This window comes from Dama dama, chromosome 21 (assembly GCF_033118175.1).
Source record: "Dama dama isolate Ldn47 chromosome 21, ASM3311817v1, whole genome shotgun sequence".
Taxonomy (NCBI): domain Eukaryota; kingdom Metazoa; phylum Chordata; class Mammalia; order Artiodactyla; family Cervidae; genus Dama; species Dama dama.
This window is the reverse complement of record NC_083701.1, coordinates 36,306,488-36,450,666: the sequence shown is the minus strand read 5'-3', so window position 1 is coordinate 36,450,666 and position 144,179 is coordinate 36,306,488. Positions and strand designations below refer to the sequence as shown.

The window sequence follows — 144,179 nt, the reverse complement described above, 5'->3', positions numbered from 1 at the left end:
AGTTTGGAATTTGTTGGAATCTATATATTCATTCACTGTTCTGTCAGTGGTTTCCCTTCGAATATTACTATGTACAGTTATCTTAACAAATTCTAAAGTTAAATGATGTTAGTTACTCTCCCACATTAATGCCACCATTTTCCCTCTGATCATCCTCTCCTAATTTGTATACTAGTGGTTCAATGTTTTAGTTCTGTCCTTTTTTAACCTAGCAAATTAGACATCTTTGACTGTTTTACTATTATTTTCTACATATATATTTTCCAGTTTATTTTCTCAACATTCCTTCTGTCTCAAACTCTTTACAGTTTAATTTTTCTTTTTCTGAGGTATAATCCTTTAGATTTAGATGTTTCTTATTAAAGGATCTGTGCAGTGGACTCTCAGTTAACATCTTAATTTTATCCTCCTTCTTGAAAGATTGTGCTGTTGGCTACTCAAGTGTAGGTTTGAAGTCATTTTCTCTCAAACCTTTGAAGACATTATTCCACTGCTTTTTAACTTCGATTGCTGCTCTTATTTTCTGTTATTCTGAGAAAAACAGAAAATGAAAGTGTTAGTCGCTCAGTCATGTCCAGCTCTTTGTGACACTGTGGACTGTAGCCCGCCAGGCTCCTCTGTCCATGGGAAGAATACTCTCTAGGGAAGAATACTGGAGTTGGGTAGACATTCCCTTCTCCAGAGGGTCTTCCTGACCCAGGGATCAAACGCAGGTCTCCTGCATTGCAGGCAGATTCTTCACCATATGAGCCACCAGGGAAACTGTTATTCTAACTGTCATTAATCTGTGAACTGTATGTTTTTTCCTTAGGCTGCTGTTACCATCTCCTATTTGTCTTCAATCAGTCAGTCCAGTCGCTCAGTCATGTCCAACTCTTTGCGACCCCATGGACTGCAGCACGCCAGGCCTCCCTGTCCATAACCAACTCCCGGAGTTTACTCAGACTCGTGTCCATTGAGTTGGTGATGCCATCCAACCATCTCTTCCTCTGTCTTCCCCTTCTCCTCCCGCCTTCAATCTTTCCCAGCATCAGGGTCTTTTCAAATGAGTCAGTTCTTCGCATCAGGCGGCCAAGTATGGGAGTTTCAGCTTCAGCATCAGTCCTTCCAGTGAACATTCAGGACTGATTTTCTTTAACTTGGACTGGTTGGATCTCCTTGCAGTCAGTGTTCCATAATTTTATTATTGTGATGAGGCATGGATTTCTTGCTTTTCCCCAGATTTCAGTTGGAGAAATTTTAAATGTAAAGAAAACTTGAATATCAGCACAGCAAACATCTATTTGTCTTCATCTACTTTCACATCAACATTTTGCTCCAATTGTTTTACCTCTATCCCTCTATTTTTTTCTGAGCCATATGAAAATAAGCTGTAGAACCATAAGATTTTTTCTCTAAGTAATTCAGCAGGCAGCTCTTAAGACAGATTTCCCTTCCTATATTGGTGTACTATTACTACACCTGCAAAAATGACCAATTCTGTTTTGCAATCTAATACATAGGCCATTTTCAAGTTTCCACAGTGTTTTATAAATAATCTGGATTTTTGCCTTCATACCTACTTAACACAAGGTGTTGTGGGAATGAATTAAGTGACCCATACAGAGTATGTGACTGAAACCGATTCTGTCTTGAGGTCCAGCTTCTAGAGCTAGAGATCACTGTGAGAGGCAGCCCAGCTGAGTGGCTCTGATCATGAACTCTGAAGCCAGGTCAGTGCTTTTGAATTCCATCTTTGTGACCTTGAGTAAGTTATTTCATCCTTTGTGGCCCAGTTTCTTCACTTTATTGTAAAGTTGTGGTGAGGAGTAAATGAGTGATATATATTAAGCATTTTGTGTCTGGCATGTAGTATAAGTTTTATTATGATAGTTCATTAATAACCAAGCATAAAGAATCTCACCCTTTTAACTATTAACAGAAGTCAGTGGAACTGGATGGAGAAAATCTACAGGCATAGTCAAAAGTAGTTTCTGTGTTTTAGAACTCCTCAGAGAAGGAAGAGTCAGAGCTGAAACCAACACAAACTTTATTTGAAAGGCACAATTGTCTGTGAAGTGTGAATGCACATGGGAATTCTTTTAAGCTCAGATAAAAGAAACAAAAGGATAATACTCCCAACACATACACACACATACATACATACAACCATCTTGTTTATGTTTTACAACATAATTAGTATCATTACAATCTCAAGTATCTGAAATAGTTGCAATTTTGCTTTACAATGTCACCCAAGTCTTTAGGTATTCTTTCTTTCTGACTCTTACCACTAATAATTTGTTAAGCCATCTGTTTCAACACCAAGGTATAAATTCTCTAAGAGCAGAGACTACAACTTTTCATTAGTGCCTAGAAAATAGTAGATGTTCAATAAATATGTATTGAATTAATATATGTATGTGAATGAATGGCTATATTCTTAAACAAACTCTAGAGACACTCACTCCCCTCTAGGCCTGTGTGGGTATTTTCTTTTGGACTCTTTATTAGAGCAGTCACTGAAGGAGATATTTCATTGGTTAAAGTGAAAGTGGCCAATGCTGATTTAGGAGGATGAGCAAATATATGTGAGCCTTTGATGTATATGAACCATCCTGTGGTATCTGGAATAAAAAACACTTCCCCAAATAGTCCCCCATTAAAGGTAAGAACACTGTGATGGTTCATTTTTATGTGTCAACTTGACGAAGGGCTGAGGGATGCCCAGAGAGCTGGCACAACATTATTTCTGGATGTGTCTGTGAGGGTGTTCCTGGAAGAGATTGTGCATTTGAGGCAGTGGAATGAACAGAGAAGAGAACATGTCCTCACCAATGTGAGTGGGCCTCATCTAGTCCACAAAAAGGTGAAGGAAGGGCCAATTCCCTCCCTTGGACATTGAGCTCCTGGTTTTCAGGCCTTTGGCCAACAGCAGATTGTAGAACTTCTTGGCCTCTTAACTATGTGAGGCAATTCCTTTAATAAATCTATCTATCTATCTATCATCTATCTATCTGTCTGTCTGTCTGTCTGTCTAGTTACCTGTTGGTTCTGTTTCTTGGAGAACCCTGATACAAACACATCATGGTTGACAATACAGTCTGTTTGACCTCAGATAATTAGCCTAAGCCTTTTAGTCTAAACCAACTAGGTAATTCTGTTCTCTCAGTGATGGCTCAGGGGCCCTCACACAAGTCAGTTCTGTCTAGTGGGACATAGAAGGAAGTCTCTAGAAGGCTGCTGGATAAGTTTCATCTCTCCTATGAGAAATATCATGGTACTAGATGTTATTTCTTTTTCTAACGCATATTGTCTTATCTGGACACATCACCTAGAAGAGCTGTATCCACAGTATGAAAATGAAGCCAGTCCAGCAGGGGCAGAGCAGAGAGATGGAAAGAGCCTGAAATGCTGATCAGTGATGCCATTAAGGAATTAAATAAAATAACCTGAATCCAGGTCTACCCACCCTTCTTCTTTCATAAGATAAATTTTCTAATTATTTAAGTCAGTTTGAGTTAGAGCGGTGTCCACATCAGACAAAAGCACCCTTAAATGCTAGGAAGTATTGTATAATCATAGATTGTTATTGCTGGAAGAGAATTTGAGATAATCCAGTTTAAATGTCTCATTTTTAAAATGAGGAAATGAAGGTCAAGAAAGATTTATAGACTTGTGTGAAGTCACATATAGAATGAAAAACAGAACCTGAATCCAGTCTTCAGACTCCTACTTACTACTTGCTGAAACTTGGTAATACATAATTTCAAGGTCAAGAAAAGGGGTAACTAGAGAATAGACATGTTTTGATTATATTTACCTATAACTGCTCTCCGGAAGCTTTTGGGGAAACTTTTGCTTTTCTAAACAGATGCAGCATCATTTTTCTTCTTCCACTTTCTTTTCTTCTGGAAAGAAGACATGATGCCAGCCACCTTGGATCCATGAGGCATAAAGCCAATCCACTTAAAAGCAGAGTGAAATGATAGGAGCCTCGGAATCTCCTCACCAGTTCCAGAATGACTGATGTGAGAAACATGTTCGTATTTGCACAAGTTAGGTTTATGAAACAAAGTCAAAAACATTCTTAACTGATACTATTAACCATTTCTTTCACACCACACATGTTCCCGTAGATTGTCACTGACTCCACCAACCAGAACTCAGCAAGAAAAATTTTTAAGGATTATATGAATTTCCCCCTCATTTACTATTCTTAAAATGTATTTGATTTGTTCTTTTATTTTCTTTTGAAAAAAAATTTTAAACCTCCACAAAAATTGTGAGAATATAATAAACTCCTAGGTAATTTTTGTCTAGGTTCAACAATTGCTAGTTAATGTTTTGCTACATTTCTCTCTTTCTCTCTCTGTCTCGGTGTTTGTTTATTTCTCTCCCTTTAATATGACATATGTAATTTTTCTGAACTCTTTGAAAATAAGTTGCAGACATCTTGAACTTTAACCTCAAAATATTTCTGTATGTATCCCTCAGAATCTGCCTGCAATGCAGGAGACCCAGGTTCTATTCCTGGGTCAGAAAGATCCTCTGGAGAAGGAAATAGCAACCCACTCCAGTATTCGTGCCTGGAAAATCTCATGGATAGAAGACCCTGGCAGGCTACAGTCCCTGGGGTCACAAGAGCTGGACACGACTTAGCATCTAAACCAAAACCATCCTTCAGAAACTAGGATCATTTCATGTAACTGTTATTTAATTCTGAAATTCAGGAAATTTAACTTTGGTTCAGTACTGTTACTAAAACATGGGTCATATGCACATTTCACAAACATCCCAATGCTGTTTATGGTAACTTTTGTCTTGAGGAAAATCCAGTCCAGGATGACACATTGCATTTAATTGTCATGTCTCTTTAGTCTCCTTTATGCTGGAATGGTTACTCAGAATTTCTTTGTATTTTACAAAAAAAATTAAAAAAAAGAGAACTGGCTGGTTGTTTAGTAGAATTTCCCTCAATCTAGGTTGATCCTATAGTTTCATTGTGATTCGACTCAGGTTACATGTGTTTGGCAGGAACACACATTGGTGATGCAGCATCCTTCTCAGTGCATTGAGTCAGGAGGGACAGGCCAGTTTTACCTCTTACTAGTGGAGTGAACTTTAATCAACTGATTGCGGGGGAGTCCAGCTTATTCTTATAAATCTAGGTCCTAAGCTCTCACTGAGACAGTCATCTTTCTTGAGTAACTAGTAGCCTACATGGAGTCATTCCCATGGTTTCTGGGATAGACTTTGAATTACAGGGCCCTTAGGCAAGGGATGGGTTCAGGATGTTCTTCAAAAGTGGGATTTGGAATAAGCAGAGATCACTCTCTCAAAATTCAATAAGCCCATTGCCAGATTGTTTTGCAAGTAGGTGGGAAAGGGTTAATAAGGACACAGGCCATTTGTTTTCCCTTAAGGAGAGTGGAGCTTCCCCAAATATCACTGCTTTACACCTGAAGAAGTTAAATGGTCTTGTTCCCATGGATTCCCCAACCAATGTAGCCCTGACCTGTGATTTATATAAAAAGTAGCTGTTCCTTAATTTTCCCCACAATGGCTTCATTCTTACCTTATGAACCTGCTTTGTCAGTGTTCACTTTGATTTATGGAAGATTTCAAACTCCCCAAATAACTATTCCTTTTCTTTTCATTAAAGTTAATCCCCACAAAGACACTTTCATCCGCTGATTAGTCATGCCCCAGTGAACCTTGCTAACCAGAGGCTAAGTTATTGATGTGTTAAAGATGTAATCTCTAAGTCTTGGGACCACTGAAGAAACCCCAACATGTTATTTGACAGTCAGAATCTCACAATGTATGGCCTCCTTTGAGCAGCCTTGGTTGCACGCGTTCCTTGGGGTCCATAAATCTCTCTGGCCCAACTGCCTGTGAGGGCTGAGTTATTGCGGGGCCGAGTTTAAGCCACCAGCACACACTGCCCTGCACCCCAGGATGTCCTGGTGCCTTCTCCAGACTCCAGTTTCCATTTCCAACACCATGTATCCAGCAGCAAATCTATTATTACACGAGCAGCAGCAGCTCATTGTTTTCTGCCCTGTCTGTGGCCTTCCTCATAAATTTGCACAGACCTACAAGTCAACTTCCCAGGTGGCACTTCCCTCATAGCTCAGATGGTAAAGAATCTGCCTGCAGTGCAAGAGACCTAGGTTCAATTCCTGGGTTGGGAAGATCCCCTGGAGAAGGAAATGGCAACCCACTCCAGTATTCTTGCCTGGAGAATCCCATGGACAGAGGAGCCTGGCAGGCTATAGTCTGTGGGGTCACAAGAGTTGGACACGACTTAGTGACTAAACCACCACAAGTCAACTTCACAGGTGGCACGAGTGGTAAAGAACCCACCTGCCAACTCAGGAGATATAAGAGATTCCGGTTCAATCCCTGTGTCAGGAAGATCACCTGGAGGAAGGAAATAGCAACCACTCCAGTATTCTTGCCTCTAGTTGTGGCAAACGGGGGCTACCCTCTCGTGGCGGTGCACTAGCTGTTCATTCTGTTGCTGAGCACAAGCTCTAGGGCACATGGGCTTAGCATTTGTGGCTCCCAGGCTTTAGAGCACAGTCTCAATAGTTGTGGCTTAGTTGGATCTTCCTGGATCAGGGATCAAATCCATGTCTCTTGCATTGGCAAGTGGATTCTTGACCACTGAGTCACCAGAGAAGCCCTGACCCTGGCATGTGATCCAAGTTCTTGTTTTTCAAATAACTCTCACGCTATTAGCAGGCAATTCTGTAGTCAGAGGCCAGGTGGGCTCCAGCGGGGTCTGTGCTCAGGGTATCACCAGGGTGAACTCCAAACATTGGCTGGACTTATCTCAAGGCTCAGGGGATAAGTTGCTTCCTGGCTCATTCAGGTTATTGGCAAAATTCAGGTCCTGTGGTTATAGGACTGAAGTTCCCATTTTCTTGCTGGAAGTCAGGATCTTCCCTCAGAGTCTAGAGGCCACTCACATTTATTATCAGGTGGTCCCCTCCATCTCACATCAGGAAATCGTAAATCTTTCTCACATGGAATCCTTCTGCCTTCATCTTCTGCCAACAGTTGGAGAAAAATTTCACTGAGTTCAACAACTGGCCTACATTCTCTTTATTGAGATGAATCCATTGATCACGAGCTTGGATGCTGGAGCAATGTCAAACGGCTATAAGATTTTCTAGTGGCTTACTGTCAATTTCTGTACCTAACTCTTTGAGAACAAAATATATTTGTTCTTCATCTTTGGTTCTGGCACAGAGCTCCTAAAACCCTTGAAGTATACTAAGTGATGAGAGAGATAAAGGTTTCTGTTACTTTAATAAGATGACTTTTGGAAAGCCATTAGGTAACCTAAGAATGCAGACTGCTTTCCAGGAGAATAAAGCACATGATTAGAGCAGTGGAACTTGAAGTCCCACCCTTGACCTCTGGGGAAGGGAGAAGTCAAAAGATTGATTCCAATCACCAATAGCCAATAATTTAATCAATTGTGCATCTGTGATGAAGCCTCCATAAAAATCCAGCAGGACAAGGTTCAGAGAGCTTCCAGGCTGTGAGCATGTGGAGATTTGGGGAAAATGGGAAGCTCTGTGTCTCTTCCTGCACACCCCTCCCTGTGCATTTCTTCCATCTGGCTCTTCCTTAGTTATATCCTTTAATGATAAACTGTTAATCTAGCAGGTATATGATTTCCTGAGTTCTGTGAGCTGCTCTAGCAAATTAATTGAACCCAAGGAGAGGAACTGTTGGAACCTCTGCTCCTGAAGCACAGGTGATGGACTTTCCTGCTTGTCCAGGGGTTAAGAACCCACCTGCCAATGCAGGGGACATGCATTTGATCCCTAGTCTGGGAAGATCCCATGTGCCAAGTAGCAATTAAGCCATCGAGCTGCAACTACTGAAGCCCTTGAGTCCTAGAGCCTGTGCTCTGCAACAAGAGAAGCCACCACAATGAGAAGTCCTCACACCGCAACTCAAGAGTAGATCCTGATCTCTGCAACTAGAGAAAGCCCTCAAGCAGCAACAAAGACCCAGCACGGCCAAAAAGAAATAACTAAATACAATTTTAAATGTATATATATATATATAAGAGAGGCACAGATGACAGCCTGGAATTTGGCCTCTGAAGTTGGGGATGCATAGTTTTGTAGGACTGTGCCCTTAACCTGTGGGATCTGACACTACTTCCATGTATATAGTGTCAGAATTCAATTAATTGCTTGATGGTGGAGAACATTCCCACACATCAGCCTTGGGTGCTGAATGGGAACAATAGATAATCAAAGTCCTCCTTGACCACCTTCCCCCAAATACCACCTTCTCTTTCCAGGACAAACCATGGTTGTGAATTGGAGGGCTGTATCCAGCCCACTTTTAACACCTTTTATGTGCTGTGTGTTAAGTCGTTTCAGTCAGGTCTGACTCTTTGAGATCTCATGGATTGCAGCTTGCCAGGCTCCTCTGTCCAAGGGATTCTCCAGGCAAGAATACTGGAGTGGATTGCTGTGCCCTCCTCCAGGGTTTAACACCTTACATATGTTTATATGCACCCCCAGAAAATGCATAGAATTGTTTCATATGAGTGTCTTTATACAATTTATTTCCATACTGTACTTATAATGGGATATACAGTGGAGCTTAGAGGACTACAGTCCATGAGGTTGCAAAGAGTCGTTCATGACTAAGTGACTAAGCACGCATGCACATATAATATGAACATGGCTTTTATCACCTAGCAGTGTGTTTTGGGCTTCCCTCATAGCTCATAGTTGGTAAAGAATCCGCCTGCAATGCAGGAGACCCTGGTTCAGTTCCTGGGTCAGGAAGATCCCCTGAAGAAGGGATTGGCTACCCACTCCAGTATTCTTGGGCTTCCCTTGTGGCTCAGCTGGTAAAGAATCCACCTGCAATTCAGGAGACCTAGGTTCGATCCCTGGGTTGGGAAGAATTCCTGGAGAAGGGAAAGGCTATCCACTCCAGGATTCTGGCCTGGAGAATTCCATGGACTATATAATCTGAGGTCATATAGTCCATGGGGTCGCAAAGAGTCAGACACAACTCAGTGATTTTCACTTTCACTTTCTGTTGATCCATATAGATGTGATGTGTCTTCCTGAATGTACTGTGTGTTGTTCTACTTAGGCATTTCCCCCTGTAATACACATTTATAACTTTCACATTTACAAGCAATGCTGCATTGATCTTGCACATGCCCCCTTGAATGTCTCCAGAGAAGCTACCTAACTGATGATTCTGGAGTAGCAAATCTAAGTTGTAATGTATATATTAAAGAGTTGCCCCAAAGGGCCAAATGACACTAATCTATAGATCTAATTGAAGCTCTCTGAAGTTTCCCTGCCCCACACCTTCACCAGCACTGATATGATCCCACTTAAATATTGCCAATCCCATAGGTATGAACTGGGGCTTCATTGATGTTTCCCCGCCTACTAAAGAGACTGAGTAACTCCTTATATTGTTTATTGGCCATTTGTATTTTCTCTTTTAAAAACTACCTGTTTATATTCTTTAACCATTTTTTAAAGATAACATAATGGCTATCAATGTATCTACCTTGTTTGCTATATATCTTTTAAAAAACATCTTTTATTTATTTATTTAGCTGCACCAGCCCTTAGTTGTGGCATAAGAACTTTTAATTGAAGTCTGTGGGATCTAGTTCCCTGATCAGGAATCAAATACAAACCCCCTACATTGGGAACAGAGCATCTTAGCCACTGAAACACCAGGGAAATCCCTTAACCATTTTTAAATTGATTTATTTGTCTTTTTCCAATTGATTCATAAGCATACTTTATATTCTTTTTATAAATCCTTTGTTTGCTACATAGGTTGTAAATTCTTTTCTCACTCTGCTGCTAATATTTTAACATTGGTAATGGTGTCTGTTGTTGTAGAGAATCCTTCATTTTGAGGTAGTGAAATTTTTATGCTTTTCTCTACAGTTTGTATTTGAGGGGACCGGAATACAAAGAGAAATTGTTTTTGTCACCTAGCAAGGTGACAGACAAGGAGAAACTCAGACACTGGTACCCAAGAATCTTTGCATTCTCTTTCTCATCCTTTCTGAGGACTGTAGGTTGACATCCTCTTGGTTCTGAACTCCACTTTCTTCATGTCACGCTCCTGATCTAATTGACTTCCCAGTCCAGGGCTGATGAGCTTGAACTGGCAAACAGTTCTACCCAGAACCCAAGTCCTCACTCTTGGTTTGGTCTGCAGCTGCATTTCTTAAGGTCTGCTGGTTCAGTCCCCAGTTACATGTTGGGAACTGCTGATACTGCACTCCATAACTTCCCGTTTTATTGGAAACCCCAGCCCTAACTTCTGTCCCCAGATTCCACACTGGGAACAGCTGGTGGCAGCTGCAATTCCCCATTTGTTTGGAAGCAGTCTGCTGTCCCCATTCTTTGGGGTCTGTTGGTTTAATCTTTCCCTCAGTCTCCAGTCCATGTTGAGAATTACTGGCGGTATGCACAAGGCCTTGTACTGCCCACTCTATAGTGACATCTGTTTGGTTAATGCTGGTGTCCATAGCCCTGTTTCCACACTTGCTGTTGGTTTATCTTAATGTGCATGTGGGGTAAAGCCTAATGTAAATCTCAGAAGCCAAAAAATTGCAAAATTTGTGAGTACAGGTGGAACATTTGAAAGCTGTTAGAGTTAACCAAGTGCAAACGTAAGACTTCCGTGTTGGAATAAGTTGGTCATGAAACAGGTTAGATTGATGTGAGATCACCTGTCAATCTTAAGAAAATTTCCCTGCAACAAGTACACTGTAAAACACCACATAGTCTCCAACTCAGTGATACATCCCGCTTGGAATTAGTTTGGCTCCGAGAGACTCAAAGGCTAAGCTGATTAATTGATTGATTAAAAACAGTATTCATAAATTCCAAAAAGTTGAGCATGCCACCTTCTGCTTATTTTGCATCTAAGAACTATAGTCATGGAAGCTGTAAATACCTTGAAAACGTTAAAATATTACCAAGACAACCTAGAATTACACTGGTCATTATGGGAATGTTCCAATTACATGTAATCACTCATTTAAGAAGTGCACTAAAAAGCGAGGGTTCTCAATTAAAAAAAAAAAACTGAATAGGATACTTATTTTAACTGACATGCAGAAGACTCCAAAAAGGCTTCAAAATTCCAAAATAGCTACTTTAAAGGATTTGTTGCAAAAGCTTAATGAAAAACTAAAATTTAAGAGGTGCCTAAAACCAACTATAAGATGGACATAACTCCTGTTGCTTTCCTCAGCGTCTGTGATTTGAGCGCTCATGCTAGTAATCCTCTAGCTGAACTGCCCTTTCCACCCTGAAGAGACTATTAAACGGTTATCTTTTTAAAATAAGACCATCACCAGGGATCCTTCTCAGGTACCTTTTACTCTTTGGCAAAAGGCTGAACTAAGGGCCATAGTTGAAGAATTTTTTAAAGTCAGGAAGGATCCTCAAAATGTTTTGTAAATGGATCGTTTCCCGAGATAAGTGGATTCATAAAAAGGCAGAAATTAGGATGGGAGGCCGCTGGTCTGGTGAACTCATGACCATAGCTGAGCACTTGGAGAGGATTTTGGAACAAGAGTGTAAACAAAGTCCACCAGCTTAGTGGCCTCACAGGCGCTCCTATAACGATACTCCCAGGGGCCTCCCATATGGCCCCCTCTCAGAGTTAATGAGTCTCTGAGGGATTTTCTGGTAAACTGCTACAGTGTTCCCTTCAACAGCCAAGGGAAACTAAAATGAAAATCAATGGAAAACCCTGCCAAACTCTGGTAAATGCCAAAGCCTGCAAAGGGGTTCCTGGGAAAACTGGCAGAAGACAGCTAAAGGTAAGAATCCTTACCATAGTTTGCTCTCCCAAATCTCTGCCTAAAATACCAGATAAAGAGAAAAAAAAAAAAAAGCCTTTTGCACCCTCTCTGGGGACGCCTCTTGAGACCATGGGTTGTCACAAGCTAATTGAAGATATTGCCTGACAGGAATTTCTGTACACTTTCTCCCCTAAATTAAATGTACCCAGAGGGAAAGAAAAATATTCCAAAGAGAAAACTGTAATTCTTTTGGTTTCCTTCTTAGTTGGAAATCTTCTCCCTCATGTAAAGAAGGAAATTAAGAACCATGTAGTTGCATGAGCATTCAGCCCCTTGGTATCACTTAGGCTACAACCCAGTTCTTCCTGTTTCTGAACAGGTGAGCATGATTGTTTAAGAGGATAGGTGGACTTTGTTTTTAGAGCTTCATTTCTGGTCTTGCAAAAATTTGTAGGATAAAGAGCATGTGTGCGTGCTAAGTCTTCGGTCATGTCCGACTCTTTGCAGCCCCATGGACTGTAGCCCACCAGGCTCCTCTGTTCATGGGATTCTCCAGGCAAGAATACTGGAGTGGGTTGCCATGTCTGCCTCCACAGGATCTTCCCGATCCAGGGATGGAACCTGTGTCTCTTTCGTCTCCTGCTTTGGCAGGCAGATTCTTTACCACTAGCGCCACCTGGGAAGCCCATAGGATAAAAAGAATTGCTTCTAATTCTTTGGATAAACTTCCTTAGAAACAGGAAGCAAAGGGTAGGACAAGCTCTGAGCAGAAAGGCACAAACAACAGAATCCTTTATTACATGTCATTGGGAATAAACTTTTAAAACCCACTTTTGTAAACCATATAATATACAAATTAGATCTTCAGTTTTGTAAAGAGGAACATTAAGAACTCTGGAGTCTGACAGATCTGTCCTTGTGCACATTATTTTACCTGTAAGCCTCATTTTTCTGATCTGTAAAATGGAAATAATTGCACCTTTTTACTGGGTGATGATGATAAATGAGGTAATGCATTTTAAATTAGTTCTCTGACAAAACTGTGAGCCTTGTTTCTGAGAGGCAAATACCAACCTGATAGGGATGAACTACAGAAAATCTCAATGAAACTATGTTAAGCCTGCAAAACGTATATTCCAAAACATATGGTTATCATCCTCATGAAAATTCTGGGTTTCTTCCAGCAACATAAATTTCATTTGGTGGTACCACTTTCACCCAGTGATATGAGCTTGAAACCCAGGACTCATGCTTGGAGGCTTAGCTCCCTCCTCCCCATCTCCACCTCATGTCATCTACTCATCTGTGTAGTCTTGTCTCCAATATTAGTCCAAATATTAGTCACTTTTTCTCTCCACCTTCCAACCCTTACTTTAGACCAGGGATTGGCAAACTTCTTCTGAAAAGGCTCAGATACACAATATTTTTTGCTTTGCCAGCCTTATAGTCTCTATCACAGCTACTCAACCCTGGCAACCATGGACAATTATGTAAAAGGATGGGTATGGTTGTGTTCCAAAAAACTTTATTTACCCAAACAGGTGGAGGGCCAGATTTCCCCTGCAGAGTGTGATTAGCTGACTCTTGATATGATCTCTTAGAGATTAGGACTGTGGCCCCCAGGCCTTCCTGTAGGCCTGATCTAATCTTCTGTCTCCCAACTGGAAACCTTTCAATGGCTTCCCATTTATTTTTGCAAAAGGTGGTCTTGGACCACCACATTAAAACATTGAGCTACTTTTAAAAATACACAGTTCCAGGCTCTTCTCTGGAGCCACTGAAAACAGCATCTCTGGGGATGAGCTGGGGACCTGGATATCAGTGAGCTTCCCATGGAATTTGAATGCGGCAGTTCTCAAAGTGGTGTCCGTGGATCCCTGAGGGCTCACCATTGGCTTTGGAGAGGTTTATGACTCAGGAAAGAATAATGGAGTGTGTTGCGGGTGGGAGGAAAGCCTCTCGGAGAAAGTGATCGCTGAGCAGAGGCCCGAAGGAGGAAGCCACCCTGGGCGTACCTCTGGGGTAAGCGTTTCAGGCAGACAAGTTAAAACACACACAAGTTGGTGTGTCTGGTGAGGCAGGCAGTGTGGTTAGTGTGGAGGGAAGGAGCAGTGAAAGTGGAGGAAATAAGGCCAGAGAAGGGACCAGGGCAGGCGGAGTAGAAACTTAGCTTTGTTGGTGTTGCTCTTTGGGCTTCCCTGGTAGCTCCACTGGTAAAGAATCTGCCTGCAATGCAGGAGACTCCCGTTTGATTCCTGGGTCTGGAAGGGATAGGCTACCCATTTCAGTATTCTTGTTTCTGTTCAGTTGCTAAGTTCTGTCTGACTCTTTGCCCTAACTTAGCTTTCAGTTCAGTTCAGTCACTCAGTCGTGTCCGACTCTTTGTGACCCCATGAATCGCAGCACGCCAGGCCTCCCTGTCCATCACCAACTCCCGGAGTTCACTCAAACTCATGTCCATTGAGTCGGTGATGCCATCCAGCCATCTCATCCTCTGTCATCCCCTTCTCCTCCTGCCCCCAATCCCTCCGAGCATCAGGGTCTTTTCCAGTGAGTCAACTCTTCGCATGAGGTGGCCAAAGTATTGGAGCTTCAGCTTTAACTTAGCTTTAACTCAGAACAAAATGGAAGCCATTGGAGACTTTGAGAGGTCAAATTATGTGAGCTATTTGACGAATTTAGCCAGCTTTCCCTCCGACCTCACACGCTTCTTTCTTTCCTTCATTGATCTCTGAGCCCTTCTCTCTCTCCCCTCTGTGGGCTGCAAGTGCCTTGAGAACCCAGGCTCTGTCTTACTTGCCTTCATCCTCAGCACCTGGCAATGCCCAGGGGCCCGAGGAGACTCAACAACGCAGGTAAAAATGCCTTTGTCTTCCTCTGTGGCTAGGTTCTGATTTTGGTTTGGTAAGAAGTTCTTGAGAAAAAAACTGCACTCTTTTTCAAAAGAAGTATCAAAAAAAAAAAAGAATTTCTTTTCCTATGACTTGCTTAACAAATGACATATTATCTTTCTCCAAAAAATCCCGTCATCAGAAACACTTCACCAGAAAACCAGCAATCAACATGCCTTTCCTTTGTGATCACAGATACATTTGAATTAAAAGTGAGTATTTTCCGGAAGCAATTCCGTGGCATTCAAGAAGCAAACCCCACGCTTCTGAATCGGGTCATCTGGGAGTTTCACAATTCTTATTTCCGCTTTTCTCAGAACGTAGCTGACCTTCCGTGTCGGTGTGACTCCTCCAGCTCCCTGTGAGGATTTTTCCAGGCAGCGTTTTCCTCAGCACCATCCGAGGATGGAACGAGGCACTGTTTTCCCTCCCCACAGGAGTGCCTTCCAGGCCTGACATCCCAGCCTTGCAGGCTCGGCTTCCACTCTCCGCTCTGGCTCCAGCTCCTCTTCCTTCCCGACTTGACAGCCAGTTGCCACAGGATTGGAAACCTAGGAGCCCAAACACACCTGCCTGTGCAAGCCAGTGGGAGCCCGGTTCTCTACCCTTGTACTTCCAAAAATGACCCAAGGGAAGAAAAGTGCCCACATTCCTTTCCAAAGCTTGAAGCATCATAAACTCGAACGGAGGAGATTTTAGAAAGAGGAATGTCACTACTCAAAGAAATCATAGTACTTATTTTATTTTTTTTAAGAATTAAAATAATTTTTAATTGGAGAAAGGATAATTGCTTTACAATGTGCTAGTTTCTGCTGTGGGACAACGTGAATTAGCTCTAAGTATACATAGGTCCCCTCCCTCTTGAACCTTCCTCCCACTCCCCCTCATAGTATTTTATTTAGCATATATTTGTGTGTATGCATGCATGTGTGTGGTTCACACAGTGCTTTTGTTCCCACCAGGAGCTGTCTGTTCTTTTTATCTGTATTTATAAGAAAAGGTCTAATAGCTCCTCTTGTTCTAAGAAGTCATTTCCCTTTGGGACAGCAGCTTTCAGAAGAGCTGACTAAGCTTCCTCAGTGCAGGAGGATCTGTGATGCCTTCCCTCTACACTGGAAGCTGCAGTGTGTTATGAGCCCCAGGGGGCAGGGGCTGTCGCCCTTTTCGGTCTACGTGTTTGGTCCAGGGCTTGTTATGTGGAAGGGATGCTCCATTAATATTTGTAAATGGAGGCTTGTGAGATGTTACATAATTTTAAAAGGTTAACCTATTTAATTCCTGATATTTCCTTCTACCCCATAACCTGTATTCCACCCACCCCCAGACAGGTAGCCGTGGAGAGTCCTTCATTGTCTCGGGTAAGGTACGATTGGAAAGATAAGATTTTTGAGGGAACATTTGGCAGAAATGATTGATTTGGACAAGTTCCTTATGAATTAGATTTCCTGAATTAGAGGAGAAAAAGTAGGGAAGAAAGGAAGGGCAGGGAAGGATAAGCTCCCTGCCTTCTCTCTACCGGCATTTCTGTAAGTCACATCCCAGGTTGAGAGCCGATAGCACAAACTCCAGGTATGTTTGAGGAACCTGAGAGAGATGAGACTAGATATCTGGCCTAAGGCTGAGCCCAGGAGGAGTTGGATATCAAGGTCCCAGAGCAGATCTGGCTGTGATGGCCTCACCTGGGAACTGAAGGATGTTCTCGATGAGCGGAAGGCAGGGTTGAATGGGGACCACCTGCCTGTATGGGCCCAGCCATAGAACACTCCTGGAACTGTAGGGGACAGCCAAATAGCTGGCAGCCACCCGACCTTTTGTCTCTCTAATGGCTGAGATCAGAACAGAATCTGGCAGAAAGCAGGCATTTAATAAATATCCATTGAACTCATGTGTAGAGGTGCTCAGTTTTCTACATTTTGTAGAAATTTTCAGTTTTCTACACTTTGTATACAGTTTAACCCACTTTGGGGGCTTCCCCGGTGCCTCAGATGGTCAAGAATCTGCCTGCAGTACTGGAGACCTGTGTGCGATCCCTGGGTCTGGACGATCCCCTGGAGGAGGAAATAGCAACCCACTCCAGTAATCTTGCCTGGAGAATCCCATGGACAGAGGAGCCTGATGAGTTACAGTCCATGGGTTCACAAAGAGTGGGGCACAACTGAAGCGACTAGTTAAGTTCAGTTCAGGTGCTTACTTGTGTCTGACTCTTTGTGACCCCATGGACTGCAGCACACCAGACTTTCCTGGCCATCACCAACTCCCAGAGCTTGCTCAAACTCATGGCTGTCAAGTCGGTGATGCCATCCAACCATCTCATCCTCTGTCGTCCCCTTCTCCTCTTGTCTTCCATCTTTCCAGCATCAGAGTTTTCTAATGAGTCAGTTCTTCACATCAGGTGGCCAAAGTATTGGAGCTTCAGCATCAGTCCTTCCAATTCAGGACTTATCTCCTTCAGGATGGACTGGTTGGGTCTCCTTGCAGTCCAAGGGACTCTCAAGAGTCTTCTCCAATACCACAGTTCAAAAGCATCATTTCTTTGGCACTCAGCTTTCTTTATAGTCCAACTCTCACATCCATACATGACTCCTGGAAAAACCATAGCTTTACTAACACTTTTACTCTTCACTTGTGTGTTACTCATCTATAAAGTGGAGACATTCTAACACCCTTTCTAGAGACGGAAGAAATAACTCATCCACTGGTTAACACCCAAGCACCCTCCAAGACATAGTAGGAACTGGTATAAGACATGCTCCCAGAACCCAGTATTTACTGGTTGGGAGGACAAGGCCCAGGGATTAAAAGGAGAAAGTAAGAAAACTAAAAGTGTAAGAGCCAAAGGAGGCTGATCATTATTGTCAGAGGACTAGAGTGGAGGGAGAGATTATGGAGAAGGGGAATACTGAAACATAAGTAGTATTGAAGTGAGAGAGGAAATTTCCTGGTGGTCCAGTGGTTAGGATTCTGAGCTTTCACTGCCGAGAGGCTGGGCTCCATTGCTGGTCAGGGAACTAAGAGCCCGCAAACCCTGTGGCATGACCAAAAAAGAATAGAAGTGAGAGAAAGAGGGAGAGATTATTGAGAGGAGGAGGGGAGGTGTGATTCAGGAGTCTGGGTTTAACACGAAAGCGAGAACGGTTACCTAATTTGCAGGGCCCAGTGCAAAATGAAAATTCGGATTCCTTTGTTCAAAAATGTAGGTTTCAAGACAGTGGAGTGGAGCACTGAACCAAGCGTACCCCCTCCTGAGTGCTTGGGGTCCTGTGCGACTGCCCAGCTGGCACCCCCATGAAGACCCTTACAGCTCCCCCACCCCCGCCTCACCCTGTGAGGTGTTGAGAACACATGGAGAGATTGTGGTCAGGAAAGACTAGCTGTCTGCTGCCTCTTGGATAAGCAGGGTCAGGAAGTGGCCAAGAGATACCTATTAGGAAATCAATGGACTTGGCAAGCACAGAGCAGGTTGGTGGTTGTAGAAATGGGAAGAGAGGGGAGCTTGTGTGACGTGATAGGATGTAGTAACCTCCATGGGCCGAGTTGGGGAAGAGCCCAGACCCTCTTTGGTGACATCACAGCTTGAGCCTGGGTCTCAGAAAAAGCTGGAATCATCGAGAGAAAGAGGAAGTGTGGCAAAGGGAGCTGGCTTTGGGAAACCAGTGCACAGGGAGCAGTTTTAGTCACGCTGATTATGAGATAAGGGAGGGCCTCCGGGGAGAAATGGCCCCATGTTCCACTGGCAGCTGAAGATGAGACAATAAAGTCCAGGAAGATTTGAAATGCAGATCTGAAAGAAACGTGTTGTGTAACTGTTGAGATTGTGAGGCCGGATGCCATTTCTCAGAAATTGAGTGGATAGATAATCAGGGTGCTAAAAAACAGATGAGTGCTTTAAAATAATATTATCTGCCACTGCTTAAAGGAATTGGGCAATTAGCCACAATGGGGGTTCCAGCAGCCTAGTGGAAGGTTTTACCAATTGCTATTTCCACAGGGTGGTTGTGCAGAATAACAGAATCTGTTTTGATCTTTCAGGGCTCTGACGTGGTAAAAAAAAAAAAAAGAAAGAAAGAAAGAAAGAAAAGCAGAAATACTGGTAAGAGCTTATGAGCATTAATTGTCAAAGGGCCCTTGTGCAGGTCCCCTCCACCCCCACCCCCCACCTTTTCCTCACTTTTTAATGATCCATTTATTTTTCAGGCAATTCTTTCAGGAATTTGAAAGTTTAAGCAGGGGTTACAAGAAGAACTAACAGGAAATGTCTCATCTTTCCAAGTTTATTGTTGAGAGTGGCCAGATGTCATTTGTTTGTGAGTGGGAAATGGGAAGTTAGATCACAGAACCTGAAATTTAAAACTTCATGTTAAAAAAAAGAAAAGAAAAGAAAAGGGAGTGGAGAGGAGAAACACACACAGGGAAGCCACTTTGCCTCCTGTGTCTTATGTTAACAGTGTAAGGGAGCAGTGCTCCTAGCAAGATGCTAATATGAGAACATGTTTTACTGTCTGCAGGCATCGCTGTCTTCAAGGTCTATGTGCGAACAGCTGGTGTCCGCCTGGCTGGCCGGGGTGTTTGGGAGCTCTCTGTGGATCTGCTGTAATTATAAACCCCATGAAGGGCCAGGAATGGAGGCCAGCCTTCTTACTGGTCATCATGCCCCAGTATAAAGACTGAGAAAGCAATTTACAAAGAGTCCTTAGTATTTAGCACTTACAGAAGCAATTATATTAAATTAAAAAAAATTTTATATTTTCAACCTCTGTGGTTTAAACTCTGGGTCAAATACTTCCAGACTGTTCAGGCTAGCTGGCTCAGATCTGGCCCCCTCGTCTCTAACTGCTCACTGACTGTCCCGGAAATACCCTCTTCCTTGTCCCTCCTTGCTGTTGCTCCAGTGGGTTTTGGCAGGCTCCCTCTCGGCCAGGTGTTTTCCCCAGCAGTTGCCATGGCAGCAAGCTACAACAGAGGTTCTGAGGGGCTTGGAATTGACAGGCCGGAGGTGGGGTCTGAGTTCCTGTCTCCAGCCCACGATTTGCTGATCCATCTGTCTTCCTCAGACAGAGAGCACAGAGTCCAGGATTGCACTTCCTTAGAAGATGACAGGCTCCAGACCAGACATACAGACGTGAACTTGGACTTGGTTACTGGATCGCTGGGCCAAACATGGGACACTTGGCTGGATGAGAAGATACAGAGCACGGGGATCCAACAGCAGAGCGGAGCTCAGAACTCCTTGGCCAATTTTGCAAAAGAAAAGGAAAAGAAAAGCCCCTACCTAACCTGCCAGGCTTTCATGGGCAACGGAAAAGATTCCCTTCAACCCCACCCCTCTCTTCCACTCAAAGGTATTTAGCAGGTTTTTCTTCCTTGGGCTCTGCCTAAGATCCTCAAATTCCCATTTCAGTCTCTTCTTGATCTGTGCAAATACTGAACAGAAGAAGTCAGCCCATTGGCCAAGCTCGTCTGCCCCACATGGTTACCTTAGCATTGACTGTCATAGGGCCCAAGGGAAACACAAGAGGTAAGTTCACATAATACAATCACACACACATGTAATACACATGTGAAAATGAAAGTGTTAGTCACTCAGTCGTGTCCAACTCTTTGTGACCGCATGGACTGTAGCCTGCCAGACTTCTCTGTCCATGGAATTCTCCAGGAAACAATACTGGAGTGGATAGCCTTTCCCTTCTCCAGGGGATCTTCCCAACCCAGGGATCAAGCCTGGGTCTCCTGAATCGCAGGCAGATTCTTTACCATCTGAGCCACCAGGGAAGCCCATAATATACATATATGTATTCTATATGTAAGTGTGTGTGTGTGTGTGTGTGTGTGTGTGTGATTGTATAATAAAATCTACTAGTTTAACCTTTTTTCAGTGTACATTTCAGTGGTGTTAAGCACATTCACAATGTGCAACCATCACCACTACCCATTTCCAGAGCTTTTTCATCATCCCAAACAGAGAAACTCTGTACCCATTAAATAATAATTACCTATTTCTCACTCCCCTAATCCCTAGAAACTCTAATCTGTTTTCTGTCTCCATGAACTTGGCTCCTCTGTGCTGCTGTGATGTGCTTAGTCGTTCAGTCATGCCTGACTCTTTGTGACCCTGTGGACTGTAGCCCGCCAGGCCCCTCTGTCCATGGGATTCTCTAGGCAAGAATACTGGAGTGGGTTGTCATGCCCTCCTCCAGGGGATCTTCCCAACCTAGGGATCAAACCCAGGTCTCCCACATTGCAGGTGGATTCTTTCCCACCTGAGCCACAAGGGAAGCCCAAGCACATTGGTGTAGGTAGCCTATCCCTTCTCCAGGGGGACTTCCCATCCCAGGAATCAAACTGGTATCGCCTGCATTGCAGGCAGGTTCTTTACCAGCTGAGCTACCGAGGAAGCACTTGCCTGTTGCAGGTACCAACACATAAGCCTTTAGAAATAACTTTGTTGTTTCTGTGAAAATAAATGTATTTTTTATACAGGCCTCAGGAACCTAGAAACATGCAAAGGAAAATCACTTCATAACGTACCATTGTCAACATTTGATGAACACCTTCCCCAACATCTTTGTGTGTGTATAGACTTAGAGAACCACAGGAAGAAAAAGGCAGAGTCAGATAGATAAGCTTGACAAATATGAGATTATTTAACACATGGATGTTTTAAGTTAAACATTCAATTTTTCTTGAATTTAACAGAAAAAAAAAAGTAATCAAAGGTATTGCCAGACTTTAGATAAGTGATTCTTCACCACAAAAATACTAACTCTGAAAAATTTCCTCTTCATTAGTGAAACCAATGATGATCTTGGATCTTTTATGATTTTTTTTTTAAAAAAGATTTATTTATTTTGGAGCTCCCCTGCGGCTCATTGGTAAAGAATCTGCCTGCCAATGCAGGGGGCATGGGTTCAATCCCTGGTCCCAGAAGATCCTAGAAGCCGAGGAGCAACTAAGCCTGTGGACCACAGCTACTGAGCTTGGGCTCTTGAGTTCAAGCACCACAACTAGAGAGTAGCCCTCACTCGCTGCAACTAAAGAAAAGGCCATGCAGCAATGAAGACCCAGTTTAGTCAATAAATAAATAAATACATTTAAAAATTATTTTTTAAAAAAGATTTATTTATTTATTTATTTTTGGCCATGCCATGTGGCTTGTGGGATTTTGTTTCCCTGACCAGGAATCGAACCCAGGCCCCCTGCAGTGGAATCATGGATTTCTAACTACTGGACTGCCTGGGGATTCTCTCCTCTTTTATAAAGACACTTGTCATTAGTTTTAGGGCCTACCTTAATCCAGGATGAACTCATCTCAAGATCCTTAAATTAATTAGATCTGAAATGACTTTTCCCAAATAAGGTCACATTCACAGGTTCCATGTCTTTTTCATTTTTGGAAGTGGTGGTGGGGGGACATTCAGCCCACGGTAAGCAATGACACAGTAAATGACAATGTCCATTGATGATAGTGGACAGAAAGGCTGTTGATTGAGTTAAACTTCTTGGGCTTTTGAAGGCACCACCCTGTTAGAGATGGGTTCCACCTCCCAGAGTCATGACCACACCAGAAACTATAAATGTCTCTACCTTTAACTCTTACATGTCATTTCTCTCTGGGGGGCTAGAAATGCACATCCTCACTTAGATGCTGACTAGGGGGAAAAAATAAAAACAACAAAGCTCAAGTCCGGAGTCTATGTCACAAGTCTATATATAATGCTCTCCTGATCACACTATAGGAACAAAGAGTTTTGTTTACTGTTTTGAACTGTCCCCAAGTTGATTGGACATATATGGAGTTGGAATATCTGAAAAAATATTTTTGGAAAGTCAACTGGAGTCTGTCTAGAAGGTATATGGAAACCTGTATCCCTATGTTGGAGTTTGTTCCTCTCGATAGGGATGTGGTGGCCTGAGGCCTGAGGTCCCCAGGTCTCCGGGAAGGTGATGCCAGTGGGTAAATTCTGGTTTTACTTTGTCCAAGAAACCCTTGCCCACTGACCCTCTGCCATACTAATCCCTAAAATTCTCCTCTTCTTTTCTTTCTAGTCCATTTCCTACCAAATTTAAAATGGATCCTTTTTTGGTACCAAAGAGTTTCTCTTGGACAAAGTCTTTTTCATCATCTTGTCTGACACAGAGGCCATCCCCTCCTTGAATCCTTGCCTACTCACCCCAGGCCTCAAAATTCAAGCCTTCCTCCAAAATCCCAGAGGCTTTACTGATATACTGCCCACCAGCACTTGGCACACAACTCATCGCTGATGCTGAAAGAAGGATGATGCAACATCTTGTCTCCCTGCCTTCCATCTGGATGTGAGCACAGCTGGGTGTGTGGTCAGCGCCATTTGAATGACACCTGAAGTTCCCAGGTATTTCTGGAACCCCCACCACCACCACCCCTGCCAAGACCAGCAGGGAAATACTCAGAATTCAACTGCTTTATAAATTTAATTCATTTTAGAGTAGTTGTTTCCCACTGATTTTTAGTTATCCTCAAAACTAGTTGTGGAAATCCCTAGCTTTGCTTTTTTTAATTTTATTTTTTTTAAGGATTGTGGTAACCAAATTTGTGTAACACTCTACAGTTTGCCAAGTATATATAGTATGCTGCTGCTGCTGCTAAGTCACTTCAGTGGTGTCTGACTCTGTGTGACCCCATAGACTCCTCCGTCCCTGGGATTCTCCAGGCAAGAACACTGAAGTGGGTTGCCATTTCCTCCTCCAGTTCATGAAAGTGAAAAGTGAAAGTGAAGTCGCTCAGTCGTGTCCGACTCTTAGCGACCCCATGGACCGCAGCCTACCAGGCTCCTCCATCCATGGGATTTTCCAGGCAAGAGTACTGGAGTGGGGTGCCATTGCCTTCTCCGATATATAGTATAATTGTGTATAATTTGATTTTTTTAAAAAAAACATCTATTTATTTATTCATTTGGCTGCTGTCTTAGTTGTGGCATGTAGGATCTTTAGTTACAGACTGAAAATTCTTAGTGGCAGCATGTGAGATCTAGTTCCCTGAAAAGGGATCAAGCCCAGGCCCCTTGCTTTGGGAGCTCGAGGTCTTAGCCACTGGACCACCAGGGGAGTTCCAGCTTTGCCCTTTCTAAATAGCCCACTGTGAGTTTTATTATTATATTTGTACTCCCTTCCTGTTTCAGAATGTGAAGCTTCACATTCTGGGATTTGATACCTCTTTATCTGTGACTGACGCTATAGTCAGAGAATCAGTGTGATAGGGACTACTAGTCGTGCATTGCTTCTTCTCAGCTCCTTTCTGTTAGGAAATGAAACATAATTCTCTAACATCCCATGTGCTTGGAGTACCTACCACCCAGCCTTAGTCATCACTGAGTGTACGACCCTTCCCCAGTGGTCCCTACCAATAGCTCACACTGAACCAACCTGAGTCAGTCACGGTTCACCTGCTTTTACATGGAATTTTAAGAAATTGAGATATAATTGACATATAACTGTATTGGTTTCAGTTGTACTACATGATTCAACATATGTATATGTTGTGAAAATGATAGCCACCGTAAGTCTAGTTAACATCCATCACTATACATAGTTACAAACATTTTTCTCCTTATGATGAGAATTTTTAAGATTTATTCTCCTAGTAACTTACAAATATAATAATGTTAACCATAGTCATCACATTGTATATTATAGCCTCATGACTTACTTGTCTTATAATTGGAAGTTTGCACTTTGTGACCACCCTCATCCATTTCTCCCATGCCCCCTACCTGCTGCCTCTGGCAACAACAGATCTGCTCCTATATCTATGATTTCTACATCTATGAGGCTTTTGGTATTTGGTTTGGGGATTTTTTTAGCTTTAACATGTAAGAGACTATATGGATTTTGTCTTTTTCTGTCTGACTTATTTCACTTAGCATAATGCCCTCAAGATCCATTCATTTTGTGAAGTGGCAAGTGGCATTCAAATGGCAAGATTTTCTTCTTTTTGTGGCTGGACTATGTATATATATATATATATATATATGTGCTGAAACTCCAGTACTTTGGCCGCCTGATGTGAAGAGCTGACTCATTGGAAAAGACCCTGATGCTGGGAAAGATTGAAGGCGGGAGGAGAAGGGGATGACAGAGGATGAGATGGTTGGATGGCATCACCGACTCAGTGGACATGGGTTTGGGTGGACTCTGGGAGTTGGTGATGGACAGGGAGGCCTGGTGTGCTATGGTTCATGGGGTCTCAAAGAGTTGGACACGACTGAGCAACTGAACTGAACTGAACCTATTCAAGTCCTCTGCCCATTTTGAAAACTGGATTGTTTGTTCTTTTTGCTACTAAGGGGTATGTGTTCATCATATATTTTAGATATTAACCACTTATCAGATACATGATTTGTAAATAGTTTCTCCCATCAATAGGTTGCCTTTTCATTTTGTTGATAGTTTCCTTTGGTGTGCAGAAGTTTTTCAGTTTAATATAGTCCCAATTGTTTATATTTGCCTTTGCTTTTGGTGTCAAAAAATCATCGCCAAGATTGATGTCAAGGAGCTTATCATGTATGTTACTTTTTCCATGAATTTAATTCTCTCAACACAACAATGTGGTGAGTTTTATTATTGACTCCATTTTAAAATGAGAACACTGGGATCCTGCAAGGTTTAATCTCCTGGCCGAGGTCACAGAGTTGGACCCAGACACCTGGCCTAGGAGTCTGAGTATCTGGCCACATTTGGCACTCTTGGTTGGCCTAGACTACAATGTCAGTCTGCTGTGTCATGAGCCCAACCCGCTAAGGCAAGGGAGCACCAGCTATAAGGTCACATTTTGCCTCCAGAAGAGCTAGCAGACACCTCAGCAACATTCAGCTGGGACGTGATGTGGAATGTAAAATACAAGACACCTCAGTTAGTACAACCAGAATCCCATGGGTTAGGACGCAGGCAGTGTTTTTATCCTTACTTCACTCATGAGGAAATTGTAGATTTGGGTGACTTAATTTGCCTGAGGTCAACCAGGGAATAGGTGATAGACACAAGATTTGAACCTTGTTCTTCTAACCCTGGTGGGATTCCCTGGCTCAGTGGTAAAGAATCTGCCTGCCAATGCAAGAGACGCAGGTTTGATCCCTGGGTTGGGAAGATCCCCTGAAGAAGGAAATGGCACCCAACTCCAGTATTCTTGCCTGGGAAATTCCATGGACAGACGAGTATGGCAGGCTACATACAGTCCATGGGGTCATAGAGAGTTGGACGTGACTGAGCGACTAAACAACAGGAACACACTTTCCCACAGATGCTGCGGCAGAGCCTACGTGGTCTGCTTTGATCACGTGGATGAAACTCACTTCTCCCAAAACATCTTTTGCTGTCCTCTTGTCTGAAATCCCAACCTGCACCATACTCCAACCCTGCAGGAGGTCTTTTACCAGACAAGGCTTGCTTTTTATTCCCATCACCTGGCTGAAAGAATGTGTGGGTTTGTTTTGGGTAAGGAGTTTTTTTCCCAGAAAAGTCCCAGTTAACATGCAAATGTGTGGCCTGGCAGAGACACCTGGAATTTAATGGTTTCCTCCCAGAGAACAAGGATTTGAAGGATGACTTGATAGGACTGAAGTATAAAGGTAGGGGAAGCCCTCAAGTTTAGGGAAATGCCCAGGGAAGAGAGATGCACCCTGGGGAATTCAGGTGCAGGTCGGGAGTCATGGACATTGTGAAAGAAGGAAGAGGAAGTGGTCTAGTCCCAGGGGTGGAATAGGCTCCACCCTCTTCAATGTCAAACCTAGACAGCATATTAAAAAGCAAAGATATCACTTTGCTGACAAAGGTCTGTATAGTCAAAGCTATGGTTTTTCCACTTGTCATGTATGGATGTTAAGAGTTGTTCCATAAAAAAAGCTGAGCACCAAATAATTGATACTTTCAAACTGTGGTGCTGGAGAAGACTCTTGAGAGTCCCTTGGACAGAAAGGAGATCAAACCTGTCAATCCTAATGGAGATCAACCCTGAATATTCATTGGAAGAAATGACGCTGAAGCTGAAGTGCCAATACTTCAGCCAGCTGATTCAAAGAGCCGACTTATTGGAAAAGACTCTGATGCTGGGAGAGGTTGAAGGCAAAAGGAGAAGGGGGCAACAGAGGATGAGATGGTTGGATGGCATCAATAACTCAATGGACATGAGTTTGAGGAGACTCCAGGAGATAGTGAAGGACAGGGAAGCCTGGCATGCTGCAGTCCATGGGGTCACAAAGAGTCAGACAACTAAACCCTTCAATATCACCTGGGCAATGTCATTCTGGCCGGTCCTCAAGACACAGTCTGATCACCTCCGTAGACAAGGGGTGAGGCTCAGTGGCAGTTCTTCCCAGTTACAGAAAAAGCTAAAAGGTTCAGGTTTCCCCAAGAGGGTTGTAGGAACAAGCTCAGTTACAAGCCCACTATTCAATCAGAATCTCTTTTGCGTTCATAGAATGGCTGATCATGAAAAGAGCGGCAACATCACACAATCTATTTCTTACCCCCTCCTCAAGCTCATGAAGCGGCTCTGCTCACACTGTCCGCAGGGAAATTTTCTCCCCCACACACCTCTACTCATGGTCTGAGGCTTATTCTTTCTGTTGAAACATACTGGATGTCTTTCACTGTCGATTCACATAGATCTACTGTCATCTTTCAAAAATAGTTTCACTGTATTTCATCACACGCCATACCAGACATACCACAGTACCCTAAATCAGTCTCCCACTCATAGACACAGCTGCCTCCAACTTTTTTTGCTGTTGCCGGCAGTGCTACGATGAACATTTCTGCACATGGAACGGCCTTGTTTGTAAAAGAGATTCCATGAACCACTGTGCGTGCTCTTACCATGGCTTTTACTTACTCCTGGAAGCCCAGCTTGGAGCTGTCCTCCAAGCCATGCCAGGCAGCAGATGAATCATTTTGATAGGGTTCCTGAGCCAACATTAGTGAAAATCTGGACCCCACAGAGTAGGCCGCCTGGCCGGCCTCTTGCCGGTCCTTCTGGGGAATGGAGGCACCCCTGAATCATTTTCTGTAATGCCAAAGGAAATCCCCAGATAAGACCGGCACCCTCATGCCTCACAGAAGGCGCTCCCCGACTCCCACGGAGATAAACAGATGAGTGCTTTCTTAATCAGAATTCACGGTTTTCCACGGCCCTCGAGAGCTGCCAAAAAATCTCTCTGGGCTCATTGCTGCTGCTACTGCAGCCAGATTCTGCACTTCCTAGAAAATCATCATCCCATTTACTGTTTATTCTTGGGGTGGATTATTAGTTCCCAAAAACTAGTGTAGTGATAAAGGTAGTTTTTCAGTAAATCTCATGGGACTCCTACATGATGGGGAAAAGATGTTCTTCATTTTATGTTTTCTATTTTGTTTTTAAGGTGCGGGAGACTAGGAAACCATAGTTCCATTTTTAGATAGTGATAAAAGCCAGCAATAGACAATTCTAGAGAATCCCATGCTGCTTTACAATCATTAGCATTAATTTGCTAAAAAGTCAGGATAGCGGCTGGATAGACAGAGAGGAGGAGAGCCATTTGCTCATTATACATTGAAGTGTACACATCTCTCATAGTTGTCATTTGCAGTCTTGATTTTTGCCACTTCTGTGAATCTGTGGTACCATTAGTTCCCTACTATTTTTAATGACTATTTAAAACATAGTTTCATCCTGATAGGTTTGGCATGCTGGTTGTATTTTTCCTAAAGAATATTAAAATTAAAAATATTAAATATCAACTAAAATGTTATCAAGTCCTGAACAGCGGCATACTTCGATCAACACTGAACTGGAGTGGGTTCCAGATGTCAGCATCTTCCTTTCTTTTTTTTTCACTGTGTTGGGTCTTCATTGCTGGGCTCAGGCTTTCTCTGGCTGCTGTGAGGAGGGGCTACTCTTCCTTGCAATGCGTGGGCTTCTCAGCGCGGTGGCTTCTCTTGGTGTGGAGCACAGGCTCTAGGTCTCAGGATTCAGTAGTTGCAGCACACGGGCTCAGTAGCTGTGATCCATGGGCTTGGTTGCTCCATAGCACAGCGGGCTTTTCCCAGACCAGGGATCGAACCTGCGTCCTCTGCATTGTCAGGTGGATTCCTAACCACTGGACTGCCAGGGAAGTCTGCCAGTGTCTTCTAAGGTTAGCAAAGGCTTGGGAACTCTTTGGCGGTCCAGTGATTAGGACTCGGTGCGTTCTTTGCTGGGCTCCGGGTTTGATCCCTGGTTGGGAAACTAAGATTCCACAAGCCTCGTGGCATGGCTGAAATACATGCATAAATAAATAAATAAAAATAAGTTTTTAAATAAGATTTGTGGATGCTAAGTTGCTTCAGTCATGTCCAAGTCTTTATGATCCTACGGACTGTAGCCCAACAGGCTCCTTAGTCCATGGAAATCTCCAGGCAAGAATACTGGAGTGGATTGCCATGCCCTCCTCCAGGGGATTTTCCTGACCCAGGGATTGAACCCAAGTCTCCTCCACTGCAGGTGGACTCTCCACCCACTGAGCCAGCTGGGAAGCCCAAGTAAGGTTTAATAAGGTTAAAATAAAGTTAAGTCAAGTAAGGCTGAATACTGTTTAGACCTCAAAGCATTGCAGTGTCTATTTGCATTTTTATATATTTTATGTACCATGGATCTAGACATTGAAGGCTGGGAAAGACAGAGAGACAACCTACTTTTGAAAGGCAGGGTAGCTAATTGGAAAAGGCATGAGCTTTGGAGTCATGCTTACTTATAAATCTTGGTGACATTAGATAAGGGTCTTCATTTGTTAAAGTTGGCATATTAAGAGCCACTTTACAAAGTGGGGTAAAGTTGAAATGAGATAATAAACATAGATGCCCACTGCAGGGAAGGTGGCCGTACCCACTGGTGGGCAGTGTGACCTGCCAGGCAAATGCATATGTGGTAATCCACCCAAGTACAGACACATCCAGCCAGTGGCAAGGAGGACATACCTGTCCCAGCAGGGCCTTCTCAAGGTTAAATGTAAAACCAGCAGCCTCTGAAAGAGATTTGAAGTCATGGGAGGAGTCCTGCTCCCAAGGCTTAAGGTAAGAAAAGAAAATGGGACACAATCATAAACCCATCAGGAGGTGCTTGGGAGGCATCCTGCCTTCCAAAGCTTCTTTTGGATTGCTGAAAAGCAGCAGGAGTCATTCTCCCTAATGCCCAGGGTTCTGAGCTCATGTGAGAACCCACAGACGAACTAGAAAATGGGGTGCTATCATTTGATATTACCGGGCATCTCTCCTGCAAAAGGGAAAGACAGAGTCCAGTGTGAAAATATTTAAATGGGAAAAAGCATAAGAGCTTCACAGTAAAGGGTGTGGGCCCTAGACCTGATGCCTGGGTTTGAATCTTGCTTCCACCAGCTACTAGCACTAGAAGTGCAAGTGCAAATGCCCCAGGGCAGAAATGTGGCTGGGGGTCGGGGGAGAGCAAAGAAGTTGACATGGCTGGAGTGGAGTGGACCGACACAGCAGGAGAGTTGCAGGATCTTGAGTCCTGCACGTCTCCAAGAAGAGGCACTTACAGAGACTCAATGGGAAATGTGTCCCCCACCTGTGGCTGGAGCTGGGCGACATGCGTGAGGGTCGGTTGGAGTTACTGTAGGACCTTGAAATCCTTTATAAGGGCCTCGACTAGTAGCCTGAGATGATAAGATACTGAAGATCTGCGAGCAGAGGAAGACATGATCTGACTTACTCTATTCTGCCTAGTTTATATTAGCCATATCACAGAGCTGGTCCCACCACTTCATGGAAAATAGACGGGGAAAAAGTTGAAGCAGTAACAGATTTTATTTTCTTGGGCTCCAAAGTCACTGTGACCGCAGCCATGAAATTAAAAGATGCTTGCTCCTTGGAAGAAAAGCCATGGCAAACCGAGATAGCGTATTAAAAAGCAAAGACATCACTTTGCTGACAAAATTCCATATAGTCAAAGCTATGGTTTTTCCAGTAGTCAGGTACGGATGTTAGAGTTAAACCATAAAGAAGGCTGAGTGCTGAAGAATTAACGCTTTCGAACTGTGGTGCTGGAGAAGACTCTTGAGAGTCCCTTGGACAGCAAGGAGATTAAACCTGTCAATCCTAAAGGAAATCAACCCTAAATATTCATTGGAAGGACTGATGCTGAAGCTGAAGCTCCAATACTTTGGTCACCTGATGGGAAGAGCCAACTCATTGGAAAAGATCCTGATGCTGGGAAAGATTGTGGGCAGAAGACAAGGGTGACAGAGGATGAGATGGTTGGATGGCATCACCAACTCAATGAACGTGAGTTTGAGCAAACTGTGGGAGATAGTGAAGGACGGGGAATCCTGGCGTGCTACAGTCTATGAGGTTGCAAAGAGTCAGACAGGACTTAGCGACTGAACAACAGTTAACAACAACAATATCACAGAGCCAGGGTCTATTTCTCTAGGTCTAAAACAGAAGTCAGGGCATGGTGGTTCTAATACTATAATAGCAATAATTATGCAACTTTTTATTCCTAAAAGGAAAAATATCATGGGTTTTCTAGTCCCAATTAAGAGGTTTCACTGCATAGTCTAGAAAGTAGAGGAGAGCGGATGGCCTCAGAGCATTGAGACCTGACCCGAGTCCACCGTGGGATCTTGGGAGGAGCAAACAGAATCCCTAAAGCACGCTGGGCACACAGTAGGTCCTCAGAGCTCTTTGCCAGGACTAGCCGGTTTCTGAGTATTATTAAACGGGGGACTTCTTTCCTTGGCTTCAGGAAGTTGTCATGATAAACATTCTGGCTGGCAGCACCAGCAGACTGTGATAACTATATGAAATGGTGATTGTAGATTCATGAACACACTGATGGAGTGTAGCAGAATTTCAGACTCTCTTCACCCCACGTCAGTTTAAGTGTAATGATATCTATTGTCTCTTTGAGCAAGGGGGTGGAAGAAACAAACAAAACTCAAGAAGTTCGGGGGGTGGTGGTGCCTCAGGCACCCCCCTTGCCAGCCTCCGTTAGATTAAGCTGCTCCGCGCTGGTCCTCTGTCGTCCTCAACAGCCTCCGCTTGGTGTGGGGTCTGCCCTCCCTGACCCCTGTGGGTGGGGTGGGACCGGGTGAGGGGCGAGGGTTCCACACCAGCTGAGCAACCACAACCCTCACGGAAGAGGCGCTCAGAGGGGGTGCTGAGAAAACAACTCTGCTTCCTGCAGAGACTTCAGAAGCCCACACCCTGTCTACCGCTGCACATTTTTGCAGCTGAAGGAGAAACTGTTGGAAATGGGAGTTTCCCTGATGTCACTGGGATGAGGCCGGTGTGTTATTGGAAGACATCAGGCGGCTGGCTCAGGAACGGCTGGGTGGGAAGTGACGTAACGCTGCACAAAGGCTGCGGGCTCTTTGTGGAGGGAGGTCAGGTGGGGCCCCAGGGTTCCGAGTTGACCCGACTTTCACCTGTATTTCCGGCAATGGAAAGTTCTAGTCCTAAGACTAGAGCCTACGGGGAGTGGAGATTCAGAGAAAGGGATGAGCAGGGCAGGGAGAATTGTGTGAGGGTCTCTGAAATCTTCCTTTCTCCCCTCATCCCACCCTTCTCCGTCCCCAAAGAAGAAAACCTGTGTCTTATTTACTCATCCTGGTGCTTCCAATTCCCAGTTTTATTCAATTCTGCTAGGGTAGGTATGTTATCATCTCAATGGGAGTCCTTTAAAGGTGCCTGGAACACTGAAAGGAACCAGAGCTCCTTGGAAAAAGAGTTGCTTTCTGATCAGGGGAAGAAATGTCCAAGATGAGTCTACATGATTGTGTCAGAAGCAGGGAAGCTATCAACAGCTGGCCCCGGGACTTTCCTGGTGGTGCAGTAGCTAAGACTCCATGCTACTAATGCAGGGGGCCTGGGTTCAATCCCTGGTCAGGGAACTAGATCCCACATGCTACAACTGAAGACCCCACTGTAGCACAACTAAGATTTGGCACAGCCAAGTAAATTAAATGCAATTTTTTTTTTTTTTTTTAACCTGGCCCAGGAGCCAGTTGGAGAGTTCTACTTGCCAAAGATGGGAAATTTTTAGCATCAAAAAGAATAATGACTGCAATGTATTGAAAGATGGCAAAAATAGAAAACTCAAAGTTTATGATGATTTAAAAAACAAGCTCCTTATTGGTCACTATTAGAGGTTGTCTGGGTACCAATGAAAATTGATAAAAATAAGAATATCCCACCTTCCCTTCATGAACAGTATCTCATAGTAGCCGAAGATCTGGTAAGATAAAGTTCATCTTTACATCAAAATTCTCCCCAATAACAAGGAATAACAAAACTAGAAAATCTGATTTTTGCTACCCCTGGTAAGATAATGGATTTAGAAATGATCATCAATGGATGCCAAAACTATCTAGTGAAAGGTTAACAGGGAATTTTAAAATAGGAAAGCTAAAACAACATGGTTCATATCTGAATTTGGGTTGTATTTGTCTTCAGAGAAGTAGGAATAGATAGTTAAGACATTTTGGAAATGATCTGGGAAATTTGAACTTTGAAACTGAGTATTAGAGCATATTAAGGGTTTATTGTTTATCTTGTTAAAGGTGATAGTGGCATTATGGTTATGTCTTTTATGTTTATTTTATTTTTTATCTTTTGGCCACACTGTACTGCTTGTGGGCTCTTATATTCCGACCGGAGATTGCTCACTGCATTGGAAACACAGAGTCTTAACCATTGGGCCACCAGGGAAGTTCAGGTTATGTCTTTTAAAACGTGCTTATCTGTTAAGAGCACATATGTAAGTTTTTGTGGGTAAAGTCATATGTCTTCTGGTTATTTTTAAAATGCTCAGAGCAAAAAAAAAAAAATAATAATAAAATAAAATAAAATGCTCAGAGCAAAAAAGTGTAGGGAATAGATGAAACCAGATTGATTAAAATGTTGATTATTATTGAAATTAGATGATGAGGATGTAGGAATTCCTTATATTCTTCTCTCTGCTTCTTATAAGTAGAAAAGTTCTAGAATTTAATTTTAACTTAATGACCTTTTGCTAAATTTATAAATAATGTACAATGCTATACTTAATTATACAGTTGAAATACATATTTTCTATAATAAAAATTATAATGATTTTTAACACTTCAGAAGCTATTTTTATTTTTAATGCCTGGGAAAGGTAACATGCGAATTGGTTTATCAGGTGAAAGTGCATGAAATCATAGAAGGCAGAATACAAAGAAAATGGAAAGAAGCTAGCAAGACGCGCACCCACCCCTGTGGGTACCAGGTTGTCCCTGGGTCTCCGGTGAGGAGTGCGGCTGGATCACAGCCAGTGCAGAGGCACCAAATTCCTAAGGAGGGAGGGAGGGTTGGCAGGGCCGTACCACCTAAAGAAAGCCTGAGACTGGCTAGAGGGTCTCCTGCCCGTTTAGCACCCAGACAGACCCCAATGGTGGGTCCCAGGGCTATTATTGGTATATCTGGATGTACTAGGCCCTAAGAAGAAAGCTGAGCACTGAAGAATTGATGCTTTTGAATTGTGGTGTTGGAGACGACTCTTGAGAGTCCCTTGGACTGCAAGGAGATCAAACCAGCCAATCCTAAAGGAAATCAATCCTTAATATTTATTGGAAGGACTGATGCTGAAGCTGAAGCTCCAATACTTTGGCCACCTGATGTGAAGAACTGACTGCTTATAAAAGACCCTGATGCTGGGAAAAATTGAAGGCAGGAGGAGAAGAGGACGACAGAGGATGAGATGGTTGAATGGCATCACCAACTTGATGGACATGAGTTTGAACAAACTCTGGGAGTTGTGATAGCCAGGGAAGCCTGGCGTGCTGCTGTCCATGGGGTCACAAAGAGTCGGACACGACTGAGTGACTGAGCTGAACTGAGGCCCTAAGATGATGAAGTGTTATTCACTCAGTTGTGTTTGACTCTTTTCAACCCCAGGCACTGTAGCCCACCAGGCTTCTCTGTCCATGGGATTTCCCAGGCAAGAATATTGGAATGGGTTGCCATTTCCTCCTCTAGGGGATCTTCCCAGCACAGGGATCAATCCCGGTCTCCTGCACTGCAGGCAGATTCTTTACCACTGAGCCACCAGGGAAGCCCATAAGATGATGAAAGAAAATTAATAATCACAATTTTGGTTTGTTCATTTACAAGGAGCTGAATCATCAAGGATCAGATAACTCTGGCCACTGAATTGCATGTTATGGGGAACCAATACCCAGTGGAAGAAGGTGGTGGTGACTGGTTTCATCAGGCTGGGACACTTCCTGATACATCTGTCTCCACCAGAGTGGATACTGCCCATCAGTGGCAGTATCTGCCCATCAGTGGCACCTCACTTAAAAGAACCGGGCCAAAAATATAGACATGTGCACTCCTGAGTTCATCTATTGTAGCAGTCCTCTCCTGGCCACCTAACCCTCTTCCTTTTTCCATATCTTTAATGAGGTCGTGGTTGAGCCAGCCCCTCTGCTTAGAGGAACTTTTCCTTGTTATTTTATTTATTTATCCGGCTGCTTCAGGTCTTAATTGCAGCACGTGGGATCTTTTGTTGCGACACACAGACTCTCTAGTTGTGGCTCAAGGGCTCCAGAGCAGCTGGGCTCAGTAGTCGAAGCACATGGGCTTAGTTGCTCTGAGGCATGTGGGATATTAGTTCCCCCACCAGGGATTAAATTTTCCATGTCCCCAGCATTGCAAGGTGGATTCTTAACCACGGACCACCAGGGAAGTCCGTTGTAACTTTACTTTTATAACAGGTCTCAGAGGGCAAACTCTTTCCCCTCTCCAAGCTCTGATCAGATCATTCATGTTGCCCTTCTGGGTCTAGACAAGGATGGTACTAAAAATTAACTGTACCCATGATTTGTGTAGCCTAACAGTAAAGAAAATGGGCTCTGGAGCCACATAGGGACTGCGTTGCAACCCTACCTCAGCGGTTGAGGTATGACCTTAAGCAAATAGCCCTTCTGAGACTTGGTTTCTTGGAACTTCCCTGATGGTGCAGTGGTTGAAACTCTGTGCTTCCACTCCAAGGGGCACAGGTTCCATCCCTGATCAGGGAACTAATATCCTACAAGCTGCGCAGTCAGAAACAAAACAAAAATATGTGGTTTCTTCAAAATGCATTATAGTGAAAAATGGATTAAATAGAGCATCTGGTAAAATGCCTACCACCTAGTAGGTTCTTAATAAATGATAGCTTTCATTGTTGTGTTATAACTGCTACCACATAAAGAGTTGACCCTGGCTTTAGTTTTGTTCACAGAAGCTAAACTAAATGCCCAAACTAGGAATCCTGGATCTGCTTGCACACACTCTCCAAATGCAAACCTGGGGCATTTCCCGATGGAATGAAAAGTGTGACCAAGCTGCGGAATACAGGCTAATCCTATAAACAAGGTATATTTCACAGGTCAACTCTGCTTGTTTCTCTAATCTAGCAACTCCAAGTGGCTGCAGGGGGTAGGAAGGGGTATGAGAAAGGAATGGAAATGGTTAACCTCAACCACAGTGTCGGATCACCACACTTGGAGTTAGCTTGTAAGACCACACCCCTTCTTGTTCCCTAGCAACTTGCACCCCTGTGTATCCTAAAACCCCACCATACAGCTGTCTCCTGCCCCAGCGGTCTCCTTGGCAGGATGGTATTAATGACTGGTAGTGAATGCTTAGTGGATCAAGCTCAAAGGGACAGTTGCTTTTGAGGTCAGCATAAAGCTCTAACTTAGCTCAAAATAATAAATGTGTAATGATTTGTGTTAGAATCCCCAAGTGCCTGGCACCTAGTAGGTGCTCAATAAATATTTGCTAAGTGATTAATGGGGGGAATTTCAGGCAGTGGAGTGCATGGCTGAGGGACATCCTTTAGGCCTGGGGACTTTCCTAGGACCATTCCTATCTCTACAGAGGGTGGTTTCCTGTTCCAGTTACTCAGAAGGCCAGCCCTTAGGAAGGGCACCAGATCAGCATTTCTTTAAGGGTTGAGGCTGTAGGACTGTAGGAGGTTTCCAGCTTCACGGCCCTTTAGAGCCATTAAAGTTTCGCTTCAGTGGATGGCTTCCCAGTGGGAGTGATAGAAAGCTCACCACTTAAGTCACTTAGGCTTTGGCTGCCCATGCCTGAAAAAAATGCCCTTGGGACTGATCCTGAAGTGCCTGAGGATAAGTTAAATGGCTTAATAGATCCTGGCAGCTTGAGAAGGGACTAATGGTCCCACGTTAATTGGGTACACAGAGTGAAGATGAATCTCTGGAAAGGTATTTCAGATTTGCCTGTTCAGCTCTCACTGGCTTCCGAGCAGCACATTGCTCAACCCCAAACTGATGCTGATTATTAATGAAGTATAAATGCTTGGAGATTAATATTTGCATCAATTCCATATTCCTCATCCTCTTGTTCACCCCTTCTGCAAACATGGAGTGAGTGCCTACTGTGTGCCAGGCATTGGGCCAGGGCATAGAGACAGATGACGTCACTATCTCTGGCCCCCGAACCTCGATTCTAGAAGGCAGAGGACGAGACTAAGAAACAAAGAGATGGGTGCCTTAGGTGCGGATCCAAGAGAGGTGCAAAGGAGGGAGGAGGGTGGTCCTGCCTGGGGTGGTGGATGGCAGCGAGGCTGCCTGGTTGTGTGGGGACTGGAGGAACGGGGTGCAGGTGAGAGAGGGCTCCTGGCAGGGGAGGCAGTGCACCCACAGAGCCTGCGCGCTTGACTCTCTAGGGATGAGGAGTTGCAGGGGGCACACATGAGCAGAGGGAGGGAGAGCAACCTGGAAAGATGGACCAGAGGCCTGCAGAGAAGTCTCAGCTGGGACTGTCACCACAGGACCGGGACCCGGCCGTGCCATGCACTCAGCTTTGCCTTGTGAAAAAGACACGGACCAGAGTGGGCAGATCTTACTTGAGAGGAAGTGAGATCAAAACCAGGGAAACCCCTTACAGGGGTCAAGGATGTGAAATAGGTTCTGAAGCAGTGTTGCCATTCTCGCTGGTCTCTCTGAGCTCACTTAACCTCTCTGAGCGCCTCTTCAAGGTGAGGAATACAAGGTGTATCTCAGTTGCTTTGGTTGCAATCTTGAACTGGCTCAGGCAAAAGAATTGATGGGAAATCTCATGTTTTGGGAAATCCTCAGGGCGGTGAGAATGCTTGCTGCTGGGAGGCACCTCCCCATCGCACTCATTTCTGCCCCCAGCTGACTATCGGCACCTTCCTACACGTTCCCTTACTCTGCACCGCGTGCAAGCATGGCCACTGCCATGACCACATCAGATCTCAGCGCTTCCCCACCAGAAGTGCCTGCAACTCTGCTTTTAGTTCCACTTTAAATCCTCTGAGGAACAAGGGACGAGATACTGGAAAACAGTGATAGCTTCCATTCCAAACTCAGGGTTGTATCCTGAAAAGGAGCATTTTCTAAAAGTATGGGTGCAATGGAGTGCAGTTCCCAGAAAAAGAATAGAGATGCTGGGCAGATAACCATTAGGTCAACTTTATAAAAATATTTTATAGATACAAAGCACCCTGCAAATAGAAGACATCATTCACTCTTTGAGAGTGGGACTTCTTTGGACTCATTTCTAGCTTGCAGTGTGTAGAGTAGATACTGACACATTATAATAATGATTATAATAGGGACTTCATAAAAAATTTGTTGTTGTTCAGTCACTAAGTCGTGTCCTCCTCTTGTGACTCCATGGATTCTAGCCTGCCAGGCTCATCTGTCCAGGGAGTTCTCCAGGAAGAAGACTGGAGTGGGTTGCCATTTCCTTCTTCAAGGGATCTTCCCGATCCAGGGATCAAACCCATGTCTCCTGCATTGGCAGTTAGTTCAATTCAGTCGCTCAGTCACGTCCAACTCTTTGCGACCCCATGGACTGCAGCATGCCAGGCTTCCCTGGCCATCACCGACTCCCAGAGCTTGCTCAAACTCATGTCCGTCAAGTGGGTGAAGTCATCCAACCATCTCATCCTCTGTCGTCCCCATCTCCTCCTACCTCCCATCTTTCCCAGTATCAGGTTATTTTCCAATGAGTCAGTTCTTCGCATCAGGTGGCCAAAATATTGGAGTTTCAGCTTTAGCATCAGTCCTTCCAATGAATATTCAGAACTGATTTCCTTTAGGATGGACTGGTTGGATCTCTTTGCAGTCCAAGGGACTCTCAAGAGTCTTCTCCAACACCACAGTTCAAAAGCATCAATTCTTTGGCACTTAGCTTTCTTTATGGTCCAACTCTCACATCCATACATGATTACTGGGAAAACCATAACTTTGACTAGATGGACCTTTGTCAGAAAAGTAATGTCTCTGCTTTTTAATATGCTGTCTAGGTTGGTCATAGCTTTTCTTCCAAGGAGCAACCCTCTTAATTTTCTGGCTGCAGTCACCATCTTCAGTAATTTTGGAGCCCAAGAAAATAAAGTCTGTCATGATTTCCATTGTTTCCCCATCTATTTGCCATGAAGTGATGGGACTGGATGCCATGATCTTAGTGTTTTGAATGTTGAGTTTTAAGCCAACTTTTTCTCTCCTTTTTCATTTTCATCAAGAGATTCTTTAGTTCCTCTTCACTTTCTGCCATAAGGGTGGTATTATCTGCATATCTGATGATATTGATATTTCTCCTGGCAATCTTGACTCCAGCTTGTGCTTCATCCAGCCCAGCATTTTGCATGATGTACTCTGCATAGAAGTTAAACAAGCACAGTGACATACTCCTTTGACATACTCCTTCCCCAATTTGAAACCAGTCTGTTCCATGTATGGTTCTAACTGTTGCTTCTTGACCTGCATACAGATTTCTCAGGAGGCAGGTAAGGTGGTCTGGTATTCCCATCTCTTGAAGAATTTTCCACAGTTTGTTGTGATCCACATAGTCAAAGGCTTTGGCATAGTCAATAAAGTAGAAGTAGATGTTTTTCTGGAATTCTCTTGCTTTGGCAAGCAGGTTCATTGCCATATGAGCCACCATGGAAGCCCTCGTAAAAAAATGGTATGGAGTTATCAGATACCATAGATGGAGTTAGGAAAATTATCAGACAGCATACACACAGGGGAGTCAAATCTCACCAGGGATTAAACCTCAAGTCCACATGCGCTGTGGAAATGACATGTAATTGAAATAATCCTTAAAACCCTCCTCCCTCCCCCCAACCCAGGGGGATACCATATTGAAATACCAATGACCATGTCTCAGTATGTTTGACAGAACTCTTTGCCCTCCAAGTTGGAACAGATCACTGTTTCCTTTGATTGAGCACCAGATGGCTTTTATTTAAGAGTGATGCTTTCTGAAAAAACAACATGAGTCCCACTCAGCAAGGTGAGATGCCCAGGACAGGACAGCAGATGCCCTTTGTCCATCTCATGCTTTCTCTGGATGTGCTCACTGTTGTTGCAGAGGCTCTAGGGTGAGGGTTTTAGAAGTTGTGGCATGTGGGCTCAGTAGCTGTGGCTCCCAGGCTCTAGAGCACAAGCTCAGTAGTTGTGGTACGTGGGCTTAGTTGCCCTGCAGCATGTGGGATCTTCCTGGGTGAGGGATCCAACCTGTGTCTCCTGCATAGGCAGGCAGATTCTTTACCACTAAGCCACCAGGAAAGTCCTTAGATGTGCTCACTGAATGCAATGGCAGGTGGAATTGCTTGCCTCATGTCACTGTTATTTTTATTATTCTCAGTGTTACTGAGAATTGCTGAACAAATGTAGTTAAAATTATGTAAGTCTAATAAGTTCTTTCATTTGTTTGCTTGTTCATATATAGTCTGGATATTCAATCAGTTTGAAAGTGTGTCTGCCCTGTTCACTATAGACTCTCCTAGCATTGTTTAGTAAGACTTCAGTAAGTACATGTTGAAAGAGTGATCTTATTGCTCTAGATACCTTGCTTGGTACTGAAGGGGTGGGTGTGGAATGGGTGGAGGGATAAAAAGACCAGTGAAACTGGCCTTTCCCTTGGGAGCATGGTCAATCTAATAAAGGAGATGAGCTATAAAGTGCCTGAAAAGACATAAAAAGACAATAGTACCGAGCAGGAAGTGTTCACTGTCAATGAATAATAGAAGGAAAAGTTCTGGTGGACTCTTAGAGGAAGTAGGACCTATCTCTAAGGGCCGTCTTCCTGCTTTTCTACTCAACTCCATCCTGTTTGCTTCTCCATTCATCCACAGAGGTGTCAGCTTTGCATCCTGGAGCAAGTTCAAGCCCAAGGATTTACTTCAAACATATGCTGGTGCTTGGAATCTGCTCAGAGATGTGCCTAGGGCGGGGAGGAATTCTCACACTGGCTGGTGATCAGTTAGTATCAAATATCAGATTTCTCTTATCTGAGCTTGACAAAACCTGTCCTTGCAAGGACTAGTTGTGATAATGAGGTCTTAACTTGGTGACCTCCTGTGGTAAGGGGGTCTTACCTTCCTCCCCCACCATGGCACATCCCTACTTTGTGAGGAAGAACCTCGGGCTGTCCGACTGCCCGTGTGAGTTTACAACCCCTAGTTCCGGAGGAGAGCTCCTGGGGACAGCCCCACCTCTGTTCTCACAAACCTGCCCATCTGCTCACAGACTCTTCTGCTTTCAGGGGCAAGACTGCCTGACCCGCTTTGGTCTGGGAAGAGTTTCTGTGCTGGTGGCTTTAGACTCGTGTCCTGACGGGGACCACGTAACTGGGATCTTGGGTGAGTACAAGCGTGGCCAGTGTTCACCATCTAGAAGGAGGAGTTACTTGCTTTACCTGAGGGCCAGGTCACTTACAGCCCACGTGGAACACAAAATTTATTTTATTTAATTGCAGAAAAATTAGAAAGTATGCATATGTAACCACTGTACACAGGTGCATTTTTGAATTCTCTTACTCTCTCTGTGTATAAATATACAAATACAAAAAATAAGGTACTGTCATTTTGTAACCTGCTCTGTTTTTACTTTTACCATATCACAGAATTTTTCAATGTTGAGAAATACAGACTTGCCAAGTTACTTTTAACGGTTACATAATATTGTGCCATCATTTACTAGCATCCTATCATTGGGTATTTCACTGTTTGGCATTTGGGGGTTATCATTAACAGGCAGTGCGGTAATAAACCATTTTGTCCATGCTGTGACATTCTTTTTTTTTTTTGTGACATTCTTATTTGATAATTTCCTTAAAAGACGTTCCTAGAAATAAAACTGTAGAAATAAAGGGTAGGCACATTTTAATGTTGGATCAATTTATCTCCTGCTGGGATAGATTACAGGGCCACCAGTGAGGCACATACATTGCTTCTGTCTTTACCACTCTGAGCTCTTTTGTCTTTTATATATATATATGTATATAATATACACATACATACATATGTATATAATATATATTATTTATGTTATTTATTTATATATAAACATATATAAATATATTTTAATATTAAATATATTATAATATCACAATATATTATATCATAATTTTATTAATATTATTAATTATTATTAATTAACATTAATATATAATATTAATAAATAATATATAAGTATATATAAATATACTTATATATGTGAAAAAGAGTGAATATATATAAGTATATATAAACATAAGTATATAAGTATATTTAAAAATATATATTTATATATGTATATAATATATAGTATCTATTATTATGTGTATTATTAATACATATATTGTACATATATATTATATGGTATAATATATATATTATATATAATTATATTTATTTTTGACTGTGCTAGGCCTCAGCTGCTGCAAAGGGCTTCTCTAGTTGCTGCAAGCAGGGATCCTCTCTAGCTGTGGTGCGTGGACGTCTCACTGTGGTGGCTTCTCTGTGTGGAGCGCGGGTTCTAGGGCACATGGCTCTGCATCTGCGGCTCGTGGGCTCTCAAGCGCAGGCTCGATAGTTGTGGTGCATGGACTTTGTTGCTCCGTGGCGTCTGGGATCTTCCAGTATCAGGGATCGGCCCCGTGTTTCCTGCACTGGCAGATGGATTCTTTACTACTGAGGCATCAGGGCAGCACAGCTCTTGTGTCTTGCATCAGTTTTCACTTTTTACTTCTTGTGAGTTTGGCCACTTTTTCATATGATGAATGTTTCTTTAACTTTCTTCTTTTGGGGATTGATTGCCTCTTTGTGGGAGAATTTTAAAATTAATTTGATTCGTTTATATATTTATGTCTTTATTGCCGTGCACCAGCTCTCTCTAGTTGTGGTGAGTGGGGGCTACTCTCTAGTTGCAGTGCAGGGGTTTCTCATTGCGGTGGCTCCTATTGTTGTGGAGCATGGGTTCAAGGGCATGTGAGCCCAGTAGTTGCGGGGCAAGGGCTTAGTTGCCTCATGGCGTGTGGTATTTTCCAGGAATAGGGATCGAACCCATGTTCCCTGCATTGGCAAGGCGGATTCTTAACCACTGGGCCACCAGGGAAGTCCCTGTGAAAGATTTTTAAATGCGAAGCAAAGTGACTCCAATTTAATGGTCAGACAAATTGAAGTATGTTGTTTTACTAATGTCCACCTTTTCTTTCCTGTATTTTCTACCTCCTCTGTCTGATCCATGTTGTTCCCACCCCCATCCCCCATCACTGCACATTCAACATTGGGTTCCCATCCCCTGGCCTATCCCTGCTGTGGTCCATGGCCAGAATGACACACCACCCCCATCTCCACCCACAAATTGCTTCAGGCATCTCCCAGGACAAGATTTGGTCCATATTTCAACCTTATTAATGTTGATAAGCCTGGACTGAGCTGAGCATGAAGGGGCTAAAAATGAATGAAACAGGGACTTCTCTGGCAGTCCAGTGATTAAGACTCTGTGCTTCCAGTTCTAGAGGTATGGATTTGATCCCTGGTCAGGAAGCTAAGATCCCACATGCCTCCAGGTCAAGAAAGCAAAATATAAAAACAGAAACAATATTGTAACAAATTCGATAAAGACTTTACAAAAAAATGAATGAAACACAGTTGTTATTCTGAGGAGCTGAGCATCTATTAGGAGAGTCAAACAAACCACACATCACTAATGCAAGGCGGACTCTGAGAGGTCCACTGATGGCAATGAAACAGATCTGAAAGAGGAGACTCTAATTTCCACTCTTGGATCTCAGGTGATTTCTTAAAGAAATTGAGGTTTGAGGGGAAAGGTATTTTAGCAGTACAGTCTAATAACAAGAGCAACCACTTATTAAATAACTGCCATGTGTCAGATTGGGACATATGTTATCATTAATTCTTTTAACAGCTACACACGGTAGGCATTATTCTATTTCACAGCTGAGGAAAGAAGAACTCAGTGAGATTTAACAACCTGCCCAAGGCTGCTGGGTTGTGTTAGAGTGGGGATTTGAACCCAGGTCTATCAACATTGGTTTGTCCTCTTCCAGTTACTCTTTGTGCAAATGTTGTAGGATCGAGAGTATGTAGATCACAGGATTCTTGGGGGATCTTGAGCTGGGCCTTGTCTCTTGTCCCTACTGCCATCAAGGCTCAATTCAGACATCACCTCCTCCAGGAAGCCTTCCCTGACTTCCTCAAGTTACCTAGATGTCACCCATATGCCTCCCCTCAACACACACATTTGTAGGTGTGACCATGTGTCTTCTTTTCTCATGGATTTACTCATCAAATATGAATTGCCTACTCATTGGTTTCTGCCCATTGGATGGTAAGCTCCTTGAGGGTAGGGCTGCATCTGGTTGTCTTCGCATTCCCAGTTTGTGAGAGAATGACAGAGTCACAGGGGCACTGTGTGTGGAGAAGAGGGAATGAGTAGGTGTGAGGCATCCTGGCAGGATTTGGCAACAGGTCATAGGTGGTAGATGAGAGCTTCCCTGATGGCCCAGTGGTAAAGAATCTGCCTGCAGTGTAGGAGCCACAGGAAATGCAGGTTCAATCCCTGGGTTGGGAAGATCCCCTGGAGGAGGGGCATGGCAACCCAGTCCAGTATTCTTGCCTGGAGAACCCCATGGACAGAGGAGCCTGGTGGGCTACAGTCCATAGGGTTGCAAAGAGTCGGACGTGACTGAAGCAACTTAGCATGCATGCATGCAGACATGTGTGCACACAGGGGTGGAAGAAAGCTCTGAGTTGCAGGGTAATGGGGAAGAGGGATGTGGAAGGAGGAGCAGGATGACTGGATGGTCCCCAGCCCTTCCACAGGGGTAAGGAGCCCAGGATCGGGGAAGTGAAGCCATTGGTTTTATTTGTGTGTGTGTGTTGCTGCTTGGGCTTTTCTCTAGTTGCAGCGGGTGTGGGCTACTCTCTAGTTGCTGTGGCTTCTCTTATTGAGGATCATGGTCTCTAGAGTGTGCGGGCTTCAGTAGTTGCAACTCCTGGGCTCTGGAGTGTGGGCTCAGTAGTCGCAGTACACCAGCTTAGTTGCTCCAAGGCATGTGGGATCTTCTGCATTTGGCAGGTGGATTCTTTACCACTGAGCCAGCAGGGAAGATCCTGTTTTGGATTTTGTAATTATTTTTTTACATTAAAAAAAATTTCTGGTAGTGCCTCAAGGCTTGTGGGATCTTAGTTCCCCCACCAGGGACTGAACCTGTGTTCCTTGCAGTGGAAGTGCAGAGTCCTGACCTCCAGACCACCGGGTAATTCCGAGTTGAGGCCATCTGAAGTTCACGGGTCTAATGCCATCAGGGACCCATGATAAAAGTAATGTGGGTGTGTGGGTAAACTCCTCGCCTCTGGTCTGAAACTGTCTGGGTCCAAGTTCCAGCTCCATCACCTGACCCGCTTCATACCCCTGGCAATGTGGAGATCTGTCTGTCTCAGTTTTCCTCATTTCTAAACAAGGCTTTAGTCCTACTCCGAGGCTTGGTGAGGATGGAGCGGAGACTGTGTGGGACCGGGGCTCACACCATCGTCCTCCTTTCTCTCAGGACGTCTCCCAGCACCTCAAGTTCTGCCTCAGGTGCAGAGTGTAAGCAGAATGTGCGCTTCTACTGGGGAACCAGTAGAGCTTGAAACGGCTTGAACCGGCTCAGCCTCAGGCTGAGCTTGTGTTGCTAAAATGTCTGTAGCTGAGGTGTGTGTTTGTTTGTTTAAGGTTTTGGGCTCTGGAAGCACAAGTCCTGGGTCAAATCTCTGCTCCAAACTTACTCCTGTGGAATCTTGAGTTTGTTACCTAACCACTCTGAGCTTCAGATTTTTTTTCCCCATATAAAACAGGGATGATGATAACAATAGTGTGTGCCTTATAGAGCAGGTCTGTCTCTGGTGACTCAGATGGTAAAGAATCTGCCTGCAGTGTGGGAGATCCAGGTTCGATATCTGGGTTGGGAAGATCCACTGGAGGAGGGCATAGCTACCCACTCCAGTATTCTTGCCTGGAGAATCCCATGGACAGAGGAGTCTGGTGAGTTACAGTCCATGGGATCACAAAGAGTCGGACACGACTGAGCAACTTTCACATTCACATAGTGTTGGTTGTGAGAGCTCGTTGAGATATTCATAGTATATGACTTCTCATTAAACTTTCACATTTCTCTGTGAGTCCCCTTCGGCTCTGACTTCTGTGCAGGAAACTGATGACTGCTCCCCTCCCCACTGCCCGCCCCTCATCCCATGCACACAGATCTCCCCCCTGCTCCTCAAGTTGACTTTCATCTTGGGGCCTGTGCATTTACTGGTCTCTTGCCTGAGTTTTTCTCCCCTGAGGTCTTTGCCAATTAAAAAAAAAAAATTATCTATCTAGCTGTACTGGGTCTTAGTCGTGGCTCACACTCTTAGTTGTGGCATATGGGATCTAGTTTCCTAACCAGGGATCGAACCCAGGCCCCCTACGTTTGGGAGCTAGGGATCTTAGCCACTGGACCACCAGGGAAGTCCCAGTGTTTGCCAATCTTTCTCCCTCACTTCATCAAGTCTGCTCAGTGTGATCCCCTTCTCAGAGCAGTCTCCCCAGATCTCCCCACCACACTTGTTTCCCTCCAGCCTACCCTGTCACTCCCTCTCCTTTACTATTTTTCTTTCTTGACTAGCCCTTACTTCATGCAATATTCACGTTTATTATTGTGTTGTATCTCTCTCTCCTGGAATGTAAGCTTCACGAGCATAGGGACCTGGTCTGTCTCCTGGAAAAGCAATCGGCACAGAGTAGGTGCTTAATAAATGCTTGTGGAATGGACATGTGAAAAAACAAATTTCTTAGCACCCCCTAAGAGCATAACCGATTAAATGTTGGCTATTGTGCCTCTCAACATTGTCGCTACTCCTACAGAAAAGCAGAGTTATTTGGGTTAGGGCAAGAACTCTAGAGTATAGTGCGTGGTTTCAAATCCCAGCTCTGCCTTTTTCTACCCATGCAGCTGACTGTATGTTCCCTGGATGTCACCTTCATGGTGTTGTGAGGAGCAGATAGGTCAATGGTGTGAGGCCCTAGGGCAGCTTGTGGGCAGAAGAGGCATGTCAGTCATTGCTATCATGGTGTCCATGGTTCATACTCAGCCACACTTACCCGAACACTCAGGTTTTCAGAAAAACAGATGCCAAACTACCTCTCTCCCCTTTTCTACACTGTATATTTTGTTATTGCTTTTTTTTAAAAAAATGGAGGTAAATTCAAATAACATTTTGATGTGAACTCTTCAGTGGCATTTGGTACATTCATAACATTGTGCAATCATCAACTCTACAGAGTTTCAAAAGGTTTGAATCATTCTAAAAGGAAACTGTGTATCTATTAAGTAAGCACTCCCCAGGCCTCTCTCTCTCCAGATCCTGGAGACCAGGAATCTATTTTCTGTTTCTATGTGCTTACCTCTTCCGCATAAGATATCATATAAATGGAATCATAGACTAGATGACATTTTGTATCTGGCTTCTTTCTCTTGGCATAATGTTTCCAAGGTTCATCCACATTGTAGCAGGTACTGATACTTTGTTCCTTTTGATGGCTGAATAATATTCCATTGAAAGGATATATGGCATTTTGTTTTTGCCATTCTTCCATTGATGGACATTGGGTTGTTTCTGCTTTTTGGCTATCTATGAACATGTATGTACAATCACCTGTTTGAATCCCTGTTTTCAGTTCTTTGGGGGAATGTATCTAGGAGTGGAATTGCTAGATCATATAGGAACTCTGTATTTAACTTTTTGAGAGACTGTCAGGTCATTTTCCAATGCAGCTACACCATTTCACATTCCCACCATCAGTGGATGAGGGTTCCAATTTCTCTACATCCTCACCAACACTCGCCTTCTGACTTTTTGATGATAGCCATCCTAGAGGGTATGGAGTTGTGTCTCACTGTGGCTTTGATTTGCATCTTCCTATTGATGAATGACACTGAGCATCTTTTCCTTCACTATGTGTTGTTGAACTAGAGGCAGGACTTGACTCAATTGTCTGGTCTGAGGTTGTGCTTCATAGGAAAATGCACTGGAGACTGTGATTCTTCCCCTTGGTTTCCCCTTCATCATCAGGGTGTGAGACTGGCTTTCTGGGTCCTGTTTCACTTCCATATGTGGCAGAGGAATTGGAGCCCAACCTCCGCTGCTAAACTGGGCCATCAGCCCCTGACTCAAAGTGTGGGCAGGAGAGAAGGAGGAGTAGCTGGGTGCAGACTCCGAAAACAGATTATGGGTGTTCTAAGCCTGGCTCTACATCATCTCTATGACTTTGGGCTGAATGAGTCACTGCCTGTCTCTGTGTCTTTGTGTTTGCCTGTAACTGAGCTTAATAATAGTAACTGCCTCACGGGGTTGTTGTGACGATTAGATGAGTTACTATATGAAAGCCAGCACTCGGTCAGGGTGTGCAATTATTGTCCCTGGCATTCTGAATTTCAGCTTCAGCTAGCCACGGCCCATCAAGCTCAGGTTTTTCCTGCTCAGCTCCCCAGCCTCCTTCAAGTTCTTTAAGGACCATCTTCCATTGAACTACATAGGGACTCTCTTATCTGTTGTTTGGCTGTCTTCAAAGCAAAAAAAGAGTGTGGTCTCAGTTCATAGCTCCTATTGTATCAAAGCAAAACTTTGATGAAACTCTTTGAACAATGTGCAGCTCTGATCATCAGACATGCGGCCAGGAACATGGAATGGAAGAGGTAGAATGTGAAAGGCCAGTGTAGTCCCCTGGACCACAGCTGCCTGGGCACGATAGGCAGAAAGGAAAATCCACTTCTCCTTCTATCTCAGCAGCCCCCCACACACCATCTCTGAATCCTTCCCTGCCTCTCACTGGACCTCAGTCCCCTTGGCATGAGGCTTAGCCAACCTCACCTCTACCCTCCAGAAATGCTTCTGGGACTCCACCTGGGACCTGTCCTAACAATGGCTCCCTGTGCCACAGCTGCGCTTCCTTCAGCTGCCCTGATTCTCTCATGCCCTCCCCTCAAGCCTTAGAAATCCTAGGCAGAAAATCTCTTTCTTTGGGGAAGAGAAGAAAGTCCCTTTGAGCTTCTGTGTTTATCATTTGTTTCACAGCCTGCTTTGCAGCCCCAGTGAGCAAAAATTGTTTCAGCTGCCAGAGAACATTCTAGCCAGGAGAGGAAGCTGGGCACTGGATGGAGAGTGAAGATGAGGGTGGGGATGCAACCCACAGCCGCATCACCAGTTCTTGTCTCAAGGGCATATCTGGGGTGCTTGGCTAGAGCCATCCGTGCTCTGAGCGGGACAGGTCAACCCCTTCTGGATAATCCTTTCATCCCACAGCAGGGGCTCTAAGGCTCCGGTCCAAATGCTTGCACACTTGTAGCCACGTCCTCATCTGAGGAGCAGGTGAATGAATGCATTCTGTGATCAGCACAGTGTCCCGCTGGCTCTGATTAGCTTCGTGAGTTCTTCAAACTCAGACTTTTCCAATGACCTACCCACAAGAGTGCAGCCCAGGCTCTTAATTCAGTGGATACCCACGGAGATCCAACTTGGAGAGCCCCAGCCCAAGGCAGGCGGGAAGATCCATGGCCTTCCCAGGAGGCCTGAGACTCACACATGATTCCTTTCTCTCCTCTCTGCGCTTCCAGAACTTCCCAGATGCTCAGCTGTGTCCACCCATCTCCACATTGGTAAATCAGGGATGTGGGTTGCAAAGACTGGAAACCTCAGTTTCCCACAGCTTCCAACTCAAGTTCCTCTGCTAGACCTCACCTTGAACTATGTATAGCTCTATTTATTTTTAAAAATATTTTATTTATTTATTTGGCTGCATCAGGTCTTAGGTATGGGACATGGATGTGCAAACTCTTAGTTGTGACATGTGGGATCTAGTTCCCTGACCCGGGATCAAACCCTGGCCTCCTACATTGAGAGCACAAATTCTTAGTCACTGGACCACCAGGCAAGTCTCCTGGCTGTTTCCTTTGCTTAGAACACTCTCCCCCGAGATTTCTACATGGCTCACCCTCTCCCCTCTTATAAGTCTTTACTCAAAAATCACCTTCTCAGTGAGACCCACCCCATTCCCCATTATTTTCCTCCAGATCATGTAATATCTTCTGTGAAAGTGTTAGTCACTCAGTGGTGTCTAACTCTTTGTGACCCCCTGGACTGTGCCTCCATCCATGGAATTTTCCAGACAAGAATACTGGAGTGGGTAACCATTTTCTTCTCTAGGAGATCTTCACAACCCAAGGCTTGAACCAGGGTCTCCTGTATTGCAGGCAGATTCGTAACTGTCTGAGCCACCTGGGAAGCCAACATATTGTATAATTTTGCTTTTTGTTTATGTTTATGTCCATCTCACACCATGCCAATGTAAGTTTCCTGTGGACTTGTTTTATCACTGAAGCATCCTGTCGACCTGAGAAGAGGCCCGAACAGCTCACAGTAAGCTTGCATTAATTATTTGTGAAATGAACTAGTAAATTACTGAATAATTTGTACAATACCTTTTAGTTCTGTGGGCTTCCCTGATAGCTCAGTTGGTAAAGAATCTGCCTACAATGCAGGAGACCCTGGTTTGATTCCTGGGTTGGAAAGATAATGCTGGAGAAGTGAAAGACTACCCACTCAGAGTTGGACATGATTGAGCGATTTTCACTTTTAGTTCTGTGAAGCTGGGAATTTGGCTCGTGAAGGGAAAGAAGTCTGTATTTGGAATCAGAGGGCCTAGGATTGAGTCCCAGCTTTGCCACTCACAAGGTAAGTTATCTGAAGAAAGTTAGCTGAAAATGTAGGTGTCTCAGTTTCCTCATCTGTAAAATGCAGTTAATAATAGACAATGTTTATTTTGTGTTTGCTGTGTTCCAACACTTAACAAGCATAGTGCAATCCTTTTTAAAAAAATATTTATTTATTTTACTATGATTTTTTTCGGCCACACTGGGTCTTTGTTATGGCGTCTGGGCTTGTCTAGTTTTGGGGAACATGGGCCTCTCTTATGGCTCCACAGCCTGTGGGATCTCAGTTACCCAACCAGGGATCAAATCTAAGTCCCCTACACTGGAAGACAGATTCTTAACCACTGAACTCCCAGGGAAGTCCTGCACATTTCCATCTTAAACAAGTTCTACTGGGATGATCTGACATTATGAATCTCCTGATATGATTCAATATTTAGTACGTTATCACCTATGATGCATTCTTGCCAAAAATATTTAACCTGAACCTAAACGACCCTTTTGGCCTAATTTCTAGTTTACAGGAAAAACAGAGATAGGGAGACATTAAAATAGTGTCAGGAAAAAAAAGACAAATTCATAATTTGGGACATTCTTGAAGACAACTGAACCTGGAAGAACATCAGCTTCATGAAATTAACGATAGAGATGAAGAGTTGTTTTAGATTAAATAATATAAAGAGACATGCAATGCATGACTCTTGCTTGGGAAGTAGATTAAGAAAACACTGGACTTCTCTGATGGTACAGTGGATAAGAATCTGCCTGCCACTGCAGGGAACAGGGGTTCAATCACCGGTCCAGGAGAATTCCACATGCTACTGAGCAAAAGCCCATGTACCATAACTATTGAGCCTTCATGCTGTAACTACTGAAGCCTGTGGGCCTAGAGTCTATGGTCTGCAACAAGGGGAGCCACCGCAATGAGAAGCCTGAGCACCTCAACCAAGAGTAGCTCCCACTCGCCGCTATTAAAGAAAGCCTGAGTGCAGCCACAAAGACCCAGCGCAGCCAAAAATAACAAAAAATTAATTAATTTTAAAAAAGAAAACACCATTTGCTTAGGCAAAAACTAGAAGAATAATACTTACAACCAGTTGAATGGATATATAAACATATATATTTTATAATAGAATATGATGTAGCAGTATAATGCATTATACAGCACAATATTCTGGTGTGCATCCTCAGCTGTTTCAGTCGTGTCTGATTCTTTGCGACCCTAAAGCCCACCAGGCTCCTCTGTCCACCAGGCTCCTCTGTCCATGAGATTCTCCAGGCAAGAATGTTGAAGTGGGTTGCCATGCCTTCCTCCAGGAGATCTTCCCAACCCAGAGATCAAACTCACATCTCCTGAGTCTCCTGCATCACAGGCAGATTCTTTACCCACCGAGCCACCTGGAAAACCCACAATTTTCTATTTAGGTATATATTAAACAATGTACTGATGCATCACACTACATATATGTATCTCAAAAGCATGTGAATTAAATAAATCAGACCCAAATGAAAAAAAAAAATCAGTGGGACATACATTTGAGAACATTTGAATATGGACTAAGAATTTAAATTATTTTAGGAAATCCTTAGGTTTTTTGTTTGTTCACTTTTAATTTGGCTCTGCCTCACAGCTGATCCCCTTCCAGGTATTGAACCTGTATCTTGGCAGTGAAAGCACAGAGTCCTAACCACTGGACCATCAGGGAATTCCAGGAAATCCTTGTTTACCTGGTCAGGTGCAACATGGTGTTATGGTTCTGTTAGAGAGAAACCTTACTTTTAGGAGATTTCTAGTGAAGCATTTTGAGATTAAGTGTCATGATATCAGCAAATTGCTTTATGATGGTTCTGTTAGATAGATAGATAAACAGATGATAGATAGCTAGATGACAGACAAAAAGTGTTAGTTGCTTAGCCATGTCTGACTCTCTGTGACCCCATGGACTGTAGCCCGCCTGGCTCCTCTGTCCATGGGATTTCCCCAACAAGAATGCTGGAGTGGGTTGCCATTTCCTTCTCCGGGGGATCTTCTCAACCCAGGAACTGAACCCAAGTCTCCTGCATTGCAGGCAGTTTCTTTCCCGTCTAGCCACCAGGGAAGCCCAGATAAATAGATGTAAATACAATCAGTATGGCATGAAGTTTGCAACTTTTGAATCCAGGGATAGGTGTATGGGTGTTTATTGTACTGTATGTTTTTTGATTTTTTGTATGTTTGAAAATTTTCATAATTGAACCCTGCAAAAAGATTCCATGGAGCCTCTGTGTTTACGCAGCAGCAGGAATGAGGGAGAGGAACACTTGGCCCCAGATGGCAGCCTGTAGTGGTGCCCGGCTTGTCCTCCCATCCCACCTGCAAAGCCCTGGGCAGCCCCTCTGCCACTTCTATAAAGTGCAATGATCAGTGACTTGTGTAATGTCCTGGAGGGGAGATCGATGTGTAAAAGAGACACTACTTGTGTGTGTATTAGTCACTCAGCCGTGTCCAACTCTTTGTGACCCCGTGGACTGTAGCCCACCAGGCTTCTCTGTCCATGGAATTCTCCAGGCAGGAATACTGGAGTGGGTTGCCATTCCCTTCTCCAGAGGATCTTCCTGATCCAAGCATCAAACCTGGGTCTCCTGCATTGTAGGCCGATTCTTTACCATCTGAGCCACCAGGGAAGCCCAACAATCCTTGTGGTTACTTTTAAAAAATTCTACTCAATTTAAATAATACTTTGAGGAAAACTCCCTAATTTTCCTTAAGCTTTTAAGTTCAACTGACAACTCATTATTTTATTTATAAATCTAGTAAATTTTAACAATCACTCTTAAAGGGGCTTTTTACATTTTATTAATCAAATCCCCTTATATATTTTAAATTGGATTTATAAATGTAACATATTTGGCTTTATTTATAAACACTTCAAATAGCTAACAATCAGAACATTCCCCAAGACTAAAACAATCCTAATAAGTATAATAAATAAAACTTAAAAATCCAACGCATCTCAAGTTCTCATAAACATTCCAATATTGTTTACAAACCTAGTAAAATCACAAATCTAAACAATTACTCAATTACACATTTTAAATTGGAATCCTGAGGCTAATATATTAGATTCTTTAATGCCAACACCTCTTAAACATTACAAACACTCAAAATGCCCAATATACACAAATCATTGCAAAACCTAATAGAGGAGTATTAATACTTAGGTTGAATCCCTTCCAAGGACAAAGACACTTACACATGGAGGAAACAGCAAAATTGAAGCTAGCAAGTTGTAGTTCCCATCTCAGTGGATGGAGGTGATTTTACTGTGGACATAGGGTCCAGTTTTCCTTGTGACTCACAGATGCGTTGACTAGAATTCTTGCTTTGTAGAGGGGTTTGGAATCTCTAGGCTTCAAAGTATATGTCACCCAAGTCTCTATGTGATCTGAGTCTGTAACTTCCTGCACCAGGGTTGCTTCATCTTTTTTATTTGTTGCCTGAGCGACTGAACTGAACTGAACTGATTCTGTTTAGAGGGGCTTCCCGGGTGGCACGAGTGGTAAAGACCCCATCTCCCAATGCTGGAGACGTAGGAGACTCGGGTTGGATCCCTGGGTTGGGAAGATCCCCTGGAGAAGGGCATGGCAGTCCACTAGAGTATTCTTGCCTAGAGAATCCCATGGACAGAGGAGGCTGGTGGGCTATGGTCCATAGGGTTGCCAAGAGTCAGACACGACCGTGTAACTTAGTACACACATACACTCTGTTCAGAATCCCCCCCCCCCCCATATATTCTTCTTGTCTGGGAGGACCACAACTCTCATAGCTACTTAATGACACACATTTGGATTGTTTGCCACATGGTTTTGTCTAACTCCACACTTGCGATCATAAAAGTCATGCTAGGGCTCTGAACCTACTTACCGCCTCTGTCCCATGCTAAGGCAGCAGCTTGTCCAGCAACGCCCCTGGGGCAGGGCACGGGTCTCTTCCAACTCAAATCCTCCCAGACTATTTTAGCTGTTGCCACCTCCCCATAGCTCTGCATGGGGGAAGGGCAGGAGGCTCTTTACCCTCAGACCTCAGAATCAATATTCTTTCTCAACTTCTTCTCCATCTTCTCCCTGTGAAATCCCCAGCCCTGAGAGTATCTCTGTGGAGTAAGGGTGAGTGGGATCACTTTACTCTTCTTAAACCCTCTGATCCCAAATGTTTTGGGTACATTCTTCTTTCCTCTAAGGAATGCTTCAAATGCATACATTTTTAGAAGGCAAATGCAGGAAGGGATTCATGGATTTCTTAGCTTTTGTATCTTCTGACTTTTAGAAAATAGGAAGTATTCAACCACCCAAAAAAAGAATAAAAGTCAATATAAAAATGTCAGCATACTCTGGTTATTATACCACCTAGTATATTAGAGTTTAATGATTTTCCATTATTTCCCTCTGGTGTATAGGTAAATAGGATTTCCCTGGTGGCTCAGACAGTAAAGAATCTGCCTGCAATGCGGGAGACCTGGGTTTGATCCCTGGGTCGAGAAGATCCCCTTGGAGGAGGAAATGGCAACCCACTCCAGAATTCTTGCCTGGAGAATCCCATGGACAGAGGATCCTGGTGGACTATAATTCATGGGGTTGCAAAGAAAGGGAAACCACTGAAGTGACTTAGCACGTACGCACATATACATATATATACTTAGAAAATGACCAAAACCATTATACAGTTGAAACCCCTGCACACTCAACCCTCTTCTGATCCTATTCCTTTCTCTCCCCTGGGGCTAGTACTATCTGGTTTTGGAGCTTAGCATTTTATGGATGCTTTCATAGTGATTCTTATATTTAATATATGCATCCAAGAATAAGCATAAAATAATTTTGCATATTTTTGAACTGTAAATAAATGACATACTGCATCTCTCTACAATGTCCTTATTGTATTCAATAATACACTTTGAGACTTACACATGTTGATGCATATAGCCATAGTTCATTGCTTTTTTCACTGCTTTATAATAATCCATTGAACGAGCATATCACAGTGTTTGTTCTCCTCTTGATGGGCCTTTTGATCATTTGCAGTCTGTTTATACAAGTATATTGCAATGGTTGTTCTTGTTCACATCCTCTTGTGCACACATGCGAGGATTTCTCTAGGCTTTTTATCTAGGGTGGGGTTGTAGGGTAATGCTGTGTGTGCTGCTTGAATTTTGCTGGAGATGTCAAAGGTGGTACACTCTCTCCAGCAATTATGAGAGTTCCTGTTGCTCCACACCCTGGACAAGGTATTGTTAGAGTTGTTTCACTTTTGCCAGTAGTGATAGGCCTGAAATGGTATCTCTTTGAGGTTTTATTTTGGTTTTTAATTAAAAAGATTTTTTTTTTAGTTGCAGCATGAGAACGCTTGGACTTCCCTGGTGGCTCAGATGGTAAAGAATCTGCCTGCAGTGCAGGAGACCCGTGTCAGGAAGATCCCCTGGAGAAGGGAATGGCTGCCCACTCCAGTATTCTTGCCTGGAGAATCCCATGGACAGATGAGCCTGGTGGGCTACAGTCCATGGGTTTGCAAAGAGTTAGTCGCACTGAGCGATTAACTTTCACTTTCACGTGTGAACTCTTGGTTTCAGCATGTGGGATCTAGTTTCCCGACCAAGGATTGAATCCAGGCCTCCTGCATTGGGAACTCAGAGTCTCAGCCACTGGACCACCAGGGAAGTCCCTCCTTGTGGTTTTAAATCCCATTTCCCTGATTATCAGTGAGATCTGCTTACAGATCCATTGCTGTGAGGTTTTCTTCTCCAGTGGCCAAGAGCAGGGGGCAGCCCAGCTGTTTGAAGTTGGGGGGCAGACACAAGAGTTGGAAGGAACTGATAGCTTCAACAACCATACAAAGGATGAATTTTGTTTTGTTATCCTGTAAATACACAGTGGTTGCCTTGGCAGCATGAGGCTCCATTGCCACCCTGTTGCTTGTCTATCTTTTCCTTATCACCCCTGCACTTCCCTCTCCAGCAAAGCTTCATTTTCCTAATCGTCCATAACGAACCCGGAGTATTAGATGAGGTTCACTTGCCAAGGGCTGGGATATCCTCAACTCCAAAGGCATGGCACCTGAATAGAAAGACCTTTATCTCCATCCTGTGAGCTTTGTTTGGGCATCAGTTCCAGGTTGGAGTCAATTTTGTGGAATAAGCATTACAAATCTGGACACTCCGACTCTAGATTTTTTTAACGACGTGTAGGATCTCAGTTTCCCTGAACAAGGATTGAATCTGCATCCTCTGCATTTGAAGCACAGAGTCTTAACCACTGGACCACCAGAAGAGCCCCTAAAAGCTAGGATTCTAAACATACTAGACTCATTGGAAAAGACCCTGATGCTGGGAAAGATAGAAGGCAGAAGGAAAAGGGGATGACAGAGGATGAGATGGTTAGATGGCATCACTGACTCAATGGACGTGAGCTTGAGCAAACTCTGAGAGATGGTGAAGGATAGAGAAGCCTGGCATGCTGTAGTCCATGGGGTCGCAAAGAGCGGGACATGACTGAGCGACTGAACAACGACGACCGATGCTCAATATTTCCTGGGGAGGTGTGAAGACGTTCATGGAATTCTAACTCTTGGACAGTGTCACTTTTTTTTTTCCAGTGTCACTTTTTAATACCTATAGATTTTTAAAAATTTTTTTTATTTATTTATTTTAACTGGAGGATAATTGCTTGATAATACTGTGATCATTTTTGCCATACATCAACATGTATCAACTATAGGCATACATATGTGTCCCCTCCCTCCTGAACCAGCCCCTCCACTGCCCTCCCCACCCCACCCCTCTAGGTTGTCACAGAGTGCTGGCTTTGGGTTCCCTGCTTCATACATCAAACTCCCACTGGCTATTTTGCATATGGTAATGTGTGTTCCAATGCTATTCTCTTGAATCATCCCACGCTCTCCTTCTCCCACTCTGTCCAAAAGTCAGTTCTTTACGCCTGTGTCTCCTTTGCTGCCCTGCACGTGGGCTATACCTATTGATTTTATGGCTCCCTTCCCCACTGACTGGGGCCATTTCTTTTTCACAGAGAAACAAAGTGGTATTAAAATTTCTATCACTTCTCTTCTATCTTAATGTACAAAATCCATTAATGCCTTGTGAGTATAAAAGAATCTAGCTGGCATCTGGTCTTCCCATTTGGCCCAAGAACTCCCTTAAGTATGCCAGTTTCTTGACTTGTGGAATTCAGATTGGGCCCCAGCAAATTTTAAATGATGGCGTGTCTTCTTCAGTATGTTTCATGAATATTCCAAAACACGAATGTGAAAACTTGAATGGTAAAAGTTTATTAAGCACATTCATTTATTCTTTTTTTAAAAAGAACTTCATTGAAATAAAATTTATGTACCATACAAATCACTCATTTAAAGTATGTAATTCAGGAAATTCCCTGGTAGTCTAGTGGTTAGAACTTGGTGCTCTCACTGCCAAGGGCTGGGTTCAGTCCCTGGTTTGGGGACCTAAGATCCCACAAGCTACACAGTGTGGCCAAAATTAATAAATAAATAAAGTGTACAATTCAGTGATTTTTAGTCCATACACAGAGTTGTGCAACCAACATCAAAGTCCATTTGAGAGCATTTTTATCACCCCAAAGAAAAACCCCATACACTTTGGCCATCACACCCCAACCTCCATCTCTATTCCTTGTTGTAAACAACTATTGATTTAATTTCCGTACCTACAGCTTTGCCTGTTCTGGACATTTCATACAAATGAATGACATGGCAATGTGTCATCTTTTGCACCTGGCTCCTTAGAGTGATGTTTTCAAGGCTCATTCAAGTTGAAGCCTGTAGAGCACATTCATCTGTTGATGGAAACACATATTGTTTCCGCCTTTTGACTATTGTGAATAGCACTACAATGAACATTCATGTACAAGTTTTCATTTAAATACTTATTTCTAAGTCTTTGGGGTATATGCCTAGATGTGGAATTGCTGGGTCATGTGGTAGTTCTTGGGCTTCCCAGGTGGTGCTAGTGGTAAAGAACCCACCCACAATGCAGAAGACATAGGAGACCTGGGTTCGATCTCTGGTTTGGGAAGATCCCTGGAGGAGGGAATGGCAATCCACTCCAGTATTCTTGCCTGGAGAATCCAATGGACAGAGGAGCCTGGCAAGCTACAGTCCATAGGGTCGCAAACAGTCAGACATGACTGAAGTGACTTAGCACACACATGCACATGGGAATTCTTGGTTTAACTTTTTGAGGAACTACCAGATTGTTTTCCACAGCAGCTGAACCATTATACATCCCCACCAGCAATGTGCAAGTGTACCCAATTCTCCCACATTCTTGCCAACATTTGTTTTCTGTTTTTATTATTATTTTTATTATGATAGCCACTCTAGTGGATGTGAAGTGGTATCATCACGATCTTGATTGACATTTCTCTAATGACTCATGAAATTGAACATCTCATGTGTTTGTTGAACATCTCAACTGTTTGCAGATCTTTGGAGAAATGCTTATTGAAGTTCTTTGCTCATGTTTTAATTGGGCGATTCAGTTTTATACAGTTGAGTTGCATGTATTCTTTCTGTAAACATTTTCTGAGCACAAATTTTGTGTGAGGCATGGGAGAATGACACGGGAGGAGAAACACAAAGATGGATAAAGTAAGATCCCTACCTTCTACTTGCTTGCAGCAGAGATGTGAACAGTGAGTGCCCCCAGCACTGACCTGGCACTCGGAGAGTTCAGTGGAGGGAAGGAGACTGCACTTCTGGTGGAGCAATTTTGGGGCCCCATGGAGGGAGTGAGCCTGGGACTCCACATGGAAAGTGGGATAATGGTAGAAATGGCCTGGCCAAAGCTCAAAGATCCCCAGGTGTCCCTCACGTTCAGTCAGGTCCGACTCTGCCACGCTATGGACTATATCCTGCCGTGCTCCTCTGTCCTTGGGGTTCTCCAGGCAGGAATACTGGAGTAAGTTGCCATTTCCTCCTCCAGGGGATCTTCCAGGCCCAGGGATCGAACCTGCATCTCCTGCACTGGAAGATGGATTCTTTACCGTTGAATCACCTGGGAAGCCCAAAGACCCCCAGGGAGATAGTAAATCCAGGAGAATGTTGGGGACAGAGGTGGGGGGAAGCATGCAGAGGAGGAGGGATACATGAATGAGATTATACACAATTAAAAATTGACAAGATGAAGAGAAGGAAATAACAACATACTCCAGTATTCTTTCCTGGAAAATTCCATGGACAGAGGAACCTGGCAGGCTATAGTCCATGGGGTCACATGATTGAGCATGGACGCATGAAGGGGGCGTGGAGGGAGATGGATTGGTAGCAATAAACAGATAGAACTAAAAAAGGAAAAAAATTGATCAGATGAAGCTACAGAACACAGAATAACAACAACAACATGAATGGAAATTTCGTCTGAGGATTTTAAGTGCTCGGAAACTGAGTACCAACCTACCAGGAACTGTCCCCTGGATGCGGCAACAGAGCAGTTGTACCAGTTTGTGGTGGGGCTGCTATGACTCAGGTGTGTGAGTGTGGCTGAGAAAAGACTGCCTGAAGACCTTGGAGCCCAGAGAAGTCCTGTTTCCTATCAGGGGACTTCTGTGTTAGCACCTGGACCACTCTGCCGAGCCAGGATGACTGGTGGTCTGCCCCCGCCTCTGGGTCCCCACTCTGTCTGAGCCCACGGCCCACTCTGTGAGCTATCGGTCCCGGCAGGGCCTCAGCTTAATGGTTTCTGGTCATGCCTCAGGTCACTTCCAACCCAGAGGAAGGACCAGGACTCCTGAGAAAAACCACAGTGGCCTCACTATCTCCCACCCCAGACCAATGAGAGAACAGGCTCCCAACTAGGTAAACTCTCACCTCAGTTTGAGAAGGAAAACAATGGTGCAAAGCAATAGCTCATGTGCCCTGAAGGCCTTCTCGGTGCCCAGCCCTGGGAGGAAACCAAGACTCACCCTGATTTGCAGAGAGCCCTAGTCAACCACACAGAGGTGTAAACAGCAGCTGAATTCCCAAGGTTGCTCAGAACTGGCTACCCCTCAGGACTGGGGGGTGTTCCTGATGCACTGGGAATGGTCTCTGGCCATGAGCACTTTCCTAGGAGCATCTCTGGAGACTCGTGGGGAAAAGGTGCTGTATTTCATGTGAGCATGCTTGATGTTGTGAGTGGGGTACAGTCTGGGAGCGGGAGAAGTCACTGGAAACTGGAGCCGGCAGTGTTGGTGGCTGAGAAAGTACACCGGGCAACAGCCTTTGCAGTGCTCATATGGCAATCATTTCCTCTGAGTGTCCGTCTGTCCGTCCCCTAACGATGTGTGTCTTGGTTACCTTTGCATCCTCACTGCCCAGCATGGGGCATCAGCTTGTAGTGCTTGCCCTGTGATTTCTTCCTCTCTTGTCACAGGCAAAGATAGCATCCCGTAAGGAAAATCTGCTATGGTCACTTATGGGTGAAATGTCACCTTCTTCATAGTGGCCCCAAAGGCCGGGCCATTCAAGTGTTTTTTGTTTAAATTGCAGTAAGATACACAAGTGGGCTTCCCCAGTGGCTTGATGGTAAAGAATCTGCCTGCAATGCAGGAGACTTGGGTTCGATCTCTGGTTCAGGAAGATCCCCTGGAGGAGAGCGTGGCAACCCACACCAGTATTCTTGCCTGGAGACTCCTCATGGACAGGGGAGTCTGGAGGGATACAGTCCTCAGGATCACAAAAACTCAGACATGGCTGAGTGTGTGCATGTGGCATGCACACACACACAAGATACACGGTTCAGATCAGTTAAGTCACTCAGTTGTGTCCGACTCTTTGCCACCCCATGGACTGCAGCACACCAACTCCTGGAGCCATGCAAACTCATGTCCATTGAGTCGGTGACGCCATCCAACCATCTCATCCTCTGTCATCCCCTTCTCCTCTCGCCTTTAATCTTTCCCAGCATGAAGGTCTTTTCCAATGAGTCAGTTCTTCACATTAGTTTTTTGAATGTTGAGTTCTAAGCCAACTTTTTCACTACCCTCTTTCACTTTCATCAAGAATTCTTTAGTTCCAGGAGGTGGGAGGGAGGATCAGGATGGGGAACACATGTAAATCCATGGCTGATTCATGTCAATGTATGGCAAAAACCACTATAATATTGTAAGTAATTAGCCTCCAACTAATACAAATAAATGAGAAAAAAAAAAAAAAAGAATTCTTTAGTTCCTCTTCACTTTCTGCCATAAGGGCGGTGTCATCTGCATATCTGAGGTTACTGATATTTCTCCTGGCAATCTTGATTCCAGCTTGTGCTTCCTCCAGCCCTGCATTTCTCATGATGTACTCTGCATAGAAGTTAAACAAGCACAGTGACAATATACAGCCTTGACCATACTCCTTTCCCAATTTAGAACCAGTCTGTTGTTCCATGTCTGGTTCTAACTGTTGCTTCTTGACCTCCATACAGATTTCTCAGGAGGCAGGTAAGGTGGTCTGGTATTCCCATCTCTTGAAGAATTTTCCACAGTTTGTTGCGATCTACACAGTCAAAGGCTTTGGCATAGTCAATAAAGCAGAAGTAGATGTTTTTCTGGAATTCTCTTGCTTTTTTGATGATCCAGCAGATGTTGGCAATTTGATCTCTGGTTCCTCTGCCTTTTCTAAATCTAGCTTGAACATCTGGAAGTTTGTAGTTCACATTCTGTTGAAGCCTGGCTTGGAGAATTTTGAGCATTACTTTGCTAACGTGTGAGATGAGTGCAATTGTGTAGTAGTTTGAACATTCTTTGGCATTGCCTTTCTTTGGGATTGGAATGAAAACTAACATTTTTCAGTCCTGTGGCTGCTGCTGAGTTTTCAAAATTTGCTGGCATATTGAGTGCAGCACTTTCACAGCTGCTATCATCTTTTAGGATACACAACTATGGTACAATTTACCATCTTGACCATTTTTAAGTTTCCAGTTCAAAAAAAATTTTTTTCTGACTGCACTACATGGCTTTGTGGGATTTTAGTTTCCTTACCTCCACCTTGGATTGAAACTGGGCCCTGGCAATGGGAGCATGGAGTCCTAATCACTGGACTACCAGGGAATTCCCAAGTTTACAGTTTAATAGCATTCCACATATTCACATCTTTGTGCAATCAGTCTCTAGAAATTTTTTGTCTTGCAGAACTGAAACTTTGTACCTATTAAAGAAATCCCCATTTCCTTTCCCCCCAACCTGCCCTCCAGCCTGCCCCTAACAACCAACATTCTACTTTCTATTGCTGTGAATTTGATTATTCTAGTTATCTCGTATGAATGGATCAGACAGTATTTGTCCTTTTGTGACTTGTCTATTTCACTTAGCATCATGTTCTCAAGGTTCATCCCTGTCGTAGTATGTCTCAGAATTTCTTGTCTTTGTAAGGGGGAACAATATTCCATTGTATGTCTATTCCAAATTTTGTTTATCCACTCATCTGTCAATGGACATGTGGGTTTCTTTCACTTTTTCAGTCAGTCAGTCAGTCAGTTCAGTCGCTCAGTCATGTCTGACTCTTTGTGACCCCATGCATGCAGCATGCCAGGCCTCCCTGTCCATCACCAACTCCCGGAGTTTACTCAAACTCATGTCCATCGAGTTGGTGATGCCATCCAACCGTCTCATCCTCTGTCATCCCCTTCTCCTCCTGCCTTCAATCTTTTCCAGCATCAGGGTCTTTTCCAATGAGTCAGTTCTTCACATTAGGTGGCCAAAGTATTGGAGTTTCAGCTTTAGCATCAGTCCTTCCAATGAATATTCAGGACTGATCTCCTTTAGGATGGACTGGTTGGATCTCCTTGAAGTCCAAGGGACTCTCAAGAGTCTTCTTCAACACCACAGTTCAAAAGCATCAATTTTTCGACACTCAGCTTTCTTTATAGTCCAACTCTCACATCCATACATGACTACTGGGAAAACCATAGCTTTGACTAGACGGACCTTAGTTGGCAAAATAATGTCTCTGCTTTTTAATATGCTATCTAGGTTGGTCATAACTTTTCTTGTGAATAGAAGCTATGAACATAGGTTACAAATACCTCTTTGAGGCTCTGCTTTATTTTTAAATTTTTATTTATTTTTTTATATTTGGCTGTGTTGGGTCTTCATTGCGGTGCTTGAACTTCTCATTGTGGTGACTTCTCTTGTTGCTGCTGGTGGGCTTCAAAGCATGGGCTCAGTAATTGTGGCACAGGGGCTTACTTGTCCCAAGGCATGTGGGATCTTCCCAGACCAGGGATTGAACCTGTGTCCCCTGCATTGGCAGGCGGATTCTTTACCACTGGACCACCAGAGAAGTCCTGGAGACCCTGATTTTAATTCTTCTGGATATATATGGAGAAGTAGAATTGCTGGATCATATGAAAATTCTATTTTTAATTTTTTGAGGGACTACCATACTTTTTCCATAGTGGCTGCAGCATTTTATGTTTTAGCACGCAGCTGTTTACAACAGCACTCAGGTGTTCCAGTCTTTGAAATACCTGTTCTTCTAAGACTGAGGTGTGCTCTTTAAATAACTTATTTGAACTTAGAAATACAGAAACATTTTCTTTCTTTTCCTTTTTCATCTTCCCACCTCCCAGATTGTAGCTGGTGTGGTTGCAAATGAATCTGGTTTTTGGAGGTCTGATACAATGAGAAAATACTAGAAATCCCAAGGCTGATTAAGGAATCTGCTTCAGGCTAAAACACTCCACTGCCTGGGAGGGCCAAGTAGACTGGCCTGGGGAATCCTACAACTGTGTGTATTTTTCTGTAGTCCACCATCACCTCCTCCCTTCCTCTTAAGCTGACAATGAACTGATCTGTGAAGTTACTTGATTTGTTTCAAGTAACTTTAAAGCACTACTTCTTCCCTTCTAAGAGAAATAATTTCAAATGGACAGTTCTTCATTGAGAACCCAGATTGCGCACACTTTTTATCCTGTGGCTCTCGGAGCTAAAACCTAGAATTGCGAATGAAAGTTTTTCCCGAAACCTCCATCCCAGAGAGGGGATCCTGCTGGCCCCTCTCTCCAGAATGCGCTGCGTTGCATCTGGAGCAGGTAAGGAGGGATGGTTTCTGGCTTTCAGCTGGCCTCGGGAAGGTCCTCGGGGACAGACTCCAGGCGGTGGTGGAGCAGGAAGTCGGAGCAGCTGGAGGAACTCTGGTTAGGGAATCTCCCCCGGGGCCACAGCTTTTGCTCCATCTAGTTCCTTCCGTGACAGCCGGATTCATTTCTTCACTCCCTGGCCAGGTTCTCTGTTTCTCCAGCTCACAGTCCGGGATGGGCGGGGGTAGGGGAGTGGGGGGATGGCTCGAGGGGGCAGGCAGGGTGGGGGGAATCTCCCTCCGCTGCTTCAGGAATGCTGAGGGCAGCAAGTTGGACTCCAAAGGCTGTCATGAGAAAAGCATCTTCGGTCCCCTCCCGGGAATGTGGCAAAGATCTTCTAGCATCCATCTTGCTGTAGAGACCTGAAAAGTCTGACAATGCTGTTGCCAAAGTCAGAGCAAAGCCATAGTAAATGAAAAGTCAGATTCTGGACAATAGAAGCATCTAGTTCTTCTTTCTCTTTTTCTTCTTCTCCTGAAAAAGATAAGATTTCCATTGTCACTTCAAGACAGAAGGAAATGATGTGTTAGGGGTCCGATTCAACTTCTCTGTGTCTGCCTCAATGCTCATCTTTTACAAATGTGGCTAACTTTTGTTTTTCTTTCTTGAGTTTCCAAGCCTGGTGAGAAACTCAGACGGGTTGGGAGGGCCAGCATCGGTGGAACAGCATCTATAGGTGCCTCACAAGCTTTTCTGGTCTTTAGAACCTTATGTACTGGTGAGGTTGATTGGAGTAAAGTCTACCAAGGCACATGAATGCAAAATTCCTTTGTCCACATAATTCCTTTAGAAGCAATAGAGCAGGAAAACAACTCCTTTAATGCACACAAGATTTGGTAAAGTTCCTTTTTATTGCATGGATGAGATGGCCACCAGGTAAATGTGAAAAACACAAAGGTCATTCAGTCAACATTAATTGAGCATCTAACTGTGTGCTTGGCTCTATTTGATGTGCTAGGACTAGGACAGTTGCGATGAATAAACAGGACTGTTGACCTCAGATGTACAAATAATTGCAACATAGTGAATTCCATGGGGTTGCAAAGAGTCAGACACAATTTAGTGACTAAAACAAAAAACAACAACAACAGATTTTTGTGTTATAATAAAAAGACATATCTATTTGTTCTTTGCCCCCAGTTCCTGGCATAGAACTCTTAAAACCTTTGGAATTTCAGGAGTGAAGTGTCTTTTGTTATTTATAACAAGCCCCTTGCCACCAAGCCTGAGTTTATGCTAATGAGGTGACTCAAAGTTGGCAGTTAGATGGTTTCAAGGAGGGGGTTGGCCTTGCCTAAAAGGTTGGAATTTTCAACTGTTATTTATCCCCTCCCACCAGCAACCTCTTGGATAGGAAGAGGTGATGGAAATTGAGTTCATCAGTGGCCAGTGATTTAGTCAATCTTGCCTACATAATAAAACTACCATAAAAGTTCTTTTTCTTTTTGGCCATACCATTTGACTCGGGGGAATCTTAGTTCCCTGACCAGGGATAGAACCCCTCTGTAGTAGAAATACCAAGTCCTAACCATTGGACTGACAAGGAATAAAAATTCTTTTTTTTTTTTTAACTTTTTATTTTGTATGACTTCCCAGGTGGCACTAGTAGTGAAGAACCTGACTGCTAATGCAGAAGAAGACATGGGTTCAATCCCTGGATTGGGAAGATCCTCTGGAGAAGGAAATGGCAACCCACTCTGTGTTCTTGCCAGGGAAATCCCATGGACAGAGGAGCCTGGTGGGCTACAATCCACGGGGTTGCAAAGAGTCGGACAGGACTGAGCGTCTGAGCAGGCTAGCTGATTAACAATGTTGTGGTAGTTTCAGGAGAATAGCCAAGGGTGAAACTTCTGGAACTATGAGATTTGGAGAACTTCAGGTGACTGTACACCTTGAATGCTGGGAAGGTGGTGTGTCTGGAGAGGGTATCACCTTTCCCCTCCACATCCTTGTTCTGTGCAACCTTTTCATCTGGCTGTTGATTTGTATCCTTTATAATAAGATGTTATCTTAAGTACATTGTTTACCTGAGCTATGAGTTGTTCCGGCAAAGTAGCAACCCCAAGGGGGTGTTGTGGGAACTGCTGACTTTGGAGTCAGCTGGACAGTTGTGTGGGTAACCTAGGGCTCCCATTTGCAGCTGACATCTGAAGTGGGGGCAGTCTCGTGGGACTTAGCCTTTAACCTGTGGGTCTGTGCTCGCCTTGAGCGGTGTCAGAATTGAAACTGAACTGTAGGACCCCCAGCTGAGGTCAGAGCTGAGAATGCTACTGGAAAAGCCAAATGGTATTACAAACAAGGTCTCTGTTCTTACCACCATGACTATCATTACTGCTAGGCTGAACCCTCTGAAACTGCTTTTTTTGTAAGTCAAAAATAATTATCACATTAGGTATAATTCAACCTAATGCCTTTTCTTCAGCATTTATAATTGGTAGTAGGCACAGTACTGAGTGCTTTATGTGAGTCCCCTTGAATATTCCTCACAATATTCTTGAGATAGGTACTACTGTAATTCCCAGTTTATACTTGAGGAGACTGAGACTTCCAGAAGTTAAGGAAAAGGCCAAGGATAAATGGCCAGTGAGGGGGCAGACCTGGTTTTGAGCACAGGCCATATGTCAGCAGATTCTGATATGCTCCTTTCCTTGGGCTGCCTTAGCAGAGTGTCACAGGCTGGATACTTTTTTTTTAAATATTAGGAATGAGAGTAAACTTTAATAATAGTTCACATGTTAAAAAGAGTAAATCTACGATGAGTACATTTCTTTGTGTACAAAATGAAAAAACACACAGGGACTTCCCTGGTAATCCAGTGGTTAAGAATCCAATCTGAAATGCAGGGGATCAAATGTTTGATCCCTGGTCTGGGAACTAAGATCCTACTTGCCACAGGGCAGTTAAGCCTGAGAGCAGCCAGGAAAGATCCCACATGATATAACAAAAATCCTGCATGCTGCAACTAAGACCTGACCCAGCCAAATAAATACATACAAATAAATATTTAAAAAAAGAAAAAATATACAATGAAGTGAAATTTAAATATATATACAAGGCAATTTTTGTGTACTAAATAAAACACATCATTTATAAATAAACATACGGCATGTGGGATCTTAGTTCCCCAACCAGGGATCGAACATATGCCCTCTGCAGGGGAAGGACGGAATCTTAACCACTGCACCATCAGGGAAGTTCCTTTTATGCCTTTAAAAAAATTTATTTATTTGTTTATTTGGCTGCTCCAGGTCTTAGTTGTGGCATGTGAACTCTTAGTTTTGGCATGTGGGATCACATTCCCTGACCAGGGATCGCCCTCAGACCCCTTGCATTGGGAGTGTGGAGTCTTAGCCACTGGACCACCAGGGAAGTCCCCCTTTTATGCATTTTTGACCAAGAGGTTTATATTCTATATGAAATCATAAGATAAAAGAAGTTATAGATGGTTTTTGTTAAATGTATTCTCTCACAGTTTCAGAGGCTAGAAATCTGAAATCAGGGTGTTGACAGGCTTGATTCCTTTTTGTTAGGCTCTGGAGGGGAAATCTGCTCCTTCTTTCTTCCTCACTATTCTTGCTGGCAATCCTTGGCATTCCCTGGCTTGTAGCCGCGTCCCTTCCATCTTCGCCTTTGTCATCACACGGTCTTCTCCCCATAGGTTTCCATCTTTCTCAGAAGGACTCCAAGTGATTGGACTGAGGGCGTCCCTCCTTGTAATATGAACTCATCATGATTACATTTGCAAAGCCCCTATTTCCAAATATGGTCACATTTATAGGAACTAGGGGTTTAGGGGAGAAGGAAATGGCAACCCACTCCAGTATTCTTGCCTAGAGAATCCCGTGGACAGAGGAGCCTGGTGGGCTGCTGTCCATGGGGTCGCACAGAGTTGGACATGACTGAAGCGACTTAGCATGCATACATGCATTGGAGAAGGAAATGGCAACCCACTCCAGTGTTCTTGCCTGGAGAATCCCAGGGACGGGGGAGCCTGGTGGGCTGCCGCCTATGGGATCACACAGAGTCGGACACGACTGAAGCGACTCAGCAGAGCAGCAGCAGGGGGTTAGGAGTTCAGGATATTATTTTTTGGGGGGGGGGGGTGAGGGGACAGATTTTGATCCACACAGCGTTGAGCTTCAGTGGGGAATCTATGGCTTCAGGATGCTGCATGCCTGTGTTGCTACCAGGATTCCAACCTGCCCGTTGGCTTCCTGGATCACACGTGCCCTTTACAGAACCAGGCTAGCTGGGGTGACAGGATGGTACAGGCAGAGGGCGGGAAAGGAGGGGCCAGGCTCCTCCTCTGTGGGGGAGGGGAGGCTGCTGAGAAATCCAGGTGGACCACCCAGGACGTGTGGGCAAGGCAAGGGGGCGTTTTTCATGGCTGTTGTGAACACACATCTCTCCCTGCAGTATGGTTTAAATCACCTTGACAGGAAAACCTCAAACGTAGAATCTGAGCTGAAGATGCTTTGTTTTTCTTGCTAATCAGTTCTCTTGCTTTTGGTGAGTGGTTAGAAAGATTTCAACGTTTGACAGCTGAAAAGCTTGTTGGAAGCTCCTGGAAGACATCTTGGGAATGCTCTGCAGAAATGCAGCAAGTTAAATGAGAACTAGAGACCTAGTGAGTAGAATTCATGACTGCGTATCCTCAATACTTGTCCAAGAGACAGGGAAATGTGTTAAGCACTGTCGTATGGTAGAAACTGCAAGGCCCAGGAAGAGTCATGAGAGAGGACCTAGGACTGTGGTCCCAGACAGCTCTGGCCTTGATTCCTGGGAGAACTGGGGAGTCCCCGGATGTTCATCTTGACCTTGGGGACCTGCCTGGAGTAGATCTTGTGTAAGACCTTAGTACTTGAGGGAACCAGATAGGAGACTGTCTCGTTGAGCAGACTGATAGAAGTTGGTTCTATCCCATCTTTTTTGGCAAGTCACAAGGAGTTCACTTGAGCTAACAAGTATCCATTTGGCGATACTTGGAAAGCACTTTGGTTTTCCCCCAGGTTCTCATGAAACATGGCCTCGCGCATTTAAGCAAGTCATGCTTCTGAGGCCAAGCCAACAAAATGGTCAGACCGCAGTCTCCAGCCTTCACGTAGAAAGAAATTGTCCTCTGGTCATTTCAACAATAACTCAGTTACTAGGAGTCCAAGTACTTGGGTAGATAGCTTCCATATGCTATCTGTTAACACTGCCCTTCACCTTCTGGGCCTCTGCCCCAAGGCTGGCCACACAGACTCTTTTTCCTGGGCCAGACGGAGGTTTCTGAAGTGTGACTCAGACTGGAGATTAGGCCCAGGCAGAGGAGATAATTGTTTCTAGTCAGGAGGAGGAAGTTCCCGTCGGAACTTTGCTCAGACGTCACCCTTTATGACTCTCCCCTCAGTTGCTCTCTCACGTTCCCCGGGTTTTGAGCCCTGGACCTTCTCATTCTGTGCTTCCCCACTCCCGGTTTCCATCCAGAGTCCCACCTCCCACTTCTGTCCTGAGGGTCAGGTCTAATGTCCCCCTTTCTGTTGGGGATGGATTATCAGCTCGAATGCAGTTTTTCCTAGATTCCCTGCTGGTTCTGCTGTTCCCATTTAGAAACGACCTGGCTCTGTTTGACTTACTTCACTTAGTATGATAATCTCTAGGTCTGATATTCAATATCTTCTGAACTTCCCAGGTGGTACAGTGGTAAAGAATCCACCTGCCAATGCAGAGATGCTAAAGACGCGGGTTTGATCCCTGGGTTGGGGAGATCCCGTGGAATAGGAAATGGTGACCCACTCCAGTATTCTTGTCGGGAAAATCCCATAGACAGAGGGGCCTGGTGGGCTCTCGTCCATGGTGTCTCAAGGAGTCGGACGTGACTGAGCACAGCAGTATATAAGGGAAAATCACATGAATAACTAATATCTAGGCCGGCTAGAAGTCCAATGTGCTATCCATTGTGCCACACAGCCAGTTAAGGAAACACATATGAAAAAGAAGATATATAGGTGTGTATAATTGAATCACTGCTATACACCAGCAATTAATTCAACATTGTAAATCCACTAGACTTCAATTTAAAACATTTTGTAAGTTAAAAATAAAAACAGGGACTTCCCTGGAGATCCAGTGGTTAAGACTCTGTACTCCCAATGCACAGGGCACAGATTTGATCTCTGGTCAAGGAATTATTAATAGACCCCACATGCCATACAGTATGGCCCAAAGATAAAAGAAAAATTAAAAAACGGAAACAATACTAAAAACAATCTGGCTTTTGACTCGAGAGGCTCCAGTCACTCGAGCCTAAGTCAGATCTTGTGGGCAATCAGCTGTTCGGCCTTATAGAGTTCTCCTACCTCCTAAACTCTGTGTTATTTTCCAGTCTCACTGCCAGCCTGGCTCACAGGCCCGTCACTGCTCAGCATCACAGCTTCCCTCCTGACTGCTCTCCTGGCTCCCAGCAGCTCAAAATTCTTACAACTTGACTGATGTTCTTAACTCCCCAACTCTGCTCTTGTCATTTCCCTGCCAAAAAAACCTCCCTGGGCTTCCCTCTTCTCCATCAAATGAAGGACCCCTTCCTCCTCCCAGAATGAAGGCTTCTTTTCAAAATGGGCCTTTTGTTGGGGTTGCGTGGCACTGCCTTCATATGTTCTGTTTCAGACATGATGAGTATTATATTTGTTTTTCAACTGCTGGGCCTTTCCTGATCATTAATTTATCCCTTGCAGTGTCCACGCTATCACCCTCATCTCCATCTGTTGCATCACCAACCTGAAGGGTTTATCTCAAGTGCCTCCCTGCCTCACTAAGACCTTATCACACCTGAGGTTAATCTGTGGCATATGCATAGAAAGGTACATGTATTTGAACTTGCCCGCAAATTGTATGCTACTTGAGTCCCTGGGCCTAGTAGATGCCTGGTTTATCTGTTAAACTGAGTGTGGACAAATGCTGGCTTGATGCTCCCCGCCCCGTCCCAGCCACTTCTGGCCCATTACAGCCTTGCTTTCTCTACTCTTTTTAATCAGACACAGGCAATAAATTTGACATGGAAAGAACTACCCCCTCACCCCCCGACCAGCCCTCACTGATTTTATATTTTGTTGGAGGCAAAAGCAAATTTCCAAGATTCAGGTCAACACCAATTTCAAATTCTTTCTGCCAGTTGGAAAAGAAACCTTTGAAAAAGACATTTGACTGTTTTTTCCCCCTCAACTTGGGGAAAAATTTGAAAGCTGTAGCCTTTCAAGGAAACAGGATACTTTAAAAAAAAAAAAAGAACACAACAAAAACCCACCCACCAGCCTGGCTTTATGTAGTTCAATCCTGTCAAGCTCATCTAATCTTTTGTGACAGACCAACAGACCTGGTAGATCAAGGCGGGAAACAATAGTTGGAATTTATCTTTGCTGCCTTCGAAACTTTTGATTCCTGGGTTCCACTCAATATGATTACAACTAAGCTGCTTGAGAGGTTAGAGAGAACCAGTTCTAGCTAGGGGACAGAAGTGGCCTCCCTAGGGGGTCAGCCTTGAGCCCAGTTGCCCTAAACAGTGCCTGCAAGGGCCAGACAACAGAAAAAGGTAACATATTCCAAGTCAGCATTAATCTCAAAGTGGAATTAAGGGTGTCAATGAATAATCAGCCAGAAAAGCAGCCTTGGCAGTTACTTAAATGATCACCACAAGTGGGCAGGGTTGACTTGAAGAGAGTCACTTTTGGGGAGAAGAGCATCATTAACGTACCTTTAGTTTAGGAACAGGGGCCTGGAGAAGAGCAGTGAGACAGGCAGGAGTCCTGCAGCCCTGAGCTTGCATTGACTCAGTCCCCTTCCCAGCTCCACAGCTCTTAAAGATGGGAAAGAGAATTTGGGTGGCATTCAAGGAAGAGTCACAGAGGTAATTCAACTAAGGCTGAGACATGGGAATTGAAGACTTATACCAAAAAGTTAAATGAATTTTGTTTATTGAATTTAGAGACGGACAACTTTGTCAGGGCAACAACAAACAAGAATAGAAAAAGGTTTAAATGACAACATATGAGAATAAAATTAAATGTAGGGGAGACTTGCTTTAGCCTTAAGATTGGTAAGTGGGTTTTAGAGTATTGGAACAGATATCCTGTTGGAGGGTGCTAGGGGTTAACTGAAGGGCACACCGGGAGAACCACTGAAAATATGTCTCCACCCATGTTGTTACATGAGGTTTACTTCAAAAGCACAGTTGACTCTTGAACATATGTTTGAACTGTGCCAATCTACTTATACACAAATTTTTTTTCAGTAGTAAATTCTATAGTACTACACAATCTGTGGTTGGTGGAACCAGTAGATGGGGATTGGGGAATGGAGGAACCATGGATACAGGGGGCTGATTATAAATTATACATGGATTTTTGACTACATGGAGGATTGATCCTCTAACCCCTGTGATGTTTGAGGGTCAACTGTACTTAAAATCCAAAATGGAAAATAAGAGATAGCCAGTGCCTCAATGGCTTCAAGTTTAGTTATCATTTAGAAAAAGAAATTTAAACACTGAATAAAGCTATTTCTTAAGACCAGTGTTGGGGACCCTACCGGTGAGGCAGTACTTTCCTATATGTGGATACACGGCAGAACTCATCTGTGCTGCAGCTGGACAACACACAGGTAATGGGATTCTATCTCCCCACCTTTAGTATCAACAAGCCCTTGATAAAGTATCTAATCTGAGAAGATGGTAACATGGGAAATGTGAGTGTAGGGCACCCTAACCTACCAGTGTCCCTGAACACAAGCCCGTTCAAATGTTTTTCATTAATGAGTGATATGGCATAGAAAATAAGGACACAGTGCCTGTCCCGACAATACTGCTGATAACTAATGATCACACAGTCATTTGTATGTAAGTTGTCTTTAAATTTAATCACTCCTTTATAAAATCTCCCAATTAATTAGTAAAAGATGGCTTATTTGAATAGCCTAAAACATTGGCCGCTATTTAAACAAGACATTCTAAAAAAAAGAGCAATCACATAATAGTTTATAGTCATTTACAAGTGGATGGTATACATTTAGATACAGAGGTAGCAGTTCACTTTTACAATGTTTCACTAATACACATTTACCAAATTCAAGGCACAAAATAGTTTGCTTTACAAAAAAATACTGTAAAAATGTCATTTGCTGTTCTACAATGTGAATAAAACTTTCAAAAGAATCTTTACACCTTTCCATATGTATTCCATAGTGTAAGATTTTTTCCCCCCTTGCTAATCATAGTTGGCACAAAAACAGGGACGTTTTTATGTGCACAAGTTCCCACTTTTAGAAATTGTTTCTTTGCAGAGCTGCTATGTATTCTAGATCAAAGTCCAACCAAAGAAATGAAACACAGCAACTTTCTTAGGAAAGGGCACTTTCTGTATGCAGCAAAATTCACAGGTAGAAAATCTATGATCTTTTTTTTTTTTTTGGATAAATAGGTCTCCAGAGGAATAGATCCTTAAGGAAAGACCTCAGAGATACATTTTAAAATTCGACCAACAATTCGGTCATTGTGACTTTAACAAAGAGACCTGATCACATGACTTTACTGTAACAATCAGACATCCTCTACTTCCAATTGAAGGAGATTTCAAAATGCCTTTTTAAAAGAGCTGTATATATACACACCATGAAAGAGCCACACAGGCTTTGCAAAGCTGAAACTTAGAAAACATGAGAAAATACAGCACTGTCAGTCCTTGAAGTTGCAAGGGTGTCAACTTGCTAGAGATTAATTACAAGAATTAATAAACTCTATGGGAATGAAGGAAAACAAACACGTGAAACACACAGTCATTATCATCTTGAGACTTCCTGTTCATTCCAAAAATAATAATAATGGTGGCCTGGCGACGTCACACAGCGGTTGTCTAAAAGACTGGACTGGTCTTAGGGTTCTGCCTGCAAAGGACCCCGTTGGCAACAACTTAAGCTCACTTTTGCTGATCACGTTTTCCAAGTACTCTAGTCAGTTAATTTACACTTTATTTATTTTTGTAAAAAGCTGATTTGAAAAAAAAAAAATGGATGTAGAATCCAGAGAGTATCAGTCAAGCTGATGTGGGTCGGACTAAGATATCCCGATCGTCTTCTGGTAGAAATGATATTCGGTACAAAAAAGATCCTCAGATTCCGTTTTTTGCTTCGTTGTTGTTTGTGGCTTGTTTCCTTTGAGCGATAAATGGGTACATACACTTGTCTGCTCCTAGGAACCGATACATGCACACAACTGCTTCAAAAGGGAGGATGCTGGAAAAGGAAGAGTCACAGTTAGCAAATGTGAGATGTGGTGTGTTTGTTAAGTTACAGGGTGGGTATGGGAAGGCCTGCCAAGCGGGGAGGCCCCTCACACTCACCTCTTCATGAAGGTCACGATGTACATGAGGCGGGGGGTGCAGATCATGGGCTGGTCGGTGAGGATGGCCTTCATGGCCTGCTTCACGCAGTAATCGGGCTTCAGAGGGGGCAGGAAAGGCTCGATTTCTTTCCTGGGAGTTACACATTCAAAAGATGAAATTAAGAATTCACACAGTATATGGAACGCTGGAAATACACATCAAAACACGAAGGGTGATGTTATCTGAGCAATAGGATTTGCAATCTGTTTTGTTCACTTCGTTGTGCTTTCACTGTATTTTCCAAATTTTCCTACTGTGAACATATTTCATTTGCACTGTCTGGAAAACAAGCTTTTTTTTTTTTTTTTAAAGAAAATCAGAATTGGTCTCCTTTTCTGTAAAGTGAGAAAGTTATGTTTTCAAAATGCCTTGGAATGTATTTCAAATTATTATTTTTTTGAAAAAAGAAAGGGTGTCTGACATAACAAACAGTAACCCCAAACAGGATGCCAAACTTAGCATTAAGTGTAGTTCAAATGATGGTGTGTAAACACCGACATAAAGTTTCCTGAGTGAAATAAAATTCAGCTGTGTGCCTCCCCCGATGCCTAGAGAGGAAAAGCCTGGGGCTTTTTTTGGGGGGGGGGGGTGGGAGGAGGTGGGGGTGGTGTCTCTGAAATGGAGTGCACCACACGAGACAGCCTACCTTCAGCTGAATTCACCCAGCTACCCGCAGAAGTAACTTAACAGAATTTACTCCCCTCACTTTTCATTGTCCCCCCAGAGCTCTGGACACCCGCTGTGATGCTAACTAGGAGACAGAGCTCCTCAGACCCTCTGCAACTGGTTCTTAAGTTTGTAAGAGGCAAAAGCCAAACCAACACACACACACATATACACACGGGAAGAGGTGGGGTCCAGTCCATTCCCAGTCTGAGATTGGGACTGGGACTCAGCCTGAGATTGAAATGACTCAAGCCACCTCCACTTACTTCACAGCCCAGCCAGGTTCAGGATGTGTCAGGATTGGCCCTGACCACTGGGAACTGGCTCACTGGTCTCGCTTTGTCTTTCAAATTTGTCTAAGCGAAGACCTTGCCATCAACATGTCTCTGCAAGTGTCCTCTTCGTGAGTCACGGCTTTGTTTATTCTGCGTGGCTCGAGTCAGATGTGACTTGACATGGCTATTCCCACGTGCCTCCTTTCAAAGTGTGGGGGTGTTTTATTTCATTTGTAGAAAACCTGTGTTTCTTCTCATTCTGTCAGAGTGACTCTAGCTACAGACCCTCTCTGCAAAAAGGAAGTTCCCAAATGTGGGAAGGGTCTTTCCGGAAGAAAGGCCACCCTCCTCAGTGGCAGTGACACTGTTCTGTATCCAAACCAAAGTCACATTTATGTGCAAACATGGATGTTAAGGGGCTTCGCAGGTGATGCAGTGGTACAGAACCCGCCCGCCAATGCAGGAGATGCAAGAGACGTGGGTTCGATCCCTGGGTTGGGAGATCCCCTGGAGAGCACAGTAATCTGCTCCAGTATCCTTGCCTGGAGGATCCCATGGACACAGGAGCCTGGCGGGCTACAGTCCACAGGGTCGCAAAGAGTCGGACACGACTGAGGGACTGTGCACTAACTACACTGATGTTAAAGAAAGAAAATCACTTCCAAAGAAGTCGCTTCTAAGCAAAATCCTAGGTATTTGCTCCCTGAAGGTAGAGAGGTCATTTGCTACTGATGCTTCTTGCCTTCTGCAAGTTAATACCAGCCCTTGCTTGTCAATCACACACGCGTCAACTTTACAAGCCTTGACCAATGAAAACAACACGTGAGCTAAGATGTCAGCTGTTGAAGTGCCAGGCTGCTTATGGTTGGAGATATGACTGATTTCACATAGTCTCCCAAGACGGAAAGGTGATTTGTTAGAACTGCTAATCATCAGCATTGAGGCGGGTCCTTTACTGACCTGATTCGGCAGCCCCTGAACATGCCAGTGTCCACCAGGTAAGGGCAGACCAGTGTTGTTTTAATTCCATCCTTCTCTGCGGCCTTTAACTCATGGCTCAGGGATTCATGAAAACCCACGACTCCAAATTTACTGGCGCAGTAGTCCTAGGGGCACAGCAGAGAGGGCAGAGGTACTCAGTATAGTGCGCATTCCGGACCAAGCCCCAAGTTGCCCTGTTACTCAGGTTACATGTCTGATACAAAAGGTTACAGGTGACTAAGCAAAGAAAAGGAGAGCATTCTAAAAGACGGGTATCTGATGTGGTTTGGTGCAGAAATAATATTTTCAAAGCAACAGCAGAAACAGATGAACACTTTTTGCCACATCAACGAAGTATCAGATTACTTTAGGGGAAGTTACCACAAAGGAGTCTATGAAAGCTAACAAGCTGGGGCTAAAAATGGAGATAGGCTCACTTTGAAGTGTCTGGAAAATTTACAAATGGCCTCTTGTTCAGTAAAGCAGACTGAAAAACCAGTTTGTTTAAATTAATGCTAGGAGAACAAAGGCGACTAGAGCTGGAGTTATGAGCTGTTATGATCCAATTTTCTTTTTAAGGGCCAAGTGAAAATGGAAATGATAACTTCACCTTGTAAACTTCAACTAGAACTCAACCTAAGGACTCACAGTATAGAAAGGAAGTTCTTCTCCATTATCCAACTTTAAATTTAGGAATGGAAATGTACAATGTAGAAGTCATCTCTTGTGTATCCTTTTGCATATTTGCATGGGGTGATGTTTTCTATTTTCTCCTGCAGGCACCCGTGGGACAAACAACACAGAACAAACACATGCATGCTTTGCAACTTGAAGTTGGTGAAGAACAGGGTCGATTAAGCCCAGTTCCACAGACTTAACATGCAGACACCTCACACCCACCCTAACCATCTCATCTGAGGAGCTAACACAAGATAGCTCACTTTTGACAAGTTGACCAAAACAGTGTCAACCTTTAGCCTCATTTATCTGTTCTCTGGGGCACTGCCAGCGCCCTCCAGTTTCATCTTGACCCTGTGTCTTCCCACTGTCGTCAAGTAAAACTGCTAATGAGAATGGGGCCATACTCAGGACTGGCCCACCTACTTCTGCTGCTGCCGGTGGTCTGTCAAACTAGTGTTAAGTTTATGGCAGAAGATGTAGAGTTGGTGGGTGCTGGGGTGCACTCCATGACAGCACACAGGTACCTTCCCGGGGCTTACAGGAATATGAGGGCAGCAGGCACGCTTCTAGGACTATAGTGTATTTGTGAGGAGGTGAGCTCACTGAAAGAAGGAAATGCTTTATAATGACAAACCTCAACTCCAGCAGTGCTGAACAGTCCCAAGGAACTTGCAACTGTCACAATATGACCATGATTAATCTCCAGCATGGTAGGAAGAAAAGCCTTAGTGGTCTGAAAGAAAAGGAAGACGTAAGCTTCAGAACTGACCTTTGGATTTCACCTAAAAAACAAAAACAACAACAAAACCAAACCAAAACCCCACCAACTCAAGATCATGAAACAAAGTTTTATCCATATAATGCTACATTTCCCAATTTGTTTTAAAATATTTCACATTTATCAAAAAGAGAAGATCCCTGAAGCGTCCTGGTTCACTCAGCACCGTGTCATCGGCATGGCAGGCCTATTACAAGCCGTGACCCACAAGACTGTAACACAAGCGCTTTCGGGGACCACGTCCAGAGATGAAAAGAAAGCCATTAGGAGAAGGCTCTTTATCACCTTTCAAGTGAGTTATCTGCTAATCTAAACTACACCTGGGTCAGAGATCTTTTCATGCTTGTGACAGTTGAGTGCAGCATCTTGTGGTCTGGGAGGGACCTCCTGCTGCCCACAAACAGGAGGCTCCTGAAATGCTTGCCTCATGACTACGTGAAGACCTATGAAGGCTGAGATATTCCAGCAGCATCTTCAAACATCCAAGCTGTATTATCAGACTCTACTCACAGGAGGTCAACTATTTTAGGTGTAAAGAAAGAGGGTAAAAGTACAGAATAGTTTGAATGAAAACTCTGTCCTAATGCTAACTTTACATGACAACAGTTTATGGCATCTGACTGACCAGGCTCTGCTGTGGGGTTTCCTGGAGAGTGTCTTTCCTGTGAAGGCAGGTGACCAGCCCTAGGGGGACAGAGCATGTGGCAGAAGCTCCAGGGCAGGGGACCCAGAGGTGGCATCCATTTCTCATTTCACTAAACCTCTCTTTTCCCTCTAGCTTTCATGCCTTCAAGACACAAGGCTGTAATTTTTCTTTTTTTAAATTACTTCAAATTGTTTAAGATAATCTATTAACTACTACACTAGGCTCCCAACAGTTTTATAACCTGCTTCCTAAAAGAAAGCAGCAAAGAGCAATCCATCTACTGCTGAGTTATATCCCACTGCCAACACAGCTTCCCATGATTTATGAAGTTAAAAAAAAAAAGCCCAAACACTGCCCAGTGGACTTAAAGAAGAGTTGCATTCCCTTCTCAGAGGATTTCCTGGTTAAGACATCACTGAATTTTTGCACACATATTTGATTTGCTCTGATAACTTTTGCGTGGACAAGATCAGTCATTCCATTAATTTTGAAGTTTTTTCCATGTTCCAATCCATGATGCATTCAGTTGTCAGATGAAATTTTGTGAAGTAGCCCAAGGTCTTCCCCAGTCTGACTCCTGATCATCATATAACCCCTCAGTCCCCCCTTATATCCACTGTGGGCTGTGCATCATTGTTCCCTGAAAGTTGCTCAGTCGTGTCTATTCTTTCTGACCCCATGGACTATACCATAGAATTCTCCAGGTCAGAATACTGGAGTGGTTAGCTTTTCCCTTCTCCAGGGGATCTTCCCAACCCAGGGATTGAACCCAGGTCTCTTGCATTGCAGGCAGTTTCTTTACCAGCTGAGCCACAAGGGAAGACCAAGAATACTGGAGTGGGTAGCCTATTCCTTCTCCAGTGGATCTTCCCAACTCAGGAATCAAAGCAGGGTCTCCTGCATTGCAGGCAGATTCTTTATCAACTGAGCTACTAGGGAAGCCTGGGTCACGCTTATTCTCATCTGTACAGTTTTACCCATGAGCTCAACTCTTCTCTGACAATCTGCCCCCAAAGTCCTCTTATATAACTCAAAATGTAATATCAATCACATATTTACACAGCCTCTCACGCTTTTCAAAGTGCTTTATGTTAATTATGTCACTGGAGGCCCTTAAAAATTCTCTAACACAGGTAGTTAAGAGTGTTAAGTCTTTAATGTTATTCCATTCACCCTGACTTTGTCCATATAACCAGTATCATTCACTGTGACATATACGTTCTGTGGTAGTTTGGGTTTTTTTGGTTGTTTCAGTTTACAGCACCTGCAAACTCTAGGCTTTATAACTTGTATATGAGCACTATATCATAGAATTACAATAAAGTAACATCACAGGGAAGCTTATCTATGTCAATCTAAACTAAAAACACATCCTTCAGTACTCATGCCTATGACTCTTCTTTTAAATATCTGATTATAATCAATTGTTTCTAGATTAGCTCAAATGTATAAAATTTAGTCTTGACATTATCCAGAGATCACTTCTAAGTATTAATTGTTTCCCTAGTCTTGGAAGACAAGGCTCGATTTACCATGAAGGTCCTATTTTTAAGTTAAGAAATTAGAAGGACTTGAGAGTAAATCCTAAGCAATTACATACAGTACAGAATACTAGCAGGAATTTGCTACGTGGTGACGACAGATTTGAGTTGCTGACCATGGTCATCCCCAGGCTGCTTCCATGCTAACTCTACCAGGTGGCCAGCCCTCCCCAGAAACCCAGACGCCCAGTGGGCTGGCTCTAATGACTTCTCCATGTTCATGCTCCACGCTGGTGCCTGCAGGTGTCCATATCCCAGCACGTATGAAGGCAGGTAACTGTCTTAGTTCCTCACTGTTTTTAAAGGGTTCTTGCAGGGTTCTAAAATGGATTCATGTCCCCTCTAGCCCTGCTGGAATTAACTTCCTTCAACTGGTATTTCTTGAACACCTACTACTTGCAGGACCAGATTACGATCTGGCCAAGCAATGATGGGGAACACGTGAACAGGTCTCATTCTTGTCTCTAAGCAGAGACTTTTATACTCAGGTGGCACCGTGATAAAGAATCCGCCTGCCAATGCAGGAGACAGAGGAGATGTGGGTTCAATCCCTGGGTTGGAAAGACCCCCTGGAGAAGGGCATGGCAACTCACTCCACTATTCTTGCCTGGGGAATCCCATGGACAGAGGAGCCTGACGGATTTCAGTCCATGGGGTTGCAAATAGTCGGACATGACTGAAGCAACTTGGCGTACTCACCAGCACCAAACTGCGTTACATCAGCACAACAAATAGAAAACAGTTCTGGTTTATCCTTCACAAAAGCAGCGTGCTGCAGCTGCATATTCTAAAAAGTCTGATTTGAGCCTGCTTCCCCTCCCACCCCACAAAGTAGTTTGGAGGGACATTTAAGCTGCTGAATTTGTGCTTAAAGGAAATAAGAAAAAAGAACAAGAGAAACAAAAGGATCCAAATATAGCTGTGTGACTAAAGTCTTTTCCAACTGTGTGTTGTAAACATATTTTTTAGGGAAACAGGCTTCACTTTAAGTAGCTAGTAAAGTGTGACACAGGTTTGTTTGTTTTAGTATGAAGCTTTCTTTAGAGGGAGGGGTTGATTTTTTTTTTTTTAAAGGGGTGTGGCAAGTCAAAGATTCTTGTAAAATCTGTGACTTCTTTTCCCCATCAGGGACAAATCTGGCCTTCTGTAGAAACAAAACCCAGAGTGCCATTGTGCTTTCTGCCTTCCAAGGCGAAGGCCTATGTTCATCTAGAAAGCTCACTACTTACAGGTCTAACACTGCAGATACTACAACTCTTGGCCAGACCAGGGACAACACACCAGGTCCTGAGGAAACTGGGAGGGGAAGCGAGCCATTCAAGGGCCGGGTGGCCTTGGGACCCCGACTGATTGTCTTCCAAAGCTGGTGGCCACCACTCAGCTCCTCCTGGGTGCCGGGCGGAGGCAAGCCTGGGGGAAAAGCTTTCATACCGGGCTGCTCAGGTTTCTTTTTAAACCCAAGTTTGCACAGCTCAGGCTGGAGCCTGATCCACGTGACTGAGCACTGAGGCTGTTAATCATTTCCTTTGCTGCCTGAATGGAGGCGAGCAATTACTGCCCAGGCGTTCTTTCCACAACCAAACCCCAGCCTTGTGTCTGGGGCACATTACCACATACGCTTTGATCAACACGAAGCCTGGTCCTTATGTTAGGAATGAAAAAAAAAAAAAAGGCTGTAAATGGGTGGCGAGAAAGCATCGTGTTCTCAGGAACTTTCCAGAGTAACCCGACAAGTTTTCCTTTCTAATTACTCTTGCCCTCGACAGTCTGGTGGGTGACATCTGAGATAGCACATCATATTCCGTCCTTGACACGGTTTGACAGCACAAAGAAACCTGGCACTTGGTAATGAATCACTAATGTGCACAAATAACGTAGCACGCGTGAGAGGGGGACCAGCAAGAGGGGAAGTGCTAGTTGCCATGACACCAGTCAGGTCAAGCTCAGGTTCGTGATCTTCAACTTTGTCTCAGACTTGTTAGAAGAATATAAAGAGCAAATCTGCGGCTCACACCCAAAAGGTTTGAGTGTAAATTCACGCATGGGCTGCTGACAGTGAATCTGAGAGGGGCGACTCAGAGAGCCTGCTGAACACCGCTGAAGGACGAATTATCAGGAGTTACCAGCTAGTCAAGGGCTCTCTAAACGAAGTACATTTCATCAGTCACCAGAGATAGCAGGTCCCAATGGTAGCTGGCAAGGTTAGCTTGATGCTTAGCCTAAGTCTGACTGTGCTGATGGGGACTTCAGGTCCTATTCGGTGGTGGTGGTATAATGGCTGAGTCTCTTTGCGATCCTATGGACTGTAGCCGACCAGGCTCCTCTGTCCAAGGGATTTCCCAGGCAAGAATACTGGAGTGGGTTGCCGTTTCTCTTCCCCATCCAGGGATCGAACCTGGGTCTCCTGCACTGTAGACAGATTCTTTACTGACTGGGCCACCAGGGAAGCCTGCACTCCAAGATCTGTCCTCTTATTCAAATGTCTGAAGCACAGGGGAGGACATCTAGTTTGTCATCAGGAAAATGTGGTTGATTCTTGGTCAGGGCAGGGTTGTGGGGCTCAGAGTCAGCAACCAATATACCCCAGTTTGTATGTTCAGTGAGACAATTTAGAGTTGGAAGGGACCCAGAGGGATTAGTTTATCTGCAAAAGAGAAAACTTTTAGTAATGGACTCTGGCTAAAAAGTGTGATAAGAGACCTTTGATTACCTGTGATGAATTTTATCACAAGACTCCAATATCATAACCTGCACTGGCTGACAGGGTTGCTATGTGATTAAAAAGAAAAGAAAGAAGAAGGATATTCAAATGGACACTGACATTGCTATGAAAACATGCTTCGCAAGTTTAATATCTCCACAGCTCCTCAGGGTTCCTCTTCAAAGCATTGGGACCTTTGAAAGATAACTGTAAAGGTCATATTTATAATATAAACAAGAACTTCTTAAACAGAAGTGTGACTGGACATAGACATGACATGTCATATCTTGAGAAATCTTTTGAGTGTTAGGTTTACGCCAAATTAACTCCCAACAGTTCCAACCCTCCAGACCATTCTTGGTGCTCTTAATGACAGACTGCAATGCAGAGCCCGCAGCTGCACTGTCAGGACAAATTAACCTAAAGTTAAACAAAAGAGAATGTGAAGAAATGCGGTATCCAGCAAAGTCTGACTCGAGACATTTCGAGATTGATGACATTTTAAAGGTATAGGTAAAACACTCAGAATATGTTTTCCATATTTGCGAGTTTTTCAAGGTTAATGGACACTAAGGGAGGAGCAAAGCTAATTTCTCACAGTAGGAAAAGGCCACATCCTCTATTTTTGTGCATTTACCTGACTGTCCTGCAGTTAATTCAAGAAAAGGCATCTTTAAAAAAAATCATTTTGAAGTACTTCTCTCTCACCTGAATGTCCAAAAATAACACAGAGAACTTTCATTTCTAAGTGAAGTCGCTCAGTCGTGTCCGACTCTTTTTGAGTCCATGGACTGTAGCTCACCAGGTTCCTCCGTCCATGGGATTTTCCAGGCAAGAGTACTGGAGTGGGTTGCCACTTCCTTCTCCAGAGGATTTTCCAGACCCAGGGATCGAACCCAGGTCTCCTGCATTATAGGCAGACGCTTTACCGTCTGAGCCACGAGGGAAGCTCAGGTCCCCTTCATTTCCAAAGGGGACCAAAAACCATATTATGATGGGAAAAGGCTTGCCATCAGCATACGTATTGGACAGTTTTCTGATGTATGTTTAAGGGTTTTCAGAATCTCCAAATAAGAGCAATACATATGATTTGGAAAAAATGCAATTGAGGCTCTATTAAACAAAGAACATTTAACTGACAGCCTTGCAGTATCCCTCCAGACGGTTCAACGACCCTCCTTGGTGTTTTGCTATTTCTGCCTGTGTCGCTATGAGAGTCACTTGTACTTTATCAGAATCACAAAGAGACGTACTGTTTATTTACAGGGCTAAAATGACATCTGGTGGCACATTCCTCTGAAAGCTCAGTCACTGCTCCTGGAAAACTATGATTCAACACTACAAACTATTGAGGGTGCTGAAAGTATAGGGAACTGGGTTTAAAAATATAGGATAAATCATTAGTGCGTTCAAAGATTAAAAAAGAGTGACATGCTCCCAAGCTAATTTGGGAAAGGAACACATGCCTAAATAAATAAGTCTCAATCCTATCGATTTACAGGTGTCTGTTTAATCCATGTACTGACCACCAATGTTGGAAACTTCATTTTGGCCATAGAAAGTGTAACTTGAAAATTTTTATTACAAAATTATCCTCAATTAGGAAGTCAGACTCAAAGCTGTATTTGTGAGCAATACACTGGCTTTCAATACTTCATTTGCAGTTGACAGTGTGTGTGATCAAGTTCAGTTGTGTTCGAATCTCTGCGATCCCATGGACTGTAGCCCACCAGGCTCCTCTGTCCTTGAAATTTTCCAGGCAAGAATACTGGAGTGGGTTGCCATTTCCTTCTCCAGGAAGTCTTCCTGACCCAGGGATCGAACCTGTGTCTCTAGTGTCTCCTGCACTGGCAGGCGGGTTCTATACCGCTGTGCCACTTAGGAATCCAACACAAATTCAGAAATTCATGTAATGTGAGGACGGCCCTTTTTTCCCCTTTCCTGTTTGGGTATGTTTCTAGAGACAAGAAAGATCTCCTGACAAATTGTGCAATAGAGTCTCCAAGATACTGAAGGCTGGACTGAGTCTCAGACTTAACAAGATGTTCATCAAAGTCTCTATGTGCTTGATACAAAATTTTCTCTCTTTACCTGTAGAGAATATGTCATCATCATCAAACTCCTATCAGTGTTACATCTACTGTCCTTTTTCTGATTATTCTGAGTCCACAGGGATTGGGTTAACATTTAGAGGCATTAGCAGTTAATACTTAACACACATGCACGAGTCTACTCCTGCAGTTGCCCTGCAACCGAGAAGCTAATAAAAGAGCTGGGCTTTTCAAAGGAACATCTAGATGATGACACCATTAGTTATTCAGCAAAAATAAATGCTTCATTAACTTGCCTTCCCACTGTTAAAACATAGGATGGATCTAGCTTGAGGCAGGGACTCAGATATCAACATTCCCTGACACTTGAGAGTTCACTGTGCAGAAACGGCAGAAAGGAGGGGACTTAAAAACTCAATGTGTCTGGAAAGTACACTGGCCTTTACTGTCCAGAGATCACATAGTTCTGACTGTCAATCACTTAACCTTCCTTGTTAATTGACCTCTCTTGGCTTAACTCCTTTGGGAGACAAAAAGGAGATAGCCAAGATTTCTTAGCTCAAAAGTGTGACGACGGCTTATATCCAATCATTCGTTCTTTGATTCCCACCAAGTGTTCAATACACAAGTCTTAACACTGAGGTATTACTTGCCTAAGACTCTCATAAATGACTCAGTAAGGTATCAACTCCATTAGTGCAGTTGCCAGCATCTGGTGAGCAGTAAAAATATCTATTCGTTAAACATTTATATGTTGTCATGACTGTGCCTTTTACAGTAAGATAATTTGAATCCATGCCTCTTACCTAGTTAAAAAAAAAAATTAGAATCATTTTTCTGTCTTTTACTTGAGTCCAGGGAAGCTCAGTGTGTTAAAAGAAACAATGAAAAAAAAAAAAAGAGCAAGACAATGAATGCTGCCCACTGGTTCTGAAATGCTACATTCTCTGACCCTCCGCCAGCTGAGTCCTAGATGATCAAAGGAGTGTGCCATGAGCTCCAGCTAGGGCCCCTTCCCCGATTTAATAACTCTTTATAGAACAGTGAAAATCACCCGAAAAATTGCAGTCAAATAGTCTGCTAACAACAGGTTGTCATTAATCCCTTTGCTTTGCTTTCACATCACCGAAAGTGTAGTAAAGACAGATCTTCCCAAGGGCAGGGGCTTCAGTTCTGCTCCAGAGACTGGTAACCACTTCCAGGAGGCACACCCACAGGCACAAGGGCTCAGCCACTGCCTAGGTGGCAGGAGACCCCCACCCCCAAACCACAGCCCAGCAAGGCCCCCATGATCACTTTGTTGTACTTCATATGTGCAAAGAGTTCAAATTCTTCTCTACCTTCTAGGGTGCTTATTGTAGGAGTCTTTATAGAAAATCAAATCTTTACCTAAACTCAAGGTACATCTCATCAAGAGCTTACTACTAAAAACTTCCTTTATTCTTAGGCATGCACTATAACAATTCAGAACTCACTCACTGTGTATGAGGGTCCACGAGGCACCTGTATTGTGCTAGGCATTGTTTAAAAACATCTTTGCAATCGCATGGACTGTAGCCTGCCAGACTCTTCTGCCCATGGGATTTACTAGGCAAGAATCCTGGAGTGGGTTGCCATCTCCTCCTCCAGAGGATCTTGCTAACCCAGGGATCAAACCCACACATATTCTGCACTGGCAGGCAGATTCTTTATCACTGAGCCACCTGGGAAGCCCTTGTGAAAGAAACTTAAGGATTGTAAAAGCCACATTTTCTAGAAATCGGTTCCCAAACTATGCTATACATTGGAATCATCTGGGCAAGTTTCTTGTGATGCCAGGGGAAGACCCTGGGCCAGTTATATCCCGGAGGGAGTCCAGCCTCTGGAGCCAACGTTCCCCAGGGGACTCGTTGTGCAGCTGCGTTTGAGCGCCTGAGAACAGAGTCATCTTGCCCTCAGCACCACCGACATTTTCGGCTGGATAATTTTATGCTGTGGGAGGCCTGTCCTGTGCATTGTAGGATGTTAAGCAGTATCTCCGGCCTCTACCCACTAGATGCCAGAAATAACCCCACCAGTTCTGACCCAGGAAAATGTCTTTAGATGTGGCCAAACGCCCCTGGGGAGGAAGAGTCCCCATGAGAACCACTCTTTAGAAGGAACACGCACATTAGTAAATCAGGTTCCATGTGGTCCAGTGATGATTTTTGTCTGAGCTCTAATTCTCATATTTGTCATCACATTTTCTAGCTTTGGAAGACATTCTAGACTTTAAAAAAAATAAATCACAACTTAAATTCATGACTTATATTCAATCACTTGTTGATTGGGTTAGGCTCAAAAGCCCATTCTTTTTAGTTTACATGTCAAAACCTTCAAACCACCACTCTAGCACTCACTTCAGAAATACTGTTGAAGGTAAATAATGCTGACAATTTGCAGGGACCAGGAGCGGAGGAGGGGGATGCACAAGAGGCAAGGCCTCTGCCTTCCTGCAACTTGTTTTCAGACAGCTGTTTGGGTCCTAGGCAGGAAGAACATAGCTCTTCAGTGCACTGTGTGAAACTCCATCCTGGGCACAGCAGCCAAGGGGAGGAGTGGGCAGGAGAGCACCTTTTAACAATGGCCTGGAACCACAAAAACAAAACAAACAAAATCCTAGACAAGGATGGACCCCAGAGTCCCTGGCCTGGCATTTTTCTAGTCTACAAAATTCCTAAAGGACTAATTAGCTCTGGGGAAAAAACATGCAGAGAATACTGAGAACGTGGGAATGGAAATACATGCTCAAGAGCAGTTTCTCCCCTGACTGTGATATGCCCAAGAACCACTTGGCATCTAAATCAAGTGCAGACCCTGACCCAGGAGGTCTGGGAGAGGCCTGAGTTTCCTAATGTGCAGCCTGGCGGGTTACACTACTGCTCTGGACCACAGGCTGAGCAGAAGGTTGCAGTGTGAGCCAGCTAATGTCTACTCCAAACGTCAAGTGGCTTCAAATCGATTTCTCCTAGAAATTCAACAAAAAAGGCAGACTAATTTCTTTGCCCTCTCTCCTACCTGTGTTCTCTGAATCAGGGTATCTGGGGTTGAGAGGTCCCGTTCTCCACTCCACACATCCTTTCCCCAATAATGTTTTGTCGGACAAACACCACTTCAAATTGATGTCAAGAGCCCTGGGAGATTTGTGTGGACAATGATGGGAGTTTATAGGCTGACTGTTTATATATTTGCCTTGGTTCCATTTTTAGCACCAGCAACCCCCTCTGCCGTGGTCTGAATGTTTGTGCCCCTCCAAAATTCATGCTGAAACCTAATGCCCAATGTGATGTTGCTGGGTCATGAGGGGTAGAGCCCTCATGAATGGGACATGTGCCCTTGTAAAAGAGACCTCAGAGAGACCCTTCCCCCTTCCACCATGTGAAGATACAGCAAAGATAGCTGCCTACAAACCAGGGAATGGGTCCTCACCAGACAACCCATCTCCCAGAATCTTGACCTTGACCTTATCCGGCCTCCAGAACTGTAAGCAAAAAATTCCTGTTGTTTATATGCCCCTCAATCCATGGTACTCTGCTCAAGCTGCCCAAACGGACTAAGACACCCCCATCCGCATTAGAACAAGCTCTCAAAAAGAGATTTTTTGAGAAGATTTCAAAATCCTTTCCCCTTATCTACAGAGGCTTTGATGGCTTAGTTTTCAAGGCAAGGAATTTAGACCTTTTTAGCCTCAGTATTCACCTTTTAAAATTTTTCACATTTACCTTTTGAGGTTTCCATGCTTTGATTAGCCTATGAGAAAACCCTAATAGGAAAAGAACTATTCCTTTAAAAATCAGATGCTTAGTCCACAAGTTTGGACACTATTAGCTGACCAAAGCTGCACAATTTTGAGAATCCATGATTACATTTTCTAAGCAAAGCTTGTGGAGTTATCTGGAATTCTGATCTCATAAGATTATTATGTAACAGAATAAAGGTTTTACATTTTCCGGGAGATAAGCCTAGAACAAACCAACAAAAACCAAAACTCAAACCACACTGTTATTGACATTTCAGTACCAAGTATTTACAGAACTTTGTTCAGCCGGTCCGTCTAGAAGAGTCCTTTCTATTCATTACTTTCTGTGTCTGTCAGTGCTGACCTGCAAATGAGGAAGAGGAAGAAGCTGGGTGGCTAAGGATATACCACAGTCTCCTCAATGAAGTAACCACCTCAGCTATATACCACAGAAAATTATAGAAAAACACATGAATTGGGCTTTGGTAATAAAATTGTAGTGTGGTACTGGTTCTTTATAATTTTACATGCTTATCTAATTTATGGAGCAGACTTTTGGGGATATTAAGTTAGGGTTAATTAGTCATTGCTAAACTAACCATGCTAATTTAAAAAAAAAGAACATTTGAAGGTGTATGCATACATTATAGCACAGGACACAAGCATAAGTGACTCAGAGAAAAATTTACCTTTGAACATGTGGCCTGGAGAAGTATCTGCAGAGCTTCTACACTAGGGTCCTGGGCTTCACTAGTGGCTTGGATGGTAAAGAATCTGCTTGCAATGTGGGAAGACCTTGATCGATCCCTGGGTCAGGAAGGATCCCCTGGAGAAGGGAATGGCTACACTCCAGTATTCTTGCCTGGAGAATTCTAGGGACAGAGAAGTCTGATGAGCTACAGTCCGTGGGGTCGCAAAGAGCCCGACATGACTGAGTGCTCACACACAAACTAAGGTCTTAGGCGAGGGTCTAGGTCCTAGATTCTTCCTTCCCCAGTGGAGCCCTAAGGCAAGTCCCATAGCCTCTCAGTTTGTCTCCTCATCCATAAAAATGGGGATAATGGCTCTATTTAATTGAGAGTTGCTGTGAGGAGCAAATGACAGAAGAGCATTCATGAAAGGGCTTGGTAAAATTTAAGTGCTATATAAAAGCACAGTAAATGCACCCAAGGCTAATTAAGCATATATTTATAGGTTACTTGGGTTAGAAGTGCTATCTATTTTTGGTTATGCTGTTTCTCCAAGTTCCTGCCAGTTTCAGGTTCTTACCATGGATGGTTCCCAGGCCCCTGCCCTCCGCGCAGTGTCAGACCACACTTCGGCAAAAACCCAGGACTGGACCACCAGAAACGGTCTCACACACCCAGGGGCTGACAGCTGCCTGCCCTCTTCCTCCAGAATCCTGGGAGATGCTCAGAAACAACAGACACTTTTCAGTAACACTTCTCTTCCTCCAGAATCCTGGGAGATGCTCAGGAACCACACACACTTTCCAGTAACACCTCTTCTCTTCCTCCAGAATCCTGGGAGATGCTCAGAAACAACAGACACTTTCCAGTAACACCTCTTCTCTAATCCTTTTCTTCAGTTCTGTTCTCTAGGGGTCAGAGAACCACTGTTTCAAAATACAAATGACACTGTTTGATGAAGGAGAGTCCAGGAAATATAAAAATACTAAAAGTCAGTCCTGAACTATTTAACAATAATTTATCAGACCTGAGGTTTCTCTTTCCCGAGAGATTACAGAACTATCCCCATTAAAAAGATCCTTGAGAAATCAGTAGGGGGCAGTATGTTAATTACAATTTGCAGGTGGGAAAAAATTCAGGCTTTGAATTTGAAGTTTTCACTTGTCCTCAAGCTACCCATGTGCTTACATAAGTTACACCACAAATATTTTCCCAGTTACACTGATTTGGGAAGTGTTATTTTGAGCCTCATTGTTTAGAGTAACACTGAGAAGCTGAACCGTGTTAATATTCAGCAATTCCAGTACTAAGCCATTTGAAGGCAAGGCAAGAAATTCACATTTTTATGCAAGCAGCAAATGAAGAGAGAAACACTTTGGTCTCCACAAGCCCCCCCACAACACCAATGTTTCCGATTTTAACACCGCTGCCACCTTTCACACATCTTTGTGGGATCTTTGGAAGTTTCACCGACCAAGTCATGTTGTGTTTCCAAATGTGAATTCACTGTAAGTGGCTTGTCAGTTGGGCTCATTTGACAGCACTCAAGTTTGCGGCGGTAATTGCCCTTCCTTGTTCAATATTCTAGCAGCATTTGCTGCTGTGTTGGAAGTCTTATCATCATTATGAGAGGATATTCTTTTTTTTTTTCTCCCTGTGGTTCACTTAATTTTAGCTTCAGAGCGTTTAGGAAAATGGTCCCTGACAGGTATGAACTTGAGTTTTGAGGGACTTGACAAATAAAGTGAAAAAGAAAAAGAAACACCTCGGGAGCAGGCCATGCTGGATAAGAGCAAGTAAAAGACATTGGCATCCTTTTGTCAGAAGGCATGCCCGCCGGTGCTGTGATGGTGTAAGCCTGTGTAAACCCGGAGGTCCAGGTGATGGGAACTGGCTGGCCAGGTGTGGCGGGGTGAACGAGATTAGGTCCTAAGGCCATGCTCTGACAACAATCACCCTAAACAGTGGTGTCTGATCAGGGTTAGACCACAATCTGGGAGGTTCTCTAAGACAGCCCTATCATGGGGCCCCGCTGTATGCTTTACCTGTCTACTGTATATTTTCAAAGAAATAATTAAAAGATTCCATCCTCTGAGTAACTTTCTGGTTATGCTTCAAGGGGTCTCTGCCCAGGTCAGTTGACAGGACTTTAAGGGGTTAGTTCTTTGAATAGCCAACTACAACAGTAACTTATGAGATAAGAAATCACTAACTAAACCAAGAGAGATTAACACATTTTAATCCGATCCCTGGAGTTACAGGCTCAAAACACTGGATTTAACCCCTTCAGCTGAGGCAGGGAACAGGTCCCTATTTCTTAAGGTCTCTCAAGAGTTTGTCACACTCCAGAGATGAACGACAAAAGGCCCTTTATCTTGGAACAACTAGTGGCTCCGTGAGGGGAAGGAAGACACAAATTCACCCTGCCAGGACACCCCCTAGTGGAATTTCAGCATAGTACAATTTGGGGGTCCAAAACCATCCCCGGTGTTTTGGACTTAACACAGCCTCTGGAGCACTCTTCCAGGTCCAGAGGCTGTAGCTGCACCACCCAAGGCCAGGAGCCTTCTTCCCCACTGAGCACTCCCACACACGTCATCTCTCCATCCAGTCACACAGGCAGATAGCCGGATGAGGCAGAGACAAGTTGCCTACTTGTCATCATTACAGTTTCTGAAAGAACTAGAACAAGAATTTTAGATGAATCTGCTATTAATATTCCTTAACTCAAGGGGGAAAAAAAAATTTAAAGAAGGGTTTCCTACTTAAAATTATTCCCCCTCCCTATTGAGGGTATTAAACTGCTTGAAAGGAGTTTTCTGATTGTCACATCTTACGTATGTTCAAATCAACTCACTAGAATTTGCCAAAGATCCTGAAAATCTGAAAAATGGTTAAGGTAAAGATAAACATTGCTTTCAAACTGTGGTGCTGGAGAAGACTCTTGAAAGTTCCTCGGACTGCAAGGAGATCAAACCAGTCTAAAGGGAATCAGCCCTGAATATTCACTGGAAGGACTGATGCTGAAGCTGAAGCTCCAGTACTTTGGCCACCTGATACGAAGAGCTGACTCACTGGAAAAGACCCTGATGCTGGGAAAGATTGAAGGCAGGAGGAGAAGGGGGTGACAGAGGATGAGATGGTTGGATGGCATCACTGACTCAATGAACATGAGTCTGAGCAAGCTCCAGGAGACAGTGAAGGACAGGGAAGCCTGGCGTGCTGCAGTCCATGGGGTCCCAAAGAGTCGAAGACAACTCAGTGACTGAACAACAACAAAAGACAAGTGTAGAAGAGAGTACATTGAGAATATGAGCAGTTAAGCATTTAAGCACAGGGTCTGTAGCCATCCTCTGGGCCATGGTGACCTGATCCTGCAGCCAATCGAATGGCTGAGGACTCTCCAAGGTGCTCCCCACTCAGTCTTTCTGAAAAAGCTAGTCCGGAGCGTCAGCATTAGTGCAGGTTAACGAATGCTGGCACTTTGATGTGCCCTGTAGGTTATGTCTACTTGGGCAGATACTGGATAAAGCCCTGGATATAGAAACAATGAAGGAGAAAAGAACATCAATTTTGCTTCCAAAAATCAAGATAAACAGCACATAATCAAACAAGAGAGTGCCATTCCCTGAATAAGGAACATGCAACTATTCCATTCTACAAGGACTGCCCCTTTAGTATATCAAGACACTATGAAGTCAACTTGAAGAAAAGATTTCAAATGTGTTCAGTTTCTCTTTCTCAGGAGTAGTGATACATTTTGTCTGAACTATTCAACTTTTGTCCCCCAGGAAGACGGGACCCAAATGGTAGGAGAGGTGAGTGTGCCAGCCCCTTCAGGCCCAGTGAGGTGATGGGCTTGGCAGGCAGGTGGAAATCGGCTTTGGAAGGCTGGAGCTGCCACGCTAACAAGCCTGGATTTCATGCTGTGAACAATATGGTCACGCAAGGGCTAGGGGTAAGGTTCTAGTCAGCATAATCTTTAAGTAGGCATACAACCAATTCAAGTCTGCTTAGGTAACCTGAGGTTGGAGAACAAAGGCTGGAAACAGGGAGAGAAGTTAACAGATTCTTTGCAGAGACCAGGCAAGAGGTGATGGAAGCACAGAGGAGGATGTGGGAATAGAAAGGAGGGGATCAAAGTATACAGTAGCAACGGAAGAGTCAGGCTTTGGTGACCCATGAATGTGTGCAGGATGGAGGATTAAAGACATTGCTGATGTTTCCAGGCCTGGCATCTGCCACACACCAGGGGATTCAAGAGGGGGCAAAGAGGAATTGCTTTCTGTTTTGAGATTTGCTGGTTTTAGGGAATGTGTGGAAGAGCCAAGACAGTTGTATGAACTTGGGAACTCTCAGAAATCACAGTCGAAGCCACTGAAATAGAGAGACTACCCAGCTTGAGGAGCACAGTGAGAAGTGGTCCGAGCATGCCATGCTACATGGCCCTCAGATCTTGGAGGCAGGGAGAAGAGAGAACTGGGAACACAGAGGAGAAGCAGGAGAAAGTGGGCTTATCATGGCAGCTAGATGCCAGCATCTCAAAGAGATGCTTGACAGGATCACTTTCTGTAGAAAGGTCACGCCACACACTGGATATGGCCATTAAATAAGCTCCTGCCATTTTCTCATGTGACATTGGTTACTTAGCAATATTTTCTAAACAACTGAGATAACCAGATTACAACATATATCAAAGGTGCTGGGAAGATTTTTGTAGGATGGTTCCCTGCTCACATCGTTTATGTAAGGTGACAGTTTATCATGTCATAGATGTTTATTTCTAGTAGCACTAGATTTGGGTCCAGCATGTAATATATCAAATATAGACACTTGAAGCTCAATAAGCACGTGATCTTATTTTATGTTAGGAAAGAAGGCTATGAAATGATCCTGATAGGAATGTATAGAATTCCAGGTACCAAGCAGTTGCTATCTAAAGAGACATTTTACACGGTTTTTGACTGTGACCATAAGAATTAACAAGATAAACCATGCTGACCCTATGTCAGTTTACAAATCGCTTCAAGACACAAAAAGTTTATTGCAGAAGCTCAAAACATTTGATTTTTATGCATATGAATTTATTTAATAACAAAAGCCAGCTTTAGTACAGACTTGAAAATACATCACAACTTTCACATTTTTAGTCGCTGTCCTAAGACAGGAAAACCATACTCTATAAAATATTTACCCTAAGAATTCTTAATATTACATTTTGGAGGAGGAAGTATCATCTACACAGTTTCATAAGAATACTTTAGAAATGATTTTTTAAAAAAATTCTAAATCCAAGAAGCCATGAACGAAACTAGATTTCTCTAACCAGAGGACAGAGGAATATAGTATTTGAGATTAAAAACCAATAAATCGCGTAAGAACTTAAACATTAATGATTAGGGACCATTCATGAGATATTAGGTACAACCACAGCACTAATGTCTTTAAGTGCTACATTACTCAGATCTAGTTGGTGGGCTTTTACTTTTCCTGGATGGATTTTAACTAAATAGACTTTAGACACTTGGATATAGATAAATGCCCAATTCTGTAATTAGTATTTTAAAACTGTGAAACCTTTTAAGTTAAGTGGTCTATTAATTAACTACCAATTATCTTGTCTGACTATCATATCAATAGAAGTAAATTACCGACTAGCAATTTGACAGATTTAGTCCTTTACCACGCAAAATTTCTTTAGAACATACAAAGGCCTGGAGTTAAATGCTTTTGCTTCCCCCTTTTGGTTAATCGGGGATCAATTTGCTGCTCATGTATAAACACCAAATGCAGCTCTTTGGTCAAAAAGGACCTACAGATAAACTCTTTTAGAAATGACAAGTTATGATTTTTTTTTTCTTTTAAAGATTCCCTTTAAAAATAACAAGTGAAGCAAAATATTAATGTTTTGGGGGAAACATGGGTTTGCAGCTCCTATGTGGAGGCCAGTTCTCCATATTTCAAAGGATACTAGAGAGGTATTTTCAAGTTTTTGCCTCTTACCCAGATGCAGAGTGAGTCTGAATAGATGGTTTCTCTGATTTATGCCAAAAGTCAAGAGCACTGTATTGCACACATTCCCACATTCTTGTCCTAACTGAATGTTGCACAACAGATCATGCTGATTAAAACCTACCCCCTAAATCTATCACTTCTTGACTGGTGACCAAGACAAGGTTCCGAGGAGAGCTGCTGGGCTAGAAGAACCCTGACTATCACAGCTTTGCGACCCCATGGACTGGAGCCCGCCAGGCTCCTCTGTCCATGGGATTCTTCAGGCAAGAATAGTGGAGTGGATTGCCGTTCCCTTCTCCAGGGGATCTTCCTGACCCAGAGATCAAATCTGGGTCTCCTGCATTGAAGGCAGATCTTTCACTGTCTAAGCCACCAGGAAAGCCCAGAGCAGACCGGAGGGCTGTGCAAAATAAAGCTAAGTACTGCAAACACTTCTAATGGGTATGGAAATAGGTCCAAGGCTGAGAAGCAAGAAAGGAATTGCATTACAGACTTAGAGAATGAACTTATGCGTGCCGGGGAAGGGGGAAAGGATGGGGGGAAGGGATAGTTAGGGAGTTTGGGACGGACATGTATACACTGCTGTATTTAAAATGAATAACCAACAAGGACCTACTGTATAGCACACGGAACTCTGCTCAATGTAATGTGGCAGCCTGGATGGGAGCGGGGTTTGGGGGAGAATGGATACATGTACATGTATGGCTGAGTCCCTTTGCAGTTCACGTGAAACTATCACAACCTTGTTAATCGGCTATACTCCAATATAAAAGTTTAAAAAAAGTCAAAAAAGAAACGAACCATGGCCAGAATCCTCTCCGTGAGGCTCAGCTAGAAACGGGAATGACTGCCATATAGTCAACCTGAGCTGATCTGAATTTATCAACCACCAGCCTTGCACCAATGAGCAGAGTCAATATACTATAGGAAAAAGCAAGCTTACAGGTGGGCACGGAGAATGGAAAAGTTGTGGACGAAAACAAAAGGAGAGACACATGGTAACAAACATAAGATCCCTCACTTTGAGATCCTGTCAATCTCCCGCAGCTTGAATTAGTCCAACATAATGCTTACCATTTGAAACTTCAGAAGCCAGACTCATGGGAGCGTTCTCTGAGTAGGTGATCTTCTAAATATTTAAGCAGAAGCCTAGCCTCTACTATCAAACATTTACTAAGTGAGTAGGAGTAGAGTTCTGTTCCTGGCAGAAGAAAACAAACAGAGGTCCGTAACAAGTTGCCTTCAGACAGCTTGCCATCTACCTGGGGCTCTGGGGGCACAGTGGGTCAGGAGGTACACCAGAGAGCACGCAGCAGGCACCAAGGACGAGGATGACAACACTCACCGCGAGAGATCAACAGAAAGAAGAGGTCAGTCATTCAACTGCAGCTCCATCAGAAAACAAAGGGTTGGACAAGATGGTCTCTAAGGATCCTTGTGGCTCCGACACATCAAAACACGAGAAAAGGGCCAGAGTGAGGATGCAGGTCATAGGAAGAACCTGAGCTAGCTCTGAAAAGATATATGGAGCAGAGCAGAGGGCCGTCCAGGCCGGAGGACTGGTACAAGGGGTGGTTTGAAATCGGAGCACCCACAGTGAACATCCACACGGTTTCCAGTTCACTGCCTATGACTGTAGTGCTGGGTCAGGATCAACACACTGTTGATTATGTTATGAACACAGACATCAACTGCGACTTAAAAGTCTGGCTCAAGATGACCTGTTCCAATCACTGTACGAGTCTTGGCTCAGATGATCCACTCTTTAAAATGTATGGGGTAACTCCTTTTCCCCACCCCGATGCAGTAAAAAGACATCGTGCTAGTACTTTTTCTGGATGGAAAGCAGTATATGACAGTACATCTTGGAATAGTTACCATGAACATTTTCACCTACAGGGACTACTGGAAGGGAAGCTGAATTCAGGTGGTTCTTAGACTACTCGATGCCCTCCCCCCAAAGAAATCACTGTAAAATTATAGTAAGTCGTCTTTTAAATGTTGGCTTGTGAGATTTCTTCCTAAATGGTTTGTGAGTCTTGGCAAGAAGTCAGAAACTCCAACTCTTAAAATGAATTTTCTGACTCAATTTTGAAAATAAATTCTGAGGTTTAGATGCTTAAGGGAAAAACAGCTGGAGAATTCAGGAGCCTCCCATAGTTTAATATGAAGTGACGTCATTCCAGTCAAAGCATCCAAGAACTCCCTAAATTGTGCAGTTAAACAACATTTCCAAGCAAAGGAAGGACTCAGGGAAGGTGGTACATTCCTCACTGGTAGAGAGAGATTTGGTGCCACAAAAATTTTTATGTTCGAAATTTAATTTCCTCCTTAGGTTAGAAAGTCTATCAACTGATGTGCATTTTCAAATCTGAGGCTATGGATTTTTTTATGCCTAAAACACTTGACTTGGCTCTCTTTTTATAGGATGTCTGACAAAAAGAAGCTTTCCTCTTACAAGTATCTAACTTCAGATTGTACAGGGTTTTCTAAAAATCTGGTTATGTGTGACATTCTACAATTCAGCAAAATAATCAAGCAGGGCAACTGGGCAAGGTGGTTAAACTTCAGAGTACTTTGTGGACATAAAGGTTTACAGTTTGGAAACCGTGCATCGTCTCAGAGGTGACTGGGAAAAAAAAAACAATCTGGGTGTCCGTGGTTCATAACTAGTCAATTGATGGCTAGAGCTCTGTTTAAGAATGACAAACGGACTGAAATCAGATGCAGTTGCTAAGGCAGCCTCATCCTCACCAGGCTTTAAGTATGAAAACTACAGTCTACCTGCAATTTATGTACATCTTTTATTTCAAGTGGTGGCTGTTTGATTTACTCCAAATTATAAACACACAAGATTCTTGATGAACTGCGTTGCTAAGTTTATTCTCTTGCGCTGGCTTTTACCCACCTCATTGCCTGCCACCTGTTTCTGCGGCCCCCACAGCAACAAGGATTTTTATTCAGTTTCTCACTCCCACTGCGCACAACACATACCCATCTACGCGTGCACACATGCACACACAAAACATACCTGAAGCCCTCCAAACTGTATTTGGTACCTTACGCGCTTAAAACATAGGTATGAGTTAGCGTCCGTCATTTATATGTTCATTTTTAGAGCTTTGGAAATGAACTAAAGCTCATGCTTGAACAAACAACATTAAAATGAGCTTCTGCAGGGGTCACAGAAATGGTTTACTGTTCAAGGAGCAATGTTTGAACGAGTACTTCTAAAGCCAGATTAAGTTTTTAAGCAGTTGCTAAAAAATTAATGAGGTTTAATGTGACCTATTTAGGAGAAACAGTTCTTTGTTGTGTTCTGTTAGAAGACTAATCCGCCTATGAGACAACAAATAAACAAAAATCCTATTTCCTTATCCCTTCTTTATTGGATCCCACCTGCCTACAAAAGTAAAGGGGGGGTTAGAAAAGCATAAAGTGGGTCAAGAGTGTACAGTTAAAGGGGAGAGCTTTACGCCTACCATTACTGAAAAGGTCAGCTGGCAAACCGGGATTAGTTTTGCCCCCAGAGCAGAAGGCCCTCTCTCTCATCTATTTAGATGAGGTAACAGTTCTGTGATGACTGGAAGCTGAAATGGTTCAAGCCCCTGTGTTGCCAGGTCTCAACCCCTCTGCCCCCTACACAAAGGGACTCTGTGGTCCTTTCAGAGTGACTTCTTAGAGATATGTCTTCCAAGCTGAGTAAGTTCTGAGATATGCCCCAATATGCCACAGACCCTGGGGATAGTCAATGGATGGTAAGCGGCTGCCAGGGTGGCCTGACCACTCCCACCGGACCACAGATGCTGAGCTCAGAATCTTTGGCACTTTCTGAAATGTGGCTCAGCAGTAATTTGGAAGCCTAAACTCTGACTTTAGGAATTCATAAGAACAACTGATGTTTTACAAACTCAACAGAAAGTAAAATAAACAAACCCAGGGTTTTATACTCCCTCTTGTTATTTTTATGGCAATCTTTCAAACTAGTTCAAAATGTTCAGTCCTCTACCCTCTCCAGAAGTTCTGAATTGGGGTTGGGGGTGGGGGTGGGGGGAGGAAAACAACCATTTAATAGTAACCTGCATACGCTGTAATTCACCAGAGGGGAAGAGAGAGTTGGAAGGAAGCTTTGTGGGTGAAAGAGTACAGGTGGCTTTCAGGCTGGTACTGAAGTCTCGCTCTTTCCCAACCTTCTTGCTGAGTAGGGTCCGATAATAACAACAAGGATGTTTATATTTACCCAGAAGTGTGCGTGGCAATTGACCATCATGGTTCTCTCAATGAGCTCATCGGGACATTCCAGAAGGTGATGCCCAGACACCACGCCGGCGTTATTGACCAGGACGGAGACCTCACCCACTTCCTTTCGGACCCTTTCTGCCGTCAGGTAGACATTCTCCCTCTTTCCCACATCACAGGTGTAGGTAAAAACCTGCAAGTTACAGTGGGGCAGAATTTCTTCCTCACCATTCCCAGCTGTCCTCAGAAGTCCAGATGAAGGGGAAAAAAAATGGAACAGAGAAGGGACGGGAGGGGGGTGCAAAACATGAGTCACGTGGCCATCAGTAGGACAAAGATCACACAAAACAAAAATACTACAGTGAGCTTCAAGTTTCTAACACCATAAGGCTTGCCAATGACTGCACTTACAGCTGCCTTCCTCCCCCTAGTCTTTGGGAATTACAGCAATTTACTGGATAACTTTGCTTAGGGGAAAATCATGTAATTGTGACCAGCCCAATACAAGTCAGACCTCATGGGATTGGCTTTCTGGAGCTAAAGACACCTGGAATGAACGGATCTCAGCCCAGAGAGTAACACCTCCTCCTCCCAAACACACACACACACTCCTTTTTGGGGGGAACAGTGGTCAGAAGCAGCTCTTACTCTTTAGTCTGTGTGCCCCAAGGCTCACAAATCAAAACTGTAATTAATAATCTGAATTCAGCCAAAGCCCAGAAATGAACTGAATTTCTCACGACAAAGTGGGGATCACACTGGTTCGTCCTACCTGGAGTAGGACCTGGAGAACCAGCCTTACATAAACCGAGTTGACAGGTAAATGTGTGATTTTCCTGTATAAGAACTCAATCTAAAAACCTGATCTCTTCTCTGGAAAACAACTACTTTTCTCTTTTAGGTTTCGGCAGGGAGCACAGAAATCTGTTTGCTACCTTCATATCAATGGAGAAAATGTACCAGTTTTGACCTTTGGTTTTCCAAAGGTCAGATAAAACACAGGTGCCAATAATTTTAGTGACAAATGATCGATATGGGGAGGGGTGGTGTCCAAGTTAATCCTCCCCCCCAAATTCGGTGTTTTCTCTGGAAATGAAATAATTGTCAAAAAGCAAGAGCCATTATCAAATCCAGACAGATACTTATAGTCGATTATGTTTTCCACTTTGGCTTTTTTTTTTTAAGTCTCAGACTCAGGTTAGTTAATAAATATCCAGAAATGCAGATTTCCTAAGGTTATCAAAAACATGTAATGAATTTTACATTAAGGCTTAAATCCTTCAAGCGTTTTCCCTTAAGAGGCCGGGTGTCTTTCAGTTGGGCTGAGTATGTAACTAAAGCACTGACTTAACATCTCCGGTGCAACAATGTTAATTATTTTCCCGTGGCTAAACTTATAGTGAAATCATCAATGCTGCCCTCGTCTCAGCCCTTCAGACCGCAGTAACATACGCGTATGTATCAATGAGCAAGTCTGAGAACAACTTCCCAAAGACACTAGTTTCTCCTTCCCAAACGAGACGGAGACATCTCTTTAGGATTCAAACCGGGGGTCCCACGTTCCCTCGCCCTGCGTAGACTCCGAGGGCTTAGGAAAGCCCACTGTCTTCCCCAAAGGGACTGGACCTCCGTTCAGATCGGGCTTTGGCACACTTTCTCCCTTCTGATACAGAAGGGCTCATGCTCCTGATGAGGGGGCAAATTCCACTCGCGGAAGCCTGGGTTGCAGGGGGTAGGGTGCTCTTCCTCGAGAGCAGGACCGGCCGTGACCGTGGGGTTCCGGCGCCCTCGGGGGGAGGGCGTGGGGGTGGGAAGAGGCTTGACCCAACAATGCCGCGGGCGTCGGTCCGAGTTACCTTGCAGTGCCGCGGCGTCGGCCGCCTCCAGGTCGCGGTAGATGTGGCGCACCATGCCCGCCGTCTCCTCGTTGCTCTGGGTGTTGATGTCCCAGAGCACCAGCAGCGCCCGGCGCCGGGCGAACTCGAGCGCGAAGAGGCGGCCCAGGCCGCTGCCGGCGCCCGTAATGAGGCACACCTGGCCGGCCACGCTCTTCTCCTTGGGCCGCACCAACCAGCGCGCCGCGGCCAGCACGAACGCCCAGAGCACTTTGAAAGTGACCACGAAGAACTCCACCACGATGTTCATCGCGACGTCCCGGGGGAGCCCCCGCACGAGCCCAGCGCCCGCGTCCGCCCCCTTCCCCGAGCTACCCCGGGGGCGCTGGTCAGAGCTGCTGGGACCCGAAGGCTGCGCCCCGCGCCCGCCCTCGAGGTGCCCGCCGGGCTGGAGTGCGCGGCGCCGCTACCCGCGCGGGGCCACTCCCGCCCGGGCTCGGCGCGGTGGCCCCAGGCTGTGCCCGGCTCGGCGCCTCCTGCCGGCTGCCGCCCGCCGGTCCTGGAAAGCTCTCCCCGCCGGCCGGTCCCGCTGCAGCGGCGGTGACAGCCGCGAGTTAGGCGGCGCGCGCGGCTCTCATGGCCAAGGCGCCGCCGCGGCTCCCTCTCACTCCAGGCGAGGGGCGCGCGGCGGAGACGGCACGGTCCGGCCGGCAGCCGCGGGAGTTGTCAACTTGACCCAAGTTGCGAGAGGGTGGGAGAGTGGGGTGCGGGGCAGCGGGAGCGCCGGGAAGAGGGGACTCGATCGGCGCCGGCGAGCGCTCCCCCTCGGCTTGCGGCTGCCTTCGCGGTCTCGTGGCCCCTGGCCCTGCGCCCCCCCGCGGCTGTCACTCGGGCACCGGGTTCCGCAGCGCAGCGCCGCTAGCGAGTCGGTGCACCGCCGGCCGCCGCTGAGCGGGCTCCACGCTCCGCGATATATAACCCTCGACCGGGAAGAGCCGGCGGCGGCATCGGCCCTCCCCCAGCCCGGCCCTCCCCGCCCCCCGGGCGCACCCCGCCCCCGGCCCAGCCCCCCGCCCGCCCGACGTCCGCCGAGCAGCGGCGGGGCAGCCCCTCTCACATGGCCGTGGCCGCAGCCTCCAGCCCTCCTCGCACCTCCCATCGCGGTTCACGCCCCCACCCCCACCCCGACGTGGGGCGTCCCGACCTCCACCCGCCAGGCCGGACAGTCGGCAGCGCCCGGGCTGTCCTCCTCCGGCCGTCCGGTCCTCGCTTGTCCCCCGTCTAGTCACTTTCGTTAACCCAGGGGTTCTGGACGACTCCACCGGCGATCAGGCGCTGCGGAAGACAGCCCTGCAGGCTGGAGGAACGAAGACAAGGACCTCGGCAGCGCGGCAACGGGCGTGCCGGTCGGCTGCTGGGGTTAGCGAAGGGCCGGGAAGGCGGCCAAAAGCCGGGAGCAGCCTAGAATCGTAGCTGGCCCTTTGGATCGAAGGCCAAGAGGCTCTCCATTTACCCGGCTGGGACCACCACCGCCGCGCTTCCCTACCGACCCGGACCGGCGTTGCCCTTTCGGCGGGCGGGCCGTGAACGTGATGCATGCCGGGATTTGTAGTTCGCGCCCCGCCGACGCGTCGTTTGCATACATTACTGGGTAGAATTCGAGCCATATCCTGTCGACGCAGCCTGAAGATTAGGACCCCGAGTAGTCAAGGAATCGGCACTCTTTGCTCTCATCGTACCGATTAAAGAGTCTAGCCAATGCATTCATTTTTCCCATACACATTTTACCAGAAACTTGGTTGTAAAGAGGCTGAGTCAGGCAGTTCTTACTTCTGCGTCTGCGAGTCGAGTTCTTAGTTCCGAGTTCTTTTCTGGCTTATCCCGAGACACCTATGAGTCTGGGGCTTCACGCTCGCCGTCTTTAAGTGGACAGCGCGCATGCGTCAACTTCCTCTTTCCCGGCTGGAACCATGGAGGGTGCAGAGTAAGTTTCTCCTCGTCGTCTCGAGTATCCTCCTCCATCCCCGAAACCAGAGCCTTCCAGTCTCTCTCTCCCTCGTTCCGTCTGTAGCCTGTATCTTTGCCAACATATCTGTGTGTTTGTGACGCGCTGTGACATTACTAGTGGTCTCAGGCTAAGATGGGATTCAGGCGGCCTTGGGGAGGTGGTCTTGGAGGTACCGGGAACAAGATGTGGGAGCTGAATATATGTGGGGTTGTCCAGTCCCTCGTCCTAGGAGGGAGGGTCAGAACCTCTGAATTGGGTTCTTCCTTACCTGACTTTTGCTCCAAACGTCCCTGGTATCAGGCCTTTGCTTAAACATGTGGAACTTGAAGTTTGAACCGGGGTGGTGGTAGGTGGTTTACGAGTCACACTAATAGTCTAGGGATCAGTGTCTTGCAGCAGTCTTTTACTCTGTGTTTCGCTGTCGCTATTGTTGTTTTGGGACCCCGGGACTGATTGTAGGTTAAATATGAATTTGTTGTTTATCATTCGTTTAAAGACAGTGGTCCGTGTTAGACATAAAGATTACAGGTATAGCATACTAGAACAGTTAAAAGTACGTTGAGAGCGTGCTCGGTACTGAATGGGGAGTGATGTGCTGTGGGCCTTTTGAATTCTTTTTCTGTCTGCTGTTGTCAGAGAGAAGAAAAAGAAGGTTCCTGCTGTGCCAGAAACCCTTAAGAAAAAGCGAAAGAATTTCGCAGAGCTTAAGATCAAGCGCCTGAGAAAGAAGTTTGCCCAAAAGATGGTAAGTAAACTTTTTGACGCACCAGTAAAGAGGTCCTGTGATTGAAAATGAGTCGGATATTTTTAACAAGGCTTATTTCAGTTCCTGTACCAGTCAGTGTGGTTAACTTTTAGAATGATCTTTTCTAATGAAGCTGGTGTCCTCTTGGAATGTTAATGTGTATGGTGGTGAGAAAGTTTCAAGAGAAGAGTGTTCTATTTACTAGTATTGCTAATTGTGTTTGGGAGCCAAAAAGCAGATGAATAAGAATGTTGGTTTTTCAGCTTCGAAAGGCAAGGAGGAAGCTTATTTATGAAAAAGCTAAGCATTACCACAAGGAATACAGGCAGATGTACAGAACCGAAATTCGAATGGCTCGTATGGCACGGAAAGCTGGCAACTTCTATGTACCCGCGGAACCCAAATTGGCATTTGTCATCAGGATCAGAGGGTAAGTTCAATTTTTATTGCATTCTAGTCTTAAAGGGAAAGCTGTCCACTCTCAGCAAAATTTCACATTTGTGGGGACCTTGGTTCTCATACACTGGAACAGAAACTTGAATGGTAAGTGGAATGGGGTGGGGGAGTATTTTAGTGACAATAAGCCCTGTGCCCAAAGTATCTGTCCATTCTCTCATTGAACACTTGAGTTCAGTGTCCTGGAGAATGACTTAAAACAGGTCTATATAAAAGGAAGTAATAAGAGCATTGGGGAAATTTTTGAATATTTTGGGGAGGCAAGTTGACAGGTGATAGAATACAGCTATAACTAAAGGAAAGAGTGGTCTTGTAACAGGAGAAGATTCCTATTTGGGTGTGACATGTTGCCCAAAAATGTTAGTTCCCTGTCTTTTTATTGTAAAAAGTGTGATGAAAGCGAAAGGAATTTTCTGTGTTTTTTCCTTGCAGTATCAACGGTGTGAGCCCAAAGGTTCGAAAGGTGCTGCAGCTCCTTCGCCTCCGGCAGATCTTCAATGGCACCTTTGTGAAGCTCAACAAGGCATCAATTAACATGCTGAGAATTGTGGAGCCATACATTGCATGGGGGTAGGTGTCTTTCACTTCTTTTTTGGTACGTTGGCTGCATTAGTGAGATGAATTATAGAGGTTTTGACAGTCATAGTCTTATTTGGTCATTTATGTCTGTTTTTCTTCTCATATTTAGGTACCCAAATCTGAAGTCTGTAAATGAATTGATCTACAAGCGTGGTTATGGCAAAATCAACAAAAAGCGAATTGCCCTGACAGACAACGCATTGATTGCTCGATCTCTTGGTAGGTTCTGCCTCTTTGGGGAAAGGTAATTATTATAAAATTTATTGTATCAGACAAGCTGTTTTTTGGTGTCTTGAGAAACCTTCCCTTATTCCCTATACTATTTATGAAAAAATGGAAGGTGTGATTTTACTGGCTTGAGCTGTATCTTTGTATGTAAAGCCTCATGTTTCCTTGTTAATTTCACTCTTGATTTACTTTTAACTCTGTTACAGCCTGTACTCTTTAATGCCTTAAAATGTAATAGTCTCAAAATAATTTTAATAACCTTAAATAATCTTGAACACGTTCAGGGAAATACGGAATCATCTGCATGGAGGATCTGATTCATGAGATCTATACCGTTGGAAAACGTTTCAAAGAAGCAAACAACTTCCTGTGGCCCTTTAAATTGTCTTCTCCACGAGGTGGAATGAAGAAAAAGACCACCCATTTTGTAGAAGGTGGAGATGCTGGCAACAGGGAAGACCAGATCAACAGGCTTATTAGAAGGATGAACTAAGGTGAGCGACTACATTCAGAAAGAAGTTTACTTAATGCTAGAGTAAATTGATCTAAATGCTGATAAGGGTTTCACTGAGTTGGCATTTAGTGGGGGAAAATCAACCATGTAATATGATCACAGCTGATTTGGTTTTCCCTTTTGAGGACATTATGGAGAGAAGAAAAGGCCTGTTTTTTTCCCTACTTAAAAGTGGAAACAGTTGGTACTGATAACTCCTGGTATATGTTAATTTTTAATTATTATGTTTAATGGGGTTTTTTTCCTTCCTTTCAGGTATCTACCAGGATTATTTTTGTAATCTGGTCCGTTAATAAACAATTGAAACAAATTGAAATGGATTGTCTTGGTTGACTTTGATCTTTACTTTGCAAATCTTGGTGCGACAAGATTAAGTAAAATCAACAGCCTGGCCTCTTGGATGCAAAACTTAGGGTCCAGCCTGTGTCTTGTGAAAACATTCCTTGGGTTTATTGAAGATTTTCCTGTACAAAAAAAAAATCCTGATTTTTCAGTTGGCCAAACTGGGTCTAATCTAAGAAAGCCTATTTCACAGGCCTTTGTGCATGATGAAAAGTTCAGTTTACAGATTAAAATGTTGCAGAAATTCCATTTTCTCAGGCTTTGGCTTGCTTATAAAATAGTAATCTTGATGTCAGTTTTCTTTTTGCATTTCATTCTTATTTTTGCTTTGCATCTTCTACCCATACTTCAGTGAATTTTTAATATTTCTACTATGTATTGTGTGTGACAAGAAGAAAGGAAATTTGTGCCTGTGAATGTAATTTATAAGTAACACTCTGCATAACATGGAATACATATAAGTAAAAAGTTTATTATCATTACTGATTGAGCCAAGGATATGATGCAGTATGAAATAGATGGCACTAGAATTTTGATGATATTGTACCAGAATCATAACTTTTTAGTATTTGAAAGTTGTTAAGTATATTTAAATACAGTCTTGTGTCTTGAAAGCTGTTTATCTGGATTAGTGAGTTTAGGCTCAGTGAATCCTTGGAGGAAATTAAGAAGGTTGTTTGTAACCAATGTTACATAATTGAGTATCAGGTGTTTTGCAAGAAATTTAATGTCTTGGTAAACAGTTGGATCTGTGTTTAAAAATCATTAATTTCTTGGTGGAGCCTAAAAGTCTTTAGCTTTGAAATTACCTATTTCATTTTACTGCTTTGATAAGTAAATACACAGTATAGTCCCCAGTCTGCACATCCCAGTATCCTGAAAGGTAGAAGTGGCTCAGAAGACGTCTGGTTACTGTGACGGTTGTTCAAGTGGCGTTTGGCTAACTACCTAGGCATGGGAAGGTGGAGGGAAACAATGTAGGATTTGGAATAGTAATAGGAATGGTATTCTATATGTGGGATGGTATTTTAACAATGCCTCTTATAAAAAATATACTGAAGAGCAGTTTGAGGTTCACAGCAAAGTTCCCATGTATCCTCCTGTGCCCGATACCCAGTCTCCCCCTCTATTAACACTGAGGGCCACGTGTGTTACAGTCCTTGGATGTTGACACATCTCCCAGAGTAGCCAAGTTTCTGAAGCTGGTGAGGATAGGAAGATCCTAGATATATGGAGAGGAAAGAAACAGTGTTTGGGCTGTACAGGTCTTCTGCAGACAATCCTAGAAATTCAACTCTCCACATAGTTTCCAAATGGGGCCAGAGGATAGGGAAATGTATGAGAGTTTGTAAGTGGGGGGGATACCATCTGCCTTCACAGGAGTGTAAGGACTAAAAACATGAGAATATTTTGTGAACTGTTAGAACCTGCTGAAATGCAACTTAATGTCTTATTTTACTTAAAATCTCTAACCAGCCTCATTGATGAAACTCTGGGCACCCAGGTTCCACTTATGCAAAGACTGATCTCATGTAAGGACATTCCAGTTGTAGCCTTCAAAGCTCCAGCTTTATTATTAGGTCATCCCCTTGCTACCCTTGTCGTAAAGTTTAACTGTCGCACTCACTGGCTTTTAGCAGTGTTACCCTGGTCTTAGCTCATCTTTGAGGGTTCATTTGTAGTAAATGATTAAGAGTGCTGGCTCTGGAGCCAAACTGCTTGAATTCATATCCAGCTTCCATTTAATTGGGCTTCCCTTGTGGCTCAGCTGGTAAAGAATCTGCCTGCAATGTGGGAGACCTGGGTTCGATCCCTGGGTTGGGAAGATCCCTGGAAGAGGGAAAGGCTACCCACTCCAGTATTCTGGTCTGGAGAATTCCATGGACTGTAAAGTCCATAGGGTTGTAGAGTCAGGCACCACTGAGCGACTTTCACTTAATAGTTTGAGTCATTAAATTACTTCATCTCTTGTTCCTTAGCAAAATAGGGGAAATAGTGGTAACTAATAGAATTTTGGTGAAGATTAAAGTATGTCAGGTCATGGAAAATGCTTGGGGTAGTGCCTGGTCCAGACTGCTAAGTAAATGCTATTTGCTGTGTAACTTCAGCATTGAGAGGGATCTACAAAGGAAAATCGCTCTGCTTTCATGTGTTAGTCTAACGGGAAAAATTTACTTAAAGATGGTGAGATAAGTGCTACACAGGGATGTCCCAAGATGTGACAGATTCTTGTGTCCTTGGAGACGACCTCCCAGGGAAGATTGACAACTTTGTGCCCCTGCTGTTTTCCTTGACAGATTTGTTACCAGCCAGCCAAAATCTTACTCTCCTTTAAGTCGGTCAACTTTTTAAGGTGGGCCATTTTTTTTTTTTTTTAAATCCTACACAGTGCCTGACATAGTTGACACTAAGTATTTGTTTTCTATTACTCTAAAAAATTACCACAAACTTAAGTGACTTAAAGCGCAAATTGTCAGAAGTTCAAAATCAGTTTCACTGGGCTAAATCAAGGTGTCAACACCCCTTCCTACCTTCTTAAGGCTCTAGGGGAGAATCTGTTCCAATTTCTGGAAGCTGCTTACAATTCTTGGCTTGTGACCTCTTCCTCCATCTTCAAAGTGCAGTCTCTGCTTGCTTTCGTCATTTCTGGCCCCTAACCTGCCTCCCTCTTCTGTGGACTCTTGTGATGAATGCTGAACCACCTGGATATGCGAGATAATTCCGCATCTCAAATCCCTCAATAAAAGATAACATCTATAAAGTCTACATAAAGAAGCTTATTCAGAAGTTCTAGAAATTAGGGCAGGGAGGTATTGGAGACGATTTCTCCTTGATCCTTAGGTTTCTCTGATAGCTCAGTCTACCTGCAATGTGGGAGACCTAGTTAGGATTCCCGGGTTGGGAAGATCCTCTGGAGAAGGGAAAGGCAATCCACTCCAGTATTCTTGCTTGGAGAATCCCAGGGACAGGAGCCTGGTGGGCTACAGTCCATGGAATCGCAAAGAATCAGACACGACTGAGTGACTTATACACTCCTTGATCCTTAATTTATGACTCTGCTATATTTTCTTTTGTTCGTCAAATGACAAAGCTTCTAATGTAGAGTCTTGGCACTTGGAATCTTATGTCTGGAACATTCAGCCATGAGATCTGTATACATGCCTGCTTTTTCATTTTGGAAAAAGATATCAGACATATCTCTTCATATATAAACTTTTTTGTATTTCATAGCATCTGTTACTATCAGAAATAAATTTTCCATTTACTTGTTACCTGTTTCTTAACCCAGCCACCTGCATGTTTGAGTATAATCAGGTCTTAACCTTCTCTGTTCTAGCAGTTAGAACAGTGCCTGGTGCCTTGCAAGTCCTTTGCTTTTTAGATTGACTCAAGCCTTTTAAGTTGCCATTTGATGATAGCCGGGGTGGGTGGCGGGTAGGCAATAGCAGACTCAAAACACCTTTTAATAGTAAGCATTTGACATATTAAAGTATTAGTGTACATTTAATACACATTATCCGGAGTGGGTGGTTCTCCACTGTCTGAGTGCAACCCCAGATCTGAATTCTTAATTGATTCAGAGGTGGGCCTAGGGTTTTTCCCTTTAAAGTCGCCATATGATTTTTAATGTGCAGCCTATTAAGTATACCACTTTTTTGTTCAGTCGCTCAGTTGTGTCCACCTCTGCAACTCTGGACTGCAGCATGCTAGGCTTCCCTATCCTTCATCTCCCAGAGTTTGTTCAAATTCACATTGGGTGATGCCTTCCAACCATTTCATCCTCTATTGTCCCCTTTTGCCTTCGTTCTTTCCCAGCATCAAGTGGCCAAAGTATTGGAGCTTCAGCTTCAGCATCAGTTCTTCCAATGAATATTCAGGGTTGATTTCCTTTAGGATTGCCTGGTTTGATATTGCTGTCCAAGGGACTCTGAAGAGTCTTCTCCAGCACTACAGTTGGAAGGCATCAATTTTTCAGCGCCCAGTCTTTTTTATTGTCTGGCTTTCATGTCTACATGACTACTGGAAAAACCATAGCTTTGACTATACAGACCTTTGTTGGCCAAGTAACTTCCCGGCTTTTTAATATGCTGTCTACGTTTGTCATTATCCCCATATTTTAGTCAACGGACTAATAACCTTCCTGACCCCCGGGATCACACAACGAAGGGTGTGAGTGTGTTTGAGTATAATCAGGTTTGAGTCTTAACCTTCTCTGTTCTAGCAGTTAGAACAGTGCCTGGTGCCTTGCAAGTCCTTTGCTTTTTAGATTGAGCCTGTGTAATGTGAGTTGGTTTTCTTAATCAGAGGAGCTAGGAAAGATTAGTATCCAGCTTAATGAAAACGGAAAAGTGGTGTGCCTGAGAGCAGTTTCAGTTTTGTGGAATCCGAAGTCCTCTTACCAGGGCTAAACTTGCAACGCTAGTGGAGAGGTCAAGAAGTGACAGGGTGTACAACTCTGCAAGAACACACACAGGCTGAGACCCCCTGCGAGTCAGGCCGCTGGCGCTCCACCGAACCTTCACCGAGGAACCGACAAAGGCGTGGAACGCAGAATTCTTGAGGGCAAGATGAGGGGAACGGGAACTCGACGACTGAGTCACTTGCAGAGATTGGCTAGTCAGGTACTGCTGGTCTAGACTCATCAGTACTCTGGAGAGCCTGGTTAGTTTGACTCTTAAAATGCAACCCAGAGAGCCTCGCCTCGCCTCACCTCACCAACCTAGTCCAAGTGCCCACTACCCACCCCATCTATAGTACGCGGCACCACTTTCATGTCGCACTGACCTGCCGTCTGAGCCTCGTTTCCGCAGCCTCCTCCCACCCCGCCCTGCAGCCGCGATCCCGCAGGCGGCGGCACCCTAGAGTAGTTGTCCAGTGAGTCCTGGCTGCCTCCCGCCGCCCAAGCACCATCCTGGCGCGGCACCCTGACCCCCGCGGCACGCCCTCAGGTGGCCGCCTCCTGGGAAGCTCCCGGCGCCTAGCAACGGGCGCGCGTCGTGGGCGGGCGGGGCGGCAGCAGTATCTCCCTCATCCGGGCCCAGCAGGGCGGGGCTGAGCGGCGGGCGCGCCGCCCTCCAGAGCGTCCGTCGCCGGGCTGCCGGCCGCCGAGCATGTTCGCCCCAATAGCGGCGCCCGAGCGAGCGCGCGACCGCCCGCCCCGCCCCGCCGCCGCGGCCCGCCCCGCAGCTCGGCCCGTCCCGGCCGGGGGTTCGGCTCGGCGCCGGGCCGCCCCTGGCTCCAGCGCGGTTCGCTACCCCCGCTGAAGCCGCTGCGTGAACCGCAGACCTGGGCGCCGCCGCCGCGGGCCGGGCCGGCGAAGAAGCCCCTCCCGTCCACGGCCGAGCTGCGGGGACAGTGAGTGCCAGCGGTCTTGGTCTCGGGAGCCTCCGCCAGGGACGTCCCGGGGGTAGGGGGTGGCCTAGAGTTAGGCCTGCTAGAGAGGTGGATCGCTGAGGTCAGCCGGTCCGGCCCCCTCCCGTCCAAGGGAGCCAGCCTCCTGACACACGTGGATCGCCCCAAGCACCTCCTGATGCTTTTGGAAAGGGGCTGGCTGGGAACCGGGGTTGAGGACCTGACGGAGGCTGCGGGCGGGACCGGTGCAGAGACGTGCGAGCAAGATCGGGCGAAGAGGCCTGCCTGCTGCATCGAGGCCTTCCCGCACTCCCGCTCACTGGGCCAGCACACTCAGTGGCCCCTCCAGTGGACACACCCTTACGGGTTCACCCTCCCACCCTCCTGGGGCTTAAACTGAAGAGGGGATGGAATGTGTTTCTGTTTTCTTCTTTGACTGCCTCGGCATCTCCCCTCCTTCCCCAACAGCACTTGGGATGCTGACCGTATTAGTCACATAGCTCTGGCCTGCTTTTCATTGCCATTTTTTCCTGGTCCCATTTCTGATTTACCTATATGATTTGTGTATTTATTACTTTTTTTCCTCGAGGGATTTAAAATGCTAGACAAGATTTGTGCGATGCAGGTAGTCTGTTCTATATTGTACTGGTCTTCTCATACTACACCCTTCCAAGGGTCATAGACATGGAAACCGTGGAGTTTCTCCATAGATAAATGAAAATTTGCAACCATTTTCAGGGCTTCCCTTGTGGCTCAGCTGGTTAAGAATCCGCCTGCAGTGTGAGAGACCTGGGTTCAATCCTTGGGTTGGGAACATCCTCTGGGAAAGGAAAAGGCTACCCACTCCAGTATTCTGGCCTAGAGAATTCCATGGACTGTGTAGTCCATGGGGTTGCAAAGAGCCAGACAAGACTGAGCAACTTTCACTCACTCATTCACTCAGGGTATTATACTTTCTGAAGTGCAAGAATCCCTGTTTGTTATCTTTATTGACTTTTTATCTACATTGTTTTTTTAAATTAATTTTTGTTGGATCATTTGGGCTTCCGTGGTGGGTGAGACAGTAATGCATCTGCCTGCAATGCAGGAGACCCAGGTTTGATTCCTGGGTCAGGAAGATCCCCTGGAGAAGCGAATGGCTACCCACTCCAGTATTCTTGCCTGAAGAATCACATGGATAGAGGAGCCTATAGTTGCTTGACAATGTTTGTGGTGTTAGTTTCAGCTGTATAGCAAAGTGAATCAGCTATAGGTATACATATATTCCCTCTCTTTTTTTGGATTTCCTTCCCATTTAGGTTGCTACAGAGCACTGAGTAGAGTTCCCTGAGATACACAGTAGGTTCTCATTTGTTATCTACTTCATACATGGTGTTAATAGTGTGTGTATCTCAATCCTAGTCCCACAGTTCACCCCATCTACATTTTTAATGGTGAGTTTAAATCTTACATTACATGGCATTTCTTCTAAAATACTTCTGACTTTTTTTTTCAAGTTCTTAATTTTTGAAATTGTGTTATAATACAGTTGTACTTCTCATTCAAACAGCACAAAAGTATACAGACTTAAAGGTGAAAACCCTTAGTTTCTACTCCTTTACTTTCCAACACTTCATAGAGTTAATTTCGTATTTATTCTTTCATTCTTTTTACATTTATGTTTGATCATTAATGAAATCATATGGATTCTTTTGAGAAATTACCTTTTTAAGAAGATATGGAGAATACCTTTCATATCAATTTGCGTGCATTCTAAGTTGCTTCCATCATGTCCAACTCTGCAACCCCATGGACTGTAGCCCACCAGGCTCCTCTATCCATGGGGATTCTCCAGGCAAGAATATTGGAGTGGGTTGCCATGTCCTTCTCCAGGGGATCTTCCTGACCCAGGGATCAAACCCACATTACGTCTCTTACATCTTCTATATTGGCAGGTGGATTCTTTACCACTGGCACCACCTGGGAAGCCGCTCATAGCAGTTTACTTAGATCTTCATTGAATATTTCATAGATGTGTCATATAGATGTATGACCATATGGTATAGATATATCATAATTTGTGTAAACATTCTTAAGTTTGGTTCCAATTTTTCCTTATCACAAACAATGCAATAGTGAACAGTCTTACACATGGGAACAGTTTTATAAAGTGAATTCCTTAAAGCAGAATTGCTGGGTCAAATGTAATTAAAAAGATGTTGGTGGAATCTTGCTTTGCAAAATGTCTTTACTGATTTACATTGACGTAAACAGGCTGTGGTAAAAAAAAAAAACAAACACAAAAACAACCTGTGTTTATTAGTATTTAAAAAACAGTAGCTCCCACTTATTGAGTGTTTATTATATGTCCAGCATGGTGCCGAGCACTTGGCATGCGTTTAAAAATTTAATCCTTACTAACTCTGTGAGAGAGGCACTATTAATTTCTCCATGACCCTATGATTATGCAGCTTTTGAAGAGCAGAGCCAAGATTAGAATCCAGGTTCATTTAACTGCAATGCTTGTGTTCTTTGTTGGGTCTGAATGCCTGGTCAGTAGTTGACAGGGAACTGTGTTTCATTGGGTGGTTTGAGGATTCAATGAGATTATGTGTTTGGTGTTACAGTATTATTAGCATATAGTTTCTTTCTCTACTAACTCCTGTAGCATTGGACATGATCCAGTTTTCCCACGATTCTGGTTTCCCCTGGATCATTTCCCTCTCTAGTCACTTTTCTGCATTCTCTTTATCTTCCTGACCAGCATATATTTTAAGGGAGTCTGGCTTTCTTCTCCCTTGAAAATCTCCATTGCAAATCTAATCCAATCTTGTTCCCAGTTCTCACCAGTAAATAAATAACTCTTAAAAACTTCATCTCCAGGACTTCCCTGGTAGTCCAGTGGCTAGAGTCCACCCTCCCAATGCAGAGGGCCTGGGTTTGTTCCCTGGTCAGGGAACTAAATCCCGCATGCTACAAGTAAAAGATCTCAAATAGTGAGATGACCATGGGAGATCCCTCAGGCTACAGCCAAGATCGAAGACCGCACGTGCTGCAGCCAAGACCCAGTGCAGCCAGACAAGTGAATGTTAAAAAACAGAGCAGAACTTCATCTCCGAACCAAACCTATAGCCCTCAATTTTCTGTAGCTTAGATCCACGTTACATATCTCCACCCCAATGTCCTGTACTCATTTTGTCTAAAACGGAGCTGCTCATTACCCTCCGCCCCCAGCCAGACTAGCACTTTCTCTGAATTGAATTCATGGTTCCATAATTCTCTTGGTCACCCTAGTTCACAGGCTCAGTCATCTTTGACTCTCTTTATTTTCTTTGCTAAACCTCTGAAATTCGATCGGTTGTCAGTCTTGTAGCACTCAAGTGTGTCTATGACCTTGCCCTAGTGCTGAACCCCTGTCTTCACTCTCCAGGGCTCTATTCACATCTTTTTTTTTTTTTTTTTTTTAAATGTGGACCATTTTTAAAGCGTTTATTGAATTTGTTACAATATTACTTCTTCTTCTTTTTAATGTTTTGATTTTTATGTCCATGAGGCGTGTCAGATCTTAACTCCCTGACTGGGAATTGAACCCTCACCCCTTGCATTAGAAGGTGAAGTCTTAACTACCAAACTGCCAGAGAAGTCCCCCTCCTTTTACATTTTTATCTTCCCCAGCAGGGCCTCTACCTGCATTTCAGCTGATCTAAATTCTATCTAAATGTCATTTTCCAGTTTATTTCAAGTCTTTTGTGAACCCCCTCACAACAATTACATCTCCCTCCTTTGAACTCTTCTACTGTGAGATACTGTGTATCTATCTGTCTAGCTTCAGTAAGACCTGAATGTGGCACCTTGCCTTATATTATAGTTGTGTGAGTGGCTACTGTCTTTCCTTCTGGGCTGGAAATTCTGTGAAGGCAGAATCTCTAGTTCACCTTTGTATTTGTCATGCACGTAGCACTTTTGTCATGCATAGACTTGTAGATAGTATATGCTTAATGAACATGTTTGAGTAAGAGAGCTAATATATTCACCCTTGGGAATAAAAGATTGCATGCATTTGGGTGAGTGCTAAGACACTTAAGTCATGTCTGACTCTTTTCGACCACATGGACTATATAGCCTGCCAGGTTCCTCTGTCCGTGAGACTCTCCAGGCAAGGATACTGGATTGGGTTGCCATTGCCTTCTCCACTGGAGGAAGGCAATGGCAACCCACTCCAGTACTCTTGTCTGGAAAATCCCATGGACAGAGGAGCCTGGTAGGCTTTAGTCCATGGGGTCGTGAAGAGTTGGACCCGACTGAGCGATTTCACTTTCACTTTTCACTTTCATGCATTGGAGAAGGAAATGGCAACCCACTCCAGTATTCTTGCCTGGAGAATCCCAGAGACGGGGAGCCTGGTGGGCTGCCGTCTATGGGGTCGCACGGAGTCGGACACAACTGAAGCGACTTAGCAGCAGCAGCAGCAGCCTTCCTCCAGGGGATCTTCCCAACCTAGGGATCTAACCCAAGTCTCTTATGTCTCCTGTATTGCAGGCAGATACTTGACCATCTGAGCCACCAGAGAAGCCCTATGTATCAGGGTATTGCTAGCTATAATGACAAATAGTCCCAAACATTTTTGATATAACGTAGAAATTCATTTCTTACAGGACAGTTCCAAGGCAGATGTTCCTGATCAGCAGGCAGCTTTCTTCCCATTGGTACTAGGATCAAGGCTTTTCCATTCATTGGCTTCACTGTTGGTTTAAGTGCAGCCTGTGGGAGGGAAAGGAGGAAGCGTGGAGGAAGCAGACCCAGGGGAGTTCCCTGGTGGTCTAGTGGTTAGGGCGCTGCACTCTTACTGCAGAGGCCTCAGGTTCAGTCCCTGGTCAGGGAACTAAAATCCCACAAGCTGAATGGCTTAAAAAAAAAAAAAAAATTAAAAAGCAGACCTGCTTCCTGTAAGCTTCTTGCAGAAAGTGTCACACATTGCATTCACCTGCATTCTAATCAAGGGGAGGTGGCCACTTTCTAGGAACAACTCTATTCTCCAGAGGAAAAAGAACTTGGGGCATCCAGCCTTCTCTGCCACAGTTCATTTCTATTTATCAAAATCTGTGGGGCTTTGCTTGCAGATACCTTGCTCAAAAACAAAACCAAACTTGGGCTTCCCTGGTGGCTCAGTGGTAAAGAATCTGCTTGCCAAATTAGGAGACACGGGTTCAATCCCTGGTCTGAGAGGATCCCACATGCTGCAGAACAACTAAGCCCCTGCAGTGAAACCGCTGAGCCCACGTGCCACAACTGCGGAAGCCCACGCGCCCCAGAGCCTGTGCTCTGCAACAAGAAGCCGCTACAGAGAAGCCTGTGAGCGGTAACTGGAGAGTAGCCCCCGCTCCCCACAGCTAGAGAAAGCCTGCACAGCGAGGAAGACCCAGCACAACCAACAACAAATAAATAATTTAAAAAAAGAAACAAAGCAAAACTCTCCTACTGCCCTAATTTGGTTAGGTCAGCAAAAGCTCTGTTGTCCCACAAAGTCTAAACACAGATTTATCATCAGTGTGTATCATAAGGAACTGTAATCGTTCATTTACTTTGTTCCCCTGAGTAGAGTGTATGATTTTGCATCATGTTCATTTTTGTATTTCAACTCCTAACACAATGACTGGCACTGTGGATACATAAACAACTAGCTTTCTCAATGAATCCGCAACTTGCCTTTCTTTATGTTCATTTGATTATTTTGGTTTAATCAAAGCTAAAAATAAAGGTAATATTACCATCTGCTCTTTGATGTTGGGCTGTTTTCAGTCTTTTTGCTTTTCTGTTATAAAAAAATTGTAGAATTTGACATCCTTGAAGGTAAATATTTGGATGTATCATTGATCATTCCTTTAGGATAAACTGGAAGTGGCATTTCTGGGTCCAAAGTATATTTTTTTAAAAAAAGCGACCCCATGAACTGTAGCCCGCCAGGCTCTTCTGTCCATGGGATTCTCCAGGCAAGAATACTGGAGTGGGTTGCATTTCCTGTTCCAGGGGAATCTTCCAACCCAGAGATCAAACCTGGTCTCCTGTATTGCAGGCAGATTCTTTACCATCTGAGCCTCTTGGGAAGCCCAACATATATAAAATTATAAAGATATAAGTATTGCTAGGTTGCTCTCTGGAAATATCACACTAACACTTCCAGTGAAATCTTATGAGAGTACCTGCTTCCTTGAACCCCATCTTACACTGTCTAGCAGTAGAGGAGAAAAGTCTTTACTATTTTCAGGACAGAAGTCATAGCTCATTATGTTATTTTGCTTTTATTTGAATATTAGTGAGGTCAAACCTTTATTGGCCATGTGTGGGTTTTTCTTTTCTTTTTTCCTGTAGCGAGTTATCTGTTTTTTAATAAACACACTGTCTTGGGCTTCACTTGATAATTGACTTTTAAGTATCTTTACATACAAAAGAAATTAAATTCTTCAGTTCTTTATGTCATTGTTTGAAACATTTTTCTGGGGACTTCTGGCCAGTGTGGCAGAGGAAGCTGACATGGAAGAGACTCCACTTGGCTTCCCTGTATTTCAAATGTGGGGTTAAGTGTATTAAGATAATTTATGGGCATGTGGCTGAGCTAGGAATCAAGAGGAGGAAATCCCCAGGTGGCAGAAATGAAGGAAAGCTCACACAGGAAGGCAGTGCTAAGCATCTGCTGGGAGCTGAGAGTCACAAAGGAGTACTGTTCCAGTTACCATGACTGCATCACAAACTTCTCCAAAACTTAGTGGTACACAACAGCCCTTTATTGTGCTCACGGATGCTGTGGGACCGTGCCGGAATTTGGATATGGCAGCGACAGCTTGCCTCTGCTTCGCCATGTCTGGGGCCTCAGCTGGAAGATCTGGAGGCTTGGGTATGGGAACACCTGCAGGCAGGCTCACTCCTCCGTCTGGCGGCCGATCCTGGCGGTGGACTGAGACCTTAGCTGTGGATATCAGATGGAACCTTTCTGTGGTGGCCTCTCCCTGTAACTCAGCTTCCTCAGAAAATGGTTTTTGTTTTTCAGAAAAGTCCCATTACCACGTGGTTCAGGGACCACAGTTGAAGAAGTTGGTGTATTAACTGATCTGATATCTCTGAAACCCAGGGCCAGACAGAGACCACTTGAGAGCATACAGAGAGATGTACAGCAGTTTCCAAGCTCAAGGAGCTCTGGTGCCCTGTAGATGGCAGTCTCTCTAAAGATGAGCTTGTAGGGGCTTCCCTGGTGACGCAGTGGTAAAGAGTCGCCTGCCAGTGCAGAAGACTTGTATTCAATCGCTGGTCCGGGAAGATCCCACACACGCTGGAGCAACTAAGCTGGTGTGCCACTTTGAACCTGTGCTCTCGAGCCTAGAGGCCACAACTACTGAAGTCCGGCAGCTCTGAAGCCCATGCTCCACAACAAGAGAAGCCACCACGTGAAAAGCCTGTGCACCGCAACTGGAGAGTAACCCCTGCTCACTGCAACTAGAGAAAAGTCCACGCAGCAACAAAGACCCAGCACAGACAAAAAAATGAAAAACCAGAATCCCACCTTCCAGTGCAGGGAACTCGGGTTCAATCCCTGGTGGGGGAACCAGGATTCCACATGCAGCTAAGCCTGCAAGCCACGACTAGAGATGCCCACACTCCACAGTGGAGGCCCAGTGCAGCCCAAAACTTTTAAAAAATAAAAATGAGCTTGCAGTCAAAGGTTATAAATCATATAAGGAAGTGGAACCACAAGGAAGGAGACCCAGTGGATGCAGCAAATGGGAGATCTGTGCTGAAAAATGGAAAATAATACACATCTTGGAAAAAAAGTTTTATAGTATTTAAGGAGATGAAGGGATGAAAACCATAAGGCAAGAATGGGACTGTGAATAAGAACGGGAGAGGTCTAAGACTTCACACTTAGCCAGAAGGGTAAAGAGGCAGAGTCACTGAGTCAAGCAGTGCCTCCTGGACTCCAGGTATTAATTGGTTCTTGGTCTATAATAATAATAATAATCATGATGATTATGATAGTAGCAGCTGTCATTTGTTTCTACATGTGAAAATACCTTCCTGTAGTCTGTACTGAGATTCTTGTTTGAGAATTAAAGCAGTATACTGCTCATATTCTGCTGGACCATTGCTGAATAGTTCCTGTTTTATATTATCAGACTTGTGTGTATGTGTGTTCTCCCTTCATGTCCAACTCTTTGCAACCCTGTGGACTATAGCCCATGAGGCTCCTCTGTCCATGGGATTCTCCAGGGAAGAATACTGGAGTGGATAGCCATTTCCTTCTCCAGGGGATCTTCCCGACCCAGGGATCAAACCCCTGTCTCCCACAGTGCAAGCAGATTCTTTACCATCTGAGCTACCAGGGAAGCCTCATTATATTATCAGACTTGGAGGGAAGTAATGACACGTTCTCATTTTTAAATAGTTACTTTGCCTTAGCCAGTGTGGCAGAGTCTTCAGAGTTGTATATGATCATGCCATCTGAAAACAGGGACAGTTTTACTGTTTTACTATTTTCTTTCAAATCTGGATGCCTTTTCTTTCTAATTGCTAAGGCTAGGACTGCCAGTACCATGTTGAATGGAAGTTGTGAGACTGGGCATCACTACCTTGTTCCTGATCTTAGAGGAAAGCATTCAATTTTTACCTTTGATTATGATGTTAACTGTGGACTTTTCATGTATAGCCTTTTTTAATGTTGAGATAATTTCTCTCAGTTTCTAGTTTGTTCAAAGTTTTTATCATGAAAAGATGTTAAATTTTATCAAGTTTTCATGCACCTATTGAGATGATCATGTAATCTTTAAAAAATCTCTAATTTTGTAATGTGATATATCAGTCAGTTTTGGTATATCAAACCATCCTTGCATCTCAGAGACAAACTGCATTTGGTCATGGTGCATAATGGTAATGTTTTTGAGAGAATCCTAAGCATTAACATTGTCTTGTAGGTGATTTCTTGCTCTTGATGGAGAAGGAAATGGCAACCCACTTCAGTATTCTTGCCTGGAGATTTCTAGGACAAAGGAGCCTGATGGGCTACAGTCCATGGGGTTGCAAAGAGTTGGATGCAACTGAGTGACAACACACACTTGCTGTTGGATTTTAAATTTTTTATGTTGCCAAATGCCTGTAACCTTGAACTTGAAAGAATTCATTAAAACTTTTAGAAGAAAAAAGTCTTACAACTTATTTTAGCTTTATTCTTGAAGGCCTCTTGCTTTAAAATCCCAAGGGTCTGTATTTACATGTTATAAGTAAACTTTTCATTTAAATCTATGTTAATATTTACTTTGTATGATGGAAAACAAATTAGAAAAGTGTGTATCTCTGAAATACCTTTTTTTCTTTTGTATTTTGTGCTGTGAATCTGATGCAGTATCTCACTTTCATCAGCACTGTTGAAAGAAGAAGAAATAATGCCAGTGCTGTCTCCTGAAATCAAATTTGAGCCTTCTAGTGTCACCAGAAGTACCCTTGGTGGTTGTTTTCTTTTTGAGAGTAGTTGGAGGAAAGCAGTGTTAGAAACACAAAAGATGCAGAAAGGTAACTTCCATAATTACTTATCTTACTTGGTAAAATATAGAAGTTGTGCCTCGAATTTACATATACCTTTTTAAGCAGTCAAGAGATGTTAAATAATTTCTGTAACATATATGTAAGAAGGATAATACTTTAGGCTTTTGGAAAAGAGAAATGGAAGCAGATTAGAAATAACTTACTGAAGGTATTTCTGTAAATCATGATAGAAACAAATTCTGAAGACCTAAGCTTGGTTATCAGTGTAGTACTATCTCTGTTGGATCATACTTCTTTTTATAAGTAGTGTTTATTTTTAAATACCTCATGTTGTTTTTTATATTTTAAGAAACCCAAAATTTTAGCAGAACCTTTTTGTATTAATAATTCTAACCAAAATTTTACTTTCTGAGTGAGTGATGTGGAAAGTATCTTATATCTTACAGTTGCTCAATAAAGACTAAACTGAGAACTTTCAACCTGTATGCGAATGCAAAGCTTCCCCCTAATTTCAAATATAATTGTATTTCCTATTTACCCTGAATTCTGCCTTCCCCTTTATTAATGGAGATATAATTCTTGAAAATAGCAAAATTCAAACATTTTTTGTGTGTTGCTGTATTTGTCAACCTTTCCTCTAGCGTCCCAGTAAAAGTACTCAGAAGACACCAGTTTGTCTGTTCTCCTACCTCCACATCTAATTGCTGAAAAAAGGCTCTGTGATTTTTGATGAAGAGAAACTATTTTTTTTCCAAAAGAAAAAAATCCAAAGATTGCAAAATAACATTTTGAGCATATAACTCCAGTCCCATTAAATACTATTTCTATTTCTGTGCTAGATTTACTTAGTAGAGAAAGCTTAAAACATAATTCTCTATGTTTAAAAATCATCCAAACCTTTAATCTCTTAGTCTGCTTTTTCCACTCTCGTCATTTTGAATTTTTTTGTTGTTGTTAACGTTTTGACAACCTGTTTTACCAGCAATGCATGAGGTCAGTAGAAGAAGCCATCTTGATACTTCAGATGCTGCCCTTTATAGATTGGTGTGGAATTTTGCAGAGAGAAAATTAAATTCAGTGCCTGAAATGGAATTCTTTTCTCTCTCATTGCTAGCTCAGATAATCCTATATTCGTACCTCTTAATTATCACACAAAAGTAGGAAGATGGAAAGATTTAAAGTTGCAGATACTGTAAGACTCTCGAAAGTGCTTTTAAACTCTTTTTAAAAATTAATTTTTATTAAAGTTAATAATTTCATAAATTTAAATAAATTAATTTGCTTTATAATTTTGTATTATTTTCTACGGTACAGAAAAATGAATCCACTGTACATATCCATACATCTCCTCCCTTTTGGGGACCCCCTCCCTACTCCAGGCACCACATAGTATCAATAGTGTATATGTGTCAATCCCAATCTCCCACTTGCTCCCACCCCCATGTTCCCACTTGGTATCCATAGATTTGTTCTCTGTGTCTGTGTCTCTGTTTTGCAAATAAGATCATCTATGTCACTTTTCTAGATTCCACATATGCATGTTAATATATGATATTTTTCTCTTTCTGACTTCACTCTGTATAGAGTCTCTAGGTCCATCCACATCTCTACAAATGACTGTTTTGTTTCTTTTCATGGCTGAGTAATATTCCATTGTATACACATACCACATCTTTAAATATTCTGCTGTTGATGGACATTTAGGTTGCTTTAATGTCCCAACTATATACTGCTATGAATATTGGGGTTCATGTGTCTTTTTGAATTATGGTTTTCTCTGGTTATGTGCCCAGTAGGGGGATTGCTGGGTCCTTTTTTAAGTTTTTTTAAGGAAGCTCCATACTGTTTTCCATAGAGGCTGTATCAGTTTATACTTTCACCAACAGTGTAAGAGAGTTCCCTTTTCTCAATGACTTCTCTAGCATTTTTTGTTTGTAGATTTTTTGATGGCCATTCTGACCACTGTGAGGTGATTCCTCGCTGTAGTTCTGATTTGCATTTCTCTAATTAATGGTGTTGAGCATCTACTCATGTGTTTGTTGGCCATCTGTAGGTCTTCTTTGGAGAATAAGCTATTTTCCCATCTGAAGGTATCTAATGTTCTGGAAATTCTGGTTGACCAAAATAATGAAGGCAGGGGACAGTGATGACTCTGAGAGATCTGTGAAGCTCTCCTTCCTTCTTCTAGTATTTAGCCCCATAATGAGCTCTTCTCTACTGTCCCTATCCTAAGAATTGAAAGATATTCTCTTGGGAAAGATGCTAGCTCAATTACAGTAGCTTAATTTTATTTTCTTAATGACTGATTTAGTATATGTATTATGCACTTTCATTTATAGTAAAAGAAGTTATATACATTTAATCAAGAAATAATACAGATGGTTATAATACTATTTTAAATTAGAATACACCGCAGCGTTTGGTCTAGAAGAATTCAAAGGATGTGTCAAAATGCCGTATTTATCAGGATTGCAAAATTGCCAAAAAAGCATAAGTTCCACTCCACTAGAGTTTCATAGAAAACTCCTGCGTGCTGATACTGAGATGCCTCCTGTCAGGTCGGTCGTTTCTACTTGATTTTCTTTAGTTGAATATTTATTTGAAGTAACACTACTGAATATAGAGGTTTTTCTGGCTAGTGAATCTAATTCTTTCTTGCCAACTTTTTTTGTTTTTGCATAAAGGATTTAATTTTTTAAAATCTCAATTAGCAATTTTATTCAGTTTGACCAGTAGGTACTTTTTTCTGTTTTCAAGTAATATTGCCAGAAAGAATTTAAGAACTAACCTAAAAAAAAAACTTTATTGCTCTAGCATAGATTGCTCATGAGAATATTGAAAGTTTTAGCAATATAAATAAACAAGCTCTCTACAATAGTAACCGATTTCTGTACCCTGAATAGAGAACCTTGTTTCATTTCTAGTTTGACTGAAGTGATGTGAGAGGAAATTCTGAGTGAGAATTCAGTCTAATGAAGACCTTGTATTGCTATCAGATGAAATGAGTTTGTCAATCAGAAAAGTCCCACTGATTTTGAATTCTGGCATTTAAAAACATTATTTTGAATACCTTTCCTTCTATAAATCAGATAGCATTAAAAGAAAACTTCTTTCTCCAAAGGGACCTATAAATTAGTAAGATAGTCTCATACCCCATTTGGCTCCTGCTTTTATTTATTTTTTCATGAAGTATGTGTTGAATGTGTAGTACTCATTCACTTTGCCAGCCTAAAAAAGAGGAAGGATTTTCTTTTGTTGAAAATTTATTTGTAGTAACACTGCTGAATGTAGAGGTTTTTCTGGCTAGTGAATCTAATTCTTTCTTGCCAGTTACTCTCTTTAGTGGGAGATGTAGGTTTTCATATTTTCTCCTGCTGTAGTGAGCTTTGAAGACATCTAGTTACACATAGCACACACATAATTGGAATTTTAGAATATGTATCTCTTGAGTTTTCAACTAGTGTTATTGGTCTTGCTAATTACTCTTGAAATAAATTTTTTATTATTTATTAATATACTAAATATGAATATACTAAAAATGAAAAGTTGTAGATAGTTTATATCTAAATTATGAAAATAAATAATTTGAATTTTGTAGAAAATCTGGAGAAAAAAATAAAAACAATTATTTGATAGCTTACCCATCCTAACATACCCATTTTTATTCTTAGAGCTTCTCTTCAATCATCCTCTATTTTCATGGATTTTTATTTGAGTTGTGATTTTAGTATAATTCCCATTTTTCATTCTGCCACTTTTTACTTAATATTACGTGTGTACAGTTTTTCCATGTTACTACATAATCTTCAAACAGTCCTTACTGGCCACATTATAAAATATTTTGTTGTTAGATTCATAGTTTATTTAATTTTATTTAATTTTCCTGTCATTGCTTTGACTTTTTTCACTTTGTAAATGACACCATAAATGAACAATAACACACATAAAGCTTTTGCCATTATTTTTAATATCATCCGAGGACAGACTATCAAGCTATAAAATATAAAAACCAAAATCATTCTTTCTGAAGTGAGATTATAATGAAATAAGGCAGATAGTGAAGGACAGGGAAGCCTGGCATGCTGTAGTCCATGGGGTCACCAAGAGTTGGACGTGACTTAGCAACTGAACAAGTGCAGAATCAGAGATGATATAAGAGAGACAGTGAGTTGTTAGTGAAGCAGACGGTAGCAGCTAAGGAGGATGCATGGCGGGGATGTAGAAAGAAGAGTGACTATTGAAAACATGCATGTGAAAGCTACTTAAGGACAGTGAGTTTCTTTTATTATCAAGATACCTGTTTCCCCAACACTCAGCTCACTCTTGTCTTTGAGTAAAAGTGTGTAGGGCTGCCTATGGCCATGGCCTTGTCTCAGTTCTTTCAATCACATGACCATCTTAAAGAAACTGCAAATCCAGAAAGCATCCCCTGAATTAACCCATTTGATCTTTAGATTTTAAGTCTTCATTTGGCTTCCTACCTTTTTCATCAGATTTCAGTTCATTATTTTTTTCATTTACAATTTGGCCATATGTGAAATGATTTCTTAATATTTTACATTGATTTGAGTGTGAATTTACTTACTTCAATCAGGAATAATCTGAATATATTATATTTATGTTATGACAAGTGTTCTTCAGACACAGAATAGAAGAGTGGTGGCTTAGAACCACGCTGTTTACGAAGTACTTGGCGGATGTAAATATTATTTCTTTTTCCTGTGTCTTTATTTTAGCCATTCTCCTGAGAACATGTCAAGTTGCCTGCAAGTATTTTATTCTCCTCTACATATTGCACAACATCCTGTGAAAGGACAGTCTTGGCAAAGCAGGAAAGTACTCATTTTTGTCTGTCTTGTATACAATCCCTTACCCTTAAAAAAAAAAAATTTCTGTATATATGGATATTTTATTTTATATTCTGATAAAAGTTTAATGTGTTTTTAAGTTTCTTTAATGGTAAAATTTTTCAGTGAATTGCAAGGTGATGTATTTTGGTAATGTAATTGAAAATAGTCCTAGAGGTGAAGTGCATTTAAAAGTTACACTTGACTCTTGTGCGTATGATATGATAAACTGCCACCAGCTGTCATGCTAGCAGACCTGAAGCAATGATTTGTGCGTTTAGTTCCATTAAATTAATATTATGAAACTGACACAATATCACCTCTCAACTCACCAGTGTTATCTTTAAAAGTTCCATGCAGCCAAGCACAAGATATTTGTTCTGATACTGGATACTTTTTTTTTTAATGGATGTTCTATGTTTTTTGAGGACGTGGCGCTAGTGGTAAAGAACCCGTCTGCCAAGGCAGGAGATGTAGGAGATGCAGGTTCGATCCCTAGGTCAGGAAGATCCGCTGGAGAAGGGCATGGCAACCCACTCCATGCCTACAGTATTCTTGCCTGGAGAATCCCATGGACAGAGAAGCCTGGTAGGCTATATAGTCCATAGGGTCGCAAAGAGTTGGACACAACTTAAGCGAATTAGCACACGCATGCACAAAGCCCTTCACACTAAAAAGGTTAATCATAGAATTTCAATTATCTCTCAGTAGGTGCAAGAGAATCTGAGGAGTATTCTTGCTGCTGCTGCTGCTGCTGCTAGGGACCACTAAAAGCTTATTACATAACAATCAGAAAGGCTGGTCTTGAGTGCCAACCTCAGTGTAAATACTAGGTATTCTTATCTCAACTGTACCCATATTTGATGTCTAGGAGGGGTGATGTTGCCATGGTAATAAGTTGCTAGGATACCTCCAAGCAGTCATGTAAGCTGACTTTGTTTAGTGTATTACATGGATTAAGAATGAATATATGTTTTTATTGGATAGAGGGAAAAATTATAGCTGATTTGTAAGTTTAGTGTACTTACAAGAAATTTAGAATGCTTATGGGTTATCTTACCTAGAGCCAATTTGATCATGATGTATTTCCTCTAATAACTTACTCATTATTTAGGTTTATTCCAGTAGGAACAGAAATTGATTATGACAAAATTCCGATTGTGGTCATTAATAGGTAAAAAGAGCACAAATAACTGATAGTTGGTATCTGGCTTAAAAAGAGTGAAAAGGCTGTCTTAAAACTCAACATTCAAAAAGCATGGCATCCAGTCCCATCACTTCATGGCAAATAGATGGAGAAACAATGGAAACAGTGAGAAACTTTATTTTCTTGGGCTCCAAAATCACTGCAAATGGTGACTGCAGCCATGTAAAAAAAGATGCTTGTTCCTTGGAAGAAAAGCTATGACCAACCTAGACAGCATATTAAAAAGCAGAGACATTACTTTGCTGACCAAGGTCTGTCTAGTCAAAGCTATGGTTTTTCCAGTAGTCATGTATGGATGTGAGTTGGACCATGAAGTAAGCTGAGTGCAGAAGAATTGATGCTTTTGAACTATGGTGATGGAGAAGACTTTTGAGAGTCCCTTGGACTGCAAGGAAATCAAACCAGTCCATCCTAAAGGAAATCAGTCCTGAATATTCATTGGAAGGACTGATGCTGAAGCTGAAGCTCCAGTCCTTTGACCACACATGAAGAACTGACTCATGGGAAAAGACCCTGATGCTGGGAAAGATTGAAGGCAGGAGGAGAAAGGGATGACAGAGGATGAGATGGTTGGATGGCATCACCCATTCCATGGACGTGAGTTTGAGCAAGCTCCAGGAGTTGGTGATGAACAGGGAAGCCTGACGTGCTGCAGTCCATGGGGTCACAGAGTCGACTGAGCGACTGAACTAAACTGAACTGGTATCTGGCATATCTAAATATTATGCTAATTAATCTTAAGTCCCTTCCTCCAGCATTCCCTGAATCATGATTAGTGATAAGTTCAGATAAAGGTGGGAAAAGGATGACATAGCACTCACCCATTGGTAAAATTTATTAGCAAAAACCAAGATACTGAGCTGGTTCATATCTGCTTCTGATGGGGTTATTTGTGATGGGAGGAGTTTCCTTCCTTTAATGTTTATTTAATTTTTATATGATGTCCTTCAATAAGTGAATTTCACTGAAAGCAAGCTTCTTGTCTCAATGTATTTTAAAAAATTAACGTACCCTGGATTTATGAAGTGAATTTATAATAATATATAATTTTAGGTTAAAGAAGACTAAGCCCACATGTACTGTGACACCACTTCAGGAGAAATCGAAAGGTAAGCTGGATCATCTTGTTCTCCTACTACTTGTCTTATGAAGGGTGTGAAAATACTTATCTTTTTTAAAACTTCCTTTCTTTCCACTGACTTAATTGTCTTTGTTTTGTTAATTTTTCTTTTAAGCTGTGCTTATTTTATAAACTTAAGTGCATGTTGCGTTCAATATATACATGCCTTTATCATGTCATGTTGGAAGATGGAGCGAATAAACAGTACCTCTCAAAATGAGAAGGCACCTTGAGACTGAAAACCAAGGCAGACAGTGCCATTTAATCAATGGATCAGCTTATTGTATGGTAACTTACTCACAATGTGGGAGTTCCAGGGCAAACGGCTTGGAAACATCTGTAGCTGCACTCTGCATTACTGAGTGACTGTTGGGACAAATTTACAGTTAACCTAGCGTATGGGGGTATGTGCTTAGGAACGGGAAGAACATTCCTAAGTCAAGATTTATGAATGGGTAACTATTCTCATGGGTGCCAGGAATATGTCAGGGAAGGTCTTCATCATTGTTTGGAGACCACCTGGTCCTTATAATTTGTTGTTGTTTAGTCACTAAGTCGTGTCTGATTCTTGCAGCCCCATGGACTGTACCCCGCCAGGCAGTATGGAAAACAGTATGGAGGTTCCTCAAAAAATTAAAAATAAAGCTACCATGTAGTCCATCGATCCCAGTACTGGGTATATTTCCAAACGAAATGAAATCCATATCTCAAAGAGATATCTGAACTCACATATTCACTGCAGTATTATTCACAACAGCCAAGATATGGAAACAATCTAAGTGTCCATTGACAGATAAATGGATAAAGAAAATGCAATATATATATACCCAATGCAATATTATTTTGCCATAAAAAATAAGGAAATCCTACCTTTGTAACAATGTGGATGAACCCAGAACACTTTATATAAGTGAAATAAGTCAGATAGAGAAAGACAAATACTGCATGGTATCACTTATATGTAGAATCTTTTAAAACGTCAAACAGAAACAGAGTAGAATAGTGGTTATCAGTAAGTGGGGGCTGGGGAAAATGGGGAGATGTTTTGGAGATATAATGTACAGCATGGTGACTGAAGCTATTAATACTATATGATGTATTGAAGTTTGCTGAGATAGTAGAATTTTAAGTGTTCTCATCTCCTCTCCACCTCAAGAAGGTAAACAAGTAAGATGATTGAGTGTTAATTAACTTAATTATGATAATCATTTTACAGTGTTTATGTATATCAAGTCATCAGTGAGTGAGTGAGTGAGTGATAGTTGCTCAGTTGTGTTTGGCTCTTTGCGACCCTATGGACCATAGTCTGCCAGGCTCCTCTGTCCATGGAATTCTCCAGGCAAGAATGCTAGAGTGGGTTACCGTTTCCTTCTTCAGGGGATCTTCCCAACCCAGGGATTGAACCCAGGTCTCCTGCATTGTAGGCGGTTTCTTTACTGTCTTACCAGGGAAGCAAGTCATCAGTGGTATATTTTAAACATACACAATTTGTATCATATATGCCTCAATAAAATTGGTAAAAGATGGAAAACAATATATCACAGGATTAGTAAAAAGAAATCTAGAGCATTATGAAAGTACCCAATTAAAGTGAAGAGAGAAAGATAATACAGAACAGAGTATGCAAAGACAATATGTGATTAGATAAAACTACTTTGAAAATGAAAGAAAGTGAAAGTGAAGTCACTCAGTCATGTTGGACTCTTTGTGACCCTGTGGACTGTAGCCTACCAGGCTCCTCTGTCCATGGGATTCTCCAGGCAAGGATACTGGAGTGGGTTGCCATTTTTTTTTACACATGTATAATTCTAATTCCAGATTAAGAGGAGCAAGAGAAAGTGAGACAAGCACTATTTACTTACTGGCTGAGAATTTCCCAAACTGACTGAAAAATACCAAACAATGGATACAAAAATTCTATGAACCTCCAGCAGAATAGTGACAAAGAAAATCATAGTTAGTCACATCATAGTAAAAACACTAAATATTTTTTAAAAAAGGAAAAAAACAGAAAAAGATAAGTTCTCTTCTGGAGAGCAATGGTAAGACATACAACTGACTTTCCAATGGAGACAGTGGAAGCAAGAAGACAAAGCAGTGGTATTTTCAAGTGCTGAATGACAGTAACTGCCAAACTCGCTTTGTATACACAATGAAAATATCCTTAAAAGTAAAAACAAAATAAAGACATTGTTATTCAAATGGAAGTTGAAAGATTTCATTGTCGGTAGAGCTACACTAAAATATTAAAGAAATAATGATACAAGATGAAAGCATGACAACTTGTGAAGGAAAGAGAAGCAAGAGCAGTAGTCTTGTCTTATGAAGTTTAAAATATATGTAGAAATAAAATACAATAATACCACAGAGGTGGGATGGGGCACACATGGAGTTAAAATGTTGTAAGATCCTTGCATTATTTGAAATATAGTAATTAAGTTAAAGTAAATTGTAGGGACTTCCCCTTGGTGGTCCAGTGATTAAGACTCTATGCTTCCTGATTGGGGAATTAAGATCCCACACTCCACATAGCACAGCCAAAAAATAAGATTTCTTTTAAAAAGTCAGTTGTAGTCAAAGAGATGTGATGAAATCTGTATGATAACCACTAAAAGAAAAGGATACAAGTAACAAGATTGTAGAGGAATAAAAAGTAAAAAATATTTAATTATCTCAAAGCAAGAAAAGAGGAAAAAAGAAATATGAAATAGGACAAGTAGAAAACAACTAGTAATATTAAAATTAAACATACAATAAATACATTGGATATAAGTGGACTAAATATTTCAGCGAAAAACAAAACCCATCAAACTAATACAAATAATTAGATGCTGGTTATAAGAAGCACACCTTAAAAATAAGGGCAGGAAAGATCAAAAATAAAAGGATAGAAAAATAGAAACCATGTAAATGGTAATTAAAAGAAAGCTTGTTATAGCTACACTAACATCAAACAAAATAAACTTCAAAGCAGGAAGTATTTTGCACAATAGAGTGATATTTCATAGTAACAAAAGGATTAATACAATAGAAAGATTTAACCATCCTAAATTTGTATGCTCTATTAACATAAAATACACAAAGATCAAAGGAATGTAATGAAAAGGAAAGTAGACATTATAGGAGATTTTTAAACAAATATCAAATAAGTGAAATCATGTAGCACATTTTCTCTGACTGCAGTGGAATTAAACTAGAAATCAGTAATTAAAAATAATTATAAAATCCCACAGAGGTTTGGGTATTAAGAAATGTACTTTTAAGTAACTTGTGAGTCAAAGAAGAAATACAGTGGAATTTACATATTAGTTTGAACTGGAGGATCATGAAAATATGATACATCAAAACTCCTTGGGTACAGTAAAAACATAGCTTTTAGGAAAACTTAAAGCATGAAGTACCTGTGTTAGAAAAGATGAAAGGCTTAATAAGCAATGATTTTAACATTAATCTCAAGAATTTAACAAAAGATCAGCATATTAAATTCAAAGAGAATAAAAGGAAAAAGTAATCAAGAGCAAAAATCAACAAAGTTAGAAAACAAATATTCAGTCAAGAAAAATCAACAAGAGCCAAGAGTTCGTTTTTTAAAAACAGGAATAAAATTAATAAGTGTCTAGCAAGACTGACAGGAGAGAGAGAGATTATCAGTATCATATTAAAAAAAAAGAAACCACAGCCTAGCAGAATTGACACTGGTAAATTCTTCCAACTTTTATATATTTATTTTTAATTGGAGGATAATTGCTTTACAACTGTTGTGTTGATTTCTGCCATACAACACCACAAATCAGTCATAAGTATACACATATCCCCTCCCTCTGGAGCCTCTCCCACCCACCCCTCATCCCACCCGTCGAGGTTGTCAGAGGACACTGTGTTGAGCTCCCTGAGTGACTTCCCACTAGTTACCTGTTTTACACAAGGGAATGTACGTATGTCAACGCTCCTTCCTCAGTTTGTCCCACCCTCTCCTTTCCCCACTGTGTCCACTAGTCCGTCCTCTGCATCTGCGTTTCTGTTCCTGCCCGCAGATCGGTTCATCAGTACCATTTTTCTAGATTCCACATGTACTATGTGTTAATATACGATATTTGTTTTTCTTTTTCTGACTTACTTCACTTTGTATAACAGGCTCTATCTAGGTTCATTCATCTCCGTTCAGCTGACTCACATTCATTCCTCCTTATGGCTGAGAAATATTTCGTTGTATATATGTACCACAACTTCTTTATCCAACATTTAATTTTAAAAAGCTGTGTAATATAAATTATTCCAGAAAATAGGAAGAGAAGGAACACTTGAAGACACATTTTATTAGGTCACTGACCTTGATTCTAAAACCTAGCTTTGACCTTATAAGAAACTTAAAAGTATAGATCAATTTTTCTTAAGAAAATAGAAGTAAAAATTCTAAACAAGGTTTATCAGTTCAAATTCAGTGATATATAAGAAGGATAATGCAACACACCATGTCAGATTTATCTAAGAAATGTGAGATTGATTTAACATTAGAAAAGCGATTGATGTCTATCATCTTAATAGAATAAAGGAGAAACTGCATATGTTCACTTTAATAATTGTAAAAGATATTTTAATAAGATTCAATATTCACGATTAAAACTATTTTTAGCAAACTATGAGTAGAAGGAAACTGTCTTAATTTGATAACGATGGTCTTTAAAAAAACCTACAGTAAACGGTACACTCAAACAACTAATGGGTCAAAGAAGAAATCACAAGAGAATTTTGAAAATATCTGGGGGCAAATAAAAATTTAAAAATGCAACATACCTATAGGTTGCAGCAAAAGCAGTGTGCTAAGAGTGAAATTTATAGTGGCAAACACATTAAAAAAAGAAAGAAAAAGATCTTGAATGAACCACATAAACTGACACCTCAAGGAATTACAAAAAGAAGAATAAACTAAGCCCAAACTTAGCAAAAGGAAGAAAATAATAAACATTAGAGAAGAGACAAATGAGCTTCCTTGGTGACTCAGTGGCAAAGAATCTGCCTGCATTGCAGGAGATGCAGGTTCTATCCCTGGGTTGGGAAGATCCCCTGGAGAAGGAAGTGGCAACTTACTCTGGTATTCTTGCCTGGGAAATCCCAGGAACAGAGGAGCCTGGTGGGCTACAGTCCATGGGGTTGCAACAGAGTGGGGCAGGACTTAGTGACTGAACAGCAGCAACAACAAAATGAAGCAGAACAGAAAACAAACCAACAGGACCAAGACTTAATTTTTAGAAAAGATAAACAAAGTTGACAAATCCTTGGTTACACTAGAAAAAAACTGAGAAGACACAAATAGTTAAAATTAGGAATGAAAGGGGAGACATTATAACTGATCACAGAAAAAAAAAGGATTTTTTTTTTTTTACCAATAAAAAGTATTATAAGAAGCTACTATGAACAATTATGTCAACAAATTGGGTAACCTAGAAAAATGGGTAAGTTCATAGAAACATACAACCTACCAAGACTGAATCATGAACAAGGGACAAATTGCGCAGAGCTATAGTAGAACTATTGAGGAGATTAAAGCAGTTATCAAATACATCCTAACAAAAACATAAGTCCAGAAATCTAGGATAAGAGGACTGTAATTTTAAAATTTGCACATTTGCTCATATCTTGTTGGTTCACACTCACTAACAAAGCTATACTTAGCTCTAAAGCAAGCTGAGACAGGTAATCTCTCCCTTTTAACTGACCTTGTCCTCGGCTAAAATTCTGTTTTGGAAAGTGTAAAAAGTTTTGAAAAGATCATTAATAGTCTGCCATAATTCTTTTACAATGAAAATTTATAGCTTTCTCTTGCGGATATTTGGAAATGCAGTTAATTTTTGCAATTTGATCCTACAGTCATCCACCTTGATAAAGTCTCTTGTTATTTCTTGGTTTATGTTTTAAATTGTGTATATATATTAATTTATTATATGCAATATATATAATTTTTTAGTTTTTTATGTAGATTACCATATGTGAATGATGTCAGTTTTATTCTTTCTTTCCAAAGGTTTTTCCTACCCCCAACCCAAGCTTTTATTTTTCTGACTTTACTAAGCTGACTAGAACCACCAATACAGTGGTGAATAGAAATGAAAAATAGGTATCTTTGATTTGTTTCTGATTTTAAAGGAAACTCCCTTAATGTTTTCTCATAAAGAATGATGTGTAGTGTAGGTTTTGTGTATATATCCTTTATCAGGATAAAGAAGTTCTCTTTAATTTGCTCAGAGCTTTTTATTTTAAAAACAAATGAAAGTTTAATTTTATCATTTTCTTCTGAATTGATTGAAATGACCTTGTGATTTTCTGTTTAATTTTCTAATGTGAAAAATGACATTTGTAGATTTTTTTTTAACGTTCAGCCACTTTTACATCCCTCGGATACCCACATTTAAGGCATAATTCATTATCATTTTGTGTACTACCATATTTAATATTTTGCTAGGTTTTTAAAATCTATCTTAATGAGTGAGATTACCACTGATTTTCTCTTTGCCTGAATTCAGTGTCAAGATTATAATGCCCTCATGAAATACACTGGGGAGTATTCTGCTTTTTCTGTTCTCTGAAGGATATGACCTAAAATTGGAATGATTTCTCCCTTGAAAGTCTGATAGAGTTCATTTGTAAAATTATTTGGATCAATTGTTTCCTTTGGAGGAATTTTATAACATTAATTCAATCATTTTAATTTTAGGACTCTTAAGGCATTGTAATTCTCTTTCCATCAATTTTGGTAAGTTATATTTTCTAGGATTTTGCATTTTGTTCTAATTTAAAAATTTATTGGCATGAAATTTAGTTTTTGTCCTAACTGTACTTCTCCTAATATTAGTTATTTAGGTCTTCTGTTTTTTTTTCTTAATTAATTGAACCAGAGAATTTCCCTTTTTTATTAGTTTTTTCAAGGAAGAATTTTTATCTTTTTAAAAATCTTTCTTTTTGTAAGTTTGTTTTTTACTTCATTGAATTTTCTTTCCTATATTACATCCTTCTTCCATATTCTTTTGGAGAAGGACATGGCAACCCACTCCAGTATTCTTGCCTGGAAAACTTCATGGCCAGAAAAGCCAGGGGTTGAAAGGAGTCGCCCACAACCGAGCGACTGAGCACATCTGTATTCTTTGGGTTGTTCTTTTCCTAATGTATGTCTTATATTGAGCTTATTAATTTTCAATCTTCTTTTCTAAAACAGGAATCTTAAGGTAAAACCTCCTATGTACAACTTTTGCTACATCACACAAGTTTTGTAATTTTTTCTTGATCAGTTAGTTAAGTATTTTTAATGTTTATTACAATTTATTTTTGATGAATGAATAATTTAGAATGTGTATACATTTCTAAATATTTGAGAATTTTAAAATTTACTGCTAATTTCCAATTTAATTGCATTGGTCTGTGTGATACCAGTTCTTTGAATTGTTTCGAGGTTTGCTTAAATGCTTGCTCGGTGCTCAGTTGCTCAGTTGTGTCCGACTCTTTTTGACCTCATGGACTGTAGCCCTGTTTTCTCCTCTGTCCATGGGATTTTCCAGGAAAGAATACTGCAGTGGGTTGTCATTTCCTTCTGCAATAATTCTTAGAATCTACTTTTTGCGGCCAGAGACTCTAAGTGTCCAGTTCATTGTACTGCTAAGAACTGGAATCCTGCTCAGCTCTTCCTTTCTACTCTTTCTCTGAAATTTCCACCCTCATTACACACTGAAATAAAACAAACAAAAATACCAACCACATTGGAGAACTGAAGACAGTTTTTATTTTGGGCACTTGAAACTGAAGTTAAATAATAGTATTTTAAAGAAATATGGATCAGTCTATTACTATTAAAGCCTTGTATGTTTCTAAATAGAAGAACTTATACATATTACATAGGAACTTTGAATTGATGGATCTTGATTTAAATCCTGCCTCTAACAATTTCTAAACTCTTTTTAAAATCTGTAATCCAAGATAGTACTAATTACTGACTTCATAGTACTGATGTGTGGATGATATAGATGAAAAATACTTGACATACAAGAGATCATTCAATTAATGTTATCTATTATTATTGTTATTACTCTCCTTCTATAATAGAAAATTCATTACTGCTGTTTCAGTTAGTGAGTGACTCATTTTATAATTTTACTCTTTTACTTCATTTAACATTTATGAGAAATGATTTTATTTGTAGACAATAACAAACTCTGATTTAGTTTTATATCATTAAATACCGGCATTGAGCATTTTTGAGTTAAATATTTTTTGGATGACTTGTCATCCCTGTGGCTCAGACGGTGAAGAATCAGCCTGCAATGCAGGAGACCCAGGTTCGATTCCTGGGTCAGGAAGATCCTCTGGAGAAGGGAATGGCAACCCATTTCAGTATTCTTGCCTGGAGAATCCCCATGGACAGAAGATCCTGGCAGGCTACAGTCCATGGGGTCACAAAGAGTTGGACAGGACTGAACGACTGAATGCTTTCACTTTGCCATTCCACTCACTTAGAAAGTTAAGTGGCTTTCATTTCTACTTCAAAGAATGTGTTGTATGAAGAACTAGTGGTGTTTAATGGTCATTTGAGGAAAAGATATTTCATTTGTACTCTAAAGAGAGTATCATTCATGTGTGCTTAATTCAATTGTAATAAGTGTTTTTTTTGTTTGTTTGTTTACAGGTTCTGGTTTCAGCGATCCTCTCACTGGAGCACCATCTCAGTACTTACAGAGACTTTCCAACATGGCCATTTTGGAGTATGACACCATTCGTCAAGAAACAAGCAAAAAAATTAAAAAGAGCAAGAAACGAGAGCTTCGAGACTGCTGATTATCATACACTGTGATGCTTTCTTCACTGACTTTTAAAGTTTATATTTTTCCTTTCTTTTCTTTTTTGATATGTGATATGATGTGCAATGATTTACATAAAAATGGAAATGTAAATAGGAAATAAATGTTTTCTGTTATATACGAAATATATTGTATTTTGTTAGTCTCACAGAGACACCAAGATAATTATTTTTATAGTTGATACACATAAGCATAAGAAAAATTTTAGTCTGCCAATTTTATGCACATCAGTTACACCTTTGGATTCTAGTTGATAAATGCTTTTTGAGTGTCTGTCTTTATGATGAGCTTTGCTAGAAGCTGCAACAGATTCAAGAGTGAGTCTTTATTTTGGGGGTTAGAAAACACCCAATGAGATCCTCACCTTGTCCTTGCTTGAGTTTGGAAGCAGTTTTGAGGTAAGTATTCAAGCAGATGAAGATGAGAATATTCGTTTTGCTTGTTGATAAATCTTGGAAAGGAAATGCTGCGTTGGATGTATGGCAGCAGTGTATTTCCTAACACTGAACCTGAGAATTGAGCAAATGCATACCCTCAGGTATCGCTGACAACCTCAGGCTCACCTGCTCAGTCAGGCCTTTACTGCCAGGCAGAACAAGGCATCTCTCCTGCATACACAAGGCATCCCTGAAGGGAAAGGGTGTGGGAGAGAGACCCGCTGTATCTCTGGGGGGAGGAGGAAGGTCTAGGTCAAGAGTAGAAAACCTTTCTCAAGATAGCCTGAGGAAGGACTTGCCTGGCAGTCCAGTGGTTAAGACTTGACCTTTCAATGCAGGGGGTGCTGGTTCAATCCCCAGGCGGAGAGCTAAGATCTATGTGCCTTGCAGTCAAAATATCAAGACATAAAAAAGAGAAGCGATATTGTAACAAATTCAATAAAGACTTTGAAGATGGTCCACATCAAAAAGAAAAAAAAAAGCATAAAAAGAAAAAAAAAAAAAACCTGAGGAGTTGGGGAGAAGTGTTTGTCAATATACTTCCCTGAAAAACAGGGAGAAATCAAGGATACCAATGACTGATCCAGTAGAGAATGAGAAATGGGTCGTAAGAGACCCACGGAGTGTTAACAGAGTTTCAAAAATGAAGCAGTAACTAACAGCCAGCAGGGAAGTCAGAGAAAGCTTCATGGAAGATGCAGTGTTAGAAATGGGCCTTAAAGACATGGACGGTGGACGGAGAGGGCATTTCTAGGAAAATGGAATAACCTAAGCAAGGAATACTATGCATTTGGGAATGAGGTACTTGGCTGGAGTGTTAGGTAGTACAGGGGAGACCATCAATTCACCTGCCTACAGACACCAAGCCGGTAGCACATTGAATGTCACCAATCAGATGAAGGCTGTGGTGAGCTGGGGCATGTTTTTCCATTCATAGATGGGCACTCACTGCCTAGCTTCAGTTCTTCTGTCATGTGAGAAGCCAGAATCTGGAGTTTTATGTCAAATTTCCTGGAAGGTAGTATGTTCTTTCGAAGCTGCATATTCAATTTTTTCTACATTTGGGGGAAACTTTTTCTTTCATTGCATCTTTGAATATTTATTCTTTCTGTCCCATATTTTTGAATTCTCTACTTCAGGAACACCAAATATGCTTGAGATCACCTTTATCTGTTTTAAATATCTGGAGTACTGGAAACTTCAGATTTGTCAATATTTTTCTCTTTATTTTCCGATTAATCTGTGGGATTTTTTTTCTCACCCAGCTGTGCTGGCCATTGATGATTTTAGCATTTCTTTCAGGTCAACAATTCTCCACTGTGTCTGGCAAGGTGAGGGTATTATTTTCCCACTTCATAGATAGAGAAATTGTGATTTAATAACTTACCCAAGTTCCCAGAGCTCTCAGGTTCCAGAGCCTGTATTTGAACCTGTGCTTTCCTGAACCCCATGTCCCTGCTTTCTCCATCACAGTACAGCTTCTTTGAAAATGTCATCTTGAATGTCCTTCCAGCTCAAAAAAATGCTCGTGGGCAGGTCCATACCTGCCCTACTCAGACTCACCCATCAACAGCATTTAATTGATGGGCCATTTGTGTTGGGCACTTGATGAGAGCTGTGTGGACAAAGTCAGTTGTCCCTAATTCCTCCTTCCTCACTCCATTTAGGATGTGAAGCTTCAGGGGAGAGATACTCTAGCTTTCCCACCTCAGAAAATCAGTAGCAATATTATAAACCCTAAGGTATAGTTTAAAATTTAAATAATCACTGGCATCTTTGTAGTGATTTGTAGTTTACAAAGCACTTAAACTCACATGATCTCATTAGTGCCTTGAAAGATGAGGTTAAATGGGGCTGTTATGTATGGACAGTTTCATTGATGATGACAGTAGGGGGTTCCCATCATGCCATGAGGCTGCTGACAAGCAGCTTTGCAGCACCTGGTCATCAGGAACACTTTATAAAGCTTCTTTAGGTCCATTGTAGACCCATATAATCAGTCATATAATTTCAAGTGCTTAACATGTATTTGTTTTTTCTATCCGGATTTTTCTCCTTTGAAAATAAGGGTGGACTGCCCATTGGAATTATGAACTAGCTCCTATTGGAACGGGTTTGGGGTGTTGAATGAATGAGTACTGTCAGCAGACAGCCCTAACTGAACTAAGGTCTGCTTTAGAATAAATATTTGTGATTCCTCAAGCAGTTTTTGCCTCTTAATGTACAGCTTTTTCAGAATGCTTATGGTCTGTATCCTGATTGATGCCTGTGTTTAAAGAAGTATAGAAATTGCCACCAGAACCTGATGATTCCACCAAACTGTTCAACTAAACACAGGAAATGTGTGAGTTCATATTTATGAACACAACTTACTTTCCTCGGAATATAAGTGGATACCTATATAAAATGGATAGATGAGGGGAAGAATGCTTTTGATGCATGGAGTGTTTTTCTTGGGTCATTTGTTAATCTGATACTAAAGAGATATCAGCCTGTAATTTTTCTACAACTCCACAAACTTGAGAATAATCCAAGATAACATGCACATGAAGATAAACCAAAAACCTATCTCCCAAAAACGACCTGGTAAAACAATGCCATAAAGGAGCTCATCCTAAAGTTGATAACTCTGAGGGATGTGACAGACTTAAAGTCTATGCTTAGAGAGTACTGTTTTGGCAACAATAAAAAGATGGACTAAAAGAAAGGGCATTCTGACCCATGACAAGTCAATGTAATTTAATACAAATGTATTTTAGCGGATTAAATACATTCAAAAATTGATTTACATTTTAGAAGATTTGGCGCATAAACTTGAAACAATTTCAGATAACTATCCATCCCCCCACTACCGGTCCTGTTTGGACTATCCCTCCTGAGATCCAGCCCAGGGTCAGGGAGGTGGCCTTGGGGGCCAGACTGAAGACCCACAAGGCCAGTTGGTTGCTGGGAGGCACGTGTGTTGCTATCAGAGTAGTTGGGGTTGTGGAGTATATCCTGGACCTTAGACCTTCTAGTCACATAGTGAGTATCTCTGCCCAGCCAGATGGAGTTCTGAGAGTCAGGTTAGAATACAGGCTAACCACTTGGGGTCTGATGTCAGGTTGTGTATATACTAAGTTGCTTCAGTTGTGTCTGACTCTTTGCAGCCCTATTGACTGTAGCCCGCCAGGCTCCTCTATCTGTGGGATTCTTCAAGCATGAATACTGGAGTGGGTTGCATGCCCTCCTCCAAGGGATATTTCTGACCCAGGAACTGAATTCACATCTCCCGGAAGCCCCTGATATCAGGCTGCCTGGGGTCAAATCTCCACCCTGAAACTTGCTAGTTGTTTAACTGTGGTCAGGTTTCTTTGCCTCCCTAAGTGTCATCTGGGAAATTGAGATTTAAAAAAAAAAAAAAAACCCACACAATAATACCAACACCTCCTTCTTGGGGTTGTTGGGGGTGTTGAGAGTGTTAAGGAAATAACGTGTATAAAGCTCTGAACCCCATGTCTGCCACTTGGAGTTTAATCATGTTATTTTAATCCTTGAGGATGGTTCCCATCTTGGCGTGTGGGGAGGGGGGTTGTGGGAAACAGACGCCCTACAGAATAGTTCTGTAAGCTGAGAAAGGCTGATCAAACACTCTCCCCAATTTGGAAGGGGTTGAGTGAGATACAGTTACAAATTCCTGATTTTCTTTTCAATCTTGGCAGAAAGGGTATAATTTTAATAAGATGAAAGGGGGCTTGCAGGCTCCTGACAACAAAGAAAATCACCACTGTGTGTTTGAGCCTTCCCTGAACAGTCTTAAGGTACTGGATTAAGGAATCTGGAGAGAAGGGAGACCCCGGTGCTCCCCACTAAGACATGGTTTGCCCTCTGGGGTGCAGGGAGCAGAGAGGAATCCAACTGGAGTCCTCTTTTGATAACTGCTGAGGTTAAGATGGGGATGGTGGTGCAAGCGTGTTAAGACTTTTCCCAGCATTCCTGAGCTCGCCTGCCAGGCTGGCGGCTCTGATGTCTTAAATGACCTGTTCACAATTGTGAACTTAGGGGAAAGTGAGTATGTCCCTACTCCATTTTTGAGAGATAATAAGTAAATACTCATATCAGAGTTCAAATGTTGATACATATTCTCTTAAGTGAACTTTTACATTGGACGTTTTCTTTCCCCTTCACTTTCCAAGTAAAGAACAGCAATACCCAACCCATGTTATTTTGGTTCAAGAAAACAGCAGAGGGACTTCCCTGGTGGTCCAGTGGTTAAGACTTCACCTTCCAATGCAGGGGTTCGGGTTCTATCCCTGATTGGGGAGCTGAGATCCCACGTGCATTGAGGCCAAAAAAACAAAATATAAAACAGAGGCAATATTGTAACAAATTCAATAAAGACTATAAATATGGCCCACATCAAAGGAAAAAAAAAAAAGGAAAATGGCAGAGAATCTGATTCCTTCACTCACACTCCTGCCAGGCTGTCTCCTCCTTTCAGGGTTTTTCTGTTTTTCTTTATTCACTGCTCTGTTGCCCAGTGTTTAACGTGAATGCAGGAAAGACACATAGGAACAATGCACTCAAAATTGTCTGTCATGAGTGACTTAACTATAGTATTCTGCTTCTGTCTTGAGAACAGTCGTCTCCGCTCCCCACCCCCACTCCCTTAGTTGCCGAGGAAGTATTAATATTACTAGAAGTCTGAGAATAATAAACTGTAAAAGTTGTTACCTGCTAAGAGGGAGTATGACATCTCCATGGAGACCTGTGAACTGAGGATGGATACAAAGCAGGTGGCATTTAGAGGATGCGCAGATTAGTAACAGATGCACAGATTAGTAATTACCATTGTTGTCTGCCCTTTTGATGTCAGATACTAAACATTTAACCAATATTGTTTCATGTATTCCTCATAGCAGCCCAGTGAGCCAGGTATGATTGTTATCATTATTATTCTCATTTAATGACCCGGTTAACCACGACATCTAGACCAGAGATCCTGGAGTGTGAAGTCAAGTGGGCCTTAGGAAGCATTATTGTGAACAAAGTTAGTGGAGGTGGTGGAATTCCAGCTGAGCTACTTAAAATTCTAAAAGATACCTATTAGGGAAATAGTGAAGCAGAGGGAAGCCTGGCATGCTGCAGTTCATGGGGTTGCAAAGTGTCAAACATGACTTAGTGACTAAACAACAACAACTTGATATGTGGGATCTTACTTCTCCAACCAGGAATTGAACTCCTGCCCCCTGATTGGTAGTGCAGAGTCTTAACCACTGGACCACCAGAGAAGTCCCTTTTCCTGTTATAGTTTAAACCCAGTTTCATATCAATAAATGTGGGGAAGAAAGCATGAAGTATGATTTTCATGATCACTCTTTTTAGAAAAAGGTTTATCTTTCCAAATATTCAAGAGCATAATTACTCCTTTGGGTTATGGCGAATTTCTGGCCATTGAGTTCCCCACTAATGAAGGAGAGGAATCCTCTTTTTGTGATTATAGAGGCAACCCTTATAAGAAGTGTCTCTGGCAAGTGGAGGTGGAGCTTTTGAATATTTCCTTCATCTTAGGAGGAAAGAAATTTTAAAAACACTTCAAGATAAAATAGATAAGAGAACAAGTAAGTCCACGGAGGTTTTTTTCCTTTACTCTTTATCATTCAAATAACTTCCATGAGTTAGTGTGTACCATGCAAAGAATTCACTGGAAAACTATTTGTGGCTATTTACAAGGTCATTCTATTTCATAATTGTAAGCTTTCAAATGGATGTTAATAATGAACTCCAGATGCCAAATAAAAAACTTACTGCATGTCATAATTCATAGGGCTTCCAGTGCATTCCAGTCTTTACATCCACTACTCAATTAATGATGCCATTAAGCAAGTT

At 42.9% G+C, this 144,179-nt stretch overlaps 3 protein-coding genes and 1 non-coding gene across 9 annotated transcripts; 3 read left to right on the top strand and 1 right to left on the bottom strand.

Moving 5' to 3' along the window:
* Positions 1-72,794: 72,794 nt before the first annotated feature.
* On the bottom strand, positions 72,795-102,547 carry RDH10 (retinol dehydrogenase 10). The gene is made up of 6 exons (XM_061123482.1): positions 102,148-102,547; positions 100,293-100,528; positions 78,509-78,607; positions 77,173-77,318; positions 75,230-75,361; positions 72,795-75,122 (listed from the first exon to the last, which is right to left on the bottom strand). Exons 1-6 carry the CDS (start codon positions 102,434-102,436, stop codon positions 74,999-75,001), a joined length of 1,026 nt encoding a protein of 341 aa, XP_060979465.1. The 5' UTR covers positions 102,437-102,547; the 3' UTR covers positions 72,795-74,998.
* A 1,413-nt stretch (positions 102,548-103,960) lies between these two features.
* On the top strand, positions 103,961-107,612 carry RPL7 (ribosomal protein L7). Its single transcript, XM_061123481.1, has 7 exons — positions 103,961-104,110; positions 104,771-104,879; positions 105,143-105,309; positions 105,768-105,905; positions 106,024-106,133; positions 106,427-106,636; positions 106,912-107,612. Exons 1-6 carry the CDS (start codon positions 104,097-104,099, stop codon positions 106,633-106,635), a joined length of 747 nt encoding a protein of 248 aa, XP_060979464.1. The 5' UTR covers positions 103,961-104,096; the 3' UTR covers position 106,636; positions 106,912-107,612.
* A 4,595-nt stretch (positions 107,613-112,207) lies between these two features.
* Positions 112,208-137,999, top strand: C21H8orf89 (chromosome 21 C8orf89 homolog). Of its 6 annotated transcripts, none has more exons than XR_009689546.1 (7): positions 112,208-112,353; positions 121,718-121,884; positions 124,262-124,415; positions 126,594-128,613; positions 128,965-129,020; positions 135,744-135,782; positions 137,703-137,729. XR_009689546.1 is itself a non-coding variant. In XM_061123478.1 (7 exons), exons 2-7 carry the CDS (start codon positions 121,758-121,760, stop codon positions 137,849-137,851), a joined length of 621 nt encoding a protein of 206 aa, XP_060979461.1. In that variant the 5' UTR covers positions 112,208-112,353; positions 121,718-121,757; the 3' UTR covers positions 137,852-137,999. The 6 variants fall into 6 exon arrangements, 2 of the variants coding, with proteins under 2 accessions (XP_060979461.1, XP_060979462.1); XR_009689547.1 differs by lacking the exon at positions 137,703-137,729 and adding an exon at positions 137,320-137,351; XM_061123478.1 differs by having other exon boundaries at positions 126,594-126,690; positions 128,966-129,020; positions 137,703-137,999.
* TRNAK-CUU (transfer RNA lysine (anticodon CUU)) lies at positions 117,139-117,211 on the top strand. Its single transcript has one exon. It is a non-coding gene; the product is annotated as a tRNA-Lys (tRNA).
* Positions 138,000-144,179: the final 6,180 nt, after the last annotated feature.

Excerpts from the sequence above, each read along its gene's own strand:
- RPL7 (XM_061123481.1), top strand. Across the intron at positions 105,906-106,023 it reads GAGCCATACATTGCATGGGG|GTACCCAAATCTGAAGTCTG; the intron begins GTAGGTGTCTTT and ends TCTCATATTTAG. Across the intron at positions 106,134-106,426 it reads ATTGATTGCTCGATCTCTTG|GGAAATACGGAATCATCTGC; the intron begins GTAGGTTCTGCC and ends GAACACGTTCAG.
- RDH10 (XM_061123482.1), bottom strand. The coding sequence starts at position 102,436 with ATGAACATCGTGGTGGAGTTCTTCGTGGTCACTTTCAAAGTGCTCTGG. Across the intron at positions 78,608-100,292 it reads ATTGCCACGCACACTTCTGG|ACCACTAAGGCTTTTCTTCC; the intron begins GTAAATATAAAC and ends CTTTTCTTTCAG. Across the intron at positions 75,123-75,229 it reads ATCGTGACCTTCATGAAGAG|CATCCTCCCTTTTGAAGCAG; the intron begins GTGAGTGTGAGG and ends TTCCTTTTCCAG.
- C21H8orf89 (XM_061123478.1), top strand. The coding sequence starts at position 121,758 with ATGCCAGTGCTGTCTCCTGAAATCAAATTTGAGCCTTCTAGTGTCACC. Across the intron at positions 124,416-126,593 it reads ACTGAGATGCCTCCTGTCAG|CCATTCTCCTGAGAACATGT; the intron begins GTCGGTCGTTTC and ends TCTTTATTTTAG. Across the intron at positions 126,691-128,965 it reads GACAGTCTTGGCAAAGCAGG|TTAAAGAAGACTAAGCCCAC; the intron begins AAAGTACTCATT and ends TATAATTTTAGG.